At 36.0% G+C, this 144,179-nt stretch overlaps 7 protein-coding genes across 9 annotated transcripts in view; all 7 read right to left on the bottom strand.

The window, feature by feature from the left end:
* LOC120251716 (probable LRR receptor-like serine/threonine-protein kinase At1g53440) overlaps nucleotides 1-10,736 on the bottom strand; it is an 11,641-nt gene extending 905 nt beyond the window's left edge. The window contains exons 1-17 of the mRNA XM_039260352.1: nucleotides 10,620-10,736; nucleotides 10,476-10,547; nucleotides 10,328-10,399; nucleotides 10,119-10,190; nucleotides 4,326-4,400; nucleotides 4,133-4,198; nucleotides 3,970-4,029; nucleotides 3,685-3,723; nucleotides 3,538-3,587; nucleotides 2,832-3,193; nucleotides 2,537-2,732; nucleotides 2,280-2,444; nucleotides 1,840-1,958; nucleotides 1,475-1,685; nucleotides 1,146-1,383; nucleotides 917-1,067; nucleotides 642-810 (exon numbers count right to left, since the gene is read on the bottom strand). Coding sequence (XP_039116286.1) covers nucleotides 642-810; nucleotides 917-1,067; nucleotides 1,146-1,383; nucleotides 1,475-1,685; nucleotides 1,840-1,958; nucleotides 2,280-2,444; nucleotides 2,537-2,732; nucleotides 2,832-3,193; nucleotides 3,538-3,587; nucleotides 3,685-3,723; nucleotides 3,970-4,029; nucleotides 4,133-4,198; nucleotides 4,326-4,400; nucleotides 10,119-10,190; nucleotides 10,328-10,399; nucleotides 10,476-10,543 — 2,113 coding nt within the window. The 5' untranslated portion in view covers nucleotides 10,544-10,547; nucleotides 10,620-10,736. The remainder of the gene's footprint in view (nucleotides 1-641; nucleotides 811-916; nucleotides 1,068-1,145; nucleotides 1,384-1,474; nucleotides 1,686-1,839; nucleotides 1,959-2,279; nucleotides 2,445-2,536; nucleotides 2,733-2,831; nucleotides 3,194-3,537; nucleotides 3,588-3,684; nucleotides 3,724-3,969; nucleotides 4,030-4,132; nucleotides 4,199-4,325; nucleotides 4,401-10,118; nucleotides 10,191-10,327; nucleotides 10,400-10,475; nucleotides 10,548-10,619) is intronic.
* An 8,923-nt stretch (nucleotides 10,737-19,659) lies between these two features.
* On the bottom strand, nucleotides 19,660-24,219 carry LOC120251718 (probable LRR receptor-like serine/threonine-protein kinase At1g53430). The gene is made up of 18 exons (XM_039260353.1): nucleotides 24,103-24,219; nucleotides 22,935-23,172; nucleotides 22,773-22,841; nucleotides 22,623-22,694; nucleotides 22,445-22,516; nucleotides 22,253-22,324; nucleotides 22,046-22,117; nucleotides 21,877-21,948; nucleotides 21,732-21,803; nucleotides 21,574-21,645; nucleotides 21,353-21,424; nucleotides 21,189-21,257; nucleotides 21,009-21,074; nucleotides 20,863-20,907; nucleotides 20,736-20,785; nucleotides 20,241-20,614; nucleotides 19,956-20,151; nucleotides 19,660-19,868 (listed from the first exon to the last, which is right to left on the bottom strand). Exons 1-18 carry the CDS (start codon nucleotides 24,209-24,211, stop codon nucleotides 19,747-19,749), a joined length of 1,914 nt encoding a protein of 637 aa, XP_039116287.1. The 5' UTR covers nucleotides 24,212-24,219; the 3' UTR covers nucleotides 19,660-19,746.
* A 10,056-nt stretch (nucleotides 24,220-34,275) lies between these two features.
* LOC120251554 (probable LRR receptor-like serine/threonine-protein kinase At1g53440) lies at nucleotides 34,276-60,330 on the bottom strand. 3 transcript variants are annotated; one of them, XM_039260110.1, is made up of 23 exons: nucleotides 60,164-60,330; nucleotides 59,226-59,472; nucleotides 59,067-59,135; nucleotides 49,424-49,495; nucleotides 49,115-49,186; nucleotides 42,811-42,882; nucleotides 41,845-41,916; nucleotides 41,681-41,752; nucleotides 41,518-41,589; nucleotides 39,149-39,220; nucleotides 38,283-38,354; nucleotides 38,131-38,196; nucleotides 37,965-38,030; nucleotides 37,821-37,859; nucleotides 37,648-37,697; nucleotides 37,185-37,552; nucleotides 36,850-37,045; nucleotides 36,460-36,594; nucleotides 36,080-36,189; nucleotides 35,733-35,943; nucleotides 35,397-35,634; nucleotides 35,124-35,274; nucleotides 34,276-35,000 (listed from the first exon to the last, which is right to left on the bottom strand). In XM_039260110.1, exons 1-23 carry the CDS (start codon nucleotides 60,276-60,278, stop codon nucleotides 34,629-34,631), a joined length of 3,009 nt encoding a protein of 1,002 aa, XP_039116044.1. In that variant the 5' UTR covers nucleotides 60,279-60,330; the 3' UTR covers nucleotides 34,276-34,628. The 3 variants fall into 3 exon arrangements, with proteins under 3 accessions (XP_039116044.1, XP_039116045.1, XP_039116046.1); XM_039260111.1 differs by lacking the exon at nucleotides 49,115-49,186; XM_039260112.1 differs by lacking the exon at nucleotides 49,424-49,495.
* Nucleotides 60,331-66,643: 6,313 nt separating this feature from the next.
* LOC120251443 (probable LRR receptor-like serine/threonine-protein kinase At1g53430) lies at nucleotides 66,644-91,361 on the bottom strand. Its single transcript, XM_039259963.1, has 20 exons — nucleotides 91,226-91,361; nucleotides 85,162-85,402; nucleotides 85,017-85,085; nucleotides 72,026-72,097; nucleotides 71,775-71,846; nucleotides 71,282-71,353; nucleotides 71,102-71,173; nucleotides 70,933-71,004; nucleotides 70,741-70,812; nucleotides 70,060-70,125; nucleotides 69,935-69,973; nucleotides 69,780-69,829; nucleotides 69,300-69,667; nucleotides 69,019-69,214; nucleotides 68,752-68,926; nucleotides 68,373-68,511; nucleotides 68,009-68,219; nucleotides 67,664-67,901; nucleotides 67,372-67,522; nucleotides 66,644-67,255 (listed from the first exon to the last, which is right to left on the bottom strand). The coding sequence occupies exons 1-20, from the start codon at nucleotides 91,320-91,322 to the stop codon at nucleotides 66,914-66,916; spliced, it is 2,814 nt and encodes a 937-aa protein (XP_039115897.1). The 5' UTR covers nucleotides 91,323-91,361; the 3' UTR covers nucleotides 66,644-66,913.
* A 14,568-nt stretch (nucleotides 91,362-105,929) lies between these two features.
* On the bottom strand, nucleotides 105,930-119,818 carry LOC120251442 (probable LRR receptor-like serine/threonine-protein kinase At1g53440). Its single transcript, XM_039259962.1, has 23 exons — nucleotides 119,710-119,818; nucleotides 116,995-117,235; nucleotides 116,832-116,900; nucleotides 116,689-116,760; nucleotides 116,529-116,600; nucleotides 116,162-116,233; nucleotides 115,911-115,982; nucleotides 115,743-115,814; nucleotides 115,593-115,664; nucleotides 115,124-115,195; nucleotides 109,296-109,367; nucleotides 109,107-109,172; nucleotides 108,953-109,015; nucleotides 108,822-108,860; nucleotides 108,688-108,737; nucleotides 108,196-108,572; nucleotides 107,879-108,074; nucleotides 107,667-107,810; nucleotides 107,439-107,557; nucleotides 107,112-107,322; nucleotides 106,780-107,017; nucleotides 106,475-106,625; nucleotides 105,930-106,396 (listed from the first exon to the last, which is right to left on the bottom strand). Exons 1-23 carry the CDS (start codon nucleotides 119,816-119,818, stop codon nucleotides 106,007-106,009), a joined length of 3,039 nt encoding a protein of 1,012 aa, XP_039115896.1. The 3' UTR covers nucleotides 105,930-106,006.
* Nucleotides 119,819-132,349: 12,531 nt separating this feature from the next.
* LOC120251441 lies at nucleotides 132,350-133,069 on the bottom strand. The gene has a single exon (XM_039259960.1). It carries the CDS (start codon nucleotides 133,067-133,069, stop codon nucleotides 132,350-132,352), a length of 720 nt encoding a protein of 239 aa, XP_039115894.1.
* Nucleotides 133,070-144,107: 11,038 nt separating this feature from the next.
* The window catches only part of LOC120251914 (probable LRR receptor-like serine/threonine-protein kinase At1g53440), an 8,244-nt gene continuing 8,172 nt past the window's right edge, over nucleotides 144,108-144,179 (bottom strand). Inside the window, exon 23 of the mRNA XM_039260561.1 lies at nucleotides 144,108-144,179. This exon is cut by the window's right edge and continues 487 nt beyond it. The gene's annotated coding sequence lies outside the window, so the exon portion shown is untranslated.

Genomic DNA, 144,179 nt, shown 5'->3' with positions numbered 1-144,179 from the left:
TAAGCCTAAAGGAAAGTGTTGCCCACATCTTGAAGACTTGTGCATTATTTTCTTTTTTATCTCTTATTCTCTATACCTCAAAGAACCATCTCCGCCAATAATAGCATGATGATTGAAAGACTCCTTTCACTGGTAGAAGATGTTGGGACGCAGTGGCTTAGGACCATAGTCCCACATCGCCTGTGGGAGACGCTTCCCTCTAGTTGATATACCACCATCAACCCTTCCCTGTAACTGCGGTTATGGAGAAGTTAGGGTGGTGGGTCCCTGTCTTAACATGGTATCAGAGTTATGGCTAGGATCTTGGGTCCCACATCCGCTGTGGGCCCAGGGGGGTGTTGGGACGCAGTGGCTTAGGACCATAGTCCCACATCGCCTGTGGGAGACGCTTCCCTCTAGTTGATATACCACCATCAACCCTTCCCTGTAACTGCGGTTATGGAGAAGTTAGGGTGGTGGGTCTCTGTCTTAACAGAAGACACATACAAATTGAGCCTAGAGTTAATTAAGAAATAAGCAAGTTATCCATCATAATAAGGTGTATTACCCCCAGACAGTCCCTCTAGATTATTCACTTTACCCTTAAGTCCCTCTATTTCAGGTGGTGAGCTTTACTGGTGACACTGACTCAGAATTCTCACCGTCTAGAATGCTCACCACAGTGGACATTGTAGGCCTAAGTGCCGGAACATTATTAGTGCATCTGAGAGCCAAATTCAACAACAGCAGTGCCTCTTCCTCTAAGTAGTGTGGACCGAGACTTTTGTCGACAATTTCAAGTAAGGCACCCCGCTCTTGTAGGATGGCAGCCTGCAGTGCATTGCATCAGTTAATCTTGTTTTGAGTGGATTATGTGCTACCATGTATGCATTCCATACATGATCTGAATAGATGTAATATCAAAAACATTACTCACCCAATCAAGAAGACACACACATTCCTCCTCTTCCCTGCGACCCCCATTGATCATTCCACTGACAATTTCTAACATGACCACTCCAAAACTATAAACATCCGCTTTGTCTGTCAAATAACCTCTCATTGCATATTCAGGTGCCATATATCCTCTGCATGATCAATGAACATCTTTATTTATTTAAAGAAAATCCTCCTTTTTATTCTAAGCAAACACATTGTTTACTCACATGGTTCCTGCAATCCGAGTGCTTATATGACTTTCATCTTCTTCAAAAAGTCTAGCCAAACCGAAGTCAGAAATTTTTGCATTGAGATCTTTATCAAGAATCACATTGGTTGCCTTTATGTCTCGATGAACAATCTTCAACCTTGACTCCTCATGGAGATACGCCAGCCCACGAGCTATGCAAAGGCAAATGCTACATCGTGTTCGCCAATCCAGTGTAAGCCTGGTTTTTCCAGGACCTGAAGGAATCCAAGTTTTACATTATTTTGTGGCATTAATTGAATTAGAAAGCACATAGTAGATTATCAGCGTGCAAATACAAGAACCTACCAAACAGAGCATTGGCAAGGCTGTTGTTTTCCATGTATTCATATACCAGTAGCAAGTGGTTCCCCTCAATGCAACATCCAAATAGTTTGACAAGATTGGGATGATTCAAAGCAGATATCATGCCTATCTCGTTTATAAACTCACGATTTCCTTGCTTTGACTTTGAAGAAAGTTGCTTCACAGCGATCAAAGAGCCATCTGGTAGAACTCCCTGTTTATGATGCAACTCATATTTGTTATCAAACTCCAGTTAATGATTACGATGAACTACAATTGGAATTGCATTACAGGAAAGGTAAAACACTCTGTTAAAAAAAAAATAATGAATAATAATGTCAATTCAGAATGAGGATCCAGAGAGCAACCTTGTAAACTGGTCCAAATCCACCTTCTCCTATCTTATTTGCAGGATTAAAGTTACCAGTTGCAGCTTTGATCTGTCTTAAGGTGAAGTATCCAGTCTGCAAGTCCAGGCCTCGAAGTTCTGCAGATTTCCATACATGAAACAGAAAAAATGAGAATCTAAATACAAATTATTTCCACAAAAAAGCTAACTGAAAAGTATAATTATACTTGGGGTCTTAACCAACACATCCCCCCGCTAAAAGACAATATACATTCTTGCATGTTATTGAAATCAGAAAACTATGCAGGTAGATCATACAAAACAACAAGTAGCAACAATGACAAGATTCACTACCAAAAATGAACCTCAGCCCGGCCTTCTTTCTTCAAAGTAAGTACAAAATCAACAGAGACGACATTTTAGAATGATAGTAGATGGAAAACAATTTTATCATCTCACCAGAGTTTTCAGCATTTTTTCTTCTCCAGAAAAACCAGATGAATACTGAGATCAATGCAATCAGCACACCTCCAGCGGCTGCGATACTCAAAATAGCCCCAGTGGAAAGCTTACCATTGTTATTGCTGAAACTATCACTCGCGCTGTATACAACGGGCTTAAAGTCTACAGCAGAAGAAGAAGAAGCAACTAGCAGTTTCATAAAGGGAGAAAAAAACAAAACGACAGATGAATAGCAAGATTTTCTGGAGGCTTACTGGGTGTAACTGAGATAGCTGAAATTGAAGGTCCATACACACCCTTGCGAGGAACCTCCATGGTACCTTTTCCAGACCATTGAAAGTGAATCTCCAAAGTGTTGTTCGTTACATTTGCATTATAGCTCTTGGTTATTGCCCGACCTGTACCATTAGCTTCTTTTGCAATATTGAAGTCTTGCAAAACTTTCTTCCCCTGCATATTTTCAGAAAAGTTTCATGCTTGGTGGAACAGGCAGATAATGAGAAGGGATAGAATATTGATGAATTATGAGAAAAATGGGCTATTAAAAACCTGGATTGACACATCGAATAAGCGCCTTCCTAGATTGGAGTAAGTCTGATCATCAGTGAATATTATCTCAGCAAAGTGTAAAACAACTGTATAATTTCCATTTTGAAGGCATAGACCATAGTACTTGAGAGAGAGAGCACTGAGACGAGCGTTCGTGTATAATTCTGGATTGGGAGTGTTCAACATTTGCCTTTTAGTACTTGCAGTATATGTTTGTTCTTCACTGTTCAGAAAGTACCCGGTTGAGCTAATAGCCCAATTTTCTTCAGAAACTTTGTGCCCTCGGTTCTCGTCATCCTCTTGGTACACATATTTTCCTATGGTCATCTGGCCACCACCACAATTTATGAACAATTCGGAATCTGCAGAAGTTATGGCGAGCAAACATTTCATCAATTGGATGTAAGTTTGACAATAAATTTTACGTAAACAAGAAGACTAATATTCAGAAAGAAAAAATAAATGCTGCATCAAATCATATCAAGATTAGCGGACATAAAAATGGAAAGATTATGAAATTGAAATGAAAAGAATAAAAAGGCCACATCCAATGAATTTGCAAGTTTTTAATAATGAAATAAGGAAGGCCATGATCTTAATGTGAAACATCTTGCATACCATTTTTTTTTATACTATTGAATATTTGTTTTTTATTCACTCTAAAAAAAACTTAGAAAGAGATGAAAATGTTTCAGGATATGCACACTTTTTGCCTGTCCGGAACACGGGTAGTTTTTCCTAAAACATGTTGGAATCCTACAAAAGAGTAAAAATTGTTTTCAATCAGAACATCAGGAGTAAAAAAGTCTAAACGCCTCTAATGCAAAGTTATTAAAACTGTAAAAAAACTTACGTGTTATTGCTTGATGTTGAATAACTGGACACCAAGTTCCTGCAAGAATAAACAAGCTATGATAAGCAAAGAACCTATCAAACAGCAGTTAAAACTGTTAAGACAGGGACCCACCACCCTAATTTTTCCATAACCGCAGTTACAGGGAAGGGTTGGTGGTAGTATATCAACTAGAGGGAAGTGTCTCCCACAGGCGATGTGGGACTATGGACCTGAGCCACTGCGTCCCAACAAAAACCAGATGGTAAAGCAGCATTGAGATTCATAATTAAGGTGATAACTTACACCCCAGTAGAGCACTTCTCTGGTGGGTGAGAGCTGTCAAAGTTGTTGTATGATAGATCACTGCAATATCCAGTATCGGGAGTGACTGGTATGCAATATATGAAAAATGGCAAAAATTAATGATCAAACCAATCTGAATTCTTCTGGTCAAAACATTACATACTAATTTTTATCACTATCCAATATCCAGCCTGGTATTTCTCCACTTAGCTTGTTATTGGTAAGAAACCTGCATAAATGTTTTCTATCAGTTTGAATGGTATACACAAAAAAGAAAAGCATTAAAGACATCCCAAGATGTAGGGCTTAATCACAGCAGGATTTTAGATAAATAATTATATAAGCAATAATCTCACAGATACTTAAGGTTATTCTTCAGGCTGCCAAACGTGTATGGAATCTTCCCAGTCAAATTGTTAAAACTCAAATCTCTGCATTGACAATTACTGTATTAGGAAGGAAAAAAACCGAAACTGAGAAAGGGTGCTACATGGTGCACATTTGCTGAATAATGAGCATGAATAAATTGATCATGGGATTACAAGTAACAAATCTGTTCTCCCACTTTGGGTTTAAATATGGAATGGAAGAGATTTTCTCATAGTCACATTGCTGAATAAAAAATGTTTTCCGATCGAGTGAAGGATAAGCTAATGATTTAATTGCATGTCTTTTACAAAGGAACTTGATTTTACACCAATAGCTGCAAATTCAGACACCAATATATAGTTAATTATTTGATTTTCATAATGGTTCTTGGGATACATGCAAGACTCAAGACAGTATTCCGATGTACTCTCTGATATAAAAATTTAAATAGCTGTAGAGATTTTCAGATGTTAGGGGTCGTAAAATCAATGCAAAATTTGCATCAAATAGTGGCCTCACCTCTTAATTAAGCCAACATATGTAGTATTATTTGGTGTGTGTGTTTGACTTTTGATGACACTTTGGCATGAGAAACACATAAATTTAGAAGAAAAAAAAAACTCTCAAATACTTTTTTACCTTGCATATCTTTTTATTTATATTTCATCTCAGCTCCAAACTATGTCGATATATACAATCTGTGTTAAACCTGATGTACATTCAGTATTCAAGACCAATATGCTCACTAAAGATCAAATTGTTTTTGGCAACTCACATGCATCTCGCTAAATTCCTGATATGTTATTATAATTAGGCTTATGCAAATAATTTGTTAAAATTGCTAGAGAAAATTGTTTAAAAGTGAAAACCAGCATAAAAAACAATCAATGTTTCATGCGAGAATACAAAACAAATTAGCAAATACATGCTTTGATCACCCATTGTTAAAAAAATCAAGAGAAGCTATGTGGTCTTTTGAGTTTGTCACAATGATAGGATATTGTTGAAAAAAATGTATATAATTTGAGTACAATAACCGTATTCATCGACTTCTAGCGTAGTCTACTATAAAATTAAAAACAACCAACTGCTCTCTGTTAGAAGAGAGTGATGAAGAATGGATCAAAGTCCTCATACCTTGAACAACAGACATGAGTGACCCTTTGGGTCTACATATAGAACACATAAGTATACATATACGTATATCCATACATATACATGTATATATATATACAATACTATAATACATCTAACACCCCTCCTCAAACTCAAGGCGGATCATGCGTCTTGAGTTTGGATAACATGAATAGATGGTGATCACGCGTCTGGGCCTTGGTGAAGAAATCAGTCACCTAGACCTCTGTAGGAAGATAGTGAAGTGACACAGTCTGGGCACGTACATGGCATCGTGTGAAGTGTGCATCCACACCAATATGTTTGGTCGACTCATGTTTGATCTGGATCTGCAGAGAATCTGAAGGGCTCCCAGATCGATCACGATGAATAGGAATGGGAGATGTGATAGGTACACCAAAGTCCTCAGTAGAATCGAACGCGACCCAAAGTACCTCCCCGGACGGTGAGAAGCCAACGCACGAACCTCGACCCTCGAGACTAGACTAGGCAATAGTAGGTTGTTTCTTGGTTTTCCAAACAACAAGAGAAGAGCCAAGAAAAAAATACAAAGAACTCAGTGATGTGAGACACGATCATCAGGAGAACTGGCCCAAGTAGCATCAGAATAGGCCTGCAACTGAAGAGTAGACTGACGTGAGTAGAACAGACCACGAGATACAGTGCCACGAAGATATCGTAGTACCCGAATAAGATGAGCATAATGAACAGAAGTGGGTGCCGCAACGAACTGACTGAGAATGTGAACTGCATGAGAAATGTCTGGACGGGTGACGGCTAAGTAAACCAAACTGCCAACCAGATGTCGATAGCGAGAAGGATCAGATAAGGGAATCCCATCAGAGGCACGAAGCTGTAAATGTAACTCCATCGGTGTAGCGACAATACTGGGTATCGACCAAACCAGAGCGAGCAAGTAGGTCGTGAGTATAACGCTGCTGAGAGAGACGGTACCCATCAGGATGAGAAGTAATCTCGATACCCAAAAAGTAACGAAGCGGACCTAAATCAGTCATCAAGAAGGTCTCACATAACTTCTGCTTCACAAAGGTAATGTGAGCAAAGTCATCACCGGTAAGGATCATATCATCGACATATAGAAGAAGAATGGTCTGTCCACGAGAGGAATAGTGAATGAAGACTGCCGGGTCATGTATGCTCGGGGTGAAACCAGCAGCCTCAACCACTGTACTGAACCGCTCAAACCAGGCCCGTGGAGCCTGTTTGAGACCATAAAGGGCGCGACGAAGACGACAAACAGATCCCGAAGGCACCCGAAGGCCGGGAGGAGGAGTCATGTAAACCTCCTCCTTCAAGTCCCCATGAAGAAACGCGTTCTTCACATCAAGCTGATGAAGAACCCAACCACGAACAGCAGCAACAGCAACCAAAGTGCGCACAGTGTGCATATGAGCTACTGGGGCAAAAGTCTCCTCATAATCACGACCATACTCCTGCTGAAAGCCACGAGCAACCAAACGCGCTTTATAGCGCTCAAGAGACCCGTCAGAACGAGTCTTCACACGGTAGATCCAACGACAGGTGATGGGAACGGCATGAGGAGGAAGAGGAACGAGATCCCACGTATGAGTCCGAGTCAAAGCATCAAGCTCCTCTGCCATGGCAGTCCGCCACTCAGGTAATCGAACTGCTTCCCGGTAGGTACCTGGCTCAAAGACATCTGAAACACTGGTGCTAGTAGAAGCATAACGGACAGGGGGATGTAAAGTAGAGCGATCACGTAAAGAATAAGTGTGAGAGTGTACCTCAGGAGCTGGATCGATAGTAGGAGAGGTGTCAGAGATGACCGACTGAGATGGAGGTTCTGCAGGATTCCGACGGTGGTATGTGAAACGAACAGGTGGGTGAGCGAGAGGAAGCAAGGGAGGAGGGGAAGATACTACAGGAGACTTAACAGATAAAGGAGGGGAAGACACAACAGGAGACTCAACAGATAAAGGAGGAGAGGGGTCAAGAGAGGAGTGAGAAAGAAACTCGGCAGGAGGGTTGTATGATGGAGAAGAGGAAGACATAGGAGGAGTATGCTCAATCGAAGGGTTAGGAAAAAGGAAAGATAAAGGAACAGAGGGAGATGGGGACTCAGTGGAAGAAGGAGAAGCATAGAAAGGTGTGGACTCATCAAACGTGACATCACGGGAGATGCGAATACGACGAGTGACGGGATCATAACAACGATAACCTTTATGCTCTAGGCTATATCCTAGAAAAACACAAGTAATGATCGGGCGAGTTAGCTTTTGTTCTCTCCCGAGGTGAGAGCAAAACGAAGCAGCGACAACCAAAAACACGAAGATGATCATAACGAGGAGGTGTCCCATAAAGACACTCACCTGGACTACGACCATTAAGGTAAGAGGAGGGTTGTAGGTTAATGAGATAAGCAAGCAGTCTTGGGCACCTCGCCCAAAAAATGAGGGGAAGAAATGCACCTAGAAGAAGAGCACGTGTCGCCTCTAAGATGTGACGATGCTTACGCTCAGCGACCCCTGCTCGAGGATGAGCCCCGGGGACAAGATAATCGAGGCAGCGTGCCTTGAGGTTAGAAAAGGCACGAAAGGCGTGAGAGGTGTACTCACCGCGAGTCGAGCCGGAAGGTCTTAATAGAGGCGAGAACCGGGTGTGGATCATAGCGGAAAAAAGAGCGATAAATAGACAGAATGGTGGCTACGGTGAGGCATAAGATAAAGCCAAGTGAATCGAGTGTAGTCATCTATAAAAAGAACATAATAGCGATGACCTCCTTTAGAGACAAAGGGAGCGGGACCCCCAAACATCGAGTGAATAAGTTCGAAAGGAGCAGTAGTCTGCGACACACTCAAGGGATAAGGACGTTGGAGTTGCTTACCAAGTTTACAGCCAAGACAGACGACATCGGAAGGAGGAGAGACGACTCCTAAAACGCCATGACGAACAAGGGACGACATACGAGACGGACATAAGTGACCAAGTCGATGATGCCACTTATGATGAGATTGAACGGCAGTATAACAGTGATGACCGGGTTCAGGTGAAGATGGAAGACGAAGGGAATCCAACGCATAAACCCCATTTTGACGACGGCCAGTGCCTATCACCGTCCCACTCGCGATCCTCGCGACACGACAAGAGGTACGGTCAAAGATAACTCGACAATCATGATCGATGAAGTCGGCTAATGGATATAAGATTCATGGATAAACGAGGGAACATGAGAGATCGAAGGAATTGAGAAATCACCGGAAGAGAAATGATCGAGTAGAGGAAAGCAGGGAAGAAGTGTGCCATCGGTGAGGCGAACACGGGTTACGTGAGAGGGTAAATGGGAATGGTGCGGATAAGTGGCATCGAGGGGTCATGTGAAGAGAGGCACCGAGTCAGAAGCCGGAGAGGATGAAACTACCCGAAACAGGATGGAGCAACTCAGGCGAACGAGGCATTACCAATAGAGGGGGAGAAATCCGTCAAATATGATTGCTAGAACTGCCAGAACATCGCCAACAAGCTGGCGATCGATGGGGATAAAAGAAAGCAGAGAGGTCTTGACGGAATGTGTCGGGGAGGCGGGAGGCGTAGGGAAGAAGAGGTGGAGTAGCACGATTGAAACCATAAGGATTCACCATAAATATAGATATATATTACTATATAGAATAGTGCGCTGTCAGTAAATAATGCACAGATTAAATACATATATTTATATTGTAGGCCCATGTTGTCTTCTTTGGTTTGTAGAGATGCTTCAAGGTAGGGTGGGCCGCAGCATATCAGAACAAAGTCTTTGTGGTGGGTCCAGCCGAATTGTCTCGTTGTGTTTGGAAGAAAGGTGTAAGTGGTTGTGGGTCCAGCTGATTTGGATATTTGTGTTTGGAAGAAGAATGCAAGTGTCTTGTTCGGCGGTGTTGGCAATGGAAAAAGGAGGAGACCAGCAAGTGAAAGAGAGAGAGCTGGTGGGGCGCTCAGGGAGAGAGAGAGAGAGAAGGGTGGCGGTGCGTGACGGCGGCGGCCGGAAGAACCTAGGCGTCTGATACCATGTTAGAAGAGAGTGATGAAGAATGGATCAAAGTCCTCATACCTTGAACAACAGACATGAGTGACCCTTTGGGTCTACATATAGAACACATAAGTATACATATATGTATATCCATACATATACATGTATATATATATACAATACTATAATACATCTAACACTCTCCACACATAAAACGGCACACACTTTACATAAATTGCATTGAGGCTCAAATTTCCCAACAATTTTATTTGATGACATAATTAAGTTTAACTTAATATAATGACTATTAATACACTATTATTTACAGATTGCCCATATGTGAGATTTAAATTTAACAACACCTTTAAATTACAATCAAAATCCAACAAAGATTACCAATACTGTAGACAGAAATACTATCAGTCTACTAGTTTTTGTTATTATTCAATGAAGTTCAAAAGTTACAAAAGTTGTTGGCATTGTGTCTTTTTTAGTTTAGTTTATCAAATTTCACTTCATATTAATCTGCTAACTATATTGTTTTTATCAGTTAGTTCGATATACATGTATATAGGTATTTTGGATTAAGGAAATAAAGAGTGTAGTTTTTTCCCACACAAGTATCACGTTCTTCCTAAAAAGGAGTTACAAAACTTACAAGGTTTTGAGCTTTGTCATACTCTGTATATAATCAGGCAGTTCACCAGATAGTGATATGTTCCTCAAAATCCTGCACACACCCAAGTAAAAAATAAAAAAATAATAACGAACCACAAATTTATAATACTTTTGCTATGAATTATAGAAGATGAGATTGTAAACTCTTGTAACCAAAGTAAACGGACTTATGTACAAAAACACACATACAATATATGCATATATGGCATTCTCTGTAATGGTGGAAACTTCCCATCACCTCCTATCAGAGGCGACACCTTCCTGCCACATAAACACATTGTATAACCAAAATATGATGGAGATAAACAGCAAAATAAAACTCATAAATGAATCTTACAATTCCGTTAAGGCTTCTAATGCAGAAACGTTGGAAGGGAAAGGCCCTTCCAAGGAGGTACCTAGCATGGCTCTGCATTCAAGTTCAAGATTAAACTCAAATTTCATTAGGGAACACATTTAACTTGCATTGCTATGCACTCACAACGTCCTGAGGTTCTTCCAGTTTCCAATGAAAGCAGGAATTTTGCCAGAGATTGGGTTGCCATCAATTCTACTGCAAAATGGAAAAAAAAAAAAGAAAGATGGGTGATGTTGATCACTTTTGTATTTGGCACTAAATGTGATCGGAACACATCAATTTGATTTTTATTTTAATTTATTATATTACACACAAACTATGAAAGAAAGATCACAAACTGGGAGAAATCCCTCCTCGGTGTCACCATTTCATTGGTCTAAATACTTGGGTGTTGGGCTTTCATTGGTTGGGGATCCTTCCTGGTTTAAACCGTCTTCAATGTGGACCATGTTATTAATGCTATGTGGGTGGGTGGTGGTTGGAGGGACTCCATATTGGAATTGGGTCGGGTGGGCCCAATGTTAGTGTTTGCACTGGTTAGGGCCCTGTCTTCATTTTTTGGTAGGTCTAGGAACAAGATTGTGTATCTGGAAGTCTTTGCCACTAGCGTTCGTTGCTCTCTGGAGATAATATAATAGAGCCTCATGTCGATATCCCCGGTGGTCGACAATTCAGTGTGAGGTCCGGAGCTTTTGGTGGAATAGGCTTTTGCTCGTACACTTCAGTTGGCGGGAGTGCTTTTTCGTCGTCACCTTATCTTTTCATCTCCCTCATTGTTTCTATGTTTGTTTGTGTTTTCCACATCTAGTGGATATGTTGTACCTTTTATTTTATTTTTTAATATTAATGGTTTATGTTGGAAATATAGTACCACATCGATTGTGTAATAGAATTATAATGGGTTTATATATAGGTATAGAGGTTGAGCCACTAAGTCTTGAGACTTTTTGGTGTAAGACCCCTAAGCCCATATAAAGCCCATATAGGGCCCACTAGTACCAAAAATATAAAATCTAACAGTTTATCCATCTTTTTAATAAAAAAACAAAAAAAACAAACTGGGAGGAAAACATGTAGCAACTTACAAGTCAGTTAAATTTGTAAGATTACCAAGAGATTTCGGTAACTCGCCAGAGAAATTGTTTGATGAAAGATGGCTGCAAGAAAGAACACAACTAATGCATCAAAAGAAGAGTTTCACCATTCTCTTTGTAGTGAGTTAACAAATGACTCACAGTTTTTCTAAATTTATGAGGTTGCCTAGAGACTTAGGAATTGGACCTTGCATCATGTTGTCATTTAATGCCCTTCACACAGTTCTCGGAGGGTGATGATGCTGCTAAGCTCCTCCGGAATGCTCCCGGATATGCGATTTCCCAAAAGTAAACTACAAAGATCACCAAGTTAAACAACTAAATTATAAAATCATGTATGCATACACATACAAAATTGATGAAAATTAAAACTAACAGTAGGGTGAGAGGGAGTGAAGCCCATGCAACAGGAATGGTGCCTTTGAGATAATTCCGTGAGAGATCTCTGTTGTTAATTTAGCCAGAATGCAAAGATTTAGTTTTAAAAAAGTAATTAATTAAACAAGTAATTAAAAGGGAGATGTGGAGTAGCAATTAGTACATGACTTGGAGATGGGTGAGATTAGAGAACTCATCAGGCAGGGTACCGGCCAGGTTTTGGCTTTTGAGGATGATACTAGTGATGTGGCAGGAGGTGTTCTGGCACTCGCCGCATGTGACATTAATTGCCATGTCACTGTTGGAGCTGGGGTCCACCCAACAAGAGGCCCCACTACAAGGGTCCACCGTGAAGTTCCATTCCTTTCTTAGGGGGCCTTCATTTCCTCTGAAGTGGGCTGAAGTGGGGGGAAGTGGACTGACTTCCCCCACTTTTTATGTTCTTTTCCTCTGAAGTGGAGGAAGTGGCCACTTCCCCCCACTTCATACTGAAGTGGGTTTTAACACACCCCACTTCAGTAATTTTTACAATGAAGTGGGGGAAGTGAGCCCCTTATAAAAGCCCACTTCCACCCACTTCCAAAACCCCTCTTGAACTCACATTGAAGTGGAGCTCTCTCTCCTCCTCCAGCACCGACAGGCCACACTCTTTGGTCGAAAGACATCGCCGGCGGTCAGATCTACACACCGGCACTGACACCGGCACCGGCAGACAGCTTCTCTCCTCCGGCACCGGCAACGGCTAGATCTCTCCTCCGGCGACTTCTTCCCTCCGGCACCGGCAGCGGATAAGTCTTTCCTCCGACGATCGCACTGTTGATCAGGTGTGTTCTTCTTCCTTGTTTTTGCTGGATCAGGTTCCAAAGGTTAGGACTTTTTTTTTTAATGGATTTGTTATAGCAACCAGCTTTCTTCTTTTTGGTGCCATCCTCACTGCTTGATCTGCAGATTGTATTGCTTTTGCTTTAATTTGTGTTTCCTTTTTTGAGATTTAAAGTTGAGGTTTTTGATACTTTGTGGTTTAAGACTTTAATCAGATCTTTTAGTTTTGTGGAATTTATGTTGTATTGTTCCTTATTGCTGTAATGTACCAGGATGATAATTAAAGTGGGTCTTATGAGTTTCTCCATGAGAATTCTGCTTATAAATTTGATATGTTGATGATACATTTGAATGAATATGATGTCTGTTATTCTTCTCTCTTTCTGTTTGTTTAATTGAATGCTTTGGTGGTGCTTCTCATCTTATTTTTAAAGAAATGCTTTGCAAATCTGCTTTACTTGGATGTAACATTGGCTGCCGATCTTTTGTGTGTGTTTGTAAGCTTTAAAATTATGATGATGTTCCCATGCAATTAAATGGTGTGGAAGACTTGATTAGCAATGCTGTGTGGAGGACCTTCAGGCTAAAGCTAAGATATTTGTTCATTTAATTTATTTTTTTATCAGATTGTGGGTTTGTAATGCAGTGTGTTTGTAAGCTTTAAAATTATGACGATGTTCCCATGCAATTTATTTTTTGTCCAATGTTATCTAATCTTGGGGTTTTATTTTTATTTTTTTATTTAATTTATTTTTTGTCAGATTGTGGGTTTGAAGTTTGACCATGACTTGGTTTACTGTTAGTTGTTTGATGCACACTATAAACATTGGAATTTATGGTTTTGATCACTGTGATTTGGCATCTTCTCTATTGATCATAATGCTAGTTTAGAATTGAGGATTAGAGGGGGGGTTTGGTAGATCACTACTTGGTAATGGTTAAGATTAGTTCAAACTAATCACCTTGGTATAATCCTTCTTTAATATAATTAATACTTATCTCAGTGCTAGAAGAACTAATTTTAATATAATCCTTGGCATAAAATTAATACTCATCAATCTCATTTTATCCTTGACAGTTTTCTACATTAAAATTTCTCTGTATTAAAATATTATCCTTGACAATTCTCTGCATTAAAATGAGATAATCAACATATAGTTTGTGATCAATTTACTTTATCTTCAACGGTTGCAAGTTGATTCTTGCTATACATAAACAGCAAGCAATTTTGTAACTTGGACATGCATTATTACAAGCTTTGACAATACCTCAATTGGTTGATGATTATTGGAATATTGAGCAAAGACCAATATAAACACAAGCGTGGACATTGTCTGCGGTCCTGTTACTGAAAATACTAAAATGCTCAAAGCTTAGGTTGATGGTCCTACTTTAATTCACTCCAATAAATCATAATGCAACAATATATTATTGCTGACCTTTTCCATTAGATTCATGCATATAGTCTGACATGAAACCTAACATGTGTGTGTATATATATATAAATTAATTACAAGATTAAGTGCATGTTTACATGCGTTAGTTCTTTATGTGGTTGAGGTTCAGACATGCATGTTGATTAGTTGAGTAGGGAGAGCTCTTTTGGAATGTTGTATTTAATTTTATTTTTAATTAGTTTATTTTTTAATGACATTTTTTAATAAATAGGTTTATAATGGCCAATGACAATCTATCCGAATTAATTCACATCGACATTCCTGTGTTGGTAACCATGGCCGTCATTTACGTCATGTTATCTAACCGACAAAGACGACAGATGCTACCTCGAGAACCTTCCTTCATTAGAGATATTCATCGAAACGCACACATGGCCCGAATATTAGATGGAGGCATGCTACCTCGAGAACCTTCCTTCATTAGAGCTTCCTCCCTATCTTCTTCAGCGCATTCACTGTTTATCACCTCTTACAAGTGTTTTCATTAATAATAAATAAAATAGTGTGTGCAGTGATTTGTTTATGTAAGAAAAAAAATTTAATAATAATAATAATAATAATAATAATAATAATAGTAATTAATTAGTAAGAGAGAATGTCAATTTTTTTTTAAAATGAATAAATCACGTAGATTGAAAACAAAAAGACGAATGTTTAATTTTTTTAAAACATTCTAGTGTCCTTGTTTTTTTTAATCTTGTTTTAGTGTTTTTTTATAATTTTAAAAATATTTATTTTTTCTTTAACATGAGGCAGTGGATGCATAAATGATGTGACATAGATCTTTTTATTTTTATTTTAAAAAATTATATAGCCTTATGATGTCATATCATCATTTAAAAATATATATATATATATATATATATATAAATAAAGACATGTACTATTATGATAATTTATAAATATTTTGAGAATAAATGCCCAAGACCTACAAAAGAATTATGCATTATAAATTGAAGGGTAAAAACTCGAGATCCTTTAATCCTAAGATATACTAGGCTATGGCCTAACTCCAATACACATATATTTAACATAACATTAAATGCAAAGTATATTTTTAATATATTAATTATGATTTATTCATTTTTATTTTAAAAATATATTTTAAAAATTTTAATAAAAACAATAATTATTTCTACAAAATGGATGGTTTAGAATTGTATTTATGTTTTAAAATAAATTATAATTTATTCATTTTTATTGAAAAAATTATATTAATAGTATTTGGCACTTTCCATGTGGTGCCGACTTTGTATGGACTAGGGTTTGTGCCATATGGGGAGATGGTCCAACATCGAGATTACCCATATAAAGGCAAGGCTAATAATGCTCGTCCCAATCAGTGCATGACCTCGCCCATTTATTTTTGAATTTATTTTTTTTTTAAATATAAAATCGAATAAAATACATATAAAAAATTATTGTTTTGAAAAAACAGTTAAGATTAATATTATTGTGTGTGTTCATGACAATACACCGAAAATATTTTAAACATATGTTAAAATATTTAAATAAACATTTGATCCATTACGAAATGTTGGAAAATTTTTTAGTATTAATAAAAAATTCTCTCAAATCAAATTATGGTGATATATTATAAAATTTGGCGAAAAACCCACATAATAATTTGTGAGAAATTGAGTACCAAATCAATTTTTTTTCCTTTAATTTACATCCTGCAAAAATTGGATATTGTTTGCTTATTCTCCCTATCGACGCCCAAAAGTAAATTAAAAATTTTTTCTATAATAAATAAATTATCCTTTATTTTGTTTTTTTATTTATCTTGAAAAATGAATAATAATAATAATAAAATCAATCTATATTTCTATAAAATTTATAAGTTGATGTCACCCATAAGAATATACATATATAAGCACATAAAAATAGTTTAGAAAGTTGTACAAGCAAATAATGAGGATTTGCTAACAATTGCCACTTTATAACAGCATTTTAAGCAATTTTTTTTTTCAAAAAAGACATTTAGCATTTTAGAATTTAAAAATAAAAATTTTAAAACAAAATTGATCGCCCATGTGCCTGGGTCGGTGGGCATAGACCATATCTTGTATGCAAGGCTATGCAGGGCCTTAGGCGGGCAGACCCCACCCCAACTCAACATGGGTATGAAGATCAGCTGTACTTGCATTGGCATGATATATAAAAAATATTAGGCATGATGGGTCAACAACACAGATCATGTTGCATATATATCTGTCTGATTTAGTTTTATGAACAAAAAGAAAGAAAAGAAAATATAAAATATAAAAATATAAATTATTTTTAGAGAAATAATAGAAAAATTAACAAGGGACAAAAGTATATAAACTAAAAAAAAGGCTTAATTGTTTTAATAATTTATGCAAATTAAAATCCACCAAAATAAAGAAAAAAACACTAAAATATATAAAAAATTATCCTGCCTGGAAACAAAATATAGTTTGAATATAATTTGAATAGAGTTTTAGTTTTAATAGAATACCATCTCTACAATAAAGTAATTAATATTTCATACATCTCTTTGTTAAAAAAATTCGATGTTATTTTATTTTTGTCGGCTTTGTAATTCTATTTACTCTAAAACCAAGAAGTGTGAGGAAAGGTTGGAATGTGCCAAGGATGCCCGTCCTTGTATTTGATTTTGAAAATGTCCACCCAAATTCTATTATCCATATTTAATATTGCAAAGATGTTCTTGCCATCAGAGAATGTTTGACTAAGTTTAAATTATTAATTCGCAGTCCCTCTTCAGATTTTTGAAGTGTAGTAATTGTCCAACCAATTGAACGGAAGCCACTGCGATTACCAGTCTTCCCCTAGAGGAAGTTGCAGGTCAGTTTGGAAATGTCATTTAGAATGGAAGTAGGAAGGTGCATAACCAAGAGAAAATAGTTTAGGATTGAGAAAATCTAACTGTTATGGAAAACAACCCGTCCAGCTGTGAAAATGGCAGAGTGATTCCAAGCATGGATAGCCTTCAGAACTTTGTTGGTAATATTATTGATGTGTGTGGCTAATAATCTTTTGGGGGAAATGGGAGCTCCAAGATAAATGAGAGGAAACTACCCCTGGGAAAAGCCTAGAATCCTAGAAATTGACTTGGCAATTGTTCGGTTGGCCTAGGAGGAGAGGTAAAATTGAGACTTTCTGGGATTGGGCTTCTAGCCAGTGAGATTGTGAGAAAGGTTAAGACAGAGGAGGAAATTTTTGGCAGATTTCCTGGAGGCCTTGGTAATCAGGATTTAATCATCAGCAAACATAAGATGATTAAAATTTCTGGTTAAGGAGCTATGGAAGCTAGGCACTAATTGAAGGTCCAAAGATTTATTAAGAATGGCCAAAAGATTTTGAGTGACTAGTAGGAAGAGAAAAGGGGAGATGGGGTCTCCTTTTCTAACCCTTCTGTTAATAGAAAACCAATCGGAGCTATGGCCATTAATGGAAATTGAGAACGAGGCCGAGGAAAGGCAAGATTTAATCTAATTTATCCGAACTGACGGGAAACCCATCCTGCAAAGTGTGGCAAGAATAACAGACCATTCAATAGTATCAAAGGCCTTTTCTATGTCTACTTTGAGAATCATCCTAGGGTGGACTGGGAAATTATACCCTAAACTATGGGCAATATCTTGGGCTGCGATAATGTTATCAAAAGTTCCTCGCCCAGGGATAAACCCATTTTGTTTAGGACCAACAATCTTATGGATAAAATATTTAAGCTGATTAGCGAGAATTTTCATAATGATTTTATAACACACATTGCAGAGGGAGATAGGACGAAAATTAGAAAGTAGAGTTGGATTATCAATTTTGGGATTGAAATAATTTAAATAAGGCCCTAGAAAGTAGGGAGGGAAGCAATTTAAAAAAAAATGGTTGATAGCATTGAAAAGATCGTTCCCGATGATGTTCTAGTAAAACACATAAAACTCAACGTTTACATAATCCGTGCTTGGGCTCTTGCTCCGAGGTATGGATAAAAGGGTTCTATGAACCTCTCGCTTAGAGAGAGGTTTAATTAGAACCTCTTTATCCTCCTCAGAAAGAGCCCCTAGGTCATCAGGTAGAGCAGAAAACAAAGAATCAAGCGAGTAAGACAAAGAGGAGGACCAAAGATTTTGAAAATAATTTTTGGAATAGTTTTCAATGTCAGTCTGAGAGGTATAGAGCATACCAAGAGAATCTTTAATGCTGTTGATCCTGTTTTTGTGCCGACGAATTTTAACCGAATTGTGGAAGTAGCCATGTTTTCATCCCCGTGCTGAAGCCACTGGACATGAGCTCTTTGACTCCAGTAAATGTCATTCTGGTGCAGCAAGGCATTGTGGCGATTATGTAGAGCTTTCAACCACGTATTATGACATGCCACATCCGAAGAGTAATCCAAGGTCTCAACATTCGCACTCTCTTTTTCAATGTTAGAAATTTCCTCCTCGATGTTGCAGCGAGTTGATTTCCTCCACCTGAGGATATTATTTTTAGTATGAGAGATTGCGTGAGAGAAAGCTTGCAAGGGAGAAGCATTAGCGCAAGTCGACCATGCTCTGAAAACACTGTCATGGCAACCTTCATAATCCAATCAGAAATTATCAAAATGACAATACTTTTTGTAATTGAAATTAGGGTTTTGAATGGTGAGAAAGAGGGGAGTGATCAAAAATAGTGCCTTGCCCACATGGAATTGGTCAAGAACCGATCAAGCCTTGCCCAACAGCGAGCAAGGCCGTTTTGGCCATTACACCACGTGAAAGTAGGACCAGCAAAACCCAAATCACAAGATAGTCTTAATCTAGCCTACCAAACAAGGTCCAAAGCCTCGTGTCAACAGGAACCTATGCATTTGAATGCAGAAGATTAATTCGTCAGCTGTGATTATATTCTTAGTGATGCAATAGCCCTTTATAATGCTGCTTGTGAGGGGTCACTAAGTTATCCAAAACCTTGCTTAGACAGGATTTTAAGACAATGGAGAAGATCTTAAGAGATGAATTCATGAGGCTAATGGGACGAAAATTGGTGGAGAGTTCAAGAGATTCCATCTTTGGAATAGGCATGTTATTTATCGTAATAATTCTTTTCATATCACAAGGTTGTCACTCACAATTGGTCAGAATTCTGGAAAAAAGAATAAGAAAGCCATATGGAGCAAGTACTTTCTAAGCTCCCAGTTCAAAAGTGGCGCGTTTGATTTCTACCAAGGAGAAAGGAGCTTCCAGCTATGAAAGATCAGCTCTAGGTTTGGAAGCCAAAAGTTTGTCCTAGTTAAATTTGATAGGAGAGTAAATCATGTTTCCAAAATGAGCTCAATACAAAGAAGTGAAGACCTTTCAAATCCCCATTTGTTTCCTAACAAAAAATCAATCAAACAATTTATTTAATAAAATAGAGGCAGAATAATGAAATGGTGGCAAAATAAAATAGGTTTGTTAATAAAGGTAATCTCACATGCATTACAGGACAATGAGATCCTAATAGTTTAAAAGCTTCTCAAATCCAAATTCAGATAAAGGTTAAAATATTAAAAAGGATAGCAATAATAAATTTCAAAGGAGTTCGTCTTAAACTCCAACAGAGAAGAGCTCCAGTAGATAGCCTGCTATCACTTGTATCAGGCTCAAAGTCTGCAAAGGAATAACAAATCAGCAACTATTCAAACAATGAAACTTATAACAGCATAAACAAAATACGAAATTTTTATGAAGACTTACTTGGTGTAACTGAAATAGCTGAAATTAGAGGTCCATATACACTTCTGTGAGGAATTGCAGTGGTTCCTTTTCCAGCCCATTGAAAGTGAATTTCCAAAGTGTTATTAGATACATTAGCATTGAAACTCTTAATGATTGCCTGACCAGTTCCATTAGCTTCATTTGCAATATTGAAGTCCCTCAATACTTTCTCCCCCTGCATAACACCAGAGTATTTATCTTTTCATTGAGAAATGAGGAGGAATTATTATTTTTATGATGTCTTGAAATGATTTATAAACCAACCTGTATAGATACATCAAAGTAGCGCCTTCCAAGACTAGCAAAAGTCTGATCATCGGTGAACATAATCTCAGCAAAGTGCAGATTTACTGTATAGATTCCATTCTGAAGGCAGAGGCCATAATACTTTAGAGAGAGCGGGTTAAGACGAGCACTCATGTACAATTCTGGATTTGGCAAGTTGGAGTTCAAAGCTGACACATTAGTCACAATGTATTGTTGGTCTTCATTGCCCACAAAGTCACCAGTAGAACTATAAGCCCATTTTTCATCAAATGAGCTGTAAATTGATGGACCTTCACTATCTACGTCAGCTTGGTACTCATTATCACCGACTGTTACTGGACCACCACCGCAGTTTATGAACAAGTTGTAATCTACAGAAGTTATGATCACGCATTGTATATTCAATTAGAGTTTCTAAGCTTCGCAAAAAAGAATACACATTCATTAATCGTTTATTAAACTTGACATCGTTTACAAAGAATGCATACTCACTTCTTGCTTTTCCAGAACAAGGCTGGCTTTTTCTCAAACATGAGGCAATCCTAAGAAACAAGAAGAGTTTTGACTTGAAATGGGAAGAGATAAAAAATAGAGTTAAATAAAAATTTAGAAGACTTACGACTTATTATCTGTGAATGTAGATGAGTAACTAGAAACCAAATTCCTACAAGTATAAATGGAGAGAAAGAATGGTTAATATAACTCAGCAACAACAGTGAGATGATTATGAATAATATAGCCTTAAAAGAATGGTTAATCCTTTACAAGTTACTAGACAAAGGACAATAGGCCGGCGCATCAGAACCATCAAAACTGTTATATGATAGATCACTGCAAAATCAAGCATTGTGAATGATAACCATACCATATATTTATATATGAAACTAAAAACAATAATTAATCATCAAATCAACTAAGTTAATTAATTTAGTTTGTAAAGCATACATGTTATGTTTCTTCCTGCCCTGAATCCATTCTGGAATTGCTCCTGTAAGCTGATTAGCAGTAAGGTACCTGCATGTATTTTATTTATAAGCATACTTCAAATCAAATTAGATAAATACATAGTGCAGCCTGAGAAATGGGAAGTAAGTGAAAAGTGCGCTCACATAAACTTCAATTTATTCAACATGCTAAAGTTGACTGGAATCTGCCCGGTCAAATTGTTAAAGCTTAAATCACTGTAAGAAAAATTACTGTATGAGTATCGAGCATGTTTAAAAGTGATACTTAATATATTAAATAAGAATATGTTTAAAATCATTGCTTATGAGATATTTACTTGAAATGAAAGAGTGAGTTACAAATAGTTAACCAATAATAAGCTTACAGGACTTTGAGATTTGCCATATTCCCAATATATACAGGAAGTTCACCAGATATTGACAAGTTCCGCAATACTCTGCATTAAACCACAAATCATAATGTCCATATGATGAATTATAAAAGAAGGGATCAACCTGATGTAAGTCATTAACATATGCATACAATTCTTTCATTTCTATCATATTTTGTAATGGTGGAAAGGTGCCATCACCTCCTGCCAAGTCAGTCACCCTCCTGCAAGATAATCACATTTTGATATCAAATAGAATACAGCAATAACAAAATAGATCATTTGAATACTTCTTACAGCTCTGTTAATGATTCTAATGTAGAAAATATGGGGGGAAAAGGCCCTTCCATGGAAGTGCCTTGCATGTCTCTGCAATCAATAGCAAGATTCAGCTAAATGTTCACTGTGGAAACGTTGGACTAAATTTTACAGAAAAACAAATGTCTTGCTTCACTGAAACACTCACAGTCGTTGCAGCTTCGTCCAGTTTCCAACGAAACTTGGTATTTTTCCTGATATAGGATTGCCATCAATTCGTCTGAAAAAGAAAATAATAAGAGTATTTATTTACAGTGGCTTTCAACAAAATAATACTAACAAACTATAGACAATCAACAAAAACAGACATTGCCTTACAATTTTTTTTTTTTTCTTTTTATAAAAAGTGGCTTACAAATTTGTTAGGTTTCTGAGATTGCCTAATGAATCTGGCAACTGCCCAGAGAAGTTATTTCCTGAAATAAGACTGCAGGAAAGAAAATGCAGCATGTATATAATCAACTCTTTGTCAAAATTATACACAAAAAAATACACGTAAAAATTATACACAAAGAATACACGTAAAAAAAAAAGAAAATTTACTCACAGTCCTTCCAAGTTTACTAGCTTGCCAAGAGAATGAGGAATTGCGCCTTCAATAAAGTTGTCTTCCAAAATTCTTAACAAAATAAATAAATAAATAAATAAATAAATAGATGAGAAAAACAAAAGGAAAATCTAGTTCGAAGTAAATAATATAAAAAAAATAAGTAAAAAAGACATACAACTCTTGGAGAGTGGAGATGTCACCAAGCTCTTCGGGAATGCTCCCAGAGATGCGATTTCCCAAAAGAGCACTTCAAATAAATAAATAAATAAATCAAATGAAATGGATCCAAAACTATATAATAAGGATATAGATGTAGAAAACCCACAGTTTGGTGAGAGGGAGTGAAGCCCATGCAACAGGGATAGTGCCACTCAAATAATTCCTTGAGAGATCTCTGTTGTTAATTAGACAATAATACAAATATTAGATCAAATAAAGTGATTAATGGAGTGATTTTAAGGGGGGTAAAAGCAGAGTAGTAAATTACATGGTTTGGAGAGAGGTTAGAGCAGAGAAGTCATCAGGGAGGGAACCGGTGAGGTTCTGGCTCTTGAGGATGATGCTGATGACGTGGCATGAGGCGGCGGTGCAAGCGCCGCAAGTGACGTTGCTGGTGAAATCTTTGTCGGAGGTGGAATTCACCCAGCCGGAGGAACCACTGCATGGGTCCACTGCGAAGTCCCATTGTTTCCCAAGCTGGGATCCTATCTTCTTCAGTGCTTCCACTGTTCATGATCAATTGTATATTATTAGTTTATCAACATTTTTGTTACATGAATATATTTTATAATTTTATATATATATATATATATTTATATATATATGAAATAATGTAATAAACAACTACTGTAATAAAAAAATAGGTATTTTACTTTTGACTGAGATTAAAAAACTATAATGATTTATTTTGATGTTCTCTTATTTTTTTTTATTTTTTTTTTAAAAAATAAATCACATCCATTAGACAAAAAACAAGATAAAAATAATAAGACAAACAAGAAGAAAAGAACATCAAAATCTACTAGAAATGGACACTAACACTTCGATAAAAAGATAAAAAAAAATAGAAAACGAAAAAAAGGTGAAGAAGAGGTACGTAATAATCATCCCCTTGATAGGCCTGGTGTGACAATACAATTCAACCAACTCAGCAACGATCATCTCTTTGTTGGTCTTAGATTCATATTTATGCAAGCATATAGATTATTTTTTTTAAAAAAAAAAAATGGATGAACCACAAATTTATTAAAAAGTCAAATAAAAATGCATAAACAACGACAAACAAGCTCAAAGAAAGACAGGAGAAAAAACAAACAAAACACAACACATAAAACACAAAAACAAAAAACCAACAAGGACAAGGCATCACTTGTATATTAAAAAAAAAATCAAGTGAATTACTTCTCATTATTATTATTATTTTTTTACTTCTCATTATCTTTATTCGTAAAATCAAGTGAATTACTTCTCAAAAAGTACAATTGTAATTTTCTTAAATCTTGTTTGCATATACACGAACAAACAGATGGAGAATAATAAACAAAACAAAAAGAAAGCTAATTTTTTTAATTGAATGAAATTGGCTCATCAAAATTAAAACAAAGGTATGAGAATTCTTGTAATCTAAACAATGAGAAGGAATAAGCTTCACATACCTTCATGTTGAGGGAGGGGTTGGGCTTGGCAATGGAAAATCTCAAAGCAGCTCCAAACCACGAAATAGAGGAAGAAAAACATTGAAACAACTCCATGAATGGACCTCATCTCCTCGCTTTCTCTTCGCACTATCCAATTGAGAAGTTTAAGTATGAATGCTAGCTCATGGTAATGATTTTTCAAGGTCAACGGGTCAGTCAACTCCGCTTCTCTTTCCACAAAATGCTATTAATGGCAAGAGATTAAAAGATTTAAATGTGGTGCAGTATTTCCAATATGATATAAATGAAAATCTTCCTTTGAAGGTAATTAATTTAAATATCCAAATCAATTTCAAAACTTTCCTTAGATAACTTTACAATGTGTTTGGATTGGGGTTATTATTAATAGGGAATGAAAATTCAAAATAAACACAAATCTTAAAGCTAACACTCATTTGAATAAACATGAGAATAAGAAGAGAATTGATTCATCCATTAAAAAAAAAAAAAAAATTGAATCCCAGATCTCTAAAATTGAAAACTGGTAATAAAGAGGAATTGAAAACTGGTAAAAAGGAATTGAAGGTATTTAACACATCCACCCTCTTCCCGTAATTGCTCTAACATTTTCCACTTAATTTGTACAAATAATAATATGAACTATTTAATCCACATATTTATTTTTTTATTTTTTTTTTTGAAAAAGTGGATAAACCACATGCATTAATCGAAAAATAAGTCCAAAACAACATCCACTGAAGTGGAGCAAAAACAAAGTACAAGATAACAAGGTCGAAAACAAAAATAACATAATAAGACCCCTAACCCACCCAAAGGTTAGGGTCAAAAAAATCATCGACTACTCGACTTTTGTCTTCCTCACGGATCTTGGTCGGTCATTCGGGAAGTCCAGTGCGTTTAGCGGATACATCATCGAATCCTCCAATCTTGGCTTCTTTTTTTATCCGTGATCGCATTCAACCAAAGTAGAAACATATGAATACATTTGCATAATACTGATTTACATGCGAGTATGTATCCCTAAAAAAATGCGAGCATTTCTTTTCTAGCCAAATGTTCCACATTAAAGCACGGATAATGAGGTCCCCCGCATCTCTCACATGAGAAGAGAGTTTGGGCCTCCAAGATCCCCAAAGAGCATGAACCCGATCGTGGAGGTGACGTGAATCGAAAAAAATTGGAATGAGAGAATTCCGGATAAACGTGGCAAATGGGCGGGGAAAAGAATAAGTGATCAACAGCTTTCAATGCTGCGTATACATATAACACATGTCGCAGTGGGGAGTATGTTACATCCTCGTGCTGCCAGCTTATCTAGAGTGAGGATACTATTGTCCCAAGCTAGCCAACTAAACACACAAATTATTTTTGGACAAGGACTCTTCCAAATCAAATTGGTGGTCTTACACATGACCCCCTCGTGTCTAAGAAAACCGTAGAACGATTTGACTGTGTATCTTCCATTTGCCGTAAGACTCCACTTTTTGCTATCTCTCAAACCATGTGTGTTTGGGACACTGCTACTTAAGAGCCCAATTGTAGAGTGAGTCCCGTCTACAAACCAAGGAGATTGTAATAAATGAGCAGATTTTTGAGCGTATCAAAGGGGCGATTGGAGAGGATGAATCTGCTCGGCCAAAGTAACATTGCGCATCGATTCTCCACCCATTTATCAAGCCAAAAAAAGAGTGGAGTCCCCATTGTGTACAATTGAAGAAATACAATTTCTAAAGGCAGGAAGACATTGTAAGAGGCCATTCCAGATAAATGACCTTCTTTGTGGGGGGCGATTATGGAGATTCCAAAGCGGGGAATTTTGGAAATAATTATAAAGAATTATCTCTCTTCCACACCAAGGTACTCCGGTGGTAAATTTCCACCACCATTTCCCTAAGAGTGCAAGATTGAAGTCATCTAAATTTAGAATTCCCCAACCCCCATGTTCTCTGGGTCTGCAGATACGATTCCAACTGACTAAACGCATCTTAGGTTTATCAATTTCTGCACCTGACCAAAAGAAATCCCTCCTAATCCTATCAATAGCTTTGATAACCCAAGAGGGAAGTCTAAAAATGGACATCCAATAGGTTGGGACGGCAGAAAGAACAGAGTTGACGAGTGTTAGTCGTCCACCCTAGAGATAAAAAGCTTGGATTTCCAAGAAGTTAATTTAGAACGAATTTTTTTGCAATTAGAATCTCCCGGTCTTGCCCTACGAGGTCTTTTTGCCGAGATTGGCACACCGAGGTAAAAATACCGGGAGAGTACCCCTTGTCAGATTGAGTGTCCTTGCTAGATGGTTATCAGGTAATTGAATACCTGAGGATTCAAATAAACATGTTTTATGGAAGTTGATCGCTAGCCCAGACATGCCTTGAAAAAGCAACAGAATGAGTTTAATGATTCTCAAGTCCTCAACACCGCCTGCTGTCACGATTAGCAGGTCATCTGCGTATTGTAAATTGCACATTTTGCCCCAATTCCCGATAGGTACTCCATACAAAATCCCTGAGTTCAAAGCATGATTGAACATAAGGCTTAGGACGTCAGTAACTAGGGCAAAGAGAATGGGTGAAAGTGGATCTCCCTGTCTCAGCCCACGAAGGTATCTAACATATCCATTCTGTTCGCCATTTACAATAAAGTTAGCTTTTGAGGACAGGAGAATTGCTTTGACCCATCCAATCCACTTTGATCCAAAACCATAAGCATGCATAAGTTCCACTAAAAATTCCCAATTTACCATGTCGAAGGCTTTAGCAAAGTCAACTTTAACTATATGCCCTTTGATGCGTCGCTTTTGTAGGCTAAAGATGAGCTCTTCCGCCGCCATGATGTTGTCAAGAATGCATCTTCCTTTGATGAAAGCGGATTGGGAATGATCAATGATGGAGTCGATGATCTTGCTTAGTCTATTTGCCAAAATTTTGGAGAGGATTTTAAGAACAGAATTTATAAGACTAATTGGCCGAAAATCACTTGGGCTTTCCGGGTTATCAAGTTTAGGAATTAGCGTAATGCTCGCCCAATTGATTCTTTCCAGGTTAGCCGTTCCATCGTAAAAATCCAAAGACGAGATTGAGAATGTCACTTTCTACGATGGACCAATATTTTTGGAAGAAAGAAATCGGGAAACCATCTGGTCCCGGGGCTTTGTCTGCTCCTAGATCGAATGTGGCTTGCTTAATCTCTTCTCTTGAGAATGGGAATTCTAGGGGTGTGAGATCTACCCTCTGTTTTCCTCTTAAGAGCGTGTTCCAAGAGAATAAGAAGCGGAACCCCTCATTTGATCCAAAATAAGATCGAAAATGATTAGCAAAGGTTCGCCCTAACTCCTTTGATCCTTCCACCAAATTGTTGTTAACTAGAAGTCGTGGGATGTAATTCCTGTTGCGCCTTCCATTCGCAAAAGCATGAAAGAATTTAGTGTTTTCATCTCCTTCTTTGACCCATTTGACTCTAGATCTTTGACGCCAGTATATCTCCTCTTGTTTGTGTTGTTAAGAGAAGTAAGCAACACATATTTAATTATAGTTCTTAAAATAAATAATAATAGAAAAATTATTTTGAAATTTTTTTATTTAAAAAAATAATACAACAAATATTTATTTATTTACCTAATTGTACTAATTAAAATTAATAATAATTGAAGTGAATTATTTAATTAATATTTAGTAATAATTTAAGTAAATAGGATATACAAAATATTTTACAAATTAAAAATTTATTATAAATAATTTTTCAATATTATTAATTTTATTAAGGGTAAAATAGTAATTTTACCACAAATTTTTTAATTTTTGGTTTCCATTAGCATTTCTTTATATTTTACATTATCATGGTTAATGGTCCAATCAACTCTTCGTTTTCCATTAGCATTCCTATTATGCAATTCAAATACATCCTTAATTTGTATTGATTTGGCATAAGTACGAGCCTATGAGTTCTTTTTTTTTTTTAAGTTTTTTCCAAAAGGGCTAATGACTTCTCATGATTATATCCTAGCCGTCGATGCAAATTTTTTTCAATCAGAGCCATTGATTTTCAAGAATTTAAAACCCTTCTTATCTTTAGCTATTACCCAAAAAAAAAATTCACGATCTAATTGTATCTCCACCGCCCACGATCTCTTATTGTTGTGAAAAAAAAAATAATTTCCAATCTTGCTTTCTTTTCCTTCTTGGTGGTGACATCGGCAAGGACGAGTGGATCTTCTTATCGAGAGTTGTTTTGCTTCTACTTACAAGGTAAGATCTTGGAGCTTTGTGCAGATTTTTAATTTCTTATTTTTCTTGATGCTTGTTGGCTCTGTGAGAGTTCTTCCTTTCTGAAACCCTAAAATTGTTCATATTTTTTTTATTTATTCACCTTTAAACCTTAGATTTAGCCCTTGAGTTTCTAGGGTTTGTTCCTAATTTGTAGTTTGAAGGAAATTTGTTTCTCTTTGATGTGTGCACCTAAGCATACTCTTAGGATCTTTGACTATGATGTTTTTATGGATTTAATCACATATCAAGGATGAAGTTTTGCATGATATATTTGATGTAATGCAATGTATGGTTGATTGAGATACAATCTTTCGCCATGAAAAAGGAATTATTAGCTGATTTAATTTGATAAGTTTTAGATTTTCATTTTTGATAATAGCAGAAATCTCTCTCCGATTTTAGGGATCTTAGAGGAAGAATTTGGAGAACAGTAAAATATAAAAGTTGTAGATTTTGATGTTACCTAAATACCTGCAAAATTTCAGAATTTTTACATAAGTATCCTATAAATTATAAGTTTTAGATGCAGGTGACGCGGATAGGATTTTTGTGCTACCCTTGAACAAGTTTTGATTAATTTTATGGTTGTAAGTTCTGATTTAGATTTAGATTTATATAAGAAAGATTTATATAAGAAAGTTATAGAGGACGATTTTATCTTTGACTCTGTAAAATTTTAGAATTTTTAGACATGTAAATTGTGAGATATGATCAAATTTCTATAGGAGTGCTCAATAATATTTCTGCAGCAAACATAAAGATTGCTTAGACAATTTGATGGTCTTGTACATGGAATTTGGAGAAGAGTAATATAACAAAGTTATAGAGTTTGATGTTTTCTAGATACCTGTAAAACGTTAGATTATTTGGATGAGTAGTTTAAAAGTTATAGCATTATTAGTGTAGTTGTGCCCAATGATATTACTGTGCAGAATCTGAAGACTGTTTGGTGTTTCTCATGGTCTTAGATGTTGTATATGGTAAAGCATAAAATAAGAAAGTGATTCATTACTGAGTTATCTGACTGCACATAAAATATTATTGCTTTTGAAGTTTTACATTGAGAGATATTCATATTTGAAAGGGATATGTCTGAATTACAAGGTTGCAGAAATAGTTGGAGATTCAATTGAATGTTGTAAATTGTGTATCACTCTAAGTTGTGTGAATTTTGGATATGTCATAGTGTTAGGTGTCTATTTTTTCCAAAATTTTAAAATTTGTGAAATGGAAAAGTGTATGTGAAGTTATGAGGGTTTTAGTACTCATTGATCACGTTGGAATTATTGATAGCTTTTAGAGTGGGTAATTGCTATTGTACCCTCGCAATAATCAATATTTGGGAGTGTAGAGTAATAGTTTGAACTTTTTGCATTTGTACCCTTCTAAAAATCTTTTTTTAATATTATTGCTTGTTAGCCTCGATTTTGTTATTGAAAGCTAATAGGATCTCTTCCCAAATATAGGGCATGCCAAAGGTGTAAGGTTTGAGAGTATTTTTGGGCGTTAATCAGGTAAGTATCCCACATATAAATCCTATTATATGTATATACTTGAAAATTCTAGTTTTGTGAACTTTTGGAATTTTTTAGATAAATACTGATTATTTTGATTTATATTTTGAATTATTTATTTATTATTATTTTCAGAATTACTTTAAATTATTTGAAACTTCGAGTTAGTGATATTTTATTTTGGATTAGAATTATCTGAAAGGTTTGAATATATATTTAAATTCATATCATTTAATTTCTAAAGTTTTAGACAACTTATCTAAATATGTATTATTTTAATTCTGAATTTCAGATATCTTTAGGCTGTGTTTGATTGGCAACATGGAAAATGGTTGGAAAAGAAAATTTTTCCATAGAACATTTTTCCATGAAAAAATTTTACATGAAAAATGAAAAAATAGTCGTTTGATTGGCATTATTTTCCTGCTAGAAAATCAAAAAAAATTTATGAAAAATTCAGATTTTGTTGTTTGATTGCCTCTTATTTTCACGGAAAATGAACCATTTTCCTTGGAAAAAATCTCATTTGTTGTTTGATTGCATCAATTTTCCCTGGAAAAAGTCACATTTTCCATGGAAATTTTTTAAAAATTATTAAAATTATAAACAGTGCTACGTGAAATTGAATCTTACCGTCAAAACGCCGCGGGATTTGTTCACTGATCTGGATAAATATATTTAAAATTTTATCGAGTTATATAATTTATCTATTTTTTAAAAAAAAAATTAAAAGAAAAGGAAAAACTTTTCTTTTAAATTTTTTTTAAAAAAGTTATTTTAAAATTATAAACAGCGCCACGTGGAATTGAATCTTACCATCAAAACGCCGCAGTATCTGTTCACTAATATGGATAAATTTATTTAAAATATTATCCTGTTATATAATTTATCTTTTTTTTTAAAAAAAATTTAAAAGAAAAGGAAAAAATTTTCTTTTAAATTTTTAAATGAAAAGTTATTTTAAATATTTCAATCGCACGTTTTCTTTTCACATAGCCCCTTACGTTTTCCCTAGAAAACTTTTCCCATGGTGGAGGCAGGAAAAATTTTCCATTGATTTGAGAGAAAATAAGGTCACGTGACAGAGTTTGTGGAAAATTTTTCCACGGAAAATTTTGGCAAACAAACAGCTTAAAATGCTGGAAAATGATCCATGAAAAATTTTTCCAAGGAAAAAAAGGGCAATCAAACACAGCCTTAGTTAATTTATGATTAATTATTATTAATATTTTTTTTAAAATTATCTGTTTATGTTTGGATTAAAATAACTGGTTTATTTTGATATGATAAAAATGGGATCACGCAACTGCAAATTACTTACATTTTGCCCAATATGAATTTTGATAATTTATTGTTTTGTGAACATGAAATATTTTGACACAGTATTCGTAGTCCCCAAACTAACTTTGCAATACTTCTGTCACTTGGGGTTAAACACTGACCGTGTCGACATGTACTCTGATATAGAAACTATAGTTTTCCACCGCTTTCTGTCGGTGAAGAATAACGGCCTCTGATAATTCTGGCTCGGGTCATCGAGGGTAAAAATATGAGTTTTGATAATTCTGGCTCAGGTCACCTAGGGTAAATATATGAATTCTGTTATTTTATTTTGGCAATAGTTGTTTGGGGGGCCTATATGCTTGGTTTTGACATCTGTGTTTATTTGAAATAAATTTGATTTCTGATTTTGATTTTGATAATATATGATTTTTGTAAATGATCCCTATATTTTTTTAGTGGGCGCTTACTGGGCTGCCAGGCACATAATCTTGTTGTTAAATTTTTTTCAGATCCGGAGTGAATAATGCAGCATGCATCTTAGTGGGCTAGCAAGATATTATGTTCTGTTTCTAAATTTGAGTTATCTGTCAGGTTGTGTGAGTATTTGATTTATGTATATGACACTAACTTCCATTGGATGTTGAAATTCTGAACTTTGTATTTCCTGTTGTGTGATTAGATTCTGAGGCCTTGCACGCCTATTAGGTCTCGACCTTGTGGGTGTGCGGCCGTTTGTCGGCACACCGGGTCTGGCGAGGCGGGTTCAGGGCGTGACAATCCGAATCAAGTTTTAAACTTTCCTTGGGATAATTTTAATTGTGTTAGTAAAGAATGGAAAAATCTCATCGGAATGGTCTACTCAAGACTCACACCTTGGAAGGCAACTTACCTATCTCTAAGAGGTCGCTTAACTCTCATTAACTCAATCTTTTCGACAGTTCCAGTTTACTGGATGTCAGTATTCAAACTTCCAGCTTGGGTTATAAAAAAAATTGATAAGATTGGAAGGGATTTTTTATGGAAAAGACAGGATCTAGGATCCAAAGGGATCAGACTAGTTGCCTGGAAAAGGATCTGCATACCTCGAAACATGGGTGGTTGGAAAATTCTCAACCTTCAGGAATTCAACCGAGCTTTACTTGGAAAATGGTGGTGGAATATCTCATCTAACCCAAACAACTGCTTGGCCAAATCATTAAAGTTAACTACTTGACTAGAAGCTCAACTGGAATTTTATACCAAACTCCACCCAGAAATAAATCTTTCTTCTAGGTAGGAGTTAACACCACACTACGTCCTTTTCGCTTATGTATTTCCAAATCTGCTAAAAATGAGTCTAATACTACTCTTTGGTTTGATAGATGGCACTCTGGTCGACCTCTTAAATATCGACTCTGGCCTTCCCTTTTCAATGTCTATATCTCTCCTTGAATAACTGTTAGATAGTTTTCCCAGCAACTTATTGCTCCAGAGAATCCTTTTCACACAACTACTATAGATGATTTATCTCCACTTTTGGGGGCAATACCAGACTACTCTAGTGATCAGCATGACTTCAACACTTGGAGACTGGAAAAAAGCAGAATCAATTCGGTCAAATCTTTTTACAAGTTCCGAATAGATGGTGGTTCGCGTATTCCGTTATATCCTCAGTTCTGGAAAATTAGATGTCCAAGTAAAATTTCTTTATTCTACTGGCTAGCATGGGAGGATAAACTAATCACCCTTACAAACCTTTTCAAAAAAGGTTGTGATCTCCAAAATGCCACAGATACATGTGTTCTCTGCCACAAAGCTTTTAAGACAGTGGAACACCTATTCCTTGACTGTGAATTTTCGAGGAGAATTTGGTCATTCTTCAACCAAATTTTTGAACTACACTCATATCCACAGAACATCACTAAAATTTGGATACCTGGCTTCCATCTTTACAATCTCAAACCGGACCTTTTGGGACCTCAGTTCAAGGGCCATTATGTGGAATATATGGTTAGAACAAAATAATCGCATATTTCAATCACTTGCTTTACCTCCTTACACTATAATGATTAAAATTGCTAATATGCTTCTTTTTTTTGTTTTCAACAGCTACAGATAATCAACAGCAAGCACTCAGTGAGGCTTCCCAGAAGATAAAATGCTCCCTTAACTTCATTTGCGCAAGAGTTTCGAATCAAATCGGTGATTTAGATCATAATCTAGCCTTGGAGTATGTGACTTCTTATGTCAGCCTGTGCAAGCCTGTGTTACCAGACGTTGGCTTTCGCCAGCTAGGTTGTTTCTTCTTCTGTTCTGTGGGTTTTGTTCTCTTTTTGTATTTTCGGTTCCTCACCTCTCGTGAGAGACCTTTAGTTTTCTCCTTCTTGTTTTGTTTGTGTTTGTTTCTTCTGCCTTTTTAATTCAATAAAGTAGTGGTTTATTCAATTTTTTTCAAAAAAAAAAAATTTAATTATGTTTTATCAAATCTGAATAATATAGTAATGTTTCTATTTAAAATAGATTATATGTATTATTAAAGTATATTACAATAATTAATATTGTGTATATGTTAGTTTGATAAATATAAATTTAAATATATAAACTTAAGTTTTTTATTCAATTAACTTAAGCTTTTGTGTTAGATTAAACTTAAATAAATTGTCTTGTTTACATTCAACGGCAGATGCACAATAAACAAAAGGAAACAACAAAAATCCTACCAGAAGATTCATCCTCTCGTAGGAATACAATGTCCAGACATGATTTTTTTATTTTATTTTTAATTTTTAATTTTTAATTTTTTTTTTACAATGATTTTCATTCTCAAACATGATGTACCAATATTTGTTTTGTTTTATTTTTTTTATAAAATAAATAAATCACAAATGCATTAAAAAGATAAAAAGACAACTAACAACAACAAGAAAAAACACAAATGACCACTCAGAAAGTGGCAAGACATTCAGGAGATAAAACATGTAGGCATTGAAAGCATTTTGAAAGGATTGAATGCATTTTCAATTTCTAAGTGGTTATCTCTTGCTTCCATTATTTTGAAAATTAGTCATTTATTTATTTATTTTTATGGTTTTAGTGAAAAACAAAAATTGAAGCAACAGAAGAGGTGAGAACAAACATCTAATTCATAGCTTTCCACATGCAATGAGTGCGACCCTAACACACTAGTTACAGACCCAACAACCAGCATGTGATCTCATGTCTCCACCTTACCCGGTAATGAGTCCTAGCTAGGCCATGTTTCCAACTCTCTCTTCTTGTCCTTTTATGTTTGTCTGATCTGTCTCTTTTCACGTACTTCTCATGTTTGTTGGCTTGTGTATCCACTCCCAGTTGACACTTGTTGTTTGCTTCTCTTTTCTATACTCTGTTTTTTCTTTAATAAATCCGAGATTTATCTTTTTATTTTAAAAAAAATGCACATAATTAATATCTATACTGTTCTGCATCGCCAATCAAACTATGCTGAGGAGCCAGAAACTTGCTCCATGGTTGCAGAATACCAACGAGTGTGTTCTTTGCTGGAACTTTCTGCGGAAACAGAGGAATCCACCCATTGCACATCCATTGACACACTAGCAGATTGGCTTTCACGTGACAGTTTGCCAAAGATATGGGACCCTGTGTCATCAATGCTCGATGACACTTGTTTGGAATTCTGGCAGTCAAGGATGCTCACCACTGCAGACATGGTAGGCCTCAGAGATGGGGAAGGATTGGTACAGTCAAGAGCCAGATTCAACATCTGCAATGCCTCTTCCTCTGAGCAGTTGGTTCCAAGGCTTTTGTCAACAAGTTCAAGCAAATTACCCTGCTTTTGTAGTACATAGGCCTGTGGACAATTGCAGCAATTAATATTCTTTTGCCTGGATGATGAAGTACATAATGTTCAATTGGTAAGCTAATAATAAATTTTGTGTGAAATACTTGAACCTAAAGACAACTACTCACGTACCCACTCTAGAAGATACACAGAATCATCCTCTACAATGCAAGTTGCGTTGCTCATACCACTAATGATCTCCAACATGACTACTCCAAAGCTATAGACGTCCGCTTTGTCTGTCAAGTAACCTCTCAAGGCATATTCAGGCGCCATATATCCACTGCATAAACATATGCAAAATTGGCCTTGATAGAAATATATATATATCCACTCAATCACTTAATTGCATGTATTTTTTTTATCTCAGATTCACATTTCTGACAGAGAACAATGTTTACTCACATAGTTCCCGCTATCCTTGTGCTAATGTGGCTTTCATCATCTCCTGAGAGTCTAGCCAAGCCGAAGTCAGAAATTTTTGCATTGAGATCTTTATCAAGTAACACATTAGTTGCCTTGATGTCTCTGTGAACAATCTTCAACGTTGACTCCTCATGGAGATATGACAAGCCTTGAGCTATGTCGAGGCAAATTTTTCGCCTTGTTTGCCAATCCAAATTTAGTCTGTCTGATTCTGAAGCTGTAAAACCCAAAATTCGACTAGATATTAATATGATACAAACAATCATAAGAACTGATTAACAAGAAAATAGTCTGCATCAATATAGAAGCACATACAGAATAGAGCATTTGCGAGGCTGTTGTTTTCCATGTATTCATATACCAGCAACAGTTGGTTTCCTTCAATGCAGCAACCGAAAAGCTTGACAAGATTGGGATGTTGTAAAGCAGATATCATGCCTATCTCGTTTACAAACTCGCGATTTCCTTGACTAGACTTTGAAGAAAGTTGCTTCACAGCAATCAAAGTTCCATCTGACAGAACACCCTGTAAATGATGCTAACTCTCATTGTAAAACAAATTCCAACTTTCAATTGCAGTAACTACAAGTGAAAGTTGTATTTCAGGTGAAACAATGCCTCATAAAAATTAAGGATTGAGAATAAGCAAACCAATGAGTGACCTTGTGAACTGGGCCAAAACCACCTTCTCCTAATTTATTTGTGGCATGAAAATTCCTGGTTGCAGCTTTGATCTGCCTTAAACTGTAGTAACCAGCCTGCAACTCCAGCCCTGCATGAAGCAAACTCAATGAACTTCAGCAAGTGCATTTTTATTAGTATTTAATTTATAGATAAAATTCCAATGTTAAGTGGGGGGTGCATGAAGGTATAATTAGAGAGCTGCAATTCATCCAAGGTACTGTTAATACGTCCTTGATCAAGAAAATAATGCATATACAACTTAACTGCACAACCATAACAACTAATAAGGAATCAAGAAGGAATCAAGAGAGTCATTACAATAGAACACTAAATGTAAGATCAAGTTCATTTATCTCACCATTGTTTTCATCATACTTTCTTCTTCTCAAGAAAAGCCAGATGAGCGTTGAGATAATTGCAATGGCCACACAACCAGCAGCCACAATACCCAAAATAGCCCCAACAGAGAGCCCCCCTTTGTCTGGCTTGAAGTCTTCAAAAGAAAATAAATGAAATGACCATACAATCTCACTAAGAAAAAAAAAAAACAAACAAACAAATAAAGGGATCATCCCATAATAGAAGAGTACGTGGATACTCTCATTCTCCTCCCCCAGTCAGAGGTTTGATTGTTTGATGTAAAACAAAATATTGAAAAAGTAGGAGTTAAATAGCATTATGCTCATAAAACAATTGGAGCTTTAGATTAAAAATAAAAAATGAAAATGAAAACATTCTTGTGGCCTACTTGGTGTGACTGAGATAGCTGAAATTAGAGGTCCATAAACGTTTCTATGAGGAATAGCATTGGTCCCTTTTCCAGTCCACTGGAAGTGAATCTCCAAAGTGTTCTTATCTACTTTAGCGTTAAAGCTCCTGATGGTTTCCCGCTCATTTCCATTGGCTTCTTTGGCAATATTAAAGTCTGGTAGAACCTTCTCACCCTGCAAAACATGTTAGTAATCTTTCATCATAAATATAAAATCTAGAATCAATTCCCAGTAAGTTCCCACACTCAAGAAGTTAACATGATCACATGATAAAAAAATAAAATAAAATGAAATAAACTAAAATAAACAAAACCTGGATATATGCATCAAAGATGCGCCTTCCTACACTAGAGAAAGTATGATTATCAGCAAACATGATCTCAGCGAAGTGTAGTTTAACTGTATAATTTCCATTCTGAAGGCAGAGTCCATAATATGTAAGGGCGAGCGGGCTGAGACGAGCAGTCATGTATAATTCTGGATTTGATATGTTCAAAGCCGAACTGTTTTTAGCAATGTATTTTTCGTCCCCGTTGTCCACAAAGTCCCCAGTGGAGCTAATAGCCCATTTTTCATTAAAAGAATTGTAATATGATGCACCTCCTGTATCTGTGTCAGCTTGATACTCATCACCATCAATGTTTTTTTGGTCACCACCACAGTTTATGAACAAATTGTAATCTGCAAAGGTAATTAATTATGTGTAAAGAGTTGGAAATAAGTTCAACAAGAAACAATACATAATCGTTGGAAGTAAGTTCATCAAGAAACAATACTTTTTGCTTTTCCAGAGCATGGGTAATTCCTCCTCAGACATGGTGCAATCCTACATAAGAAATGAATGTTTTCACTTGCGAAGCTGAATCAATAATAAACTTGTTCCAATTCTCGTTATCTATGTTATAAAGTCCGTTGCAATTCAGATACATTAAGAGTGTGAAGAGCATACGAATTATTTTCTGATGCTGAATAGCTAGATACCAAATTCCTGGAAGCACAAAGGGAGAGAAAACAGACAAATATTTTAAGGGATAGTAACTAAACCAAGGTGAATTGTTATCTGTAACATTGAGATTTAAGTTTAAATCCTCACAAATTTCCTGCAGAAGGGCAATCGTCTGGAGCATTTGAACCATTAAAGCTGTTGTAGGATAGGTCACTGTAACAAAGGGTATAACGAGAGAACTATTTATGTGAATATTCATGATAGATGTAACAATAATTTAATCGAGAAAGTTATTTTAGTTATCTTGACATACATGTTGTTTCCACTTTTCAATTTCCAATCTGGTATTTCTCCAGTTAAACTGTTATTGGTGAGGTACCTACATTGATGTTATTATTCAGTACTGTGTTTAGGATTTTACCAAATAAATAATGCGCCCGTTTAGATATCAGTATTTAAGCTTACAGATGTTTAAGGTTCTTCAGATATTCCCAACTTTCTGGAATCTCCCCGGTCAAGTTATTAAAACTCACATCTCTGCAAGAAAACGTTATTGTGTTAATGGAAAGCAGGAAAAGAGACAAGACAACATTGCCAAAAAATGTGGCTTTGATTCTGAATAACATGTTATCATTTTGAATTTTTTTTTTAAAAAGAATGGATAAACCACCTGCATGAATAGCATATCTATTTTTTTAATTTAAAAATTATGTAATAATTTTTTTTTTAATAAATGTGACAAAAATAATATAGTTAAGAACATGTATAAGCTAGGACTTAATCATTCAGCCGTATATCATCACCAAGTGATATAGGATTTAGACTATAAATCCACACCTATCTACAACCGAGGGTTTATCATCACCACCCATCTAGTTGAACTTAAACTAGAGTTTTTAAATCCTCACATCAACATTTGTCTTTCAACTGAATTTTGTGGTGTCAACAAAAAAAAAATAATTATTTCTATTATAAAATTTTTTAAACATATAGTAAAACAATGATGAGACAATGATTTAATTGCATTGCAATTTGCACAAATCTATCACTTTTATAAAATAAAATAAAAAAATCTAAAAATTTTGGTACTTCATTTTCTGCCCTCACGCAGCTGTATATTATTTTTTTAATAAATATAATTTATTCACTTCATAAAAAAAAAATTAAAACATTTTGGAGAAAGCAAAAAATCTATCATTCATTGAACTTTATATTCACAGGCGCTGCCTATGGCTGAGAAAATCCAAGCCAGACTAAAGGTCCAAAGCCACAAATTCCATAAAAATAACAGTTTTATATATACATATAAAAAAAAGAAAGCACGGCCTTACAGGTAATGGAGAGATGTCAGTTCTCCTATGTCATTGGGCAGTTCACCAGATAATGACAAATTCCTCAAAACCCTGCAGCAAACGAAAGATGATAAAAGTGAATAACCAGAAAATTCTTTTGATATTATTTTTATCTTTCATGTTTCCATTATATATGAACAATGCCTTTTCAAACTTTTTTTTATAATAAATGATAAATATTGTCCAATAAAAATTTGTCAAGAGACAGAAAAATATGAAAATACATTAGTTATTGTGACTTATTAATTTTCTAAGGACTTATTAACTCGACTAAGCGCTACATAGGACATTGAATTGAAAGTCTGTCATATGCACGTTAGAAGATTTACATGAATAATATCAAACTAATAAATTCTTCTGTCATGCAACCGAAGAAAAGAATATGATTCTTCTATAAAAAAGCCATCCAAAACCTATTTGAATAATACCATGAACATTACATGCGTTCAGAACATTAGGTAAACAATAGTACTACAGTGGTGAATATTATTATAAACAGTACTTATGTCTGCTCAACCACTGACAATCTACTATGCTTTACAGTTGTTGTTATCAAGGTTTTCAGATCCGGACTGGGCATCGACCCGGAAAAGGGTAGGGGTTAGGGGTCGAGGGGTTCAACCGGGGTCAATATTTTTTTATTAAAAATAATATAATTTTTAGTTATATATAATTAAAAAATCAAATATTGAAGAATAAAAATAAAAAAAATAAAAACATGACTTTAAAAATTTAAGCAAGTATTTTACATAAATAAGTATTGAAGTACACCACATTAAAAATGTGGAATACACCAAATAACATAAGAGTAAACTAATACAAAATTAATTGAGAAACATAAAAATATTCACTAGGAAATACACAACTAAGAAATCCATAAAAAAATAAAAATAAAAATATTCCCTTTGTCTCTCCCTTTCTTAGTTTTATAATTTTACATTATAACCCCCAAACATTAGTATATTATAAAATTAAAATAAAATAAGAATTTTAAAAAAAAAATTATGCAAACCCGGGTGATGACCCGGCTGGGTCACCGGTCTGATTGGCCGGGTTGCCGGTTCAATCCCGATTTTTTCAAAATCCGGTTTTATATATTGAACCAGACTGGTTTTAAGACCGGGTCTGGGTCAACCCGGTCCGACCACCAGGTTCGGTTCGGGTCTAAAAACACTAGTTGTCATTTGTCAATATACTTTATTCTCAACATTCATTTTTTATTTTAATATTATTAAAATGTTCAATGTTGTTCATGCATGACTTTTTGTCCAGTTTTTTGTTGTGAGGAATTATTTTAATTGTTGTTTGATATATTTGCACAATATGGATCATTAGGAACCGTGGGATGTCTCAATCGTATAACTACTCGTGCTTGTGATTGAGAGGTCTCGAGTTCGAGATTTTCAAATTATAATTCACTTTTTCGTCTCCTCTAGAAGTTCTATGTGAGAAATACCTCTCGTTCACCCTTCTATGGTTGCATGGGGTGGTTATAATTAGGAGATTAGTCAAACCACTTTAACTGGTGCACCTTCGTACTCCCTTGCTCTTAACTTTGCCGCTTGTAGATTTTGTCAAAAAAAATTGTGATCATTTTATTTTTTTTAAATTTTAAATTATATTGTTGTGCTAAAACGACCAAAATGGTTTTACTAAAAAAAACGACTAAAATTGTATAATGCTATTAGCTGGGTTCATGTCATTCATGACCATAAATATTTGTACTTTATAAAGCTATAGCCAGAAAGCTTTTTTTTATAACACAAAAACCACTTAATTTTTCTCCTGTTGCACATGTGCCTATAATGACCTATCGTAAGGTTGTCTTCGGCAAGCTTGCTGATGTGGCGTCAGAAATAGCCTTAAAACAAGCCATTGTGGCCACAAGTACAACCGGAGAAAAATTAAGTGACTTCTGTGTTATAAAAAAAATCAGCATTATAAAGTGTAAATATTTGTGGTCATGAGTGAAATGAACCTGCTATTAGCTTACTGAATCACATCCATTTTTATTTTTATATCAAATTCCATGCTATTTGGAAAAAAAAACTATTTTAATTGAAAACCAAACCCACGTTACACGATTCATGCCCAGATAATAACTTTATCCTATCTCTCAATTAATGCATGTGGCATATCAGTTCTATCAATATATATATATATATATATATATATTGAGAAATGTATATAAACCAGGATTAATAAATATAATATTGAGAAATCTGAATAAATCAGGATTTGAACATTCTATTTTTAACTTGTAAGGTAATGAAATACTAAACTCTCCTGTTGTAAATGTGTTTTTACCAAAAATATATATATAGACACACACAAACAAAGACACTTACAATTTTTTGATATTTGTAATATTTGTCAGCTGTGGGAACTCCCAATAACCTCCTCTCAAATCAGTTACCCTCCTGCATCATAAACACAACTTAATTTTACCAAATATCTAGAGAAATTAACCAGAAGAAAGGGGAAAAACAGTCAGTAGGGAATGATTCGTACAGCTGAGTTACTGTTGCAGATGAAAAAAAGTTAGCAGGAAATGGCCCTTCCATGGAGGTGCCTTGCATGTCTCTGCATTTAATTGAGTACAAGATTCAGCTCAGGCGTTCCTTTTGTAAAACTTCAGAAAGGCTAATGATTTGAATGAATATAGATAGCACCACAATCGATCAAGTTTCTTCCAGTTTCCAATGAAGTCCGGAATATTGCCAGAGATTGGGTTGCCGTCAATTCGGCTGGACATAAGAAAAATAAGAAAGATATTTTGTATTTGGATGTAAGCATGCAGTATGCTTTTCGGAACCTCTTACAGGTGTAATTAATTTATATCATCCATTTATCATAATAAGAACTATCTATTCTAAATAAATAAATAATAAATAAATAGTAAATAAGGTACATGTATCGAAGTCATAATAAACTCTTGCGGCAACTTTTCTATTTGTGTCTGTCCTGTTTTTTTAACTTTAATTTTATTTCAATAAATTTGTGATTTATTCACATTATTCAAAACCTCCTTGCAGCAACACTTGCTTAATTACAAGTGGTATGATATTAAGGCAGTGCACTCGTATATTGTATTATATCGTTCATATATTGTTTATTGAGTACTGTTATTTATGAGGCTTAGTGTGGGTTTTTGTAGGAGGAATCAATTGATGTAAGTGTTTTCTTATAGTAGTCGTATTGTATATTAATTGAGGAGATTTACTATTATGGGGGTTATAATCTCATTATATCATTTTGGACACATGTGACTAGGCCTTCATTATTTAGCGTGTTAATCAGCTCTATATAATAAATTCTTAAGAGATCACTAAATCATTGTAACTTGTGCACCTCCATATATGCTTGTCCTTTTGATAATATTTGTCGTCTTTATTTATCACAAAAAAAAACTATTTGGTAATAATTATGTGTTCCATGACATGATTTATGGAAGTATCATATCAAATCTGTTATGGAGATGATTAAATTTATTTTTTTTTTAATCAGAAAAACCTGTTTATATGTATTAGGATAAAAAAATGAATTTTGTAGGAAAAAATCACTTTTTTTTTTTTGTATATTTTGATAAGAAAATCATGTGTATGTAGGACCAAAGTTAAAATAAATAATGTCTTACTTACAAGAAGACAATATTTGTAAGGTTTCCCAACGACTCTGGCAGCTTTCCTGTGAGGTTGTTGGCTGAAATAAGACTGAAAAGGAAACAGACAAGTTTCACCGAAGGAGCTACTAAATGGCAATTAAAAAGAAAGTGAAACTACATGAGATTTCAGTTGTTAAATGTTTAACAATAAAAATTAGTATTATTTCCAAGTCTATCTTTTAAAATCATTGATGGACAAAAATATATATGTTTTAACCATGTTTTTCCAAAAGGTTTATAGCTCAACAATAGTAGTCTCACCACAAAAATGTATTAGTGTAGGACATTTAAAAGGTCTCGAGATATCTCGTTAAAGGTAGTGATAATTCCGGGTCTCCAATTGTGTGTTTAAACTTATAATCTGAATCAAATGTCACAAGGTAAGGACGTATAGATTGGACATTCAATTCCTGGTCTTTGTGCATATTTCTAACAACGTTTATCGTATTTGTAAAAACTTTTTTTCTTATTTTTATCACTCTAATTGTTATTTTATTAGCATGTAATAAATTTTTTTAATAAAAAAAATATATAAACCACTGGTTTAATAGAACATGCAATGGATTTCTATTTCACATCCAAAAGTGTAAAGTTTTTTATATTGGGTTATTTTCATAATCTATAGTAATGAAGTTATTGATGAAACTATTAGAGCTAAGCTCTATAGTTGATATCATTTGACATATAGTCATGATGAAGTGGCAAAAGCAATGATATCATAATCAAGATGACATGGCATGGTGAAGTGGCAATGAGATGAGGTGGCGCACAATGATGAAATGAAGGCTATAATTGGAGGTACTATTTTGACAAGGAACATCAAGGTGAAAGGATCTTTTTTGAAGAGGAAGCTATAAAGAGAAAATCTAAGTTATAACTTAATCTATCTTTGGTAAGATTCAAGATGATAAAATCTATCTTTGGTAACTCTACTTCTCATGAGAGATTTATTACTTGGAGGCCAAGATTTGGAGATCTTTATTTTGGTGTAAAGTTTAATTGGAGAAACAAACTAAGAAAGGCAACACCAAGCTATGAAGATTCACAAGGCCATAATTAGCAATTGAAGTTGAAGAAAAGATCCAAAGCTAATTATGGACCGAGTTGCTTAAAGACATAAGGCTATTTATGGGCGAAGCTATTTGGAGACTTGAGCTATTCAAGGGCTATTCTGCACAAGCTATCTTTGGCAAGTGCATATATTTGAAGAAGATTGATGACCCAAGCTTTGATGATTGAAGATCATGCTTGGAAGTATTGAAGAGCTAAATTTGGATGTAAGAAAATCAAGTTTAGTAACAAGAGGACCAAACTTGGATGAATGAAAATCAAATTTGAAGATTGTAAAGACCAAATTTGGATGAATGGAGATCAAATTTGGAAAGAAGATTTTGAAGATCTTTGAAGATCATTGATGGTGAAATAGATTCCCACCTAGGTGGGTGCAACCCTCAGGAAATGGACCTACTGATATGATGTGAGAAGACAACCTAATTGCTGGCAGGGAGAGCTCAGGAAGAGTTGACTACATTGACTTGGACTGGTACAACCGGGAGGATTAGAGGTGTCAAAAGGTCACAATGTAATGGAAGCTAGAACTCATGCAGGATTAACAGGTGGGTCACGATACTAGTTTGGTTACAACAAGAGTTGCAAAGGCTAACATTAGAAGGTGTCTAATTAAGTTAGTAAGCCGCGAAGATTCTAAAAGAGGATGCACTATGTTTGGGATGTGGAGACGGGTATATAAGAGACCCTTGTTTTGAGATTTAGGATGTGCTACGAGTGAAAGACCCAAGTGGGTGGGTTGAGAAGAGTGTGCATTGGGCAATCTAGTGAGGGTTATTTTTTATCATTATGTGAGTGAGAGTGAGTGTTATACTCTTCTTTCTTTCCCTCTTTTAGTGGATTGGTCTTTCCGGGCTCAGTGCCCTAGACGTAAGAAGATTGTGCTGAATTGGGTAACCAATTAGTGTATCTCCTTTCTCTTACATGTTTAATTTTACATTTATAGGCGTTTGGGAACCAGGAAAGGTATGAGTTGCCTCCATGCATGAGAAAAAGATTACTCTTAGGGGAGGCACCCTATTCCACCAAAAAATGAGGGGAGAAGTATTCCTTAGTCATAAAATTACTAATATACCCATATCATATATAAAGCCTCTCTTTCTCACTTTCTCTCTTTTTCTTTACCATCCTCCGGCAGCGGAACCCTACTAAGCTTTAATTATTAAATAATTTAATTAAATTATTTTTGGAAATTAAAATTAAAATCAATAAATAAAATTAACTTAATTAAACGTATTTCATGATATTAACTAATTTAATAAATATATAATAGTTAAATAAATAATTAAGATTAATTATATAATTATAATATATTGAAATATATATTTATACTATAAATAATTAATAATACATAATGTTGAATATTTAACATTAAACATAATCTATTATTTTATATAATATTATACCATTTACCTACAAGGGTATTGATGTAATTTTACTACATCCTTCTTTTTTATTTTTTCTATTCCCAATCCTTATTCCCTCAAACCAAACACATTATTCACATTCCCCTTATTCCCATTCACATTCCTCTCCTTTTCTTATTCCCCATATTCCAATTTCTATTCCGCAATCCAAACGGGCCCTAATTAGTGTGTGTGATTGCATTACATAGGAGGTTAAGTGAAAAATTACCACACTACTACCTCTCCAGACTTAACAGAAACAATAAGTGTTTTTTTTAACTACTTAATTTAGTAGTTGTCTTAATATGAGTCCATTGCATTTTTAGCCATTTTACTTTTTATTAATGCATTTGATTAGTATCCTTAACTGTCTAATTTAGTGGTGAAACCACTCTTGATTCATTCTCATCTTCAATTATGATTAGTCATGAAATTTATTATTTGAAAATGAATAAAAGAGTTTTACAAAATAAAAATTAAACCTAAACTTCTTATAAATATTTATCATTTCCTAAAGGGAAAATTAAAAAAAAAAAGTGGTTTCCCAGTTTTGCAAGATAAGAACATATTTTTTTTTTTTCATTTTTAAACTATGTGGTTTCTCCACAAAAAAAAAATGTTTTTAGTGTTAACTTTTCCTTATGGCAAAGGCAAAAACATCATTTTATTTGAAAGCGGGCCATATTGGCTATATATATATATATATTAATCTCTTCTAAACTTCATTAAAGAAAAAAAAGAAGAGCTTAAAATCACAAAAACCAAATCATGTTTTTAATCTTTGTTTTTTTATGGCGTGCGGTAAATTTTTAATTGAATTGATGATTTTACCCTTTCCAAATAAGGATGTGTTAACATCGTTAACAGTTTATTTTATTTTATTTTTGTTAGGTGGAGAAATCACTTAATTTAAAAGCAAAAGAAATTCCTCTATCTCCATTTTGGGGTAAATTTTTTTATAGAGCACCAAACTATGGCTTTTTCATTTTGGGGTCCAAACTTTAATTTGAATCAAAATGATTATCCAGCTTCAATTATGTTTCACCGAGTGGACACCTAAGAGATTTTAGCCTACGTTTGATGATGTATATGCCTGAAATTCTCTGTCATCATATATATGACACGTTGTCTGCTCAGTTGATAATTCTATCTCACTTAATGACAAAGAATTTCCGGCATATACATCATCATAAATAAGTTAAAATCTCTCATGTGATTACTCCGTGAAACAAAATTAAAGCTATGTAACAATTTTGATTTAAGTAGAAGTTTGAACCCCAAAATGAAATAAGGCCATAGTTTGATGACTTACTGATCTTAACAACGGGAGGGGGAAGATCTCAAAATTATTAAACTAATTCTCTACACTTTTGAGCTCATATATATCTAGTCTTAAAGTTAATTCGGATAAAACTTGCTTATTCTCTTCTCAAAAGGAACTTTACACCGTATTCCTCCCTATCTAGGACAATCTGTTGTGGCTCTGGCTTCCTCCCCCTTACTTATTTGGGAATTTCTATTTCGGGGGACAGACTCAGATATCAGGATTGGGACATTCTTTTAAACAAAATTTGTTCATGATTATCTTCTTGGAAATCCAAGCTACTCTCGTTGGGGAGGTAGGCTCACTCTGGTAAACTCAGTTGTGACTGCAGTCCCTACCTATTGGATGTCAATCTACAAGCTCCCTTTATGGGCTTTCAAGAGCATTGATAAGCTCAGGAGAGACTTTCTCTAGTCAGGCGCAGATGCTCACCAGAGCAAAATCTGCTTGGTAAGCTGGCATTTACTGTGCAGACTATGCGAGTAAGGTGGTTGGGGAATCTTAAACCTACATGCGTTTAATAGTGCACTGCTAGGAAAATGGTGGTGGAAAATTATGTCTCGCAAATGTTAGTGCGATGAGGACATCATTCGTGAAATTTATTTCAAGAGAAACCCTACTTGGAAATTATTCCACAAGCAAAGCGGTCAACTATCTTTCTTCTAGAATGGCATCCTCCACACTCTGCCGGCGTTCAGGAAAAAATTTATGTTCTATAGTCTGTCATGGGGCCACTACACTTTTTTTGTTGGATAATTAGATAGAAGGCCTTGCTCCAGTTGATATTTAGCCTCACCTTTTTCACTTATCTCAATTTAAAGAAGGAACCATTAAGGACTTATCAAGTAGGATCCCTGAGGTTCCTTTGGATGAATACTTGCCTTCAAACAATTTATTCAACGCCATCTCAATGCAACCCCAATCAGCGCTTGATGAAAGACGTTGGAAGTTTACTGCAAATGGTAGGTTCACAAGTAAATCCTTCTACTCTTTCTCAAATAATGGGGTCTGCGCTGTCGACAGACACCTATCATCCTAAAAGGTTACTGCCCGAAAAAGATTAACCTATTCAGCTGGCTGGGCTGGGATAATAAGATCCTGACTCTAGAGAACTTAGTGTTATGAAGATGTAATTGGTTGCAATCTTCCACTTGTGTGATGTGCCACATAGATATTGAGTCTTCGGATCATCTGCTTCTTCGTTGTCCTGTGGCTTCACATATCTAGAATTACTTTGGGCAGTTTCTTGAGGCCCGCTGTACCCTTTGGTCGCTCTTGGACCTTTGGGCGGATTGAAGAAAAAATGTGAAAAAAGCCATAATTTCTTTCTGGGACTTGTGAAATCAATTATGTGGAACATCTGGTTAGAGAGAAATGCACGCATTTTTACTTCTAATTGCCTTCCAACAGCATCCATCATCATGAAGATTGAACATATGTAACTTTTGTGGTTAAATGCAATTCCTGATGCTAAAAAGGCAAAACTTGAAGAGCCTACGCTCAAGATCAATCGAAGTCTTGAGTTCCTCTCTTCTAGGGACGTGGCACCGATGTTGGATGCTCCGTATGTGTGATCTCCCTCTCCTGGCGTGGGCTAGTTTTTTTATTTCCTTGTTCCCCTAAAGGCCCTCATTCCTTTAGGGGTGTTTAGCTCTTATTGTTTTGCCATTTTGTTGCTACCCCACTCCTTGTGGTCTTTTGAGCTTTGGCTCTTATCTCTATATCTGTTTCTTTGTTAATGAATGTGGTTTATCCTTTTTTTAAAAAGTTTGATTCTTTATCAAAAAATTTACCCATCTATTTTGTAAAACTGGGAAACTACATATTTTTTTAAATTTTTTTTTTCAAAATTAGTATTCATTATAAAAAAATATGAATAAAATGTTTGAAAGTTACCATTTTTGTAATAAAGTAGCTGTTATTTTGTTATCCCCCCTACTCATTGATTGAGTTTACCCGTCACAAAAAATAGAATGACGTAAGCAATGATATGTTTCTTTAAAAAAACAAAGATAGGCCACTTTCTTCCATGGATGATATATATTAGAATAATGCTTACACTTTTTACCTTCCATGATATCTAATCATGTAAAAATGGTTTATTTAAATTTAACCTATAAAACTAAATAATTAAAAATTAAAGTCAAGTACTCCCAACATCAAAAACAACAGTTTTTTATTTTCAAAAGCGACAAGTGTTATATACATCAGGGGTATGTGTATGGATTGAGAATTGATCATCCAACTCGCATACTTTTAGCTGGGAACAAGAGATTTAGGCTACGAACCCTTACTTACAACCAACGACCCATTACCATTATTACTTTTCAATAAGTTTTGAACTCGAAACTTTTTGAATATTTTATTCTCATTTTCGGTAATAAAAATAAAGTACTATTAGACTATGAGCTTTTAGTAAGATCAAAAATACCTTCTTACTTTGCATATACTAGTACTAGATTTATATGAAGAAATAAACTTACATTCGTTTCAAGTTTATGAGTTTGCCGAAAGACCAAGGAATTTGCCCTTGAATCATATTGCCTTCCAATCCTCTATACAATCAAATAAAACAATGTATAAGATGCACCAAGACATAAATAAACACAAAGAGTATCCTAAAGGTTTTTGTAATATTTTTTTTATACTTGGTTTTTTCGTTTTAATTAAATTACCTGATTCTCCATTTTCAATAAAAATAAATAAGTAAATAAACACGAGCGATAGAAAATCAGAATATTTATTAAAAAAACAATAAAAAAAGGAATAAAAGAAGTAAAGAACGGACGTACAAATCTACAAGGGTGCTGATGTTACCCAACTTATCTGGAATATACCCGGATATACGATTTCCCGAGAGAGACCTGAAAATGTTTATTTATTTGTGTACTTTGTTTAATAATCAACTTTATTGTCAAAATCAAAGAAGAAAACAGTAAAGCATTAATCAATGTCTGGCCTTGTCGCTATAAAATATTAAGTTGGAATAAAGATAAGGTTAATGGATCCCATTTGGAAATGAGATAATAAAGGAAATTATTTTTTTTTTTTTATTTTTTTTTTTTTTAAAGAAGGGTGACAAGCACCAACTTTCAAGGGTATACGTGGACTAGAGAATAGCCACACTTCCTCACCCTCTTAAAACAAAGAAGTGCGGTTAAGGGACATTTCTCCCAAACGAAGGAACTCGGGGTACCGCTAGGCCACATGCTCTTTGGTATAAAAGATTTTTTTATAAAAAAAGAAGAAAAAGATAAACCATGAATTTAATTATTAAAAAAAAGGCAAATGCATGAGTAAATGCACACCGAAAATGGCCCAACCACACTAATTAACAGGAAATTATGATTGATTTGGGAGGAAGACATGTATGACAGAAGGAGGATGATTTCACTCGAGCCAGATGTATCTAAAGATGGCCTGAAATAAGAGGCCCTAAGTCTTTTAAATACAATGACTCAAGCTAGCTTTTCTGTTAGTGCAACCGCACTATTTAAATTGGCATGATTTGACACCAAGGTAGATGACGTGGCAATCATGGTGACAAGGCATAATTGATGACGTGGCAAGCATGGTGACATGGCATGGAGACTTGAAGTGCAAGGCAAATATCTTGAAGATCATGGTGAAGCTATCTTAAAGATCTTGGTGGAGTTATTTTTGGCAATGCATTACATTTGAAGACAAGATCATATCAAGATCATATTTAGATGATTTGATTGAAGACTAAATATGGTGGAGCTTAATTAAAGAAAGATCTATTCATGGTGTGAATGAAGATATGATTTGAAGAATCCTTGATGAAGATTGATTGAAGTCTATTGAAGGCAGAATTTGAGGACCAAACTTGGGTGAATTGAAGATCAAGTTTGGAGAATCTTTGAAGACCAAACTTGGAAGATTGAAGACTAAGTTTGACAAGTTTCATGAAGACGCACAAGGACGTGCGCCCCTTGCGAGGGGACTGCGTGATGAGGAACTGAGTAGGTAGGCTAGTTGCCGGCAGTTGAGATCGGGAGATTTGGCTGCATCGACTCGGACTAAGCATGACTGGGAGGTTGATGGGTCTTGAGGTCGTCCGCAACGTAACCAGAACTCAGTCAAGTCAGCAGTCTGGGCCATGTTGCAATTCATGTTACAACAGGAGTTGCAACAGCTAATTTCGGCAGGTTTTTAAATTAGTAGCCACGGAGATTCCAAAAGAGCTATGTGCTATATTTGGGACATTGAGGCGTCTATATAAGCTACCTTGCTCGTAGATTGTAAGTGTGACTCTTGAGTGGCTCTTGAGTGACTCTTGGAGGAGAGTGTGTGAGCACCAGACAATCTAGAGATGGTAGTGATCTTTATTGTTGAGTGAGTGAGTGAGTGACAAGTGTTTGTACTCATGTATTTTTACCTCTTTTAGTGGATTGTTTATGTTCGGGCTTGCCCCCCCCCCAGACGTAGGCGAGTGAACGCCGAACTGGGTTACCAACGTTGTGTGTCTCCTTCTTGTTTATTTGTGTGATCTTTCTTTGATGGTTTGTGTGTGAGATCTATGAGTGCTTAAGTTTTTCCCAAAACCCACAAACCACAACGGAGGAACTAACTGTTAGTGCAACCGCACTATTTATTGGCATGATTTGACACCTAGACCAAGTGACGTGGCAACCCAAGGGTGACAAAAGCATAATTGATGATGTGGCAAGCATGGTGACATGGCAAGGAGACTTGGAGTGCAAGGCGGACATCTCGAAGATCTCGATGGAGCTATTTTTTTAGTAAGTCTCTAACATGGAGCCAAATATCTCGAAGATCATGGTGAAGCTCTCTTAAAGATCTTGGTGGAGTTATTTTTGGCAACGCCTTACAACTTGAAGACAAGATCATATCAAGACCATATTTAGGTGATTTGATTGAAGACAAAAATATGGTGGAGCTTAATTAAAGAAAGATCTATTCATGGTGTGAATGAAGGAGATATGATTTGAAGAACCTTTGACGAGAATCATCAAGTCTATTAACTGAAGATTTGAGGACCAAACTTGGGTGAATTGAATATCAAGTTTGGAGAATCATTGAAGACCAAATTTAGGAGAAGTTTGGCAAGTTTCATGAAAGACGCACAAGGACGCTGCGCCTCTGCGAGGGGACTGCGTGATGAGGAACCCGAGGAGGTGAGGCTAGTTGCCTGGCAATCGGGATCGGGAGATTTTGGGCCGCATCGACTCGGACTAAGCACTGACTGGGAGGTTGATGGGTCTTGAGGTCGTCCCGCAACGTAACCGTAACTCAGCCAAGTCAAGCAATGCCATGTTAGAACTTATGTTACAACAGTGAGTCTGCAACAAACTAATTTTCAAGGTGTTTTTAAATTAGTAGTCATGAGATTCTAAAAAGAGGTATGTGCTATATTTGGGACGCTGAGGCGCCTATATAAGTTACCTTGCTCGTAGATCGTAAGGCGTGACTCTTGAGTGACTCTTTCGAGGAGAGTAGCGAGCACCAAACAATCTAGAGAGGGTAGTGATCTTTATTGTTGAGAGCTGGAGTGACAAGTGTTTGTACTCATCTATTTTTTTACCCTTTTTAGTGGATTGTTTATCTCCCGGGCCTGGCCCCCTGCACGTAGGCGAGTGGACGCCGAACTGGGTTACCAACGTTGTGTGTCTCCTTGTGTTTGTTTGTGTGTTTTTTCTTTATTGATTTGTGTGAGACTTCTATGAGTGCTAGTCGCTACTTAATACCCACAAAACCACACCCGGAGGAACTAACAAGTGGTATCAGAGCCTTGGTCGCCGCTTTTCACTTTGGTTTCAAAGTCGGGCGAGGTCCCAACAAGTTCCATTGATGGCCGGAAAAGAAGGAGCTTCGCCACACGCACCACCGCTGGCTTTAATGGATCCAACTATCCATATTGGAAGGCTCGCATGAAGGCGCTTATCAAGTCCATCGATGAAAGTGCATGGAGTGTCGTAGAAGAAGGATGGTCTCCTCCTACTCTAGTCGATGAAGATGAGAACGTGATTATGAAGAAGAAAAAGTCGTTGGAGTGTCGAAGACATGCGAAAGCTAACGCTTAATGGGAAAGCTCTCAATGCAATCTTTGGAGGAGTTGATGAGAACCGGCTCAAATATATCGCAACATGCGAGTGTGCCAAGAAAGCTTGGGAGATTCTTCAAACCATACATGAAGGTACCAACTTGGTAAGAGAATCCAAACTTCAAATGTTAACAACTATGTTCGAAAATCTCAGGATGGGAGAAGATGAGACGATAGCCATGTTCAATGCCAAATCGATGGACATTGCAAATCAAGCCTACCAGCTCGGCAAGGAGTATTCAGATAAGAAGCTAGTCCGGAAGACACTTAGATCTCTCCCAAGAAGATTTGATGCAAAAAAATCTCAAAGAATAGAAGAAGCTAGAGACATCTCAACTATGAAACCGGACGAGCCGATGGGGTCTTTTGCAAGCATATGAGATGAATCTCAATCCTCGAAACGAAGAATAGAAGATATAGCCTTGAAGGTTGAAGCAATAAAATGTAAGGAGTTACAACATACGTCGTTATAACTGAGGATGAAGACGAAGAGGATAGAGAAATTGTTTTCTTGTCAAGAAAGATGCATGACATGCTCAGAAGATACAAGACACAAGGCAAGAAATTTCAAAGAAAAAGATGGTCTAAATAAAGAAAAGGAAGAAGTCAAGATCATCACAAAAAGGAAGAAATTGAAGATCGCTCTCATAAAGATCAAGTGTAGAGAATGTGGAGGCTTTTGGGGCACTATCAAGCCGATTAGGCTAATATTCTCGTAAAAGAAAGGAAAATCATCGAATGCTAGATGGAGTGATGACTCGGATGGTAGTAATCAAGAAGACGATGAAGGAAGTCCGAAAGCAACCATCATACGTCATTTCCTCGCTGATGAATGGATCCACTGCTGTGTGAATATGTTGCAACATCGCCTACAACATCCATCAAACCCGACAGTGAGTACAATGAGGTAATAGAAAATGATCTTCTCACAAGCTATAAACTCATAATGAATGATTTAATGATATGATGTTGCAAAAACCAACGCTTTGGAGGAAGAGTTGAGTATATGTAAAGAAAAGTCGTTCAATCATCGAGAAGACCTCGACTCCACGAACAAGGGTACCGCCAAGCTTGACGAGATTCTTTCACTTGGAAGAACTAGTAAAACCCGCCATGGTATTGGGTATATCGAGAAAGCTCAAGTGTCAAGACGAAGATTCGGGAGTTGTGTTTGTCAAGTCAATCGCCCAACAAAACGTTAAAGAAAAAAACAAGTCAAAGCAAGGGAAGAACCAAAAAGTGAAGCGCCTACATGCTTTCATTGTGGAGAAACTGGCCACATAAGACCCAAGTGCAACAAATTGAAAGAAGACTTGAAAAGTGGAAGAATAATTGGACATGAAGAAGCAATCATTAAAAAGAAAAGTCGAGGGAAGACTATTGTAATCAAGAAATTGTGGATTCGAAAAAGGTGAAGTACCAAGAGAAGAAGAAGAGTCCTCCAATTCAGGGTTTGAAGATGGTGATAAATCAAACAGGTACAACACTATGGTACAACAATCAATATGTTGACCGAGGTCCCTATGAAGTCAATAAGCAAAAACACTCCAAGGAGTGAAAAATCTCTTGATGTCTCTCAAAGTTTAAATCAAAAAAACAGGGAAATAAAAAAAGGAGGGAAAATATTATTCAAAAAGGAGAGGGATTATTTTTATTTTTGAAAGGGTGCCTTGTAAGTTATAACTAATTAATGGGGGCATAAAAACCCTAATATCCCAATTTGTTTCCAAAAATTGTTTTTGAAATCGAGTAAGCAAAGGAGAAGGCGAAGACAGAGAAGAAAAGATGAGGACAAAGAGGATGGCTCAGCCGTGCTCCACCGACCCCACAAGAAATTGTCGCCCGAATTGCGGAAGTAAGGATGAGAGGGACTCGATTCGAGGAAGCTCACCAAGGAGAGAAGAATCAGAAGATTTGGGGAAAGCGATTGTCCCTTATGTTTCTTCCTCGTGATGTCAAGTAAGAGAAGCGGGAACATCGCCCTCAAGACTTGCCTTCAGGTGTCAAAGACAGAGATGATCTTTTGAGATGGGTTCGTGAGTCTTTTCCAGGAGCCTATGTTCTGAGAACAGAGGAAGATGAACAGAGGACTCCACTCACTGCTCCAAGAGGGAGAAGGTTCGGGAAAGAGCAACAGCTAGGGATGAAGATATCCCGGTAAAAAAAGAAGCGCACTAGCACAAGCAGAAGAAACTATTGGAGAAAGGAGTACAGATGCTCCCACTAGTGCTGAAGAAGAGGCTGCTACTATTCTAAGTGAAGTTCTGGGTGATCTACACCGACACGCTCAAGCACCTATAGAAACATGTAACATGTCATGCAAACCCGGTTATAACATCTTCTGCAACATCCGACGCTCACATAGTTCTAATGAGATCCCACTCAAAGATCGAGGTTGCTCGGGATTGCTAAAGGGAAGAAAAGTAGCGTCCCGAAAAAGAAGGCCCGACCAAGGAAGAAAACCCGTAAGAAGGAGAAGGTTAGCAAAAGAAAGTCTTTCTCTGAACCCGAAGTAGAAGCTTCCCCTAGGCACAAGAGAAGATGTACTGAAGCAACAAAACAGGGGGAGAAACCATCAGCAAGCTCTAAGAAAGAAAAGAAGAAGAAAGCAACCCAACCGCAAAAGCATGCTGATGAAGACAGATTTTTACGACAAAGCATCCAAGAAGAAGTTTGAATCATTGAAGGGAGAGGAGTTGTGGTTGAAAAGAATGATTGATGAAGGAGCTTTTGAGAAGTATGGGTTAACCGAAAGTCACCGCAACAAAGAAGTTTATACAAGTCTCGCAACATTTCCGTAAAAGCTGCAATTTGTCATTGGTCCAAGAGTTTTACAGTAATTTACTACCATCTGACAAAGGCATTACTAGAGTCTATGTTCGAGGTAAGTGGATCCCGTTTACTCCCACTATGTCGAATAAATTCTTGGAGTTTAAAACCAGAGGTGAAAAGGAAACTATGAAGAAGGGCTTGAGTTGAATGAAGAAGCTCTGAAAGAGATCACTGGAGGAAGAACGGAGTCATGGGGAGTAGAAACAAGACTTCCAGCATCCACCCTTACGGCCAAGTACAATGTTCGCTTTTAGACTTGGTATTCAGAATTGGTTACCAGCCCCGCACAATTCTAGCATAGTGAAGGAGCTTGCTCTATTGTTATTTGCTATTGGAACTGGGAAGAAGTTCAATCTGGGAAGGCTGATCTTCCAGAATATTTCTAAAGAAGTCGATCTGCTCAAACTCTTCAACATCACTTGGATATCCCTGCATCTGTCGCAAAGATTTGTTACAACATGGAGTACTAACTCGTGAAGGGAGAAGCAATCACGAAAGATGAAGAAGTCAAGATTTCTGAAAACTATTCAAACCCTGTGTAAGAAGATTGATTTACCCAGTGGGAAGGGTGTCTCCACCATCAATGCCTCGAAGATGAAGAAGAGGCAAATCTATTGGTAGAAGAAGAATATGAGAAGATGTTGAAAGAGCAACTAGAAGATGTGGAGAGGAGGCAACGAGCATTATCTCGCGTAATTGTTCATCATTGCCAAACAAAAAGCGTAAGATTATATCTCGCCTGGAAATTCTTGAGAAGAAGAAGAAGAGAGAAGACGATGGCCACGCACTCGTGGGAGATGAAGACCGTGAAACCCAAGAAAGGGGAGTTGCTGAAGATGGTATAACAAAGCTTGCAACAGTTCACTGAAGACTTCGCATCAATTATGTCACAAAGGGGAGAAGTGTGCTTGCACTGCACTCGACTAGTTATGTGTTTTTCATTTGAACATTTAGTCTTATTGTGTTAAACATTGTTATGTTTGTCAGTTCATCGTATTTTTGTCTCACTAGTTGCAGTTTGTAATATTTTCTCAAGTATTTTGTAAGCAACTAGATGATATCTTCGTGTCGACCATAGTTTCGCTCTCCGCTTGATGTTGTTCCCCGGAAGTTAGTAATGACGTCGCTTTAGTCCGTGTCCGGTCGGTGTTGTAACGAATGTTGTAACGAGTCGAGTCGGGTCGCGAGGCGGGTTGTGTCAAATTATGCCAAAGGGGAGATTGTTAGTCTAACCGCACTATTTATTGGCATGATTTGACACCCTAGACCAAGTGACGTGGCAAACCAAGGGTGACAAAGCATAATTGATGATGTGGCAAGCATGGTGACATGGCAAGGAGACTTGGAGTGCAAGGCGGACATCTTGAAGATCTTGATGGAGCTATTTTTTTAGTAAGTCTCTAACATGGAGCCAAATATCTTGAAGATCATGGTGAAGCTCTCTTAAAGATCTTGGTGGAGTTATTTTTTTGGCAATGCCTTACAACTTGAAGACAAGATCATATCAAGACCATATTTAGGGTGATTTGATTGAAGACAAAATATGGTGGAGCTTAATTAAAGAAAGATCTATTCATGGTGTGAATGAAGGAGATATGATTTGAAGAACCTTGATGAGAATCATTGAAGTCTATTAACGGCAAGATTTGAGGACCAAACTTGGGTGAATTGAAGATCAAGTTTGGAGAATCATTGAAGACCAAATTTAGGAGAAGTTTGGCAAGTTTCATGAAAGACGCACAAGGACGTGCGCCCATTGCGAGGGGACTGCGTGATGAGGAACCCGAGGAGGTAGGCTAGTTACTTGGGCAGATCGGGATCGGGAGATTTGGGTCGCATCGACTCGGACTAAGCATGACCGGGAGGTTGATGGGTCTTGAGGTCGTCCCGCAACGTAACCGTAACTCGCTCAAGTCGCAGATCGAGTACTGTTGCTAAACTTATGTTACAAACGGGGAGTTCAGCAATGACTAATTTCAGTGAGTTTTTAAATTAGTAGCAGCGGAGATTCTAAAAAGAGGTATGTGCTATATTTGGGACGTTGAGGCGTCCCATATAAGTTACCTTGCTCGTAGATTGTAGGTGTGACTCTTGGGTGACTCTTTGAGGAGAGTGTGTGAGCACCAGACAATCTAGAGAGGTAGTGATCTTTATTGTTGAGAGTGTGAGTGACAGTGTTTGTACTCATCTATTTTTTTACCCTCTTTTAGTGGATTGTTTATCTCCCGGGGCTTGGCCCCCAGACGTAGAGCAGTGGGCCTTTGAACCCGGGTTACCAACGCTGTGTGTCTCCTTGTGTTTGTTTGTGTGTTTTTTTCTTTATTGATTTGTGTGAGACTTCTATGAGTGCTTAAGTGCTACTTAATACCCACAAACCACACCGGAGGAACTAACACTAACATTTTCAAAAGATATACACTTCTACCATGATGGTGGCGTGGAAGGAAAATTTCCACAGCCGCTTCCGTGGGTGTGTTCTAGGGATCCTAAGTCTCATAAATATGACTACCTAAGCTGGCTCTTCCAAAAGATATACACTTCTACCCTAATGCTAGGGCGGAAGGATATGTTGAGCCTCAATGATCCCTAGTCTGAGAAAATGAAAGCCTCAATGGTCTCTCCGCCCCGTAAGCTGGGATCAAAGGGCAGCAGTAGTCCTTTGCATAGTTTTTCAAGACAGCGTCGTTGAAAGGAAAATTTTATTTTATGCAGAGGCCCGTATGAAGGTTTTGGTCAGATTTTACTCTTCTCTATGTAAACATCTCTGTATTCTAGACCCAATTTTTTTTTTATCATATATTTCTGTGAGTGCATGCGTTCACCTTTGATTACTCCACCCTTAATAAAAGAGAGAGGGGGGAGGGGGATGGGCATTTTTTTATTTTTTTTAATAATATTTTATTTTGGATAATTAATATAGACAAATTACTCACGAGGTTTTAGAAGTCCTAAGTTTCATAAATATGACTATCCATGCCGGCTCTTTCAAGTTATTCACTTCTACAGTAAGGATTTGGGACCCTTACATTCGGTCACCGTCACATCTACCATGATGGTAGAATGTAAGGATAGTCTCCATAAGGACCATAACTGTACCCTTTACATGGAGGAGGGGGAGTGTTATTTATAAAGGATGAGGACTTTATTATGAGTTATAAGTGATTTAATTAATATAAATCAAGGTAAAATTCTAAATAGTAATCATTTACCTTTTAAGTCAATATTAGTTTTTAAAATTAATTATTATTTATACAATCAAATATTAACTTTGCAATGGTTTTTTCATTATTATATCCAAAATTATAGGTATAGTATATCTTGGATGAAGATTAGTTTTTCATCATCTTTACATTAGAAAGATAATAATTCTTTTGCTAACTTTCAAATGAGAGCTAGTTGAGAAATCAATTCTTTCTCATAATATTTATTGAGGTAAATGCCTTGTCTACCCTAATTATTAAAAATAAAATAAAATAAATATTACTTGCATTTGCAACTAAAAGTGATAAGAAACTCACAAGTTCGTGAGAGGAAGTGAAGCCCATGAAACAGGAATACTGCCGGCAAGATAATTCCTAGTCAAATCTCTGTTAATTAAACAAAATGTTATGATTAAAGCTTAGTGAGTGATCAATAAAATATAAAACTAACCCGAGAATTAAGAAATAAATAATTACATGACTCGGAGGAAAGTGAGGTTAGAGAACTCATTCGGGAGAAAACCGGTGAGATTTTGTCCCCTAAGGATGATGCTGGTGATGTGGCAGTAATCGGCCTTGCATAAGTCACAAGAAACATCGGCTGCCATTGGGGAGTTGGGGTTGGGTTTGGCGGGGTCCACCCAACCGAAAGTCCCAGTGCATGGGTCCACACTGAAATTCCATTGTTTTCCCAGCTTGGACCCTATCTTCTTGAGTGCCTCAACTGTTCATCATATGAGCCAGGGGCCCAGGAGCTCATTTGTTTTGGAGATTTAATTACATAAATATATTTTTCAAAGTTTCACTGCAACAGCCTTCAGTTAAAGGCTTAAGAGCTAAGAACATAGATTTATTATTATTATTATTATTATTATTATTATTATTATTATTATAGGAATATGGACCAACTAGTTTAAGGACTTCATTTTAGGAGAGTACTAGAACATGTTTAAACAAATAGTTTAGATCGGCATAAGTTTTTTTTTTTTAAAATTATAAGAAAGTGGATAAGCTGATTGTTTGGTAATTTTTATTAAAAAAAAGAAAATAAAACTAGATAATTAAACCGCATCCAATAAAATGGACATTGTTTACTCTTATAATGCATAAACTTTGAGTGAGGTTTTGGGATTTTATCACTCAAAAACATGTACAAAAGAAAGATTGGAATGAATCCCTATATATATATAGGGATTTATAATGCATAAACTTTGAGTGAGGTTTTTCTTTACAAATTAAAAATATAAAATAAATTTTAATTTTTTCTTGGAGGTTAGTGGCTAAACTTTGACATCTAATGATTCATGCATGTAATTTTGGCCAAACTTTAACATCTAATGATTCGTGTATGTAATTTAAAAATTGAGAATAGATTCAATAAAATCGTGATTTATCCATAAAAAAGGTACACATACCTTCCTGTGGATCTAGGAGCTTGCCTGAGCAGTGGAGAATTTCCAAGTAACTCCAAAACGAAACACAGAGACAGAGAAACAATGGAAGGCCATGAGCTGCCACTTCTTTCCTCATTTTTTTTTTGTTTGATAAAAACTTCTTTCCTCATTTCCTCAGCAGAATACAACCAGAAGTTCATCTCCAATAAATCCCTATATTTTTAGATTTTATTTAAAAAGGAAAACAAATAATTTGTTTATGACGTCATTTCTTATTTCTGTCAACATTTAAAGTCTATCGATCCACCGTTGGATATGACCCTCTACCAACCAGCTATTTATTTTTATTTATGATTTTTTACTTTATTAAAAGAGGGAACAAACCACCTATTTTATATATGTAAAAAAAAACAAAGATAAATTTTCAATTTTTTTTTTTTAAAAAATGGATAAACCACAAAATGTTCATTTTTCCAAATCAATAAAATAAACATTTTATATGTTTATCTTTTGAGTTTTACTTCATCCGCTGGCTAATCCACATGAAAGCTTCTCTTAATTTCCCCTTTGAAGAGATACTCTGCACCTAAGATTCTCTGTTTTTCACTATTTGTGACTTATGTTGTTGTGTTTTCAGTTCTTTTGTTGTTTTTTTTTCTTATTTGTACTATGTTTAATGTTTTTTTTAATGATGAAAAGTGGATAAATCACTGATTTATTGAGAAAGAAGAAAACATGACAGGGATAAACCACTGATTTTTTGTACTATGTTTAATGTTTTTAATAAATTTGTAGTTTGCATATTTTATAAAAAAATATATAATAAATTTAACCACTAATTAATCAAAAGAAGAATGATTAAGTGATCAACAAAACAAAAGAGATTTTGGACTTTGTTCTTCTGGTGTGTTTGTTTTATGTCTTTTTGAGTTAGTTTCTTTCAATAAAACAGTGGTTTATTCATTTTTTATCAAAAAAAATAAATTAATTAAACAAAACAAAAGAACCAAGCTTCCATGAGAGAATTGGCAATATAATCATTTGACGATTTTTATTATTTATACATCATGTTTTATCCAAATCTTGCTTGAAGGAATAACCTAAGCCCCTTAATCAAAATTTTGTAAAAAATTGTCAAAATTTAAAAATTTGTACAATACTCTTTGTTAATTAGTATATCTTTGTACTTACCTATTTTTTTGATATTTTTTTAAATGGAGGGCCTTATTATTTATTTGGACAAAAAAACTTTTCCCTTGACAAAAATTAATGATTTTAAACATAATTATTCCAAAATGGAAGTTCATATTTACAAAAATAATAATAATAAACCACATTGATCACAAATCAAATGGAACGGTGTAAAGATAACAAATAAGATAAGGACAAAACACAGCCTACTAACAGTGGAAACCTTAAAAAAAAAAATTGAAAACTCTTGATGGTATTTAAATTAGATGCCTGTGGCAACCTCTTTGATATTTTTATAACTGAAAATAAATTTAATGACAAGCTTAAAATTAGAGACGTTGTTCCAAAGAAACCAATATCTCATTGTTGAAATTTAATTTTACCAATTTTGACTATTTACATTTCATAGACTTCCGGACTTCGTCATGACAATGACCTCACCAGCACACAATTAATTCAGTGGTTGTTGGATATCCATCTCTGTCAGAGGAGTTATTTTTATTTTTATAACAAAACATTACATCACACTAGTAAATTACAATAAAGGCATTAAAGAAAATAAACAAATATGCTTTGGACTATGAGTTGGGTGAACAATAACTGGTTTATCCATTTTTATAAAAAAAAAAAAATTGAACAAAGTATTGGTCGCTTTCAATCAAAGGGTAAATTATTTAAACACTTATTTAATTATTCAATTACTTCTATTTGAGTTATCAAATTGTAAAAAATTTTAATTGAGTACCTTAACTTTATATTTGCGTTGAATTGGTCATCTAAATTAACTTTGTTAATAACATATTGACGTGATATGCTATGCCATGCTCTCTTGCCATATCATCATGCCATGCGAATAAAGAATCAAATTAAATAAGTCACATTGTTGCAACTATTTGACTAAAAAATTTAAAAATTCAAAAAATTAAATTTTTTTTTTTGTATATTTGACATGAATATGTTATATGAGTTGATTAAAGAATTTTTTTATCCACGTGGCATGCTATGTGACAAGAGGTATAATGTGGCATGCACATGAACACGCCGTTAACAAAGTTAGCTTGGATGATCCAATTGAAAGCAAATCTAAAGTTAAAAGACTTAATTGAAACTTTTTATAATTCGGTGACTAAAAAAACCAAATAGTTAAATGACTATTTAAATAATTTACTCTAAATAAAATTAGAAGAGATGACCTTCTTCTAATTTTCGGAAGGGTCAAAATAAATTAATATAGAATTATCAAATGGGCCATGCTGCTTAGCTGTGCTTAACTAGGTATTTTCGTGACAGGGGTGGCAAAAGGCTTATAAAGACCTTAAGCCCAAGCATAAAAGATGACCCTAATTAGTTAATAAGAAAAAAATTATTAAAAAAAAGTATTGATGCTACATTTTTTTAAATAGATTTGTTTATTGAGAGGAGGAGAATTAATTATGTATTGTTGCTACATTGGTTTTTGGAAATAGATTTGTTTGTTGGGAGAAAAAAAGAATTAATTATACATTAAAGTAAAAAAAAAATTAAGAACTTAATTTATTACTTTTTATTTTAAAAAAACTAGTTGATGGAAGATTTGAAATCGGTGCCATATTAAATAATTTTTTTTAATATTAATTAACTATACAACAAATTTAATTATTATGAAAGGATAAGATTTTAAAACTTTTAAAAATTTAAAGTTAATAATGAGGCCACAAATTAAATTTAGAAGTTATTATTTATCCGGTATATAGTTATTATTATAATCAAAATGATAAAATTTTAAAAACTATATTGGTTTAAATTTAGATGAGGACCTCAATTTTCGAGGGCCTAAAACGGTTGCTTGATTGGCTTTATCCTTGAGTAGCTCCTGTTTTGTGCTCAAGTCAAGTATGACCTGAACGCCCAGGCCATGTTAGCATTGGGTGTGGGGCCCGCTGTAGATTGGCACAACTAGCAATGCCGCTTAATTATTTACATCTGTTACTTGTACACATTTATTAAATAAACACACAAAAAAAACTTTAGAATATTATATTAGAATTAAAATTTTTTTTTGATGGAAGTGAATAAACCACATGCATCAATTAAAAGAAAAGAGTACAATGTCCACTACAAGTGGAGCAAAACAGAGTACACAGGGAAAAACAGAGCAAAAGCTAACTCAGGTCACTCTGGCTCAAGAGAGCAGCTGGAGACCACAAATACTAGAGAACTACTCCTGCTGATCACCTCTGACCCTTGTCTTCCCACTAAGGAACTCCAAACTCAGCCTAGCTGCGGATGCGACCCCCTCCAGATTTGGTCTCTTGGCTTACGGAACTGCAGAGAACCAATTCAAGAACATATAAATAATTTTCAAAAGCACAGATCGATGAACAGAGAACTTGTTGTTGAAGATACGAGTATTTCTTTCCAACCAAACATTCCACAACAAGGATTTAATCAATAAGTCCACAGCAATCTTGCTGGGAGCAGGAATAAGTGAGCACTAGCTCCCCCACAAAATTGCTAAAAAGCATGGAGGGGGAGGAATACTGAAGTGAGCTGCAAGAAAGGACCACATCCTCTCTACAAAAGGACAGAGCAAGAAGAGATGATTCACTATTTCAATGCTTGCATTGCACAACACACAGGTAGCTATTGGAAGCTTGTTACAACCTCTAGCTGCGAGGTTGTCCAAAGTAAGGATACCGCTGTCCTAAGCAAGCTAGTTAAACACACTAATTTTCGTTTGGCAGAGGCCATACCAAATCACAAGAGTAATTTTGTAGCTGACTCCGCCATTAATGAGAAAATTATAAAGAGACTTGACAAAAAAGGCTCTGTTAGGGGTGAGGGACCACCGTTTGGTGTCTGTAATTCCCTACTTAGTAAGAAGCTGGAGAGGGATTTGAGCCAACAGCGTAGCATGATCAGCTTGAAACCAGGGAGTTTGGGTGAGAAGGAGGAGGTCTTTGACAATACTGTTGGATGTGATTTATATAACGCAAATATACGCTATCGCAAACAAGTAATATAGTGATAAGAGAGTATCGTTCCCACGAGGATTGAGCTTATTAATTACCAAAATTACTAACGCTAATTCTACTTTACTAATGATATTGAAGAGGTTTAATTTAGAAAATCTAATTCAAAGACTAGAGAGAGAGAGAGAGAGAGAGAGAGAGAGAGAGAGAGAGAGAGATAAGGAGAAATCAATGTCAAGAGATTCTAGGGTTTCTGAGTTCACCTAGACTAATTTCACCTAGATCATCTACTTCAATCAATCAATGTTTGTTTCTTATGTTGTCATCAAATTTTCCTAAATTACATATTGATCTTTCTCAAGCATCAATAGCATATTCCACTAGATAAGTTAACATCATTTTGAGATAACTGTGAACCTATGGAACTCATTAAGCTCTAGAAATTTATGATGATACATACAACCTCATAAATATCTCTATCTTATGATGATTGTACAATATTTCAACCAAGACCTAATTCAATTATCACCTCTCAGTCTCAAATCAAATTAATAGTCATGCAATTAGTGATCAAGCAATCACAAGCATTAAGCATAGATTAAAATATCCAACATAGTCTTGAAACATGCATCAATTAAATTAAACAAAGATGAATCTAGGATTTCATAGTCTGGCTATATCATAGCCCTAGAAAAAGTATTTAGAACATAATAATTGCAAAGTTCGACATATTAATAAGGTTCATAATCAAATAAACAAAGAAAAACTAAAAACTAAAGCCTGGCAATGAATCCACGCTGAATCTTCGCTCCCGGCCTCTTGATCTCTCTAATTCTCCTCCCTTTTCGTCTCAACCCTAGCCCCATTTATAACATAAAAATCGGGGTAGCACCTAGGCGCCAAAGACTGTAGCGCCTAGGCGCTATAATTTCTGTTTTGCACCTCTTAATGTTGTAGCGCCTAAGCACTACGCGCATGCTAGCGCCTAGGCGCTAGATTTTCTATTTTGCTTGTTCCCTCTTTGTTGAAACTTTGCTCTTCTTTCTCTAATTTTGTACCTTTACATGTTCTTCCTTCGAATCATTCTCTTTCTTTCCTACAATGCAATAATAATAAAATTAGGAGTAAAATTAGTTTAAAATAATTCAAATTTAATTCATTATGAGTATTAAGTGCAAATTATACTCATCAAATACCAAATGGCCTATTAGAAGAAGCAAAAAGATGGGGCCAAAGATTTTTAGGTGCACAGTTATCCACCCACTTATCCAACAAAAAAAAGTACTTTCACCATTATGCACAACCGAGAAGACTCTTGCTTGGAAGCCCGAAAAACAATGAAGCAGCCCATTCCAAATGAAAGATCTTTTGTTAGGTGGTCTGCTGAAGAGGTTCCAATCTTGAGTAGAGATGGAATAGTTAAATCGGACAATTTTGTCCCCACACCAAGGAACACCAGAAGAAAATTTCTACCATCATTTTGCTAGCAGAGCCACATTGAAAACTTCAAGGTTCAGAATGCCCAACCTCCTTATTTGTGAGGTCTACAAATGCGATGCCACTTTACAAGCCACATTTTAGGATGATCGATGTCAGGACCCAACCACAAGAAATCTCTATGAATCTTGTCGATAGATTTAACAACCCAACAGGTGAGTTTGAAGATAGACATCCAGAAGTTTGGGATTGCGGAAAGGACAAAGTATACTAAAGTGAGCCTATCACCCAGAGAGAGGAGTTTCGCTTTCTAGGTAGTCAGCTTAGAACTAATCTTCAAAATTAACTCATCCTAGTCTTGAAGTTTAGGCTGGCATCTAGAAATGAAAATCCCGAGATAATTCACCGGCAAGGTACCAATATCACAATTGAGTGTTCTAGCCAAATAGTCCTCCGACAGTTTGTTTTTCACTGAGGCCGGCATCAAGAAGTAAATTTTTTTTTTGCTAAATTTAACTTAATTTAATACTCACCAAACCCGTCTTCTGGAGTATGCGCACCCTGACAAGTGGGGAACCATCTTGTGACCCATCTTTCTGGATGAGGATTTTTTTTAATAAAATAAATAAATTATAATTTATTAAAATAAAAAGCAGACCAGTTAAAAAAAATTGTTTTTTAATGCATGTGATTTATCCAATTCATAAAAATAATTCAAAACAGCAACCAGCTGAAGCAACACAAGACAGAAATGGAAAAGACTGAAAAGCTAAAACAACACCAGACATAAATACAAAAAAGATACACATCCATCGAAGGTGGATAAAGGCTACTACAAAGATATTAATTTGGGATGCAGACCTAGCCTTTTGTATTTTGCAAGAGAAGAAAGTAATATATTTTGTGGACGATATCTCTTGCACATTAAACACTACTTCTTCATCATCATACATCAAAGTTTGGAGAAATTTATAGAAGTGTTTGCACTTCTCCAAAGCTAACAATTTAGTTTTTTATAAAAAAGACAAAGCACCACCCCCATTACTCTATAAAAGGTTGTTAAAAAACAGACAGATATAATAACACACCAAATACAGATACAGTGGCTTAACAATTCTATAAGGATTTACCAAAAACTAACACTTTGATTAAAATAAACCTATACTTCAATACTGGCAAACTCTTCTAGTAATCAGAAAGATGCTTGCTTTTCTGTAGAATTAACAGTACTTTCTTCTTGGTTACTTGTCCCTGATACTGAAGAGTCAAACCATTTTCTATCCGTTGAAACACTGGTTGACTGATCATCATCAATCCTTGAAATTGTCAGCTTGGTCGTTGATGAAACTGCTTGAGGATTCTGACCATCAAGGCTGCTCACCACTGCAGACATTGTCGGCCTAAGAGTCCGAGAAGGATTGGTACATGTAAGAGCCAAATTCAAAATCTGCAATGCTTCTTCCTGTGTGTAGTTGGAACCAAGGCTTTTGTCAACAAGTTCAAGTAAGTCACCCTTCTGTTGTTGAACATAGGCCTGCAGGCAATTGCAGCAATTATTAGTTTTGTTTATAATGTATATGAATATTGGCATGATGTTCATGTTCATGCAGTTTATAATGTGAATATAAGAATCTGAAGAACATCATTCACCCAATCAAGAAGAGAAACGATTCCTTCGTTCTGCTTGTAGTTCGCATTGCTCACTCCAGTGACTATCTCTAACATGACAACTCCAAAGCTGTAAACATCTGCTTTGTCAGTCAGGATGCCTCTCATTCCATATTCAGGGGCCATGTATCCTCTGCATAACCAGTTACCAACCTTTATTTTGTTTGAATTTACAAATCAACATTTGAAGTTAATTTAATTTTGCCTTTCTATTGATATGAATTTCTGTTTATTCACTTTATCTGAAAAAAAAAACCAATGATGTTTTACTCACATAGTTCCAGCAATCCGTGTGCTTATGTGGCTTACATCATCTTCAGCAAGTCTAGCCAAACCAAAATCGGATATTTTTGCATTGAGATCTTTATCTAACAGCACATTAGTGGCCTTAATGTCTCTATGAACAACCTTCAACCTTGACTCCTCATGGAGATATGCTAAGCCTCGAGCCACATCAAGGCAAATTCTTCGCCTTGTTTGCCAATCCAATTTCAGTCTGTTTGTTTCAGGGCCTGTTCAAATCCAATTCCTAATTTAAGCAACTTGCCATGCAAATGGTCATTACATATAACACAATGAAAGGAATGGCAACATAAAGAATGGAAATAAAATGACACACCAAAAAGAACACTTGCTAGACTGTTATTTTCCATGTATTCATATATAAGCAACAACTGGCTTCCTTCAATGCAACATCCAAGAAGTTTGACAAGATTGGGGTGCTGCAAAGCAGATATCATGCCTATCTCATTTATAAATTCTCGATTTCCTTGCCTGGACTTTGAAGAAAGTTGTTTCACAGCAATTAGAGATCCGTTTGGCAGAACACCCTGTTTGATGATATAACCACAGTTTCAAACAAAATTGTTATTGCTTATTAAGAGAAAATAAATGAAAAACGATATGAAAAAAGCTAATTGTTAGGAATTTGTAGGGTTGAGTCCGTAGTTGAACAATAATTAGGTATGAGGGTCCACAGTTACCTTGTAAACTGACCCAAAGCCACCTTCACCTATCTTATTTTCAGGAGCAAAGTTCATGGTTGCATCTTTGAGCTGTCTGAAGGTGAAGCATCCCGTTTGCGATGGTAGGCCTCGAAGCTCTGCATATTTTCGTGCATGAAATCAAAGTCATTGAACTTCATGAAGTGCAAATTATTTACATATCACGGCAATGCCTTTCAGAGAATTTCATTCTTGTACACAATGTGACACTGGGGCATCAATACTTCCTAGAATTCAATACGTGCGCTAGAACTTGAACACCATACAGTAAGAAAAAAAACCTTTGCTAGATGAGAACTTGAGTCTTTTTCTGCTAATTTTTCTCAAACAAATCAAGAAAACAAGTAAATCAACATACCAGGACAATGGCTGAAAGTGAAATTTCATAATCTCAACTTTGTTTTCAGCATTTTTCCTTCTCCGGCAATACCATATGAATATGGAAATCAATGCAATCACCACGCAACCTGCTACTACGATGCCCAAAATAGCCCCAGTGGACAGGTTGTGCTCACCAAGGTCAGGATCAAAGTCTAAAAATGAATATGGATGAAATGACCAGACATTCACATTACCAAAAATAAGATAATCGAGGAAAAGACAAACTTTCTGGAGGCTTACTTACTGGGTGTGACTGATATAGCTGAAATTAGAGGTCCATATACACTTGCATGAGGAATGGTACTGGTCCCCTTCCCAGCCCACTGAAAGTGAATTTCCAAGGTGTTTTCGCTTACACTAGCATTGAAGCTCTTGGTGATATTCCTACCAGTCCCATTTGCTTCTTTTGCGATGTTAAAATCTCTCAACACCTTCTCACCCTGCATTATTTAATAAAGATTTTTTATCCAGACCAAACAGCAGATGTCAATGTGCACTGAAACCATAAAAATTAAGTGTAACAACCTGGATAGACACATCAAATAAGCGTCTTCCAACAGCGGAATAAGTTTGATCATCAGTAAACATTATCTCAGCAAAATGCAGGTTCACTGTATAAATTCCATTCTGAAGGCAGAGGCCGTAATACTTTAGTGACAAAGGACTGAGACGGGCGTTTACATACAATTCTGGATTGGACATGTTCAGAGGCGTTGTAGATGAAGCGATGTAATATTCATTTTCATTTTCCTTGAAGATCCCAGTAGAGCTATATGCCCACCTGTCTCCAAAAACTTTATAAGATGATCCCCCACTTGGATCTGTATCTTCTTCATACTCATTTTTGTCAATGGTCACCTTCTGACCACCACAGTTTATGAACAAGTTGTAATCTGAAAAAACATATAAGAAAAAAAATATGGAAAAAATGTAAAGTCAATTGGAAATAAGTTCAACAAGAAAACGTATATTTATTGTTCTTCTATTGAAATAATATGTACTTACTTGTTGGTTTTTCAGAACAAGGATGGTTTCTCTTCATACATGATGCAATCCTACAAAAGAAGAAATTGTTCTTCTGATTGGTAAAGAGAAGAGATAATAATCAGAGTAGGTCAATTCGAATTAATGCAGACTGATTGACAGTATAAAAAGCATACGAATTATTAGTGGATGATGAGCAACTGGATACCAAATTTCTGCAAGCATAAATGTAGATAAATCAGACAAGTGAACTATATATTTTATGTGGACATGAATGACTATTAAAAACTAGAATACTTACAAATACCCTGTGTTGGGACAAGCCCCTGGCAAATTGGAGCCATCAAAACTGTTGTACGATAAATCCCTGTAACGTATGTATGATGAGTGACATATAACACAAGAAAGAAATCAATCTGAGTTCTTCAAGTTAGAAAAACATGCATGCTCTGCTTTGTACTTAAGATCCAGTCTGGTATTGCTCCAGTTAGACTGTTATTGGTAAGGTACCTACATAAATGTTATTATTCAGTCTGGTTGGAATTGTAACAAATAAAAATATCCTGTAGTCCAGGGAATAACAAGTGTAACTATTTAGATATGGGGATAAAGTAAGTAAGCTCACAGAAATTGAAGTTTTGCATAGCTGCGTGGAATCGGTCCCGTCAAGTTATTAAAACTCAGATCTCTGTGATATGCCAATATGTATATATATATATTGTGTTATCACAAAGTAGGAATAGAAACATATAAAGGTGTAATGGCTGTTTTTTTTTTAATTTTAAAAAAAAATGCCGTGACAGCGGAAATTCCTAATCAAGGAATTAAAATTTGTACTAGATTACACACCAAAGGGTGAATTATCTTGAATAATCATAATGTGAAAAGGTTCGATATAACTATTAATGATGTCAAGCATCCCTTGCGCAAGCAAGCATCCAGAAAGAAAAGAAAAATAACAGAAGTGATAGGACAAGCTTACAAGGTTTTGATGTTAGGCATATTCACTATAGACTCAGGTAGTACTCCAGATATTGATAAGTTCCTCAGAACCCTGAAACATATCAGAACTATATATATATAATATTTGTTCTATAAATTTTAGCTGATAGAATGAAAGAAAACCTGGGGGATAAAAAAAGTAAATGAACATATGTAAATTGAGCACACTAACAATTGTCCCATTTTCGTCATGTCATTCAACAGATGAAGTACCCCATCTCCTCCTTTAAGGTCAGATACATACCTGTACGATAAACACGCTTATGTAACTATCAAAAAATGGTAGAGAGAACAAAGACACCTCATTTAATTTGACAATAATATTTGGAAATGCTCCCTACAATATGGTTATCTTTTGCAATTGAGAAAAGCTAACAGGAAAAGGGCCTTCCAAGGAGGTGCCTTGCATATCCCTGCAAGCAAAAATTATAGGTTAGGCTCTATTCTGTTCATTCTGAAATACATGAACAAAATCACAAAGGCAAGAAAAAAAGCCTTGCATTTATTAATTTAGCACCTACAATCGTCCAAGCTCCTTCCAGTTGCCGATGAAGTCTGGAATCTTGCCAGAGATTGGATTACCACTAATTCGGCTGGCAAAAATAAAATATATACAGGGATGGGTTGATGTATTAATTTTTGACAAATAAATAACAAAAGAAATAAAAATGTGTTGTACTACAAGCGAGGGTGATCACCCTCCTCAAATCATTTTAAAAGGTAGCTATTAAAAGTAAACAGTGACTTACAAGTCAGTCAGATTTTTAAAATTGCCTAATGACACTGGCAACTCCCCAGTGATATTATTACCCGAGAGGACACTGTAAGAAATACCATTAGATAAGTAATTTTTTTTTTTTTTTGATAAAAGTAGATAAACTACAAATTTATTAAAAAAGAAACACAGCACATAAGCACACAAGCACAATACAAGTAGATTAAAAAGAACAGAAGTAAAACTTTTCAATAATATGTGTACTATATCCCAAGTAAAAGAAGGCACACGCAACTCACAGTCTGTTTAAGTTTATTAGTTTGCTGAGATTTTGAGGAATGTGGCCTTCAATCAGATTATCTGGTAATTCCCTTAAGACAGAAGAAAAAGAAAGTGAGAACTAACACGTTTATGTGGTTTATCCATTTTTTTTTAAAATAAATAAATAGTACTTGATTGTCTTTCTCAATTAGAATTTGAAGATTTTTTATTTTTTGTTTTTAAGTAAACAACAACAACAAAGAGGAATGAGAGATCCCGAGAGATTTACAGTATTTGAAGAGTTGTAATGTCACCAAGTTGTTCCGGAATGTTTCCAGATATCCGATTTCCTCCCATCGACCTAAAAAACATACACAATTATTTTTCATATAATTGTAAATAATTATTTTAGGAAAAAATATATCGACAAAGAATGGATTTGATAACCAGTGGTTTATCCACTTATATATAAAAAAAGAATGGATTTGATCATACTTTGGATAAAAAGTCTAGTGGATCCATGACAAATTGGCAACAAGTACGTTTTTATTTTTTTTGCATTGTGCTTGAGAGATTTTGAACTCAAGACCTCTCAAACACAAGCAAAATAGGAATCCACTAGGTTATGCCTTGGTTCCTAGTGGATCCCCCCTTTTGTATTTTGTATTTTTATTTTTTATTTTTTAAAATAGTGGATAAACCACTTATATTAAAAGGAAAACATGAACATCCACTAGGTGTGAAACACAAACCCGAAAAATGAAAAGAACAATGGACGAACATAAAAAACAAAGACACAAGTAAAGAAAAGACAAAACAAAAAAGAACAAAAAAAAGGCACAAGGACGACATCCCTACCCCTGACAAGGCGAGCGAGTCAGAGCATCAAAAACACATAAATAAGACAAAAAAAAAAACACTACAACCAACGACAACCGACTATTAAGGTAAAGCTAATTTTAAAATGATTTTAGATTCTATATTTTAAACCTAATTTTATGATTTATTTTTTTATAAAAAATTATGATTTTTTATAAATACAACAAGTGTAGTTAATCAAAAGAGTTTGTGCCTAGGAATCAATCATATAACCCACATACTCTCATCTAGTGACACAAGGTTTATGTTTGCTAGTTTAGGTTATAAGCTTGAACTCACACTAGGGACATATTACCACCACTCTATTTAGAGACTTTAACCCATGACACTTAAACATCTCACATTCATTCTTCCAGATAGTGCCAATATCGCTAGGTTATGAACTCTTTAGATGAAAACAATGGATTGTTAGACTTAAAATTGTGATGAAATGTTAATTCTCTTGTTACTGTTAGGTGGAAAAGATCACCAGTTTTCTCATTAATAAAATCTACAATATACAAGATATATATAGGTACACAGCTATATAAATATGGTAGCTATACAAATATAGATATACAGCTGTATACACAGCTGTATTCCCTAACGCACCCCCCCCACAAACTCACGAGGGATCAGACATCGAGAGTTTGGAGAAGAGAAAATCATGGTGTACCCGTGTCTGAGATTTAGTAAACAGATCCGCAAGCTAACGCTCAGAAGGAACAAACTGGGGAGCCAGGATGCCTTTGTTGTATTGATCACGCAAGAAGAAAGCATTAACACCAATATGCTTGAAGAGGGAATGTTTGACAAGATTCAAAGTGATCTGTGGGAATAGTGTTGTCACAATGTAGAGGAGTAGGAGCATGTGAGACAATACCAAGATCATGCAAAAGCCAATGTAACCAAACAATCTCCTCAGTAGTAGTAGCCATAGCGTGAAGCTCCGCTTCAGTGCTAGACCGAGAAATACCTGTTTGCTTCTTGGACTTCCAGGCAATGAAAGAGGAGCCTAAGAAAAAACAGAATCCAGTAACAGAATGACGATCATACGGATCACTAGCCCAAGTAGCATCAGAATAACAACGAAGCTCCAGAGAACTGTGCTGAGAGAAAAGAAGGCCTCGAGACGGAGTCACCCGAAGATAGCGTAAAAGCTTCAAAAGATGGGCATAGTGAACAGAAGTAGGTGTACTAACAAACTAACTCAAAACATGCACAGCATAAGCAATGTCTGGACGAGTGAGGGTAAGATAGACCAGGCTCCCAACTAAGTGACGATAGCGTGTCGGATCAGATAAGGGAGTCCCCTCATCAGCATGCAACTGAAGATGTAGCTCCATAGGAGTGGTCACAACATAAGAGTCAGAGAGAGCTGTACGTGTGAGGATATTAGATGTGTAACGCTGCTAGGACAACTGAAACCAATAGAAGTAGAAGTGACCTCAGTGCCCAAAAAATAGCTCAACTAACCAAGATCAGTTATCTGGAAATGTTGCTGAAGGTGATGCTTTACAAAATCCACATGAGCAAGATCATCACCAGTGATGATCATATCATCCACATAAATCAACAACAAAGTCCGACCACGAGAGGAAGAGTGCACAAACAAAGCGGAATCATGCGGACTAGGCTGAAAACCAGCAGCAACCACAGCAGAACTGAAACGCTCAAACCAGGCTTGAGAGGCCTGTTTGAGACCATTGAGAGCCCGCCGTAGGTGACAGACCAAACCAGAATAAGAAGGAAAAACAGGGGGAGGAAGCATGTAAACCTCCTGTTGAAGATCCCCGTGAAGAAAAGCATTCTTCATGTAATACCCTGAACCTTTAGATATCTGTTGGAAAATATATTCAGGGTATTACTACAGTTGCAGTAAGAATTTTCTACAGAGTAATCTTGTTGAGAAACCCCAAGTGGACGTGAACAAGGACTTAAGTGTAAAAGTTTTTAAAAAGATTTTTGGGTTAAAGAGTAATAGAAAAAGGATTGATATAAAATATTTTACGGAAACCAAGGACTGAAAAGGTAAGACGGTAGGGACCTTTTTGAAATATTGTGTTATACTTCAGGGACCATTGGATAATTTTAAAGGACCTTTTGAGAATACTATTTCATAATTCAGGGACTATTTGAGAGTTTTTTTCAGGGACTCTTTTGTAAGAAATTATATTTCTAGGGACTGAAATTGAATTTCGGCTGAATCATAAGTTGGAGAAAAAAATCTAGAGTTGATGGTCTTCATCTCCTTCTCATTCATACCGCTACGATGAACCCTTTGAGAGATTAAAAATGAAAAATGAAAATGAAAAAGGAAAATGGGAGGCTCGAAGGAGTTTGGAGCTTGGAGAATCTTGGGAGAAAGTCACGGAGTGTTTGCTTTGCTTTAGTAAAGAGTTTTTATTTGGTTGAAATAATGCATGATATTTGGTTGAAATGAACTTGAGCAACCATGCTAAATCTTAGCTTGTTTTTTATGAGTTTAGCTTGGTTTTGAATGGTAAAAAGCATGGTTTATTGTTGATTGATGATGAATACTTGAAGTTGTTTGGAAAAAAATCTTGTATTTGAGTTGAATTTTTGTTTAAAATGGAGGATGAGATTTTTCGGTTTTCTTTACGTAGCGTGCTATGTAGCACCGAGATTAAAATTTGGTTTTAGTTAATTAAATTGATGATTATGATGATTAAGGTGTTAATGATGATTGTTGGATTGAAATGGGTTGAGTTAGTCCAATTGATTTGATTTGATCAAACCAAGTTGAATTGATTTGGTTGGTTGAGTTGAGTTGATTTGGTTGAGTTGGGGCTCGATCAAATCGAGTTGAGATGGGTTGGGTTTGGTTCAGTTGATTTTGGGTTAAGGGTTTTGGGATCGAACCAAGTTGGTTCAAATGGATTTTGAATAAGAATCGAGTTGGTTCAGCTGATTCAGTTTGATTGAGTTTGGTTCAGTGGAATTAAAGCTTGGTTCAGATGCAATTGAGACTTTGGTCTCGATGGAATTGAGATCGTTCGGATTGGTTTAGGCGTGTTTCGCCTAAATCGAAAGTCTGGTTTAAATGCAATTGAGGCCAGCTGGACTCGCGAGGTTGGATTTTAACCGATTGGAGTGAGTGGGCCCAATAGAGAGTCTATTATTGTTTATAGTATTTTATTTTGGGTTTAAATGTGTTATTTATTTTTTATATTATTATTCTTGTAGGTGTTGTTCGGTCTTGGGAAGGAGTTCCGTGTCTAGCAAAGGAACCCAAGGACACCGAGTGAGTTGGTAGTGGCTATTATTTAATTGATTAATTATTATTATTTTTGAAATAATTGTTTAATAACTAGTATTTTTGGAAATAATTATTTAAGTATTTCATTTTATCATGTTTAATTTTATGTATAAGGTTAAAAATATATGTATATTTACTTTGCCGTTGATGTTCTCGACAATCGTATTGATACATCGGGTTTCAGTATAATTATACGTATTTGTAGAATAGTGAAAAATACATGTATATGTGATTTAATTATTCAATTCATGTATTTATTTTTGATGGTTATATATGCTTTGATTTGGAATGATTTGTGAAATCATGTGAGCGCTTTTTAAAATGTTTTACCGACAATATTTGTGGAATTGGTTTTCATTCCCCGGAATAGGAATGGTATCATGGATCTGGATTTTCTTGGTTTTATGCGATTGTTATACTTTTGACATCGGGCTTTTGTGGAAATGATGTTTATTTTCGTGATGTGAATGCTCATGTCCCGGATAAGGACCATGTGATGTGATTTATCATGATAGTATTATTGCTACATTTACATGTTGGTTTGATGGGCGACGCGGCTAAGGCCCGACTCATCGCGATGAGTGGGTCCCCACGGGCCGCCTTTAGAGGTGGCGTGGTGGACCGAGTGTTGATTTGTCCGGATCGGTGGGAGCGTAGAGCCCCGATTGGATGATACATCGGGATCCCGAGTCACCACACGGGACCGGTGGGCCAACGCTCAAGGTTATGAAGACCTTGGCGGCTCCCAACCCTAGTCGCGACGGCGGCTAAGTGGGGGAGAGTTTTTCCAGTCGTGGAATTGAGAATGGATTTTTATATTACTTGTTATTTTTGGGTCAGTGATGAGGCGAAGCCCACTGTCCGCTCTTAGGAGTGCGAGTCTCTCACAACAATTTGGATTTTCTTAGAAAATTGATTTGATATTGATTTGTGATGAATTTATGTTTCAAAAGTTCTTTAAAAATGTATTTTTGCTAGAATTCGGTATTTTTGGAAAAAGTTGGAAAATTATTTGAGAAGTTGGTATTTATATATTTTATATATACTCGTATTTGAGTATTTGAAATTATTAAGCCACTCACCGACCAACCCGAATGCTCAGAATCTGCAGGAGCAAGACCCTAGATCGCCTGCTCAAGTTTAGAGCTAGTCGGGGTTAAGTCCAAGACCCTGCAGTGGGTCCCATACTTTTCTTTATATTTGTTGGTATCGTGATCTCGTAGCGGTTGTCAACTCCACAAATTTGAGTTATTATATTTGTTGTATTTATGTATTTGAATCCTCGAGTTGGTGTAAAGTTATAAATTGTAATTTGTAAAGTCCGATTTGGTTTCGAGAGGTGAAATCGGGGTTTCCAGTTAAAAAGGAATTTTTAACCCGATGGGTGCCACATTTACCTCAGTAGAAGGGGTGGGTGTGACATCTTTTGGTATCGGAGCATGTAGGTTGAGATATCCAGGGTTTGGTAGAGATCACGGGTTGTGATCCGAGACTAAGTTTAGAAGTCGTGTCTAGACTTAGAGGTTTAGTAGGGATTGAGAGGAAAGTTAAGGGCCCAATAGAAGTATTAAGAGTCTCCAATCCGAGTTAAAACCTAAGTTGCATATTTGGAATGAGAGTCGATAGTAGGTTTTTGATATTTGAGGCGAGAGTGAAAGCGAGTACATCGTGATCCCGATCACGGGTTGAGATATTTATTGGAATTGGTTTTATCCAAAATAAGTTAACTTAAAGTTGCCAAAGAAGGGTATTTGGCATTCTCTTTGTTGACTGGCACACAGTGATTTGCAATTTGATTTGAAAGGTGCTTTGGACATACATGTGTTTAAGATATGAGGAGTTTAATTAGCCCGTAAGTAACCAGTCTTCTTTATCACCTTTCTGTGGATTCTTAAAAGGTGTGTCACGATGTGACATTGATTCGAGCTTGATTTGTCAGACTTTGGATGAATTATAGCCAGCTCCTCTGAGTGTGGTTTAATTGTGTTTAAATAGAGGAGAAGATCAGACTTGCATTTTTCATCAGTGGAATTTTGAGTATCTTAAGGATTTTTGAGTAATGGAACCAAGGCGTTTGAGACGACTGAGACGAGGACCTCCTCCAAGGTATAATAGAGAAAGAGTAGAGAGATATTTCCTGGAAGAGCTTCAGAGAGAGGAAGAAGAACAGAGAAGAGAAGTGGAGGAACAGAGAAGGAGAGAGGAGGAACGAAAGAGGGAAGAAGAGATGGAAACCAATATTGCTGCTCAAGTACCCTCTAGCTCTACTCTTGTTGCCTCAGCATCTTCTCGTTCTATTATTGCACCTGGTAACCAAGAACAAGCAATGACTGATGTTTATGTCCCACAAGCTCGTTATGTGGTAACCATGAATACCAGAGATTTTAGCTCTATAGTTGCTTCAGAGCTGAAAAATATTTACATGGAACGTTTTCACCTAGACGAGAGTCATATGCCAGAATTGAGAAGGAGGTATGGAGTTTCTGAGGAGTTTGCAACGGCATATGATGATGCCCATGCAGTCCTTAACTATGGTGCAGCAGTTGAGCAATGGAACCGGGAAAGGTTGAACCGCAGAAACCGTAGACAAGGATGAGGTTCAGTAGACGTATGAGGACTTGTGAATAGTGGAATAATCTGCTTTTGTATTATCGCTTTGTGTGCTTGAGATGTTTGAATTCTCACCGTGTATTTCGATGATGATGTATTCCTACTTGTGAATAAGAAGTTGCTTTTTCTTCCGGATTGTGGAAAATACAAGATTATTTTTATTAGTATGAGTTTTGGAAGTGAGGAAGCCAGAGAAACACAGCAGAAGAGTGCTGTATACCGTGTATAACACCGTATAAGAGGAATCAACTTCACTTTGATCATCGCTAGATACTTGGACATCCTAATACAAGTATTGTTATTTCATCGCTGAACATATTTGGAACAAGAGAGATGTGTCTTGGAACAAGTAATGAAATTCGATGATATCGATTTATACATGCTAAGGAAATTTCGAGGACGAAATTTTCTTAAGGGGGAAGGATTGTAATACCCTGAACCTTTAGATATCTGTTGGAAAATATATTCAGGGTATTACTACAGTTGCAGTAAGAATTTTCTACAGAGTAATCTTGTTGAGAAACCCCAAGTGGACAGAACAAGGACTTAAGTGTAAAAGTTTTTAAAAGATTTTGGGTTAAAGAGTAATAGAAAAAGGATTGATATAAAATATTTCTGGAAACCAAGGACTGAAAGGTAAGACGGTAGGGACCTTTTTGAAATATTGTGTTATACTTCAGGGACCATTGGATAATTTTAAAGGACCTTTTGAGAATACTATTTCATAATTCAGGGACTATTTGAGAGTTTTTCAGGGACTCTTTTGTAAGAAATTATATTTCTAGGGACTGAAATTGAATTTCGGCTGAATCATAAGTTGGAGAAAAATCTAGAGTTGATGGTCTTCATCTCCTTCTCATTCATACCGCTACAGTAACCCGGGAGAGATTAAAAAATGAAAAATGAAAATGAAAAGGAAAAATGGGAGGGCTACGAAGGAGTTTGGAGCTTGGAGAATCCTGGGAGAAAGTTCATGGGAGTGTTTGCTTGCTTTGGTAAGAGTTTTTATTTTGGTTGAAATAATGCATGATATTTGGTTGAAATGAACTTGAGCAACCATGCTAAATCTTAGCTTGTTTTTATGAGTTTAAACTTTGGTTTGAATGGTAAAGCATGGTTTATTGTTGATTGATGATGAATACTTGAAGTTGTTTGGAAAAAAATCTTGTAGTTTTGAGTTGAATTTTGTTTAAAAATGGAGGATGAGATTTTTCGGTTTCTTTCGTAGCGTTCTATGTAGATCGAGATTAAAAATTTGGTTTAGTTAATTAAATTGATGATTACTGATGATTAAGGTGTTAATGATGATTGTTGGATTGAAATGGGTTGAGTTAATCAATTGATTTGATTTGATCAAACCAAGTTGAATTGATTTGGTTGGTTGAGTTGAGTTGATTTGGTTGAGTTGGGCTGATCAAATCAAGTTGAGATGGGTTGGGTTTGGTTCAGTTGATTTTTGGGTTAAGGGGTTTTTGGACTGAACCAAGTTGGTTCAATGGATTTTTGAATAAGAATTGAGTTGGTTCAAGCTGGTTCAGTTTGATTGAGTTTGGTTCAGTGGAATTAAGCTTGGTTCAGTGCAATTGAGCTTGGTTCAATGGAATTGAGATTGGTTCGATTGGTTTAGGCGTGTTTCGATCTAAATTGAAATGTGGTTTAAATGCAATTGAAGGCCAGGTTGGATCTGCAGAGGTTGGATTTTAACCGATTGGAGTGAGTGGGCCCAATAGAGAGTCTATTATTGTTTATAGTATTTTATTTTTGGGTTTAAATGTGTTATTTATTTTTTTATATTATTATTCTCATTAGGTGTTGTTCGATCTTGGGAAGGAGTTCCAGTGTCTAGCAAGGAACCCAAGGACACCGGGTGAGTTGGTAGTGGCTATTATTTAATTGATTAATTATTATTATTTTTGAAATAATTGTTTAATAACTAGTATTTTGGAAATAATTATTTAAGTATTTCATTTTATCATGTTTAATTTATGTATAAGGTTAAAAATATATGTATATTTACTTGCCGTTGATGTTCCCCGACAATCGTATTGATACATCAGGTTTCAGTATAATTATACGTGATTTGTAGAATAGTGAAAATACATGTATATGTGATTTAATTATTCAATTCATGTATTTATTTTTGATGGTTATATATGCTTTGATTTGGAATGATTTGTGAAATCATGTGAGCGTTTTAAAAATGTTTTACCGACAATATTTGTGGAATTGGTTTTCATTCCCCGGAATAGGAATGGTATCATGGATCCGGATTTTACTCGGGTTTTTATGCATCGTTATACTTTTGACATCTGGGCTTTTGTGGAAATGATGTTTATTTTCGCGATGTGAATCGTCATGTCCCGGATAAGGACCATGTGATGTGATTTATACTGATTGTATTATTGCTACATTTACATGTTGGTTTGGATGGCGACGCGGCTAAGGGCGTCCGACTCATCGCAGAGTGGGTCCCCACGGGCCGCCTTTAGAGGTGGCGTGGTGGACTCGAGTGTTGATTTGTCCGCATCGGTGGGAGCGTAGAGCCCTCGATCGGATGATACATCGGGATCCCGAGTCACCACACGGGACCCGTGGGCCAACGCCAAGGTTATGAAGACTGGCGGCTCCCAACCTAGTCGCGACGGCGCTAAGTGGGGAGAGTTTTTCCAGTCATGGAATTGAGAATGGATTTTTTATATTACTTGTTATTTTGGGTCGTGATGAGGGTGCGAAGCCCAGTTGCCGCTCTTAGGGAGGCGTCTCTCACAACAATTTGGATTTTCTTAGAAAATTGATTTGATATTGATTTGTGATGAATTTATGTTTCAAAAAGTTCTTTAAAAATGTATTTTTGCTAGAATTCGGTATTTTTGGAAAAGTTGGAAAAATTATTTGAGAAGTTGGTATTTATATATTTTATATATACTGTATTTGAGTATTTGAAATTATTAAGCCACTACCGACCAACTCGAATGTCGTCAGAATCGCAGGAGCAAGACCCTAGATTGCACTGCTCAAGTTTAGAGCTAGTCGTGGTTAAGTCCAAGACCCTGCAGTGGGTCCCATACTTTTTCTTTATATTTGTTGGTATCGTGATCTCAGTAGCGGTTGTACTCCACAAATTTGAGTTATTATATTTGTTAGATTTATGTATTTTGAATCCTCGCAGTTGGTGTAAAGTTATAAATTGTAATTTGTAAGTCCGATTTGGTTTCGAGAGGTGTCGGGGTTTCCAGTTAAAAAGGAATTTTTAACTGATGGGTGCCACATTTACCTCGGTAGAAGGGGTGGGTGTGACACTTCACATCAAGCAGAAAGAGGGACCATCGTCGAACAGCAGCTACAGCAATAAGAGCTCGAATGGTAGTCTTATGAGCCACGGGAGCAAAAGTCTCATCATAATCATGTCCCTTCTCCTGCTGAAAATCACGAGCCACAAGACGAGCCTTGTACCATTCTACAGAACCGTCAGAGCGAGTCTTGACTTTATAGACCCACTTGCAAGTAATGGGAACAGCACCAGGAGGAAGGGAAACCAAATCCCATGTAGAGGTGTGTTCGAGCGCCTCCAACTCAGCAGATATAGTAGCCTGCCACTCAGGTATTTCGACAGCTTCTCGGTAAGAAGATGGCTCTAGAGGGCCATTGGAGGGAGAAATAGGAAGGTCAAGAAGCTGAGAGGCAAGATTAAGGCGATCAGGGGGATGACAATCACGAAGAGGATAGCGACGTGCAGGGGATCATCCACAGGGATCACATCAGAGGAAGCCTTTGGTACCGGGGGTGATTGTTCAGGAAGAGGAGGAGCGGGAATAGAAACCTGGACAGGAGGGTCAGTAGTCAACGGTGAAACAGATGGATGAGAGGATGAACGAGATACAGGTGGAGGTGGGGACAGAGTTTGTGGTGAGGACATAATGAGAAACTGAACATCGGTTGATGTAGTAAAGGAGTGAGAAGAAGAGGAAAGGGAAGGGACAAAGAAAGGATGGTCCTCAACAAAGGAGACATCACGCGAGATATGGAGACGACGTGCAATAGGATCATAACACCGAAAGCCTTTGTGCTCAAGACTATAACCAGGGAAGACACAAGGAACAGACTAAGTAGAGAGTTTAGTCCGCTCTCGAGGCAAAAGAAGGACATAACACAAACAACCAAACACACGAAGATGAGAATAACGGGGTGTATTGAAGAAAAGACACTTTCCTGCACTATGACCCTGAAGAAAGAAAGGTGGTTAAATATTGATGAGGTAAACAGCAGTAGAGATAGCCTCAACCCAGAAGTGAGGGGGAACATAGGAGGGAATGAGAAGAGTACGAGCGGTCTCAAGAATTTGACGATGTTTCCTTTCTGTAGTGCCATTCTGAGCATGGGCACCAGGATAAGAGAGCTGAGGAAGAGTGCCGTGGGAGGCAAGAATCTCATGAAACTCATGAGAAAGATACTTCCCTCTTGAATCGGAACGGAAAGTACGAATGGTGGCAGAAAACTGGGTGCGCACCATATTAAAGAAATCAATATAAACCTATAAAAACTCAGAACGAGAATGTATAAAATAAATCCAAGTGTAACGGGAGAAATCATCAACAAAAATAACATAATAACGATGTCCACTTTTGGAGACAAACGGGGCAGGGCCCCAAACATCCGAATGAATTAATTCAAATGGAGAACCAGACCTAGACACACTCGAAGGATAGGGGAGTTGTAGCTGTTTGCCAAGCTTACAACCCGAACAAGAATGAGAACTATCAACTAAAACACGACCTAAAATGTCCTGATGAATAAGAGAAGATAGATGAGAACCACTATGATGGCCAAGCCGATCATGCCACTGATGGAAACAAACAGTAGAAAAACAATAAACAGAGGCCGTTGGTAATCTAGAAGAGGACGGAAGATGAAGATAATCGAACACATACACCCCACTATGGCAATGGCCAGCTCCAATGAGGGTCTCGAAGACACATGAGAAACTCATAAATGCGAAGATAATCACGATCCTGAGCAATGGCAAGACACTGGGCACAAGTCGAAGAGGGAGAAGGAGTCATCTCATCACACTGACGCCATAAATCACTAAGCACAGCAAAGAAATCCGAGACAGAGTTCTCACGCTAATAGGTGGAGGTGAGAGTCTATAGTAAGGAGTAGCGCAACGCCTGACTGGAAGGAAGATAGAGTGCGCGCAGATGATCCCAAATCGTCTTGACTGTAGAACGATCACAAATAGTCAAGCGAATAGGAAGCTCACAGGACTGACAGATGATAGCAATGGTACGAGCATCATCCTCAGTCCACTTGAGCAAGTCAGCAAACGGGGAAAAGGATGCGCTGGTAACTATAGACGAAGAGGTGCTAGAGGAGGCTACAATAGAAGAAACCGGAGGCGGATGGGTACCATCAACATGACCCCAAAGATTAAGCATGACGTAAAGTGGAAGACCATGCTTTATAATTCTTACCATTAAGCATGACATCCGCCTTTTGTAGATAAGAAACCTGAGCAGAGGCCATGGAGCACCTGCACAAAGCACGAGGTGCGTGGGAGAAGAGCCCAAAAGGAAAAACACTGTGGGGGACGAGGGCGGCGAGCGTGTCGCAGGCGGTGGCGGGTGATCGCGGGGGCCGAGGGCGGCGCGGTGGCGCTGGGGAGGCCGAGGGCGGCACGTGGGGCGTCTGCGGGTGGTCGAGGGCGGCGCGGGCGGGCGACTCGTGGGCGCAGCGTGGGCCGAGGCGTGGATGCGCGCGTGGGCCGAGGGAGGCGCGGGTAACGAGGGAGGGTGCGCGGGTCGCGAGGGAGGCCACCTGGCGCGTGGGCCGTGGGCGGCGGAGCGCGGGTCGCATAGGCCAAGGGCGGCTGGCGGGGCGCAGATCCGCGTTCACGCTGTGGTCAAGGACGGAGGGAAAAAAATAGGTTTAGGAGAACTTCTCTGATACCATGTTAGGAGGAAAAGATCACCAGTTTTCTCATTAATAAAATCTACAATATACAAGATATATATATAGGTACACATGTATATAAATATGGTAGCTATACAAATATAGATATACAGCTGTATACACAGCTGTATTCCCTAACAGTTACAAGCTATTTTATTTGAGTACTTTCAGTGGCATTTTAAAATACTACTAAATGTTTTGCCAAGTACTTATTTCTATGATATGTTTCAAAAATATTTAATATATTTTTTTAACAAATATACCCTCATTCGGTGGCATGGGTTTTGGACTGTAACACTTCATCCACAATTAAGGACCCATTATCATTATGTCCAGTAAAACTTGAACTTAAAATTTAAACTCCTCACACTATTGTTTTTTGCGATAAGATCAATGCCACGGAGTTATGAACCGTTTAACAAGTATTTAAAATTTAACTTATGTCAACCAGTAATTGTATTAAATATTTTAAAAATAAATATCACGGAAAAAAAAAATTATATATATATATATATATAAACTACTTTTTTAATCCCTATAACTAATAGCGCCTAGGACGATAAGTACGATACGAGAGACTTACAGTTGAGTGAGATTGAGTGAAGCCCATGAGGTCGGGATGGTGCCATTTAGATAATTCCTTGTCAAATCTCTGTTGATTAAGTATTAAAAAAATCTTTAAAACCTGTTTAGGGGAAGTAGGGAAGGATGGAGTGGTAATTAATTACATGATCCGGAGGAATGGGAGAATGGAAAAGGCATCGGGAAGAGAACCACTGAGATTCTGGGCCTTGAGGGTGATGCCGATGACGTGGCAGTGAACGGCGGTGCATGCACCGCACGTGACATTGTTGGCGTAGTTCTTGTTGTGGTCCACAGGGTCTATCCAACCAGAGGTTCCACTGCAAGGGTCCACATAGAAGTTCCATCGCTTCCCCAGCTCAGAGCCTATCTTTCTCAGCGCTTCCACTGTGATACATTATTAGGCTAATATAAGAAAGCGATTAAATCAATTATATATTTTTTCTTATGTCAATATATGTATGAATTTGATCTCTTTTTAACTAGTTTTTCATTATGTTTCGTTGGGCATTTGTTTGGTTGGTTGTGCTTGGTTACAAGAAAATAAACCAAGAGTATTTATTAAAAAATTTATAAAAATAAAAAAAATTATTCAAAAATTTTAAAATTGAACCCCAAAACCTACACGAGATAAGAACAAAAGTAATCAATTAAGAAGTTGTTGCTATTTCAAGGCATATTGGGGTTAGCGGTCAATTTCCAAAAAACCTGCTTATTTGATTCCACAAGTAATCAATTGCTTGATGAAAATTAAGCAATGATGCTCAACTGCACAAGGGGTACATTCCCGGTGTATTACCTTGGTGTACCTATTTATGGTAAAAGACCTTGTAAGCAGGACTGAGAGATTCTCATTGCAAAAATTCTTTCAAAGTTAACTTTCTAGAAATCCAAGCTCCTAGCTTTAGGAGGAAGAATAACACTAGTCAACTCTGTCCTTTCCGCTGTCCTGACTTATTGGATGTCTGTTTTTAGACTTCCCTCTTGGGTTATTAGAGCTATTGATAGGCTCAGGAGAGATTAATTTCCTTTGGTCAAGTTCGGAGATAGATAAACCCAGAATGCGTTTAGTCATTTTGGAACCGCATCTGTAAACCCAACAATCATGGAGGTGTGTAATACTAAATTTAGAAGACTTCAGTCTGGCACTTTTAGGGAAATGGTGGTGGAAAATCACCACAGGAGTACCTTGCTGTGGATGGGGGATTATTCTTTACAATTACTACCAAAATTCCCCTCATTGGAATCTCTATAATCGCCCACCACAAAGAAGGTCATTTATCTAGAATGGTCTTTTGCAAAGTTTTCCTGCCTTTAGAACTTGTATTACTCCAATTGTGCATAATGGTGAAACAACTCTTTTTGGGCTAGATAAATGGGTGGAGAATCGTGCGCCGATGCACATATGGCCAAAGCAATTCATCCTCTCAAATTAGCCCTTTGATTTAGTAAAAAAATCTAGCTCATATGATACAAACTCTATGGTTCATAGCAAAGCTTCACCATACAATAGGATTCTCGACTATCACCATCCCTGACTTTCAAGTATCGAGGGATAGCAAAAAGTGGAGTCTCATGGCAAATGGATGTTACACAGTCAAATCTTTAATTCTACTATTTTCTAAGACACGGGGGATTATATGTAAGACTACAAATTGATTTGGAGGAGCCCGTATCCAAAGAAAATATGCATGTTTAATTGGCTGCCTTGGAACAATAGTATTCTTATACTAGATGGGTTATCAGCATGAAGATGCAACAGACTACCCACAACCACATGTGTAATGTGTAATGCAGGCATTGAAACAGTTGACCACTATTCTTAACTTGCCTGTTTACGACGCATATTTGGAACTTCTTTATTCCATTTTTCCAGTTATCGTCCCCACCATAGTCGGTTCATGCTCTTTGGAGAACGTTGAGGCCCCAACTCTATTTCCATGTGAGAGATGCTAGGGACCTCATTATCCGGGCATTAGTGTGGAGCATTTGGCTAGAAAGAAATGCACGCATCTTTAGGGATATATACTCTGCATGTAACACTGTTCTTTGCAAATGTATTCATAATTCCTACTATGGTTAAATGCAGTTCCAGATAAGAAAAAATTAAGATTGGAGGATCCAGCTACTTCTCCTAAATGCAGTCTGGATTTTCTGTGTGATCAGCCAGGATCTGCCAAGGAAGATAAAGCTAAGTAATTTGTGATGTTTTGAGCCTAATTCATGTGTGGGTTAGGGGTCTTTTTCCTTCCTTTTCTATCTTTTAGTTGTTTGCAGTTTGTTTTCCTTCTTTCCTGTACTTTGTTTTGCCTCCACCACTAGTGGATGTTGTTTGGATTTTTTTCAGTTATATGCATGTGGTTTATCCACTTTTTTTTTAAAAATAACAAAAACACATAATTCCACTTTCGTAACTTAAGAGGTTTTTGTCGCCTATTTATAAAAAAAACAAAAAAAAAATTATATAGAAGATAAAATTAAATTAAATAAACCATAATCGATAATTTAAAATATGTGGACTTCAACCTAGCCTTACTGGAAAAATGGTGGTGGAAAATAATCACTGAATCAAATTGGTGTGGATCGCTAGTGATAAAATTCAACTATTACTAGCATCACCAACACTGGAACATTTTCAGTTTGCCGACCAACTCAAAGTCTTTGTTTTTGGTAGACATCTTAAGCTATTTGCTAGCCTTTTGAAAATGTATTACTCACATTGTTAGTTCTGCCAGTGTGGTTTGTGTGTTTAGAGAACACTCAAATGGTCATAGAAATTTCACACAAACCAAACAAAAAGGAGACACACAAGATTGGTAACCTAGTTCGACATCAACTCGCCTATGTCTGGAGGGCCAAGCCCAGAGATAAACAATCCACTAAAAAAGGTGAAAATATATGAGTACAAGCACTTTGTCACTCATACTCCCAAATAAAGATCACTACCATCTCTAGATTGTCTAGTGTACACTCTCTTTCTAACTCCGATGTAACATCTAATCTTTGAGCAAGGTAGCTTATATAGACGCCTCAACGTCCCAAATATAGTCTATACCTCTTTAGAATCTCCACGGTTATTAACTTTAGAATCTTCCAAAATTAGCTGTTGCAACTTCTGTTGTAACACAACTTGCAACATGGCTCTGACTGATGATATGAATGAGTTCTGGTTCCGTTGTGAAGTGACCTCAACACCTATCAACCTCCCAGCCATGCTTAATCCGAGTCAATGTAGCCCGATCTCCCGATCCCAACTACTGGCAACTAGCCTACCTCCTCAGTTCCTCACCACGCAGTCCTTTTGCAAGGGGTGCACATCTTTGTACGTCTTTATGAATCTTTCCAAACTTTATCTTCAATTCACCCAAGTTTGGCCTTCAAATATTCCCAAGAAAGATCTTGAATCAATCATGCTAATCATACCAACAATAGGCACGTCTTCAATCATACCCTTAATAGTCTTCAATCATATCTATTAAAGTTCTTCAAATCATACCTTTAATAGCCTTCAATCATACCATTGATAGGTATTTCTTTAATTAAGCTCCATTTATATTTAGTCTCCAATCAAATCTCCTAAATATGGTCTTGACCTTGCCTTCAAGTTGTAACACATACCAAAAATAGCTTCACCAAGATCTTCAAGATATTTGCCTCCAAGCTAAGATTCCTTGCCATGTCACCATGCATTGCCATGCCATCATTTATGCCACGTCACCTTGACTTGGTGTCAAATCATGCCAATTAAAGTGCTTTTGCACTAACACAGTATTCAAGATGGCAGGTCCACCCACTTCTTGCATGATGGCTGGGTGGAAGGACGGTCCCTTAAGGATCTATGTCCAAAAGTGTTTTCAGAAGCTATAGTTACTGGCGGCATAGTCAATGCCTTAGCCCCTACCTTCCGTCACATCCTAAGAGAGTTTGATCTTACCATTGAGGACTACTTGCTAAATCTGAATGGTGATTCCAAAGATCTTAAATGTTGGAATTGCACTGCTAATGGTACTTTCTTGGTCAAATCCTTCTACACCTTTTTGATAGATGGTGGCATGCACGACCAACCAAGTTAGATCATCTGGAGGGGCCTTTGCCCAAAGAAGGTTAAAGCTTTTGCATGGCATTTTGCAACAAACTTCCAACAACAACTTGCATTCTTTGTCTCAAGGATATTGAATCTGCGAATCATCTATTTATACACTGCTATTTTGCAGTCCAAATCTGGAATCATTTTCAGCAGATTCCGGTTTTAACAAACCTTCTTTGTCCCTTTCAGACTTGTGGGGTCCTTGGAGGAGCAACTTTAGAGGGGGTTCAAAGGAAACCTGAGATACTTTAGCTAGGGCCTTGATTTGGAATGTCTTGCTTGAAAGAAATAGGAGAATCTTTGATGATTTTTTTGGCTCTTCTTTATCTGTGATCAATAAAATATCTCACATGTTTATGCTTTGGGTGTCTACAATTCTCAATCAGAAAAGAAAAAGCTAGAGGAGTCAGTTCAATTAGTCAAGAGAAGCCTAAAGTTTGAAAAACCCTGGAGGGGTGCGTCGAGTAGCCCTTGATGTTCGAGCGTAGCGCGGGCTAGCTTCTCTTAGTGCCTTCACCTGAGTCTCCTAGGGACCTCCTTTCTTCCCTAGAAACAATCATTTCTGTGTTTGCCCTTGTTTTGTTGCTCCATGACTAGTGGACGTTGTTTTCTTTTTTTGGTTGTTTCTGGGTTGTCTAGCCTCTGGTGGCTACGTCCCTAATGGCGATGTTTTGTAGACACCTTGGTTTGTAACTATTTTGTTTGGTTTATTAATAAATATGGTTTATTCACTTTGTCAATAATAATAATAATAATAATAATAATAATAATAATAATAACCAAAAGAGCCTTACACCAGTACAGATGTGTTTTGGATGCTTTTTATTCTCTTTTGGTTTTTTTTATATAATATGATTTTTCTACGTTTTAAATACATACACTTCAAATCTCAACCTAGTTTAACATTTTAATAAAATATGACATAAAGGTAAGTTTTGGAACTTCGTTCTTACAAACGTTTATTTTGGCCTTGTTTTAATAATTATTTATTGTAATAATGTTATTTTTAAAAATTACCTCTTTTTATTAATTTGCATAACATAAAGATCATAAAACTATTTCTTATTGATATTTTGTTTCATTTATTAAGGATTTTTTTTCCAATACTAATTAAATAAATAATTCATTTTCATTTGTTAAGCACATTAATTCATATTTGAAATCCCAAATCTAATTTATTCAATTTTTCCTATAAACTTTTTATAAAACTGAAAAATTATCATGGACTTATACATAAATATAAAAGATTTATTATAAAAATGGGTAACAATGGATGGACAGTAACATAATTTTTCCAAAAAAAATGTTAAAAATGCTATGATGATTTTAAAAATACTAAAAGCAAAACATAAGAGTATATTTATATCTTTAGGAGTAAAAAGAATATCTTTCTTCCCATTCAAAAGTTGAGGTTTGCACGCATTAAATGTACATATTTATCAAAAAAAAAAAAAAATACAAACATAAAAATAACCAAAACTATTGAGACTTAAAAATTTTGAGTAATTTCTTATTAAAATTAATGAGAAATGGTTTTTTTGTGACTAAATGCAGTGAGTAGCGATGCAAGATGGGTGGGTTATGGATTTAAAATTCCCCTTGGGGGAGAAATCCCTCTCACTCCTCTGTGGGGATTCCTTCGGAGCTGTAAATCCCCGCTCCACCCAATTTTTTCTAACAACATGATCATCATATATGAAATAAAAAAATTCACAAAATATTTCTCTCAATAAATCATAATATATCAAATGACAAGTTAATTAATACAAATAATATAAAGTTAAAAAATAAATTAATAAATAAAATTAAAACATATGATTTATTTTTGTTGTTGAAGAATCCCTACAGGGCACGCAGATTCTCCGCTCCCCATGAGGATCACTAAGGGGAGCGGGACAGGAAGAGCATTCCTTGCCCCCGCCGCTCTGCGGGGATACTTTAGGGAATCTCAACCTTGTGTGTGTGGGTTGCCCCATTTGTATCCCTAGCGCCGAGACAAATGTAATATTGCAATACATTTAAAAGGAAAAAAAACATTAAAAAAAATCGCAGCAAGATCCGGTGCGTTTAACCTTGAAACAGATAAAGAAAGAGAAAGAAATGACCACTGATGAATGAAATACCTTCAAGAGGATCTAGGGGCTTCTGGCCTTGGCCATGGACACTACCCATGCTGCTCCAAACCATGAAACAGAGGAACACTGCTTCTCCCCAACCCATTTCCACAACTCTCTCTCTTTCTCTCTCTCTCTCTCTCTCTCTCTCTCTCTCTCTCTCTCTATATATATATATATATATATAAAGGGTTGATTTTTAACATCACAACAATGCTAGTGGAGGATGACTGATGTTGACCCGAGGATGAGAAGGTTTCGGCCGGCATGTCAAGTGCGCGACATCAAATAGGATTTGAGTATAGAAACTATAATATCATTAGTTTCATAAAAATAAAACAAAATAAAATAAAAGTAAAGAAGGATGTCCCACGGGTGGTTAGACATTAATTTTTAATTTTTTTTAATTTTTTTTAATTTTTTTTAATAAATATGAATAAATCACAGCTTTGTTGAAATAAAAGGTTAGACATTTTTTGAAAACTCTGTTTTATTTTCCTAATATTTTTTTTTTAAATAAAGAGCTAAAAGATGGGAAAAAAAAATAATCAAAAAACACAATTGCAATGACTTGTCAAATTTTTAAATGTTTGTCAAGAGAGGGACAGATACAAAATGGATCAATTGAGATGACTTGTCAATTATTTGAAAAGTTATTAATTTTATTAGACGCCACATCAGGTAATAAAAATCCATCATATGCACACCTAGAGATTTGCAAAAATCATACTGAATTAATAAGTTCTTATGAAACCCTGGAGGAATGATATATTTTCTCCCATAGAAAACTCATTTAAATTGTACTTGGATTATAGAATAATAGGTAAATAAAATTACTATAATATAACAGACGCAAAGTTTTAAGTTTTGACCATGTGCATACCCATCCACTGTCATGTGACAAATCACTGGACTACGCAATGACTGTCCCACCCTTTTCCAATAATTAAAGAGTATTAAAGAGTGACCTAACCGTTTCAAATGATTCTAGCTGACTGTCACTTTTTTTAACTGTATTATATATTTGTTCATGTACTCCATCCACTTTTTATATATTTGTACAGCATGCCTTTGTATTTGTATGTTTTTCTTTTCTTTTTGTTTTTCTTACATTAATACATTTTAAGTAATTTATTTATATTTTAAAAAAACTTTTGTGATGTATATTATTTTAATACAACTCATGATTTTAAAAGTAGATGGTTGGCTATCTCTGCCTTTCGTAATTCATTTCCCATTTTACCATGAATCCGTCGTTTATCCACTGTTAAAAAAATATATATATATATAGATGGTTGGGAAGACAAAAAACTTCAAATTTTCTAACTAGCTTCTCATATTATTTTTGTGGTATCATATATTATTCTCCTATGCAGGTGATTAGATCAAATATAGTAAATCTATATTGTTGTATGCCATACAGACAATATATCTGCCCTCAAAATGTGGATGATGTTTAATTTTGATTTTAAAAGCATAAATAACTATTTAGAATCATTTTCAGTAAAGTATGGTTTATCCTTTTTTATAATTATTATTTAGAATAAATGATACCATTTATTCATAAGTTTGCCCATCATTAAGCTATTATATTGAGTTTCATCACCTATATTCTGAGAATTCATTCCATGCTGTAGTTTTGTGTATGATCATTCATCAATTATAGTTTGTATGAGATTGATAGTATTTAATTTAGAAAGTAAGAGATTAATAATGAGTAATCCCCTAGATCATTTTTGAATAATAGACGACAATCGCCCTTTTTTTATGAATAGAAACAGTACTGGAACCCAGATGTACAATATATGTACAATATGAGAATAATATATGAATCCCGGGTGAACAGTGTATGAACAGTACGGGGGAACAGTACTGTTGAGGGAGAGATTTGAACTCATGACCTCCCCTTACACTTTGATGTCATTTTTTAGTTAGAGAACTATGTTTTGAAGCGTCTTCCCTCTCAAAAGGTGATATATAATAATAATAATAATAATAATGATAATAATAATTATGATGTAGTTTCAATTTGGTGTTGGACCAAATAAATCCGATGATCAATTTCTTAGTTAGAGAACTATTCTTTTTAACCACCCTTTCTGATCCAAAAGTTGAGGTTCCAAGAAAAAAAAAGTTGAGGGTTGAAATCCTAATTTTAGTTTATTCATATTTTACCAAAAAATAAATAAATAAAACATAAATGAATCACGAAAAGTGATAACTTTCAGAAAATAATCTCTTTAAAGTGATAATCCGTCAATTGCAACATTACAAGATGATCATCCAACGTACTCTTTTATGTTCATTGAGCATTGTTCTTCCATGGCTGCTGGTTTTCTTTTGAAGTCAAGGTTATATTAATGGTCATAGCCGATTCTTCAAGTCTTGGCTTCCTCTCATTCTAAGCCTATATATATATATATATATATATATATATAATTATATATACACAGATGCCTTTTCTTTTACCGACAAATAGTTTTCATTTTCATAAATAAAAAAGGTATAATCTTACAAATTTGAGTACTTTGACCTTCGCCATAACCCACAGGCCCACAATTGAACTGACATCAATCGAAGAGTTTGTTCGGTATCAGTCGCGTTGCTGGAGTCAAGTTCAATGGGAGACATATCAAAAGAAGCATTAAAAGCTGCCAACAAGAAACCATAATTTTATTAAATTTTGTTGATCAAGAAATGGAAAAAAAAGGAAGCATGTGGTAAATTTCTGTCAGAATATTGATTATTTGCGCAAAGGACTCGCAGAACTTCTTGTGGATGGTAGATGGCCATCCATCTTTTCATAAATTACATTGGCCATCATGCAATGGTGTCACTCCTAGGGCTATTAATTTGATATGGATTTGATAATTACTAATTGATCAATTATTGCAACCAAAATTTTCTACAAGAAGTCAAATGATTTATAATCAAATTGTATTGTATTGGTCCCAATGTGAAAAATGTTAATGTGAGAAGTTTGAATTTTGAATTTAAATTCCACTGAATACAAGTAAAAAAATGTAAGTGGAATTCTGAAGAACCTTCTCGGCGACGGAAGGATGAGCCTCCTCGGCGATCTTTGGAAGAGGCCTAGCGACGGAGGCGATGGAGATGGTAATGACTTTAGGCTCCAGGATGTGTCGTATGTGCAAGCGGTGAGTTTGTCTTCGTCAGAGGAAAGTCGACCTACAATGACGTGGAACCAATCAATTACACAACCAATCAGTGATTGATTGAAATAATATCACTCTCATGCATGTGGATACTTTCCATGCAAGAATTATTTGGAAGAAGACTTTCCATGCACAAGGATTCCATGCAAATTTAGCATTCTTTCCTATTTACTTATGCATTGATTGTCATTAGTTTACATTATTATCTATTTAAGAATGGATTGTAATAGCTTTTGGGAGGAGAAAAATCTGAATAATCATTGAGTGTTTTATTCATATTCTTTGTTGGATTGTGTGCTTCCGCAACAATCTAGTTCACAGCGTGAGCTGGGAACGAAACCTCCGCTGTCCTACTCCATTGGTACCAGAGACGTCGGAGTGCCGGCACCAGGTGGTTTGTCTGAAATGTTCGTGTGTTGGTCCTGTGGCCGCGAGATGTCCTGTTGAGCCTCAACAAAGTCCTCATTGGCAACGATTGCACGTTAGCTCTAAAAAGATGAATCATCTTGAAAAATCCAGTGCCGGTCATCAGGTGCAAGTGAAGAGGATTAAACCAAGGTTAGCGCCCGTCATGCAAAGGAAGGTTCCTATCAGTCGAGCTTCATTGTCACTGTCACTATCTCTAGAGATTTCAAATATTTGGGAGGAGTCAACGAAGGTGGCGTGTTGTCGTCATATCCGGCTTCGTGAATGAGAAAAGCGTGCTTGAGATCATTCCCTCTATCGTAAGTGTTTGATTGCCAGTCCCATCACGCTGGTAAATGATTGCACTTTTATGGTGTCACTGGCAAGCAGAGCAGAGGTTAAAGAGGTTTGTGAGATGGATACAATGAAGGTTTTAACCAAGGATGGGGAGTGCATTTTGAAGGTGGCTCCTTGGACGGCAGAACTGGGAGCAGACGGCAAAGCGACGAGGGTGGGACAATGGATTTTTATCTAGAATCTTCCATTGCACAGGTGGTGCTGGAGCGTCATCACATAGGTGTTAAATCTGTGGGGGAGTTGATCTTATTATCCCAGGTGTCCATCCCTCATAAGAAGTTTATAATTGCATTTCTCAGTCATCGGCCAGGTGCCTCGTTGCCGATCAAACTCGACTTCAGCTTCAGGATGAGGATGTACAAGGTGTTGCTTACACTGAATCGGGGGATTTTTCCTACATTCCAGTGGGAGTTGGGGTGCTACAAGCTACCTGACTTCAAGGTGGAGGGGAGTAGTGGATAATCAAGTTTGGTGTTTTATATATGAAGTCTCAGAGAGAAGAAAGGAAAGCGTCATGCTCCAATGAATTCGGCCAATGCTAATGCGTTGAGTGCTGTGGACCTTGAATCCCGAGAGCATGATAGAAGTCAACATGCATCGCTGGTGAGGTGCGACGATGGTGCTCAAGTGGAAAGGAGATTTATTCTTCACTGAGGATTGAATAATGAGAGCAGCAGGGGAAGGCCTCTAGGGGAGGCTCCAACTATGGTTAAGCTTCGCTCCCATGGTGGTTAAGGTTTATCTTCTGATGCGCATAGGAACATGGTTGAGCTTGGCTCCCAAGTTGGCAAGGTTTCACACCATAAATGGTAGAGCTTTGCTCCCACGGCGGCGGAGAACCATTGAGAAAAATGCCCGATAGTTGCTCGAGCTCTCAAGGATGGACCAATGGTTCGAGGGGTGACATCAGTTTCTCAAGTGGATGGCTCAAGGCGTAGCGCTATCGAACGGGTAAGGGTTCATCATGTGCAAACCAAGGAAAAAAAGGACAGATGGCAAGGTTTTGTTGGCTGAGGTTAGCAGGTCTGAGAATGACATGTCGATGGTTGGTTCACGTTCAGAGGGGGCATTAACTTGGGGGCGGAGACACATGTGAGCGGTGTTGACTTTGAGGATCTGGTTGCTTTTGGAGATGCACCAAAACTAGGTGCTGGTCAAACTGATTTAAATAGGTTGGCTTCAAGCGAGCTTGATGATTTTGCAGATCCTTTGATTCTATGTGAAGTGGGCTAGTTTACGACCCAAAAATAGGTTGACTTCACTTTAGAGGCTGGGCGGGGTTTTGAAAGCTAGAAGGTTAAAGATGTTGGGCCTTTGATTGATGCTTTTTTAAAGGTTGGGCCTACCAATTTAGATGATAATCTAGAGGATGGGCTTTCAAACCTACCAAACGGGGGAAGTTTAAAGGGGCCTTTGGTTGTTGATTCTATTGATGTGAACTTTGTGATGCCAAGATTAGACCTAATATGATATGGCCTGTGGGCTTCACTTGGAAGTTTATATAAGGAGTTTGGGCTCTACTTCCGGATAATGCACAAGTGTCTTTGGACATGAAAAGCAGGTAAAGGGCAAGAATGGAGGATGAGGAAGAGGGAAGAAGGTGATTGCTATTAAATCACCCAATGATGATTTTGATTCTGATGACTTAGTGGCTGAGTTTGAAAGAAATCTCGAGGTTCTCATGCCGGGTCTACAGGAGGTAGTTCCTTGGTGCAGTTGGAGCCGTAAAAGGTGACAAGGCGAAGTGAAAGGTAGAATAAGCCATTCTCTAAGTGGAATGAGGATGTTGGTTTTGTGACAAAACAACGAAGTCGACCAAAAAGAAAGTGGTATGGGGGAATATGTTAGAAGGTACGTCTTCCAAGCCATTACTTATTTCTAATTGGTCGAATGTGCAAATCTTGAGCTATTGCAATGCATGTTGTATTACTTTTGTTAATTCTAATTCACATGTGAATGATTGTGTCATGCATATTCTCTTGTTAGATAAATTGAAAGTCACCCTTTCTAGGGATAGGCAGAGACTTCTTCTAAAGTCTGCCAGGCGAAGAAGTTATTAATGATAAATTTAGAAAATTTTTAAAATGCTTATAATTCTTTTACAATTAGATAGTTATTAATGTTTTTTTCTTAAAAAGTGAATAAACCAAAAATACATTAAAAAAAAAAAAGAAAAGATACAACTACATGGAAGAAAAAACAAACAGGGGAAGAACAGAGGGGGAAAAACACAAACAACCTTAGGAAGTGGTTAACATAACCAACCACGCAGAAAAAACATAGAAAATGAACAACAGACACGAGGGTGATTACAGGAAGTGGAAAGACGTAAACGACGGTCGGGCACACAGTAAAATGAGCGACAACACAAATGTCCTCCAGGGATAAGGAACACCCTATTAGACTTTTTAAGAGGGTGAGGATCAACTAGCTGGAGAACGCATCATGGCCATCATTAGGGTTGATAATACGTGGAGAAGGCCTTGGGAACTGAATGCAACACCTAATCGCTATGGAAATCTCTTCCAGTTTAGGTCTTTTAGAGGCTGGAGCTTTTGGGGAGATACTTTTCTTCTTGGAGGAGTGCAGCGGCTGAACTAAAAAACCCACATCTACGTTCCATTTGGAGCAGGGTTTCTTTTGTTGGTGTCTTCATCGAGTAGAAGATAGGGATAGAGAAGGGCATCCCACAGGGCTAAGGTCAAACTGCTCTAGCTCTAGAATCTTCCAGGTTGGACTGTGCACATCTCCCCGGTCCACTTCTGCCACTAAAACCTTGACAAGTGGGTCTACTAAAAAGGGGTCTTCTGTATGTTCGTCCTCATTACAATCAAGGAAATGAAGGTTGGGATAGGGGAGGAAAGAGTCAATCCAAATAGTATTGACTTTTGGAACCAAGGACCAATTACCAAAGATGACCACAAAACCCATCTTCAGACAACCAAGCTTTGAGCCGAGGATAGACAGTAGCATCTCATCGGAGATGAAACCAAAGACCAGGGAGGCAACCACCATCCCCTTAGGTCTTGCTTAGCCTTGAGAACATCTAGGAAAAGAGGTAGGGAGACGGTGAGTTTTTGATGAGATGGAGATGGTGGATGTGGGGTAAATGAGGCCAGCTGGACGGGAGTTGAGGGCAAACTGGAGGGTGGTGAAGAACTGCAAGGGGATGGAGGAGGTCTAGGAGGAGGAGAAGGGAGCCAAGGATGGTTCTGGGCTTCGTGGATGACTGAGAAGGTGGAAGTGCTGCCATGGATGACTGGGAGTGGTGCAACTTGGGTTTCCAAGAAGGGTTTACAATCCCAACAGGGGGATGCGCATCCATACTTTGTGGAGAGAGACGAGAAGTGGTGGTGGGACGTCCTTACTCCAAGAGGTGGGGACTCTTCGCATGGCGGTGTGGCAGGTGCGAGAGCAACAAAGACACACGATGAAATGCTGACATTCTTCCACCTAGTGCCCTTCCAGGAAACACCTCTAGTAGTTCTGCGGTGAATCCAGCAATCGACGACAATTGGAGGAAGGCCAAGGAGGGCCGCCGGTCAGTTGATGACATCGGGGGAGGTAGTGGCGGAACCAGAAAAAAATAAATCGGTGCTGACTCAAAACTAAAAGTAAGTTCTGGGGATTTATTAAAAAAATTTAAAAAAACATAATCAAATTAGTTGAACGACATTGTTGTTGTTTGGTAGATCTAATTAAAAAAGAAACTAAAGAAGTTCTAGAAATACAATCATTAATTTTTTTTATGTAAGACTAAGTAAAAAATTAAGGGGCCAAACAATAAAATTATATAAATATTATATATATATATATATATATTATCCTACCTTATAAAAATCAGGAGAAGTTTTTTTGTGGAAGGGGCCAGCTTGGGTCATTCATGAGATTGATAAGATCAAGAGAGATTTTTTGTGGAAGGGGCCAGATCTTGGACCAAAGGGTATCAGATTGGTTGCATGGAAAAAGATTTGCCGTCCCAGTAATATGGGTGGTTGGGGAATTCTTGATCTTCAAGAATTCAACAAAGCTTTACTTGAAAAATGGTGGTGGAAGATCACTACTATATCGAATTCCTGTTGGTCCAAGATTATCAACCCAAACTATTCTACTAGTGAGTTTCCTGGATTATTATTTCAAAATCCACCAAGAAATAAATCCTTCTTCTGGGCAGGGATTAACACCATTCTACATTCTTTTCGATAATAAATTAATTACCAAGAGAACACATATTCTTGGCCTCTTGAGAAAAATGGTATTTTCACTGTTAAATCATTCTACAATTTCTTAATCGATGGAGGACTTCGCAGTCAGCTATATTTTCATTTTTGGAAACTCAAATCTCCAAGCAAAGTAACTTTATTCTGTTGGCTGGTCAAGAAAAACAAAATTCTTACTCTTGAAAATTTATTCAGAAAAGGCTGCAATCCAAACGCCACTGACACATGCATTCTATGTCACAATAACTCAGAAACAGTGGAACACCTCTTCCTGGACTGTAAATTCTCGGAGCGTATTTGGTCTTTTTTCAGACAAATCCTTGATATTGATTCCTCTCCACCCTAAGTTTCCAATATCTGGTCCAATTGGATCCCCAGTTTACCTTCTTCTTTTAGGAACTTGTGGGATCTTTGTTCTAGAGCCATCATCTGGACTATTTGGCTGAAAAGTAACAATCACATCTTTAATCATAATTGTTCACCTATATTCTCTATAATTTACAAGTCTGCTAATATGGTGCTCTCTTGGCTTTCAACGGATACCGGGTTTCATCAGCAGGAAACTTCAGAGGCCTTCCAGAGAATCAAACACTCTCTCAACTTCCTGAGCACCAGACATACAGATCATATCGGCGATTCGGCGCACATTACTGATCAGGAGTAGTTCTTCTCTATTTGCTGTTGGGCAGGCCTATGTCTCCAGATGGTAGCCTTCGCTGATCCAGCCTATTACCTTACTCATGTTGTCCTCTCTACTTTTTTATTGTTCTGTTTGTTGTTCTCCTCATCTCTGGTGAGGATTTCAGACCGTTTTTATTTCTAGTTCTTCTTGTTGTCTCAGACCGCTGTATTTCTCCGTACTCTTTTTATTTTAATAAATTTGTGGTTTATCCACTTTATTCAAAAAAAAACCATGGGTCAAACAATAAATTTTTATTATTATTCTATAAATATAATTTTTATTCTATATAAATTGATTTCTAATAAATAGAGGGACCAAACAATAAATTTTTGAATTTTTTTTATACCATATGAATCAATTTTTAAAATATCAAAATAATAAATTTTCGCTTTGGTTCCAAACATTATTATTTTTTAACTATAGGTATTAATTTGTGAAAAATTTGTAAAAAAAAGAGAGCAACTTGTTATTTTTAGAAAAGTGAGAGAGAGAGAGAGAGAGAGAGAGAGAGAGAGAGAGAAAAGAGAGAAGTAACGAGAGAGGGGTGCTTCTAACTATGCCTTCCCTCATCCACTGAATATATATTAATATATATCAATCCTTGGGGCCAAGGGGGTGCTCAAGCACCCCCTTGACCCTTCCCTCCTTCCGCCCCTGGGAGGAAACCTAGAAACATGATTACCTTTCCGGCGGGGGACTCTCTAGTTTAGCGAAGGCTTCTGCACCTCGGCAGAGGGAGATGACTGAAAAATGATGAACTGAAGATGATGGAGGCGATCTGGTTCCCTGTGCGAAGGAAACACTCGGGCGGACGCTTCCACCAACGTCAGCACCCTTCACTGGTGTGCACCACCGTCAGTGCCACTTAGGAGGTCCCCGTGCAACGTATCCATTCCTTTATCCACCAACTCATAATGCTATCTCATAATGATTATTTTTATAGTAAGTTATACTTTTTTTTTCTTTAAATTAAATTGTTAACATTGATGGAGATGAGAAATAGAACTATAATTAAAAGAATTTTTTGTAAATTACATTGGAGAGATTTTGTTATCATGTATTAATCAACATGTTTAAAAAAACACAAGATTTTATATATTCTATTTAAGAAATAAAAACGTAAAAACACTAAAAATTCCTACAATTTTGCTTTAAAAAAATGACTACAATCTCTTTATTTTAATTCGAGGTGGTTTATCCACCTTTTTTTTTAAAAAAAACTACAATTTTAAAATTAATATATTTATGCTATTGCATACCATTGAAATTATATTATTTTGTATAATTATAGTTTTTTATATAAATAATTTGGTATAAATTCTATTCATTTTAAATTATACCATTAATGAGGTTGAATAATAAATATAAAATAGTGGATAATAATTTTGAATGATGAAATTGGTTTTAAAAATTCTTGCCAACACATGAGCAACATTTGCTTTATGTAATCATTACTTTGTAATTCCAATGCCTTGTTTGGTTGACCATGTATGAGAGTGAGTGTGGGGTGGGCCTCACTCCTTGGGATGAAATGGCAAATTTGCCCTTCTTATTTAATGATTAAAAATAATTTAATTAAATAATAAATTAATTTTAATTTGAAAAATAAATAATAATTAATGTGAAATAATACTAACTAATAATTAAATATTATAATCTTGTTGAAATAATAATTAAATAGATAATTTTTATAATAAATAATAATTAAAGTGAAATATTTAGTTAAATGAAAATAACAATAGTCAAAAGATTTTATAATTAAAATATTATTACTATTTATTATAAAAATAACTATTATCTAATCTAATATTTTTTTTCTTATTAGCTTGTATTAAAGATATAAAAGTCTTTTACCACATTTTCTTTTTTTACTTTTCCCATTCGCAATGAATTCATCTCTTATATTTTACCAATCAAACACAATTTTTTATTCTCATTCCCCTCAATTTTCATTCCCCTTCCAATCCTCTCATCCATTCCTTACATCCAAACACCTCCTAGGAGTGGGGTTCTCTCCGTGTGTGCACTGATGTAAGGTTTCTTTTATCTCCTTTTCATTGTTGTTGCTTATTGTTCTTGTTAAGAATCTGATAATTTTCTTATTGAAGTACTTATTAGCTTGTTATTTGGATGATGAACTGTGTTAATGCTGTGAACTTAGAAATTACTATGAAATTCTATTCATGAATGAGTATTTTTCTCAGCTTGATTTCTAAAGATTCATCACTAAGAATTATAGATCTATTCATTGCTTGAGTGTTTACTCTTTTGATCTTGAGATTCATTACAATGAACAACCGAGTCGCTTTTTAATCTACAAAGTAAACACATAGTTTACTTGGCCATATACTTGCACTTGACAAGATAGTTTAAGATCATGATTTTATTATTAAACACCAATTAATCGAAAATTTTAACTTTTATAAGACAGGACATCTTCTAAGAGACCATTTTCAGCCTCCAAAAGCGAAGCCTCCACGGGAACATTGTCAAAATTGATTTTGCTAAGGCTTTTGACATGGTAGATTGGGAGTTTTTTCTTGATCTCCTTGCTGCTTGAGAATTTGGTCATCGTTGGGTCAGGTGGATCTCTAACATCTTTCAGTCCTCCAAAGCAAATATTCTCATTGATGGCTCTCCTAATGGTCATGTCCGTTATCAAAAAGGATTATGTCAAGGTGACACCCTTTCTCCTCTTCTTTTTGTTTTAGCTATGGATGTTCTCAGCTCCATGTTCTCGCACGCCTTGACTTCCAGGGTTCTTTTTGGTGTTCCTCTTGGGGATTTCAGGACTGTGTGTCATCTCCAATATGCTGATGATCTAATCATCCTTTCAGCTGGTGGGTGGGAAGATCTCAAACTCATCAAGCTTTTGTTTTTTCACTTTGAAGGCATTTCAGGTCTCTTTATTAATCTTCATAAGACTTGCCTTATCCCCACAAATTCCAACTCTCCTCCCAACGAGGATGATTTGAGTACCCTTCGTTGTACCTCGAGTACACTGCCGATAAACTATCTAGGTATTCCCTTAGCTAGAAGAAGACCAAGAAAGCAAGAATGGGAAAAGCTTATCTCTTTGATTAGAACCAAGCTTGATTTTTGGAAAGCCAATTTCCTCTCTCTTAGCGACTGACTTATTCTGATCAACACTGTACTATTTGCAATCCCTACTTATTGGATACCCATTTTTAAACTTTCTTCTTGGGGTATTCGTTCTATTGACTGAATTAGAAGCTACTTCCTTTGGACAGGGCCTGATATTAACAAACCCAAATGTTGTTTGGTCAACTAGAAGCGGCTGTGCCAGCCAAGGGAGCAGGGAGGTTGGGGCATTATCAACATGGAGGAATTCAATTGTGCTCTGCTGGGTAAATTGTGGTGGAAGTTATCCAAGGATGTTTCATGATGTGGTCACCTACCGCTCAAATTTTACTACTTTCACAACACACCTAATTGGAGCCTTTATCCCAGGAAACATTGGCGAAGCTCTTTCTTTTGGAAAGGCATTCTCCCATCCCTCGAGCTTTCCACTGTTGTTCAAGATCGAATATTGTGGATGGAGCCTCCACTTGGTTTTGGTTCGATAATTGGTATGCTAGTATGGCCCCTTGTCATATCTGGTCTGATGCTTTTGCGCTAAGCCCTTCTCTTTGGATGTTAGTTAAAGATGGTGTTGAGAGCTTCATTCTCGATTTACCCGAGCATGACCCGATTTTGGAAGATATTCAGAATCAAATACTTTCTACCTCATTGGCCTTTGACTACCGTGTTTGGAAGTTAACGCCAAATGGAGTGTTCTCAATTAAATCCATTTACTGATTCCTAATTGGCCATGGAAAATGCTACCAGATTACTCCAAAAATTTTCAAAAACATTTGTCCTAAAAAAGTCAACGCCATCCTCTGGCTCATGTGGGATAACAAAATCCTCACTTTAGAGAATCTCTTTGCCAAGAGGTGCAACATGCTATCCACGGCTACGCGTTATCTTTGTCACAATGAGATTGAAATGGTGGATCACTTGTTTTTTAGATGTAGCGTTGCTACTTACACTTGGCATCGCTTCATGCATGTTGTTGGTTTTAACAAAGCTCTGACCTCGAGGTCCGATCTTTGGGAGGGCTTGGCCAAGGGCTTGGGTTCCCAGCACCGTTTCTCATGCACTCTGTCAATAAGAGCTATCATTTGGCAAATTTGTCTTGAAAGAATTTCATGCATGTTTCAGTGTGCTTCTTTGTCTAGTTCTTCCATTTTTTTAAAAATTTGCTTCTTGTTTCTTTCTTGGGTAGATGCAACTCCAGCAGCCAAGAGACAAAAGTTGGAGGAGTCCTCTTCTGCTATCAGGCAATGCATTCAATTCTCTGGCTCTTCCTCGTGCGCAGAGTGCAACCCTGATGATGGTTCAGAAGACCTTGCCGGCTAGTCTGTGTTCTCTTCCATGTCTACGGCCCGCTAGTTGGCTGTCGTCATTTGGGGGTCTTCTTATTTTTTTCTTCTTCCTGTTTCTTCCACTTCCTGTAGCTCTGTGTGGTCTTAGTGTGTTTTTTTCTTGTTATGTTCCACAACCTCTGGTACTTGTTCTCTCCTTTGTCGTTTTTCTTTTTCTTAGTTGTTGTCTATTTGTTCGGTTTTTGTTGTACGCTCCTTTTAATATAGTTTGTAGTTTATCTACTTTATATATAAAAAAAATCTTCTACAAGAACATTGAGATGAGGGATCTAACACCCCTATTCATGAGGAAGCAGTAGAGACACTGCATGGAAGGAGCCGCGGTTAGCAACCAAGGTCTAGGATCTCGTATTTACACCTGAGTAAGTCTAGAGCTGCTTTATTCTAGAATAGAGGGAGGAAAGATCTTTTGTCTTCCCAAAGGGAGAAAGGGCCAATGTGCATTTAATTTGTTGCTTTGATGTCTGTGTGAACAATATTCAACCATGGCACCTCATGGATATAATCCAAGCTCCCAATATAAGCCTAGGCAAATTCATACCAACATGAAAATCAAAGGTGATGCTTCCTGACATATGGCCTGTTTACATTTCGTAAAAAAAAAATTATATTATTTAATTTATTTTAATATTTTGTTATCTTATCTTCAAATTAGCGTTTGATGTTTACCGCCTCTTTAATAAGAGTGTGATAACACATTTTTCTCCCAAATAATTCTCAAATGATAGGTTAAGGGATTTTTCTTTTTTGTGTAAAGGTGGATAAACCTCAATATAAAAAAAAAAATGAATTGAGAGTTGTGTCTTGTGTACATTTATCACACCAAAAAAAATAACTGATATTTTAATGTGATACATGTTTTTGAATAATGTGGACACTGACACACTCATTTTATTATGTCAAAATCATGTATTGAGAAAGAGTTGAACATGCACACTGTATTACACTTCAACCATACTTTAGAAGAGAGTTGAACCTTTAACATACATATTCTATTATACCTCAATGGGAGAGAATCAAATGACTTACCATTTACCTATTGTGTCGGTAATATGGTAAGCTTCTCCACATTTATTATTATTATTATTATTATTATTATTATTATTATTATTATTATTATTATGAAAAAAGACCCAACTTTTTTTAAAATTTTATTTGATTGTAATGTAAGTGTCAGTTTTTTGTTTCAAGGAATAAGCCACTAACCACTAATTCTTTGAAAAAAAGTTCAGAACAATATAGGAAAAAGGAAAAGTAGGAGGAGAAAAGTAATTAAATAAAAAGAAAGTAATGCACCGGCGAATACCGGCGTGACACTGGTGAGGGGCTCTTTGTACTGTTTCATTCAGTCATTTGTTGTCGCTTTAGTTTTTTTCGATAAATCGGTGATTTATCCACATTTACTTCAAAAATACCGGCGTGACAACCATACGCTGTTTGTCCCTGACTGGCCAATATTTTAATCCAGTCTCATGGCTGTCATAATCATAACCATCAAATGATTAATGCGAGTAATCAGAAATAAGCCCACTTGTCGATGAAGTGTCTTCTTCCTCTTCAACATTTGTACTTACTACAGACTCCATCCAGGGCTCATTATATTTTGATGAACTCACCAACGGCCTATTGTTGTGAGAGAGTATCTCAAAGGCCCCAACCCAAGTGCTGGGAACACTGTTTGAGCCTGTGCCCTTCTTTGGTAACACCGGCACAGGCTTTTTGCCTTCAATGATGTTCACTACCGCCGGCATTGTAGGCCTGAGAGATGGAGAAGAACTGGTGCATGTGAGAGCTAGACTCAACAGCATCACTGCCTCTTCCTTTGAATAGTTTGGGCCTAGACTCTTGTCAACAAGTTCAACTAACCTGCCCTGCTCTTGTAGAATATAAGCCTGAAGTAACATTGCATTGATTAATCTTGTTTTTATTGCAGCTTATTATATGAATCTCAAGAACATTAAATTATTCACCCAATCAAGAAGATGCAGACAGTCTTCCTTTGGCCTGTAGCTAGTGTTGCACAACCCACTGACAGTCTCTAATATGACCACTCCGAAGCTGTAAACATCCGCTTTATCCGTCAAGTAACCTCTCATTGCATATTCAGGGGCCATATATCCTCTAAAAATATTCAACAAACAAAATGAGAAACTAAGGATCTATTAAACAGAAATCTGGAAATGAAAACAGAGATATTAGATTTTCTCGTTCTGCACATCTTAAAAGCAACCTTGACAAATCACCATAAAGAAATAAACAATGATGTTTCACTTACATAGTTCCAGCAATCTGAGTGCTTATGTGGGTTGCATTTTCATCAGAAAGTCTAGCCAGGCCAAAGTCAGATATTTTTGCATTGAGATCTTTATCAAGCAGCACATTAGTTGCCTTGATGTCTCTATGAACAATTCTCAACCTTGTTTCCTCATGGAGATATGCCAAGCCTTGAGCTATGCCAAGACAAATTCTAAGCCTTGTTGGCCAATCCAATTTTAGTTGGTTCTTTTCAGGACCTGTAAACCCAAATTCCAGCTATGTTATGCCTTTCAATTAATCAATACGAGTGTAATAATACAAATATGAGAAAAAGTAGACAAAAGCACCCACCGAACAGAGCATTTGCGAGGCTGTTGTTTTCCATGAATTCATAGATTAGCAATAGCTGGTTTCCCTCAATGCAACAACCATAAAGCTTAACAAGATTGGGATGCTGTAGAGCTGATATTATTCCTATCTCATTCACAAATTCGCGATTCCCTTGCCTAGACTTTGAAGAAAGTTGCTTCACCGCAATCAGAGAACCATCTGGCAGAATACCCTGCTTCAGATGAACTCCCAACTTATGAATGCACCAAAGTGGGTTGCTCAAAGATGAAAAAAAAAAAACATACACCAGGACAAATACCAGTACATACACAAGGATCTACAGAGTACCTTGTAAACTGGTCCAAATCCCCCTTCTCCTAACTTATTTGCACGATCAAAGTTCCTGGTTGCGGTTTTGATCTGTTTTAATGTAAAAAATCCGGTCTGTAGCTCCAGTCCTCGAAGTTCTGGATGCTCACATACACCACACAAGTTCCCTTAAACTACATAATCCAAGAAATATGTATATATATATATATCAGAAAAAATGGAGAACATGCAATCTCATTATCTCACCATTGTTTTCAGCATCTTTTCTTATCCAGAAAAACAAGATGAATACTGAGACCAAGAAAATCATCACACAACCAGCAAACAAAATGCCCATAAATGTCCCTTTATATAACTCAAGATTTTCATGAGCATCCAGCTTAAAGTCGTCTGCAAAACATTTTCAGAGTGAAAACAAGAACACAAAGGATAGGCAAACAAACTTTGTGGAGACTTACTGAGTGTAACTGAGATAGCTGAAATTAAAGGTCCATATACCCCCCAATGAGGAATGTTCCTGGTCCCTTGCCCAGCCCACTGCAAATGAATCACCAGAGTGTTGCTATTTACCATAGCATTGAAGCTCTTGATGATTGCCCGACCTGTCCCATTAGCTTCTTTTGCAATATTGAAATCCCTCAAGACCCTCTCGTCCTACACATGTAATTAGTGGTTCGATTTAAGTTTTTACTGCAAGTTACATGTAAACTATGCATGCTAGTGAAAAATAGAAAAGAGCAAGAGGTAACTATTTCTTAATGCAGTGAAACATAACCTGAATAGACACATCAAAGAAGCGTCTTCCTACAGCGGAATAAGTTTGATCATCAGTGAACATTATCTCAGCAAAGTGCAGGTTCACTGTATAATTTCCATTCTGAAGGCAAAGACCATAGTATGTAAGTGAGAGGGGGCTCAGACGAGCGGTGGTATACAATTTAGGATTAGCATTGGATGCGCCTACTATAGGCGACACATTATTCACAACATATGATTGGTCTTCGTTGCCCAGAAAGTAACCGCTAGAGCTAAAAGCCCATTTTTCTCCATTAGCATGGTAATATGATGCCCCTTGAATGTCGATGTTGTCTTCATACTCATTCCCATCAATGGTCATACTGCTGCCGCCACAGTTTATAAACAATTTGTCATCTACAAAAGTTTCAAAACACATGTACAATCATTGGAAATAAGTTTAAGTAAAAAAAAATATAGATTCAGTTTTTTTAAAGGGAAAAAGGAATATTGTACAAGAATATATACTCACTTTCTGGTACCCCAGAGCAGGGGTTGTTCCTCTTCAAACATGGTTTTATCCTGCCAAAAAAAAAAAGCATGTTTGGTGCAAACAACAGGTAAAGCTGTTAGACTGCAGGCTTGCTGAAAGTGTAAAAATCTTACGAATTGTCATCTGTTGATGAATAACTAGATACCATATTCCTTCATGCATAAACCAAATGAACAATCAGTGACTGAAGCCAGGTGATTAAGAAAAATAAAACCCCTGATAAATTGAATTCTTAGTTTCTTACACAATGCCTGTAGAGCAATAGCATGGTGCATTGTGTGCGTCAAAACTGTTGTAAGACATATCACTGTAACATTGTGTATCATGAGTGAGATACGCAGCACAAGAAAGGCGATAATTAATGGTAGAATCAAATTCTTTTAATTAGCATAGCATACATGTGAATTCCACTTGTCAACATCCACTCTGGTATTGCTCCAGTTAGCTTGTTATTGTTAAGAAACCTGATAATGTCATTAGTCAGTTGGCTTGCATAGAATTCTAAGAGTAAACAAGACATTCGGTAGCTGGGATTAATGACAGGTACTAGAAATAGACTCAAAATGGTGTATCAAAAATAAACTCACAAATATTGAAGGTACTTCAGGATTTGTAAGGTGTCTGGAATCGGTCCAGTCAAGGCATTAAAACTTAAATCTCTGCAAATAGAATTTTTGTATCAGCGGAAATTTTAAAAGCCATTTCACACATATTTGCTGAATATTGCGTGTGATTTTGAATAACAGACATTTTTTTTACAAAGTGATGAGTATAATTTGCACTCAATATATAGGCCTTCTTTAACTCATAATGAATTAAATTGGAATTATTTTAAACCAATTTTACTCATAATCTTATTGTTATTGCATTGTAGGAAATAAAGATATTGATTTGAAGGAAGAACATGTAAAAGGCACAAAATTGGAGGAAGAAGAGCAAAGGTTCAACAAAGAGAGAATAAGCAAAACAGTCTTTGGCGCCTAGGCGCTACCCCGATTTTTATGTTATAAAAGGGGCTAGGGTTGAGACGAAAAAGGAGAATTGGAGAGATCAAGAGACCGGGAGCGAAGATTCGGCGCGGATTCATTGTCAGGCTTTAGTTTTTAGTTTTTATTTGTTTATTTGATTATGAACCTTATTCATATGTCGAACTTTGCAAATTTTATGTTCTAAATACTTTTTCTAGGGCTACGATGTAGCAAGACTATGAAAACCTAGATTCATCTTTGTTTAATTTAATTGATGCTTGTTTCAAGACTATGTTGGATATTTTAATCTATGCTTAATGCTTGTGATTTATTGGTCACCAATTGCATGATTATTAATTTGATTTGAGACCGAGAGGTGATAATTGAATTAGGTCTTGGTTGAAATATCATACAATCATCATAAGATAGAGATATTTATGAGGTTGTATGCATCATTATAAATTTCTAAAGCTTAATGAGTTCCATAGATTCACAGTTATCTCAGAGATGATGCTAACTTATCTAGTGGAATATGCTATTAATGTTTGAGAAAGATCAATATGTAATTTAGGAAAATTTGATGACAACATAAAAAACAAACATTGATTGATTGGACTAGATGATCTAGGTGGAATTAGTCTAGGTGAACTCGGAAACCCTAGAATCTCTTGGCATTGATTTCTCTCTCTCTTGCTCTCTAGTCCTTGAATTAGATTTTCTAAACTAAATCTTTTCAACCTCATTATTAAAGTAGAATTAGGGTTACTGATTTTGGTAATTAATAAACTCAATCCTCGTGGGACGATACTCTCTTATCATTATATTACTTGTTTGCGATAGCGTACACTTGCGTTATATAAATCACAATCAACACAAAGACATTCAATCACAAAAAGATGCCTTCGATTGTGTTCATAAGCTAAATCCACAAGATTTAATTGGGTTCTTAAACTAAATGGTCAGTTTTGTCTTTAAACCAAAGACAATTGTTTAATTTAATTAGTCTTTGGTATATAACTGCACACATTGGCCATTAATTATCATTTATAGTCATTAGGCTAAGCTTGACTAGTTTCATGTACTATGTGATCTAACAAAAATTCCGCGTGTCACGTGATGCTCCAAGTACACATCATTACTCCACTTGTTCAGATTATATATATATATATATATATATTAATATGAAATTATATATATTGGAATTTATCAAAAAAATATATATATTAGATTTTATTTGTTTATTTTGATGAAAAGTGAATACCATTTTCACAATAGTTGGCATAACTTTCCCACTTCAAATTAGAGGGTGAGCGTTTTAGGCATGTCAAGCACGCTCATTTGAAAGTGAGTGTTTTTGAGAAATTACTGGTAGTCTAGTGATAATTCATCAGAAAATGTACAAGGGGATAAAGGTTTAAAATCTAATTCTCATAGTACTGCTAATCATTATTGTTCACACACTATTTAATACTGGCCCGATACTATAGAGTAATGTTTATTCATTGTATATTGGGTTTCAATGTGAATCCTTCATGGGAGGAGTCATATTCTCCATCTCTGCAGGGATGTATGGTAATGGGGATTTATCATTGTGGGGTTATAATCATTAATATATATCATTTTGAGTGTACATGGTAAACCTTCATTGCTCCACATGTTAGCCGGCCCACATAGTAAATCACTAAAGGGTTGTTAAATCATCATAATTAGTGCTTGCCACCTTTGTAAAAAAAAAAATCAAGTTTTTTTTTCTCATTTGCTTTTTAAATTTTGAAACCATTTTATAATTTTTTTTTTCAAACAAATTTTGTGAATTCACTTTTATATTAAAAAAAAGGGCCCATGTAGATGTCAAATTACTCCAAGAGATCAAGATAAAATCTTAATTGCTTTTCTTTGCAAGAAATTCGAAGGAGAAACAACCACTACTTAGTGTAATGAAATGTTATGAGAATGGTGAATGGCAGACCCAGGGTTGAATTCCTTGGTCAATAGTACTATTATAGTGCTATGCATATATTGTAGAAAATCATATAAAATACTATACTAGTACTGTAATACCCTGAACCTTTGGATACCTGTTGGAAAATATATTCAGGGTATTACTACAGTTACAGTAAGAATTTTTCTACAGAGTAATCTTGTTGAGAAACCCCAAGTGGAAATAACAAGGACCTAAGTGTAAAAGTTTATAAAAGATTTTGGGTTAAAGAGTAATAGAAAAAGGATTGATATAAAATGTTTCTGGCATCCAAGGACTGAAAGGTAAGATGGAAGGGATCTTTTTGAAATGTTGTACTATAATCCAAGGACCATTGGATAATTTAGAAGGATCTTTTGAGAATACTATTTTTGTAATTCAGGGACCATTCATGAGTTTTTTTCAGGGACTGTTTTGTAAGGAATTATGTTTTGAGGGACTAAATGTAAATTTCGGCTGAAAGTTAAATTTGGAGAAAAAAATCTAGAGCTTGAGTGTTGTTCATCTTCTCTCCACCATTTTCTTTACTGATGAACCCGAGAGTTAAAAATGAAGAAAAATGAGAGAAATTAGAGGGTTTTTAAAGAGAAAGACTTGGAGATCACGGGAGAGAGTTCACGGAGTCCTTAGTAAGGGTTATTTTGGTTTGAATGATATATAAATTTTTAGTTAAAAAGCTTGAGCAACAATGCTTGAATTTAACATGTTTTTGTGAGGGTTTGGCTTGGATTTAAGTCTTTGAAATCATGTTAGATTATTGTGGATGATTGTTTGATTGAAATTACTTTGAAAAAAACTTTTGTAAACATGATGAAATTGCTTGAAAATGGGGATGAGATTCAGGAATTCTTGTAGCGTTCTATGTAGCACCGAGATTAAAAATTTGGTTTAGTTAATTAAATTGATGATTATGATGATTAGGAGGTTAATGATAATGGTTAGATTGAAATGGGTTGAGTTAGCCAAGTTGAATTGGTTGGATCAAACCAAAGTTGCATTGAATTGATTGAGTTGAATTAATTTGGTTGAGTTGGGCTTGATCAAATCAGGTTGAGATGGTTTGGGTTTGGTTCGAGTTGATTTGGGTTAAGGGTTTTGGACTGAACCAAGTTGGTTCAAAAGGATTTTTGAATAAAAAAATTGAGTTGGTTCAAGCTGGTTCAGTTTGATTGAGTTTGGTTCAGTACAATTGAGCTTGGTTCAATGGAATTGAGATTGGTTCGGATTGGTTTAAGCGTGTTTAGTCTAAATTGAGTTGGTTTAAGTGCAATTGAAAGCCGGGTTTGATTATGCAATGTCGGATTTTTAACCGATTGGAGTGAGTGGGCCCAATAGAGAATTGATTATTATTTTTTGTATTTTTCTTTTTGAGTTTAAATATGTTATTTATTTTTTTATTATATTATTCTATTAGGTGTTGTTCAGTCTTGGGAGGGAGTTCCAGGTCTAGCAAGGAACCCAAGGACACCAGGTGAGTTGGTAGTGGCTATTATTTTAAATAATTGATTAATTATTATTATTTTGAAATAATTATTTAATGGCTAGTATTTTGAAAATAATTGTTTAAGTATTTCTTTTTTATCATGTTTAATTGGCGTATAATGTTGAGGTATACGTATATTTACTTGCTGTTGATGTTCCTGACAATCGTATTGATACATCAGTTTTCGTATAATTATACGTATTTGTGAATAGTGAAAATACATGTATATGTGATTTAATTATTCAATTCATGTATTTATTTCTATGGTTATATATGCTTTGATTTGGAATGATTTGTGAAATCATGTGAGCATTTTAAAATGTTTTTACCAACAATATTTGTGGAATTGGTTTTCATTCCCGGAATAGGAATGGTATCATGGATCCGGATTTTTACTTGGTTTTATCGATTGTTATACTTTTGACATTGGGCTTTTGTGGAAATGATGTTTATTTTTCGTGATGTGAATGCTTGTCCCGGATAAGGACCATATGTTATGATTTATACTGATTTGTATTGTTCTTTCGCATCTACATGTTGGTTTTGGATGGTGACGGCGGCTAAAGCCCGACTCTCGCGATGAGTGGGTTCCCACGGGCCGACCTTTAGAGGTGGCGTGGTGGACACAGGGTGTTGATTTGTCCGGATCGGTGGGAGCGTAGAGCCCACGATTGGATGATACATCGGGATCCCGGAGTCACCACACGGGACCGGTGGGCCAACGTCAAGGTTACGAAGACCTTGACGGCTCCCAACCTAGTCGCTGACGGCTAAGCCGGGGAGAGTTTTCGAGCTATGGATTTGAGAATGGTTTTTATATTATTAGTTATTTTTGACATTGATTTATGATGAATTTATGTTTCAAAAGTTCTTTAAAAAAATGTATTTTGCTAGAATTCGGTATTTTGGAAAAGTTGGAAAATTATTTGAGAAATTGGTATTTATATACTTTATATACACTGTATTTAAGTATTTGGAATTATTAAGCCACTACCGACCAACCGAATGTCTTTGTAGACTGCGGGAGGCGAGGAACCTAGATTACCGATCGGGTTTAGAACGAGTCAGGGTTCAGTCCAGGACTGCAGTGGGTCCCTCATTTCTTTTTTTCTTGTTATTGGTGTCATGACCTTGTAGCGGTTGTACCCATCAAAATTAGAGTAATTATATTTATTGTATTTATGTATTTGAACATGTACTTGGTAAAAAAAATTGTAAATTGTGATTTGTAGGTCCGCTTTTTGTTTAAAAAGCAGGGTGTCGGGTTTCGAGTTAAAAGGGAATTTTTAAGCGATGGGTGCCACATTTACCTCGGTAGAAGGGGTGGGTGTGACAAGTACTGTTATGGCACTATTCACGGGTTCCTTGTGGGAAAATATTGTTTCTTTCATATCAGGGTTGCATGGCAAGGGGATTTATTAACTTGATTTGATTTCTAAAATATCTTCTCGACATGCATATGGTAGGACTCTAAACCCTCATGTGCCATCTAATCGAGTTAATAAATCTCTAGGGGTCGTTAAGCCATTGTAATTGTTTGTCGCTTAACATCATTTTTGGGACGGCACTTGTCACCTTTGTCAAAAATGTGGAGGAGACTCAATCCTTAAAGTCTAAGTGGAAACCATATTGTAATACTAATTCTCCATTACATAAATGGTATAGGACCTTTGTTTATTTATTTATATTTAAAATGGTGTATAGAACATCAATTTGTATTTTATTATTTATTATTTATTATTTATTGTTATTATTATTATTTTGACGACAAACTACAGGAGTACTTATATAGATCAGGGGCATGCACGGGCTGAAAATTAATCATCCAACCTATGCACCCTCAGGGCCTCAGCTGGGGATGAGGGGTTTGGGCTGTGAACCCGCATCCACAACCAGTGATCCATTACTATTATTTTTTTTATATATCAATAGATATTCAAAAAATTAAAAAAATATATTACTGAGATGAGATAGCAAACTTACAAGTTGTAGAGCATTGTCATATTCCCAATATAAGTAGGTAGTGCATCAGTTATTGACATGTTCCTCAAAACCCTGAGTTAACCATAAACCAACATGTAAAATACAAAAGAAAAATACAATAGCCAAATTTAATCAATTAAAAGAAAATGCAAAGAACTTCAGGAACAGGAGTCGCTAAAGGAAGAACCCAAGATACAAATCAATATTATTTTATCACATGCAAATACTTTTGGTCGCTGGGTCATGCTAGGAAACAATACTGCATTTCCACATTGGGATCACTTCATCATTCTGATCCAATTTGTGACCAGCTGCCGTCCATATAATTAAATTTTTGGATTATTTTATTATTTATCTTTATGTAATATACTTCGCTCAATGTTAGGTTGATAACTTCTCTAATTATATCTCCAGTTAAGTAAACCTCTCTTTCTGTTCCATTAAAGATCAATTCTCCCAAATTACTTACAAGGAATGCATTCCTGTCATGTTCTGCAATGGTGGAAACTTCCCATCACCTCCTATCAGGTCAGAAACTTCCCTGGAACATAAACACATTTTCTAAACAGATAATACCAAGCAAAATACTTAGTTGAAAATAGAGCTAATTAATTCTTACAGCTTTCTCATGTTTCCCGATGTATAGAAGATGGGAGGAAAAGGCCCTTCCATGGAGGTGCCTAGCATCTCTCTGCATTTAAACTCAAGGTTCATGTCTATAATCATTTTAAAAAAAAAATTGAAAATTTTCACAAAATCAAAAGTCTTGGGTTGACATCTCACTCACAATTCCACTAGTTGTGTCCAATTTCCAATGAAATCAGGAATTTTGCCAGTGATGGGATTGCCACCGATTAGGCTAGGAAAAAAAATAACGGAGTTATAAGAGAAGCTTATTTAGAAATGCTGATAGATATGATATGAATCATCTACAGATCTTCAAGCACGATATCAGATGAATCAAGTAAGAGTTGCATGGGCAAATGTTTGTGCCAGGTGAATAGTTCAGATAATCAAGTCTGAATAACAATGACTTACAAGTAAATCATATTTTTAAGATTGCCCCATGACTCTGGCAGCCCCCCATTGATGGCATTTGCTGTAAGTTCACTGCAAGAAACAACATTATTATTGTAAAATTAGGTAATACTCACACTCATTTTTTTTTTTTTTTTCGAAAAGGTGGATAGATCACTTCCATTGAAACACTCACACTCATATTGATTGAAAAAAATAAAAGCAAAATAACAATAATAATATAGTAAAAATACAGAGTTTTATGTGAAAAACTCAATTAAGAAAAGACATTGACGAAGAGTCAAGAATCTCTCTCTAGTGTATCATGATCCTCGATCATTCTCTTAATTTGTAGTTTTCACGAATGTTATATATATATAACACTCACAGTATCGCCAAGTTTGTTAGATTGCCAAGAGACTGTGGAAGCGGGCCTTCAATCAAGTTACTTCCCAAATATCTATGACAAAAAATAAAAGTAAATAAACATGAACAAAAGAAGAAGTTCAAATTAAATGAAATGGAAAAGATAAGTAAGTGGCACATACAAGGATTCAAGGGTAGTGATCCTACTGAGCTCATTAGGAATTCGTCCAGTAATGCAATTTCCCGTAAGCACACTACAAATTAGAGAAAATATTTATGATGGAGTCCGAAGGGCTTCGATTATAAAATGTTCCATGAAACTTACAGGTCGATGAGAGGTATTGAAGCCCACACAACAGGGATAGTGCCATTGAGATAATTCCTACTGAGATCTCTGTCAATTAATTAAGCAGAGCACAATTGTTAAATCAAGTGAGAAGGTAATAATTAATGAATGATAAAGTTAGTAATAAGAAATAAGTAATTACATGACTTGCAAGAAAGTGAGATTAGAGAACTCCCCGGGGAGGGAACCAGTGAGGTTTTGGCCAGTGAGGACGATGCTAGTGACGTGGCAGTCATTGGCCTTGCATGCGCTGCACGTAACATTGGCCGTCACATCCCGGTTGGAGTTGGAGGGATCCACCCATCCGGAGGTCCCACTGCATGGGTTTACAGTGAAGTTCCAATGCTTACCCAACTTCTCCCCAATCTTCTTTAGTGCGTCCACTATTCACCATAATCACTACTCGGTTATTAGGGCATCTCCAATCCACAACTCCAAATTTTTATCCCAAATTTCAAATTTAATTATGTTACAATAAGTTATACTCCAACCACAAACCCCAAATTTATTATTTCACCTTTTTTTTATTATTCTTTTTAGTTTTTACATTTTTTAATATTATTACTATTTAATTTAAAAAAATATTTGAAATTAATCATTTTATTATTTAATAAAAAAGACTTGAAATTAATCATTTTATCATTTAATAAAAAATACTTGGAATTAATCATTTTACTGAAGAAGAAAATTACAAATAAAATAGCTATAAAAGAGTTTAAAAAAGAAAATAAGATCTTGACTACAGATTTGAGTATAATTACTGATCCTAATATTCGTGCTTATATTTAATCTGAACAAGCACAAATTATGCAAAAGGATGACATTTTCAACAACCACCTCCTTCAACCTAGAATCTCTTTGAAAATTATTTTGACAATTTAGGTGGTAGTGTTGCTGATTTACCAGAATATTAGTTTTAATATAATTAGTTTTTACATTGTATTAGCTATTATTAAGGTTATTTTCAATAAAATTTTAACTATTCCAATTTCATAAATTTATCATAAATTAATTTAATTAATAATTTTATTAATTAATTAATTGCACACAAATTAATATTGTAGGCATATAATGACTACTTCTAATTATATTAATAAATTATCAAATTTATAATTTTAATTACAATAATAATAATATAAAAAATTGTTTAAAAAGCTAATATTTATGTGGGACGTCAAATTCGGGGTCACAATAGTGTGACCCAAAATTTGGGATCATCCAATACTAAACCCCAAATTTAGGGTCAGATTTGAGTGTCAACCCATACCCATATTTGACCCTAAATTTGTCAAATTTGGGATTTGGGGGTTACATTGGAGAAAGTCTTAGTAACACTTCATATTTTGTGTTTCTTGTGATTTAAATTTTTTTTATTATTACCCATATTGTTAAAACATATTTAAGCATATAAAATGATAGTTTGTATATTATATAACATGCAAAATACTCTTTTATATTCTTTCAATGGTTGTAAATACTCATACAAGGCCAACTACTTTGTAGTTTATTGGCATTTGATTCCCTACCCATAGATATATACATTAAAAAGACACAATAGTATATAACATAAATATCCTTCTTGAGGTTTTTTTATACTTTAACATGACAAAAAAATATTTATTTTATAAAATTGAGTTCAAATAATTTTGAAATTTATCTTGTTATTTATTAAAATAAATTAATTACAATAATTAAAAATCAAATAAACATTAGAAAATAAATAAGCAAAACAGAAAAAGCCTCAAACGCCACACAAGGTGGCAAAGGCTGAGAATCTTTAAAAAAATGTTTATAAAAAAAATTATTCTTACTGCAAAATCTTTTTTTTTTTTTCCTTCTTACTTTAAAGTTAAAAATGGTGATTATTGTCAACCATTGGATAGCCCAATGGTATGACATCAAAGTATAAAAGGGAGGTCATGGGTTCAAATCTCTCCCCGAACAGATCTGCCTGCTCATCCATATTGCTTTATACTATCTGCTTTTTCAAGATCTTGCTTTAGTATTGTTTCTATTCATAAAAACGGGTGCTTGTCGTCTATTATTCAAAAAAAAAAAATGGTGATTATTTTTGTCAAAATTAATTTACTTTTTTTAAATAGATAAACCATGATCTTTAATAAAAGAATTCTTTCTTTATTCCTACTTAAAAAAAAGGTCTTCATATTTTCCCCCTTTTGAAGAAGCCTCGTTTTTTTTTACTTCTTTGTAAAAACAATGAAAAAAGAAAACTCATACCATCTAACTGCTTAGCTTGAGGTGGCAGGATTGTTTCACATAGAGAGTTTTTTTCTCAATAAAATAAATAAATCACAAGCTATATGAAAAAGAAAGACATGAGTGATGTCATAAAATTATATAAATTATAAAAATAAATATCTCAATGTAAAAAATTGAGAGTTTAATTCACAAGTGGTTGAGGCATAAATAGAGTGTGTAGTAACTTGTCACACTATAAAAGAATAAATACATAAATAAAAACAGGTTTTTTTTATTACAGGCAAAAAATTCATAAAATTGTATAAATTACAAAGAAAACCAGAAAAAAGAAGTTTTCTATATATATACTTCCAATAAATTGTGGTTTAGCTATTTTTTCTAATATATATATATTATAAAGCTGTAGCTGATATCCAGTTTTACGGCCCAAGGAGAGAGTGATGATCATATATCAAGATGTTCTCATGATCATTCTTGTCATATGAATAACGTGAGGGGACTAATTAAATAACCTGTCTGTGATATAATCTTTTGATCCCGTCGGAAGTGGTTTAACAAAGATCACCTATTTAAATAATCTTATGATCTATCATATTATATAATGTGAATGACGAGAAGAAAAACAGGGTTAATATACCTTCACTTTGAGGTAGGGTTTGGGCCTGGCACTGGACAGTCTCAGAGCAGCTCCAAACCAACACACAGAGAAAGAGAAAGAGTGGAACAAGCACATGACCGAACTTCATCTCCTCCTATAATTATCTTTACTAGAGTAAAACCATCATCTTGGTTCTTGAGCGGAGATGCCTTTCTTTCCTATCTAACCTTGTTCACACCATCCAAATATTGACGAACCCTCAGGTCCCTCCTCATTTCCACAAAAGCATACTAGTATTGGAAGTGGGCCCTGGTTTCTAAGAAAATATCCAACGTCACTACGTCACTATTAGTGAGCCACTTATTAATCTTAGTATGTTTTTCCTATTATTTGATCTTCAATTATCAACATGATATATTTGTTTTTACTAATAGGTGACAAATGTTTTCTATTTAAGAAATTATCTAAGGGACAGACAGATACTGAGATGCACATATTATGGTGGTTTACAGACCTCCTAAAAAAAATCCCCCTGCCCTATAACTTTGGAGGGGATAAAACCACTTTTCTTCTACAGGGGAACCATATCTATGTAATGAACAATATATAAACAGTATTAAGCCCAAGTGTACATTACATGAACAGTACATAAATAGTAATACCAGGGGAAGGATTAGAACCAGTGCCCTCCCTCTTGTACTCTTTGTGTCATACTATTGGGCTATCCAATGGTTGACATCATCAACATGATATTGATATCATCAACACTATTGATAAATTTTTTATAAATTAAATAAATCATAAATTTATTAAAAGATAGTTATATATATATATATAAATAGATATTGGATCCACTAGGTGTGAAAGATGATAGATGAAAATAAAAAGATAAAATACAATGAAGCACTAACAACATATAAAAGAGCACAACAGGGCAAAGACACCCACAATTGAATCGCTCTCCTACCCGAGTGTATCCATCAGACCTAGTCTATATTTTAATTCTCCACAAACTTGTCAATTCTCCATTTTAATTTTCCACAGATAAAACAAAGTCTTTAATACCTTCTTCTAATCACGACAAGAGGCACTGAAGATCTTAGAATCCTCAAGCTGATTCTACTCCTTTTTGATGGACTTTACGGCTTGAAGGTCAACTTTAAGAAAAGTTGCCAATACTTTACCATGCGTGGCCTCACTCCGGCTGAGGTAGGCACGGTGACCCTAAACTACCCGGTTAACCTACTCCCAGTGACTTATCTTCGGGGGTTTGTTCTCGGGGTTTCGACCCAGAAAACAAGACTGGCTCAATCTCACCCTATCTATCAATAAACGGCTGGCGTCTTGGAAGACCCGGTAGCTTTCTCTTGGGGGCGGATTATTCTGGTCAACTTGGTTCTTTCCTCGATTCTCACTTACTGGATGCCTGTGTTTAAGCTGCCCAAATGGGTAAGTAAAACTATCGACAGAACACAGAGGGATTTCATCTGAAGTGGTTGCGACCTTTCTAGACCCAAAAGCAGATTAGTGGCATGGAACCAAATTTGCAAGTCTAAAGAACAGGGAGGTTGGGGCATTCTTAGTCTAGTAGACTTCAATGATGCTCTTTTGGGTAAATGGTGGTGGAAGTTCTCGGAGATCACCAACACCTATTGGTCGAAGATCATTGCTTTGAATTATGCTCCTAATGGTAGTTTGATCTATCTCCTTCACTTCATGCCTAAGCCATCTTCTTTATTCTAGAAAGACTTGCTAAATTGTATAGCTGCTTTCCTTGCCAATATTAAAACCTCTATCAAGGATGGGAGGGATTTTCGCTCTGGATCGACAGGTGGTTAGACGATTCCATGCTGAAACATAAATGGATTGACTTGTTCACTTGATGGAGGGATCCTCTCAGCTCAGTTGAGGATTTCTTTATTTCTGAGCCAAATTCAAATTTTCCTAAGCTTCTCTCGATTCGAGAATCGCTCATCCATGGCTTATCCCAAGGAAGAGACTCTGTATCATGGAGATGAAGCACTAACGGTTTTTCAGTGAAATCTTTCTGCACCTTCCTCAATGATAGTGGTATCCGCTGCGCTTTTGGCAAAACACTTTGGAAGGGTTTCACCTATTGAAAATTAAGGCATTCTTCGGGCTTGCTCTGCACAACATAATCCTCACTTAGAAAAACTTAGCTAGGAGGAGATGCAACCATATCTCAACTAGCACCTGTGTCCTTTGCAATGCAGCAGTGAAGGTGTCAAACCATCTTTTGATTTGTTGCCCCTTTGCGGCGTTCATTTGGGCACACTTTGCTGCGCTCTTTAGTTTTGTACCACTTACCACCCTGTCTAAGGCTTGGTCTTTTGGAGTGAGGCAGGGGGCTCCCTCTTTTAAGCATCTGGGAAATCTCCTTATCAGGGCAATCTATTGGGATATTTGGACAGAGCGCAATAATTCCATCTTTACATCTGTTTCTTTAGATTTCCATTCTATAATATGTAAAGGCAACTCCTTATCTATTGCTTGGATTAATGTAGCCCCTACATCGTCTAGGCCCCGCCTCCAGGAGTCTTTCCTGGTAATCAATCGCAACCTAGTTTTTGCGGGATCAAGGACTTCTCCTCCCCCATCATGCCAGCTCTAGAAAGTGAGCTTGATGACCACCAGCCTGATGGTACCGCTATAATCTGAGCTGCACTGATTAGCGGGCTGCTTGCTGGCTTGCCTCCTGTTGTTCTTTTGTCTATGTCTTTCTTTTTTTGTTGGTGTAGTCCCTTTGTTCCGTTTCGATTCATGTTTCACTTCTAGTGACCCAGTTCCTTGTCCTATTTTGTTCTTCTGTTTTGTTCTTTTTTGTTGTCATTTTTCTCTAGTTTTTTACTCCCCGTTTCTTTTAATGCATTATGGTTTAACCACTTTATTAAAAAAAAAAAAGTCTCTAATACCATAGACTTTGCAATATCAGACAATGCTAGTTTTTACATTTTGGAAGTAATTAATGAAATTTTATTGGTGTCCTTGCATCACTTTCAACTCTCTAGTTCTTGCACAACATATATTCATTAGATTTATTTAACTAACATATCAAATTAAATACCAAAACAAAGTAATTAAAAGAAATAAACATTCCAAATTAAACGTTGTTAGAACAACATTCCGGTCCCCTTTGCTCGATTGAAATATAAGTTCAACTCTCTATCCTTATGAAGGATGAGAGAGCATATATATATGATCATTGAAAGTGCTCCTCATTGATAGAGCCACACTCCAGAAAAGGCCTTCCCATGTGCACATCTCCATGGTAGTAGTGGTTTGTTCACCTTAAAAATAATTTTTTTTTTTTGGAATAAAGTGGATAAACCACTAATTTATTAAAAAGAAGGAAACAGAGGAGTACAGTAGGAAAGGTCGCGAACAAGAAAAGTCTAAAATAAAATAACAAACTGAAATCCTCACCAGGGATGAGGAAAACAGTGAGCAAAATCAAGACAGGAAGAAAGATAAAATGAGACAAGCTGGGACGGCGAAGTCAACCGTCTGGAGACACAGGCCTGCCCAGCAATAAGGATAGGAGGACTAGTCCTGACCTTAAAAATAATTTAAAAGAACATAAATAAGTTTATTGAAAATACAAAATAAATATCCATTTTACCACCCCCTACATCCATTTTTTCATGCTGAAGTTAAGGATTCGATCCGTATTTTATTCATATTTTTCTAAAATATTAATTAAAACCAAAAAGAAAAAAAAAGAAGATTAGGTTTTTGTGCTAAATGGTAAAAAAATTATACCATCTCTTGTTGAACAAAAGAACTTTAAAAAGAAACAAATAAGAAAAATGGAATCTGGGGTTCGGGGTTCTATGAGCGAAAACATACTATATGAGACAAAGTAGAAAGAAACTAGAAAGTTGAGATTATATGAGTTATACTATCATTATTTGAAGAAGCTTGGAGTTTATAGGACCTCGTGGAGCGAACTCTGGTGGGGTTACAACATCCGAGGAGGCACCGTTTATGGGCATGGGCTAGAGTTCTTCTGGGGGCTGGAGGAAGTCCTACTTAATTCCTCATCTTGTTGCTGTATTTTGTCTTTTCGTTTTTGTTGTACCATATCTTGTGTTTTATTGTTTCCTCCACTGCTAGTTATGTGGAGGCTTTCTATACTTGTTCCGTTTTAATGAATGTGGTTCATCTAGCTTTTTATTATACTGTCATTCCGATGATTGTCGAAAGAGGTAAAAAGTTGACTTTGTGAATATTTTAGGAGGAGCATTTTTATAATAATTATTTATTTTAATAATATTTTTTGTAAAACGCTCCATATTTTTATTTATTTGCATAACATTAAAGATCATAAAAACACTTTCCATTGATATTTTTCATTATTTATTAAAAATTAAAAACAAATGCACCACCATCCATTATCGCTTACATGTATCACTAAAGAAAAAAGATTAGTTGAAATTACCTCAACAAGTGGGAGGTTGAAGAATCAACTCCTTTTTATAATTTTTTTTATGAATTGTATGAATTATAAATTCATTAAAAATTGACAAAGCAAGTACAAAAAGACCAACCAACAACAACAAAAAAAAATAGTTAAAAATAAAAGAGTACAATATAGTTCAAGCAACAACAATGTCCATTGGAGGTGAAACCATCAAAAAAGAAAATACAAAAAAGGCCTAGGGTGCAACCAAAGAGTGTACTAGGAGCTCGCTAGTGACATGTGCAAGACCATCATCAAGGTTGTGTGTATCAAGCATGGAAGGCACTGAGAACTAGATTCTCTTCCAAATAGCAACAGATGATTCCTCAATCCTCTATATTTTGACTACATGAATTGCACAAACCCAAAAAAGAATGTGTTACTAATGTCCAATAATAAAAAAGATAAAGACATCACCAGTAGAGTTAAAAAAGGAAGTATTTCTTTTAAGTCAAATTTGCTAAACAAGGCCCTTGCACCAGCCATTCCACAGTTCAGTCAGAGAATTAGGGGTGCTGTGCAGATTTAGAATATGTGCAAAATGATTCCAAAGAAATGTTGTTGTAGGACAGCGGAGGAAAAGATGATCCACTGTTTCAATCACACTGTAGCAAAGGATGCAGGTCGTTGTTGGCAGGTTATTACAGCCCCTCCTAGCGAGATTGTCTATGGGTGAGCTTTTTATTATCCCAGGCCAACCAGTTGAAAACATTGACTTTCTAGGGATAGTAGGGGTGACCCCGCATTATTGTCCTTCGTCAATTAAGAATTTGTAGAAGGATTGCACCAAGAAAAGTTAGATTAGTGCTAGTTTCCATATCCTATTGTTGCCCCTCCTTTTTTTCTTATAATGTGAATACGCCATCTTACGTACACACATACTTTTTATTATTACGCTTGCGATTATGCATTAAGAGAGCACTCAACTCATCCACCTTATATATATATATATATATATATATATATAAGATAGAGAATTAATTATTAATATATTTTTATTGGCAATTATAAGCATAATTTTGATCACATCATATTTATTTTAATTAATACAAATTAAATTAATTATTCAATTACATTTGTTAAACACAAATTCAAATTCGAAATCACAAATCTAACTTATCCAAACTTTTTCTTTTAAAATTTCTTGCAACTGCATAAAAATCATGAGCTACATTGAAAAACCAAGCATAGAAAGAACTAAAGCGAATAACCACTACTTGATGAAGTGGAGTGTTATGAGGATAGTGAATGAGTCGACCTACGGTTGAATCCCTAGGTCAAAAATACTGTTATAGCATTGTATAATACTGTATACAACTGCAGATTACTATAACAACAAAACTGTTTGTTCAATGTTTACCGGTCCACTATGAGAGGATGTCATTTCTCTCCCTTCAGGATTACATGACAGGGGATTCATTAACTCAGTTTGGTTCATGAAACATCTTTTGAGTGTGCATATGACAGGACTTTAATCTCTCCATATGACATCTTGCTAAGTTAATAAATCTCTAAGAAATTGATAAGCCACCATAACAGGTGTACTACCATATCTGTTTGTGGTTTAATATTTCTTGTGAAGCCGGGCTTGCCGCTTTGTAAAAAAAAATAAAGCTACTAGGAGTATTAAAGGTTGGTTACTTTTTTAAAAAAAAATTTAAATGGTTCAATTTTTTGAGAGCCTATTAAAAACAAGATATATATAAATATCTATCGCAAGACCGCCGGTGGGTTTAACAAGAAACAGAGAAAGAGAAAGAAGTGAAAAGTCTACCTCAAGAGAAAGAAAGCCTCTGGTCATTGATGTCATGAAAAGGAATGAAATACCTTCATCAAATCAGAGGACTAGAGACGATATAAAATCCTTAATTAATTTTATAAAATCATTAAAGGAAATTAATTAAAGACGGGAGTGCAGCTGGTGTTTAACTATTTTCTTGTATGTCACTTCAATACAGCTCATGATTTTAAATCTTTATTGAAGCCTGAGGACGAGAACTTTAAATTTTCTCTTTCTCATATATATACTTATATATATATATATATATATATATATATATATATATATATATAATTGTATATATATGACAAATGTGGACCTGCTGCTTAGGGTGTTTGTCAGATGAAAATTCAAAATCCAATCATAACATTCTATGTACACGTCAATTACATATATTTGGAGGGAATCAAATTTTTAATCTCCTGCAAAAAAATAAATATATTATTTTACAATTTCTTTTCTAATAAACATGGTATGTTAGAAAATGCTCAAGTGAAATCATGTGCTAGTGCCATGGATGATGGACTTTTATTGTTGATAATGAAAATTTTATCACATGCCATCCTTGTTTAAAAAAAAAAAAAAGTAGATAAACCACTATTATATTAAAAAGGTTTAATTACTATACATCGTCCCTCAGAATTATGTACTTTTCTGCTCATTTAGTCCTTTACGATATTTTTTAGACTGATTAAGATCTACGTATTTAGTCGAGATGGGTCATTATAATTCACAGCGATGTAGATGCGTAAAGTGTAGAATCAGAAGGACTTAATCAGACTCTAAAAAAATATTACCGCGACTCAGAATGACCCAACTCAACCAAATATAAGGACTTAATTATACCTAAAAATATTAGAAGGACTAAAAAGACCGAAAATACACAATTATAGAGGCATGTATAGCAATTAAACATATTAAAAACAGAGAATGAACAAATCAGGGGAACAAACAGAATAGAAAATAAAAAACAACCCAAAAGAACAACCACAGGGAGTGGCTCACACGACCACAAATGCCACAAAGAAACACCCGAAGAGAAAACAAAACCAACTCAAAAGCATCCTCCAGAAGTGGAGAGTCTGGGTACAAAATCAATATATTGATCCTCAAAATATGGGTGATCTTTAATTTTGATTTTAAAAATTTCAATAATTATTTTTAAAATAAATAAATAAATCATGAAGAAAGTATATTAAAAAAAATTAGTTAAACCATAGAAATAATTATTAGAATAAAGGATATCATTCATTCCTTTAATACATAAGTTTGCCCTTCATTAAGATATAATATTGAGTTGAGTTTCATAATCTATATTTTGAGAATTCATTATAGAATTCATTATATATAATAGTTATATGGCCAACACTTCTTAGTATTTTGGCACATAATCCTTTTTGCATGATGTTCATATTTTTATTAAAGAGTCAGATTGAAAATATTAAAGAGTCAGATTGAAAATTCTGCACATAGATGAGTTAAGATATTAACTCCTCACTTATGCACATCCCTGATATAGTTTATCCACGTTCGTAAAAAAAAAAATGTAATTATGCGCCATCATCATTCAACCAATATAGTTTGTATGAGATGAGATTATTTTAGAAAATAGAAGGTTAATAGTCCGCCATCATTATTTTTGGTTAGAGAGAAATTATTTTAAGATATTTCTCTTTTTAAATATATATATATATATATATATATATATATATATATATATATATATATATATATATATATATATATATATGTAATGATTATGTTCTTATTTTGATTTGGTATTGAAAAAATAATCCGACAACCAATTTTTGTTTGAATAATATATGACAAGCGTCTTTTTTTATGATCCGACAACCAATTTTTCTCTCAAAGAACTACTCTTTAGATAACTTTGAGCAGTAGAAAATAAATTGTGCTCTCATATGGTCCTGCTGAGAGAACAATAAACGTGACTTATCCAAATTTATAAAAAAAAAAACATTATACTTTCATAAAATAATAATAATAATAATAATAAATCTCATTTATTTATATTTTTATACCATTAGGCCGATTGAAAGAGTCAACACTCCCTCTTCAAATTGAAAGGCCAAGATTTACTAATGATTTATAAATGTGTATATACATGTATATAGTATGTACATGGAAAAAAAGATAAATTGTAAATTTAAATAAATAAATATATATATATATATATATATAAAGACAAACGCAAATAGAAATGCTTACCACTTTGGGGTTGTTCGGGTTTGTTTGTTTTCTTTTCTTTTCAATAAATTTATGATTTATCTTATTTATTTAAAAATAAAAATAAATAAATGTTTACCACTAAAAATGATTATAGGTCCAAAATTAAATCAAATAAAATAACTTTAAAATAAAATATAATGACATCCAAAATATAATCATTTTGGATTAGATTCATGAAGGAAAGTAAAAAGGAAGAATGGGTTAAGCGGGTCAATATGAACCTTTCCCTTTTTTCACTTAATTTTTTTAATTTAATAAAGGAAAAGAAAAAAAAAATTTAGTTTGACCCTTCAAAACTTCACTTGACCCAATTTCAAATGCTAGAAGTAACCTCCAAATAATTTTATAACTTTTTTTTAAAAGAAATAATGCCTTTAATTTTTTATATAGCCTCATTATTATTATTATTATTATTATTATTATTATTATTATTATTATTATTATTATTATTATTTATTTATTTTTTTATTAAAGTGGATAAACTACAAATTTATTGAAATATAAGAATAGCAAGTACAATAAGAACAACATAAAAGAAACTTGCAACAACATGCCAGGAAACCAAAAAGGAGAATTTGTCACCATAGGTGATAAAATCCAAACAGGAAACGGAAAAAAAAGAGGCAAACAAAGATAAGAGGAAAGAGTCCACCGGGAAGCGACAAAGGTCTATTTAGACTGCCAAAAACATCCGCTAGATCAGGCGAAGACTACTCCATGTCGTTGGAATTTTCCTCTGGCCTCGCATTCAGGAAGACGAGCGAGCACTTCAGCTTTTGAGTTGATTCCGCTAGAACTTGGAGCGGGTCCCTAGCTGCAGAAATCTAATCCAGTAACATATGAATGTTTTTAATTATTACTGTAAGTGAATTCATAGAATGAAAAGTAAATATTCACTTGTTTCTTTCAAGCCAAATGTTCCAAAAATTGCCCAAGCAAGAAGGTTCCACATCGTTCTTTGTTGAACCTCTATGAAAGAAATTCTGGAAGATCAGATCTCTAAAGATAACCTATGAGAAGCTAAGTTTAAGGTACACTTAATAAATCATGTATTACATATGTTTCCTTTTTTCTCTCTTCTTTAACCAAATAAGATTTATCCTTTTTTTTTATTCTTTCTTTCTTAATTTTCTTTATATTTTTTTATTTTAAACATTTTCCATCATCCATCCACCATAACATTTCAAAATGCCCTGCATTTCAAGATGAGCATCTTTGGACAAGGAACGCCCATAACTTCATGTGGATGATCAATATCCATCCATTTCTTTCATAATTAAATTACATTGGCCATTATGAAATGGTGTCACTATCAAGGCTATTAATTCTATATATGAATTTAATAATTATTGACTGACTAATTGCAGCCAAAAATTTCCACAAGAAATACATGCAAGTCTCTTTTATTTATTCTATAGCTTTTTGTTTTTCAGTGAAACACTCTTTCCCCAACATTGTTAAAGAACTATCATTAAAATATATTACTCTAATAAATGAATTTTATGTCAAAATATCTCTTTCTTTTTTTTTTATGAAAAATGGATAAACCACTGATTTATTGAAAAAAAGAAAACAGTACAGGGATAAAATTCTCTCACCAGAAGTGAAGGAGAAAAGTACAATAAAGCAAATGAAAGAAAATAACAGGAGGTAAAAGCATGTTCAGGCGGAAGACACCGTCTGGCATCTCAGGCCTGGTCAGAAGATCTGGTGGTGCAACAACTCTTATGGGTGGTCATGATCGAGATCGCCGGGAGGATTTGAAGCGCTTGCGCTGAAGAAGTCAAGAGAGCGCTTGATTTTCTGTGATGCTTCATTGAGTGTTTGTTGATGTCTATCCGCTGCTGTTAGGAACCATGAAAGAAGCATATTATTAGTTTTAAAAATTATGTTTAAATGTGGTAAATCAGTCTGTTGAAAGATACGAGAGTTCTTTTCAAGCCAAATATTCCATAAAATTGCACGGGAAATGAGGTCCCAGAGTGGTCGGAGTCGAGGTGCAAGGGACAGAATCCAGGAGGTCCACAATATCGGGATGGATTATGGAAGAGAAGATGAATCTAAGGATTGAGTAAAGAATGCCGAGATGCGTTTGGAGAATTCGCAATCGATGAAAAGATGTTGAATGTTCTCGGTACCGTTGTGACAGAGGACACAGGTGTCAGTGGAATTTTGGAAATTACAACCTTTCTTGAATAAGCTAGAGAGAGTGAGGATCTTGTCTTCTCCAGCTAGCCAGCAGAACAGAGTGATTTTGCTAGGGTTACGACTCTTCCAAAAAAGGGGGTACAGTGGGCTGCGGGTTCCACCATCAATCAGATATTTATAATAGGATTTAACTGTGAAAGTGCCACTTTTTTCAAGGTTCCAATTAAGAGAGTCATTCTAAGTGTGAGAACATTCTGGGATAATATCGAGAAGAGGAGATAGTGTGTCTTGTGTGGCCGTATGAAATAAGTGATCTGTGTTATTAATAAATTGTGAGAATTGCCTGATAGTAATCCAAGGAGCTTTACAATCATTGAAAAGGTCAGGCCAATGGTTTCTTAGTAGGATTCCTGCGTGCCAGCGGTCAAACCAAAGAAAGGTATTGGAGCCACTATTGATCTTTTTAGAAATACAGGATCGGAAGGAGGGAAGAGTAGAAGTCACACCCGCCCAGAAAAAAGATTTATTTCTGGGTGGGTTGTGGAAAAGGTTTCCGTTTATATCTCTGATAGAGTAATTGACATGAATAATTTTGGCCCAACCACAATTTGGGTTGCAAGAAAGTTTCCACCACCATTTTCCAAGTAAAGCATTGTTGAAGGTCTGAAGGTCAAGGATACCCCAACCGTCCATATCTTGCGGTCTAGTAATCCTATTCCAGGCAATTAATTTGATACCTTTGGGGCCCAAGTCAGGGCCTTTCTAGAGAAAATCTCTCCGAATTTTGTCAATTTTCTTGATCACCCATGCAGGAAATTTGAAAACCGACATCCAGTATACAGACATAGAGGAAAAGACAGAATTTACAAGAGTTAAACGTCCACCAAGCGATAAATAGTTTGCTTTCCAGGAAGTAAGCCTCGAACGAACCATGCCAGTGATAATAGCCCAGTCATTCCGTCTAGGTCGTCGACCAGAGAGAGGAATACCTAAGTAAGTGATTGGAAGGCTGCTACGGGAACAGTTAAGGATTCTAGCAGAGGAGTGATGGGATTGGAAGCCGTAGTTAGAGGAAAAGAGGCAGCTTTTAGAGTAATTAATTGTCAATCCAGAAGACCCCTCATAAAGATACAATATAAGTTTGATGATTTTTAGGTCTTCATGTCCTCCAGTAGGAAAGATTAGGAGGTTATCAGCATATTGGAAGTGACAAATACTATCAGCATGATTCAGAGGGACCCCAATCAAGACTTTGGATTTGAGCGCATGGAAGAACATAGCGCTCAAAACATCAGTGACCAGGGCAAAGAGTAAAGGAGAAAGGGGATCACCTTGCCTTAGACCTCTTTTACAACGAATGTAACCCTGGGTAGTTCCATTGATAATGAATTGAGCCTTTGCAGTGCTAAGGATGGAGTTGACCCAAGAGAGCCATTTAGGTCCAAAGCCTCTTGCGGCTAGAATATTAAGTAGGAAGTTCCAGTCTACTGAATCAAAAGCTTTTGCAAAATCAACTTTAAAAATGTGACCAAGGCGTTTTCTTTTTTGGAGATTGAAAATGACTTCTTGAGCGCCAACAATATTGTCCGCAATACATCTGCCCTTGATGAAACCAGATTGTGCATCGTCAACTAATAAATTGATTACTGTACTAAGACGATTAGCAAGTATTTTGGAGATGATTTTACAAGTGGAATTGATAAGGCTGATGGGACGGTAATCCGCAACAATGGCAGGCGAATTAATTTTAGCAATAAGAGCGATATGAATCCAGTTAATACGCTCAAGATTAATGGTACCCTCATAGAAGTCTTCGCAAAGTTTGACAATTGAGGGTTGGAGTAGGGTCCAGTGTTTTTGAAAGAAGAACATGGGAAAGCCATCCGGACACGGTGATTTGTCGGGGTTGAGACCAAAAAGCGCAAGTTTAATTTCTTCAGGGAGTGAAAAGGAATTTCAAGTCGTGAGAGATCGATTCTTCCCTTTTGATTAAAAAAAGGAAGTTCCGATCAAGGAGGAATCTATTTGGTAACGAGGTGCCAAAAGGTCGAGCGGTAGTGGTTTGTGAAGATTCTACCGATATGCTCGTTGCCAGTTATCCAATGATCCTCCTGAAGAATGCGAGGGATAAGATTTCTATTTCTCCTTCTGTTAGCGACGTTGTGAAAGAATTTTGTATTGGAGTCCCCTTCTCTAAGCCAAGTAATTCTAGAGCGTTGCTTCCAGTAAATTTCTTCCTGATTTAAAATGGTGTAGAGTTCAGATCGGATTTGAGAAAGACGGTTAGACTCATCCTCAGATAATGGTCTGGTTTCTCCGATAATGTCAATGGAATGTAATTCATACAGGAGATTACATTTTAGGATCTTGGAAGCGCAAAAGGTGTTTTTGGACCAGGTGCGGAGATTGGATTTTAAATGAGCAAGTTTCTTGGATAAGATAAACGCTCCGCAACCAACAGGATTAAGTTCTGACCACCAATCTTGAACAAGAATTGTGATATCAGGATTGGTATACCAGAATTTTTCAAATTTGAAGAGTCGGGATCGCTTAAAGTGTGTTCCAAACTTGAGGCAGATGGGAGAATGATCTGAACCAAATTTGGGGAGATCAAATTGGGTAGATCTGGGATATAAGGAATCCCAATCATGAGAATAAAGAAATCTGTCGAGGCGGACCCAAATAGGATTAGATTGTCCGTTAGTCCATGTGAATTTTCTCCCACTAATAGGGGGATCCATGAGATCAAGCTCACTTAGGAGGTCCTGGGAAGTGATGATATCTCTAGGATTAGAGATGCCGTTATTTTTGTCTTCAAGGGAAAAGACCGTATTGAAGTCTCCACAGACGATCCAGGGAGTTGATATAAGGTTTCTTAAAGTTCGGAGTTCATTCCAGAAATCAATATTAGAAAAATAAAAACAGACAAACACATATTTTTCTTTTTTTTCATAGGTGAGTAATAAACTTATTTAAGCTTTTTTTTATAATATAGATAAGTGCAGTCATTAAGGCTCACAGGAGGGGTATGTATGGTATCGCAAGGGTTTGAGACAAGGTGATCTCTTATCCCACTCTTTTTTGTTCTTGTTACCGATGTACTCAATAACATGTTCACCCATACTTTGCTTTTTGGAGTAGTCTATGGGATGCCATTAGGAGACCAAGTGCGAGTTTGTAACCTGCAGTACATAGACAACCTTTTAGTCATTTCCACAAACGGAATGGAAGATCTTAGAATCGTTAAGCTGATTCTCTACTTGCTTGAGGGACTATCAGGTCTCACTACAAACCTTGCCAAAACGTGCCTCTACTCTACACGAAAAGACTGCCACCTTGACATGGTTAAAGCTGGTACGCTGAACTACACCATGGGTTTACTACCTATAACCTACCTAGGCATCCCAATTTGTGGCAACAAGCCGAGAAAACAAGATTGGGATTTGCTAATCAAGAAAGTGAGAAGCAAGTTATCAACCTAGAAAGCTAGTCAGCTGTCTTTGGCGGGAAGACTCGCCTTAGTCAATTTAGTTTTGTCAGTGGTGCCTACATACTTGTTGTCCATCTCTAAGCTACCAAATTGGGTGATCAAAGTAATATATCGAATCATTAGGGACTTTCTCTAGATAGGTCCGGATATTGACTCCCCAAATGCAGATTGGTTAACTAGGAAAGCATTTGCATACAGGGCAAAGGAGCATGGTAGATGGGGAATTATGAACTTAAGAATTTTTAATGCGGCACTCTTGGGTAAGTGGTGGTGGAAGTTTGTGCACAATACTGACTGGTGTGGAGTACATGTTATAAGATTCAAGTATGGAGTTTTCAGTGGGAATCTCCTTGAAAGGCAAAGAGGAAGATGCTCCTTCTTATGGAGTGGTTTTTTAAGCTATCGACCTGGTTTAAAAAACTGCATTACCCACACCATTCAGAAGAATGGAACACCTACTTCGTTCTGAAGAAACAGATGGTTTGGTGGGCGACCCCTATGAATTTGTGGCCGGAAGTTTTTGTTGAGTCACTATGGCTTGCAGGATTTGTCAAGAACCTTAACTCTCTATTAGAAGAGCTTCCTTTTAATAGAGAGCTGGAGCCAAGTGATTACCTGCAAAATATTACTACGACAGATGATGGAGCTCATGACAATGCAAGTTGGGGTGGTCCCTATCCCATATGGAACCTTATCTGTTAAGTCCTATAATTTTATAAATGATGAAGGTATTCGTTGCCCAGTGGCAAGCTTCTTCTAGTGTAAGCCTTGCCCCAAGAAATTAGTTTGTTCAATTGTTTGGCGTGGAAAAAGAAGATTCTCACTATAGAAAATTTAGCCTGAAGAAGATGCAACAAGCTCCCCACTACCACTTGTGTTTTATATCATGTGGCATGCGAATCAATCGATCATTCGTTTATTCAATGCTCTTTTGTGAAGTAGATTTGGAGCTATTTCTTATAGCCTTTTTAGCTACCGGAATTACGTAATTCTCTTGATGAGATTTGGGGTTTCTGGAGGTCCAAGATATTTTCTCCAAAGAGACATATGGTTGACTTAGTTGCCAAGGCTATGTTATAGATTACTTGGCTTGAAAGATATGCTCGTATTTTTAATGACTGTTCTGCTTCCTCGCTTGTTCATATCTTGAAGATTGACCATATGCTTCTGTCTTGATTAATATTAGCCTTTGACACTAAGGCTGTGTTTGATTGCTCTTTTTTTCCATAGAAAAATTTTTCACGGGTCATTTTCCATCTAAATAGGCTGTTTGTTTGCCAAAATTTTGTGTGAAAATTTTTTCCACAAACTCTATCACATGATCATATTTTCCCTCAAATCAGTGGAAAATTTTTCCTGCCTCCACCCCGGGAAAAGTTTTCCAGGGAAAACATAAAGGGCTATGTGAAAAAATAACGTGCGATTGAAATATTTAAAATAACTTTTCTTTCAAAAATTTTAAAAAAAAGTTTGTCCTTTTCTTTTAATTTTTTTTAAAAATAAATTATATAACTTGATAATATTTTAAATAAATTTATCTAGATCAAGATTCCACGGTATTTTGATGTTAAGATTCAATTGCACATAGCGCTGTTTATAATTTTAATAATTTAAAAAAAAAAATTCATGGAAAATGTGAATTTTTTTTAAGGGAAAATTGATGCAATCAAACAACAAATGAAGTTTTTTCCATGGAAAATTTTATATTTTCCGTGGAAAATAAGAGCAATCAAATAACAAAATCTGAATTTTCCATAGAAAATTTGTTATTTTCTAGCTAGAAAATAATGCCAATCAAACGACTATTTTTTCATTTTCCATGTAAAACTTTTCCATGGAAAAATATTCCATGCAAAAATTTTCTTTTCCAACCATTTTTCATGTTGCTAATCAAACGAAGTCTAAAAGTAGACTGGATGATCAGATTTCTAGCGTTCACCGCGGCCTAGAGCTGATAGTGCCACACACTATCCTTGCTGATGGGCTTCAGACTAGTGGGACAGGAGAAAGAGATCCTGATAAGATGGAAGGCTAGGCTTTTGTTTCATTCCACTTCAAGCAATGGGAGTTGTAGTGTACCGTGTTTTGTATTTCTGTTCTGTTCAATGTTTTTCTCTGTTTTTTTTTGTTCTTTCCACAGCTAGTAGATGTTTTGTTGTCGTTGCTTTTTCAATGAATGTGGTTTATCGGCCTTTTCAAAAAAAAAGTATAGTAATTAATGTATTGTCATTTATTTATTATTTTTTTAAAAAACCGGAGATAAGTGATTACACATTATTTATGTTTCGAGCACACATTAAGAAGTTAAATTTTTTATTTTCCACATGAAAGTTAAATATTATAATTGGCTAATGGAAGCTTATATTTAAGCTAACCAAGTTCGGAGGATTTACAATGTTCTATTTATAGAATAATTGACATTTTAAATTGTTGGGGTTCCGTGACACGTCCGAATATGCGTGTGTGTACCGCAAGTGCACGTGTGTCGAAGTAATAAATACCCGGTGAGTCGGGTAGTCGAATCCACAGGGAACAGGGCTACTAGTACTAACTTCTTCTCTGCTATCTAGCCTAATGATAATGGGATAGTGTGGTGATCTAATGTGCGAAGAGATGAACACCGGAGACGAATATGCAAGGGTAAAATGGAAGGAGAATCTCAATCAGTAAAAGTGGGGTATTCTGGCAATGCTCCCCTAGGATTCGAGTATTAGGTACTCGGATAAGCAAAAGTGTTTCTATGATGAGTAAGTTAAGTCGTGGAAATCCAAACATAATCGGGTCTATCTCTAGATCACCGATACTAGTCCCCTACGAGGTCCCGGTGGAGAAATCACTCAATCTCAACACCTCACACCATATATGACCGCAAAACACTCTAGGGATTCCAAATTGTGTATCCAATTCCTAAAGATTGATCCAACCCTAATTCCCGGCGAAGGATCCTAACCCCCTACAAGGTCCCGGCGGAGAAATCGAGCAATCTCACGCCTCCCACCAAATATGGTTGCATAGAGCTTAGGGAATGGAGATAGAATACACCAATCGGAGGGGAAAGGGGATACTTCACTATCTCATGATTCACCCTCTCAACCCTCTTCAATCTTGAGGTTCTAACCCTAATGGAGATCTCTCTCCCACCAAGGCAACAAATCATGCAAATCCAATCAACCACAAGGATTAATTAAACAAGCAAGCAATGAGAATACAAGATTAAAACTTAATCAAACTCGGATTAAATAGAAACACTAAGCAAATCCACAAAAGATGAGAATCCTAGGGTTCACAAGCCCAAATACCCTCTAGGGTTTTAGCTCTCCATGGAGCAACATACAAAACACACCATCAATGAATGAAAGTACATTAAAACCATAGAAATAAACCCCCTTATATATGAACTGATGGCCTTGATGGAGAGCTTCGACGTCTTGAAGGACCCACTCCGAAGCTAGGTTCACCGGTGGCTTCCTTTATGCTATGACGGAGGAGGAATCGATCAAAGTTGGTGATGAAGCGCCTCCAAAGCCGCAAAGACCTCCTCTCCAAACCCTAGCCGTCTCAACCCTCAAGAGCCGCACAAAAGATCCGAAAGAATAGGGCAAAACGGCTATTTATAGGCCTTAGATCGCGTCTGTCACGTGCCCTCACGCGCCCGTGTGGATTTTCCACGCGCCCGCGTGGGCTGCAAGAATTTCCACATGTCCGGGATCCGAAATTGCTACAGTACTTTTCACAAAACGCGATCCGAACACTCTTCTCTTAAGGCCACATGTCCGGGCACACGTCCATGTGGTAGGCTATAAAACTTTTCTTCATCGACGTATCTTTGAGAGGTCTTGTAATCTTCACAAAGAGAAAGAATATGAAGATGTGGCTGCCTTTGTGCCCTTCCAAATAGTGAATTGACTTGAATCTTCTTGGAAGTTGGCACACATCTCCACGTTTATAAACTCCTCTCGTGTCTTGGTCCTTGAATTGAACAAGAACTCCCAACATTATGTCTTTATAGCCCATCTTTGCTTCCTTTTTACTCTTCAAGGCATTCACAACCTATATGCATAAAAGAACACCAAATACACAATATGAGACATAAACCATAGTAAAAATGATGCTCAATGCATGTAAAACATATATAAAAATATGTCTACTCAAGCATTTATTATTCCGGCATAAGCAATGTTTAGAATTTTTCTGAAGAACTGTAGTAAATTATTGTTCATATGTATGTCATATGTATGGGCACATTTTGATCCACACGGTTCTCAGATTGTACTGTGTACCCTCTTATGTGGGTGCACACTTGCCCACACGGCACTCTGGACACAGTATTTGGCCTCATATGCTAGCATATTTTGGTCGGTATTGCTCCCAGGTTGTGCTATGTGACCTTTTGTGCGGGTGTGAGCATGTATGCTTGCCTATATGACTCTCTAAACCTTTAAACAAAGCTCAAAACACTTCTAAACCCTTTCTTTTGTATTATAATGAAATGTAAAACAATAGATCAAGCTAACAACAAGATTATTCGATGAAATTGCTTCAAATAGAAAGAAAAACCATGAGACTCCTTAGAGCTAGCTATTTGAAATTTATTTCAGTATATTAGTTAAGGGTGATAATGGTTTTCTCTGAATACAATTAAAAGATTATAGCTATACTAACTTTAATGCATCAACAAGAGATTTTCAACAAGTTACGCATCATCTATAAGATGGATTAGCCCAACAAACATCAAAGAGAAGATTGAATATATATGGAAGCAAACCCTACGGTCGAGGAGAGCTACGTGAAAGTAGTTACCTTTTTGAGTTTGGATGAAGTTTTACACATACCGGTTTGTCGCTCAATCTTCTTGCACTATCTCAACACCCTCTCTTCGTTTCTTCTCCCTTCTTGGTTTCACTCTTGCCCCCTTCTTCTCTTTTTTTCACTATCTTATTCAAAGGGGACATGGTTTTATTTTGTTTTGTTTTGTTTTATCTTGGGTGTGGAGCGCATTAATTCGAACTAGCCCACTATTGAGCTGAACCCAACATAAATAATTATTCATTTTATATCAAACACATGAATACTAAAAATAGCAAACCAAATGATGAAGTGATAAAGAAATGTTAAGCTGATTCGAGTCACATACTTCAAAACACTCTTATATTAAGGATAGCAATTCCATACTTTTATGTTTTTAAGTGAACAAGGGTTTTCCAATTTTTATTACAATAATAAGACAAAATTAAGTATTTATATCTTCACTCCTTAGTTTATTATTGTATTTGCACTAATTTTACAAATTCAATTTTCTAAGTAAACTATTTTAATAAATAATAACTATTGTTTTTTCATGAGAACTAGTCCGAAAAGTCTAATTGATAAAAAGGATATGTAGTGATTTTATATCATATTTTAATTTTATGACATTATGCATTTTTTTTAATAAATTAATGTGAGTAACCATGTTCATTTATAAAAATTCAAGAATACATAAAACATAGACATAACCCTAGCCTAGGATCCATACTAGAAGGTAAAAAAATACATAGCATAGAGTCTAATCCGTGGAAGTCATTCCCAATAATCTCCTCCAACTAAGCTGTGCATTGATCCCTCTTGAGAAAAGGCAGGTAAATTTTTTAAGTAGGTTACTAAACTTTGCCTCATTTTCACTTTGATCACCAAACTTCAATTTGTATCAATTTGGTCACTCAATTTTAATTTGATTTCAACCGATAATAAATCAAAGATTTTAACCCCCAATTGATAAGATGTCTTTCTAAAAATCTAAATCAATCCTTCCCATGACACATTATTAATTCTATTAGAGGTGTCCATGTCATCGAAAAAGAGCCACATTATTCATTTGGTGGCCAAAATCCCTTAATTTACTACCAAATGAAATCAAATTAAAATTGAATGATCAAATTGATACAAATTGAAGTTCAGTGATCAAAGTGAAAATGAGCCAAAGTTTAGTGATATGCTAAAAAATTTACCCGAAAAGGCAGGAGTTCACTGGATAAAAGAGTTAATCTCTGTCCGCTTAGTGCACTTAAAACCTTGAAATGCATTAAACCCCAAGAAAGTAGGAGGAAATTCAATGTTACCTTGTAAGTTTGAATAAAAACAGTGTTTGTTATCAAAATGAATTTTTTTTTTCTTTTTTACTAAAGTGGATTAGCCACTAAATTATATATTGCACTCAAGCCAAAAATTCTATAAAATAAAGAGAACGTAAAAGTCTTCAACCATATGCAGTGGCTTGTTCACTAGCAAGGAGTTAAGAGTGCCCCCAGAGATCTTGCAATAAATGGAACTCTAACAAACACTGAAAAGAATGTAGAATTGGTTCCAAATCTGACACGCTATAGGACATAGAAAAATAAAGGCAGTCAAATCTGACACACAATGTAGAAGTTGTGCCTGGCTGGAACCACAGTAACAGCGCTCAAGATAGACCAACATCTCCCGAGCGGTGGAAAGATCAGCAATCTGAGTACGAATGTCAAGAGTGACCGTCTGACAGATCATCATCTTGGTTGTAGAATCATCAACAGCCCATTTCTCAAACTGCTGCTCAAAGGCTGTGAGAAGAGCTGAGGCCTCGGTGGAGGCAGCAGTGTCAAAGAGAGAGAGGGGGCAGTGGGAGCAAGACATGTACCGTCAACGTGGCGAAGAACGCGGACGCCATCGAGAATCCGCTTGATAGTGAGTCACCAAGGAATATAGTTGGTGCCATCAAGCACCACATCGGAATGGTGGAGATTACGGTGACGTATCTCAGGTAACATCCCACGGAATCCATAAGTGTCCATCTGGCACCTTTTTAATCCCATGTGCACAGTTCCAATCATATCAATGTCTTTGCTTTTGAAGGAAAAGACCCAACACTTGTTGTCTTCATGTAATTGGAAAAGGCAGGAAGCCTTGATTCCAGGAACTAGTTGATGAGAGCAAGGAGGCGGGCGGTGGTGTTCGGCGGCGCGGCGTCCGGTGTGGCGCGGGCACGAGCCGAGCGCTGGCACTGGCGGGCTGGGGCCGGGTCGCGGACGCTGGGCGTACTGGGGCGTGGACGCAGTGCGTCAGTGGCGCGAAGGCCAGGGCGTAGGCAGAGGGCGCTTGATCGCTGGCGGGAGCAGCAGTAGCTAGCTGGCCAGCATGGTGGTTAAGCGTAAGTTTTTGAAAGAGTGGATGAAGGAGAAAAGAATAAGAAAAAGATGTAGTGAAGTAGAAAATGAAGGAGAAAAAGTCAGAGAGATGGCCGGAGAGATGGCCGGAGAAGATGGCCGGAGGAAAGCACCTAGTCTGATACCATGTTAAAGGAAGGAAGAAGGATAAAAGAGAGAAGAATGGATCAATGCTCATCAATTGATATCTGAAACAAGTGATCAAGGGGCTACATATAGAAGCAACACATACAAGTATACTCCAATACTCATGTATATATATACATACATACATCTAACATATACATACATCTAACAGTATCTACATTTGGGGAACTAGAGCTGCTCGATCCATTGTAGAATGGAAAGCAAGTGAAAATTGCAGACTTCCCATATTCTATCACTGAAGTAATTTTAAAAAATTAGTAACAGGAATGACAATAGGTAGATACATTAGAATATGCATCAGGCCACATATAGATGAATCTCTTAATGGAGAGAAATCATTAATGGTGTCATTCATCCATGTAATACCACAACATGAGCTTCTCGCTAGTTCTTCCAGGTCCACTGAAGGTTAATTATTCTCCAAGGTTAATTATTCGCCCGTAATATTCGCTTGTGTCTTTCTATCTACTCTAATCTTACTGGTCAGCGCCCTAACCTTATCAAATCTAAAATCTACTTTCCCTCCTGGCTCAATTCTCACTTGTCTTTGAGAATTTGTAGCCTTCTGAATCTTAATCAAGCTGCTTTCCCCTTTCCCTATCTAGGCATCCTCATTTCCCCCAAACGGTTAGCTATCCACTCCTTCCAACCCTTGGTGAATAAGATTAGGCATATTGCTAGTAGATGGTCTAATTTTCATTTATCTCCTGTTGCTAAGTGTATCCTGATTAATTATGTTCTTCTTTCGGTTCCTGTCTATACCATGTCCGTTTACCCTATTCCTGATTCCATACTTTCTGAAATCAATAGAATCGTTAGAAAATTCTTTTAGAGTAAGAACAGCAATGGAAAAGGCATCCATTATGTGAATTGGAAAACCATTATTGAAGGTAAGTCTGAGGGGGCCTTAGGAATCACGAACATCTCAATCGCCTAGCATTCTCTTATGTCTAAGCTCATCTTCCAATACCTGAATAACGATAAGGTCCTTTGGGTTGATCTTCTCAATTTTAAATATGGCAGATTGAATCTTTGGCATTCTTCAATCCCTTCTAAATGTTCTTGGTTGTTTAGAGGCCTTTGCAAATCTGCTACATTTATCAAGCACTACTGTAAAATCAATATTGTTAATCCTAATTGTAGCTCTTTCTTGTGGGATCCCTGGATATTCTATATTCCTGTTGCTCTTAAACCTACGTTCATCAATATGAATATGGATGTTGATCATACCAACATTTCCAATCTTATTCTGAATAATAACTGGGACTTTCATTCTTTGAATTCCTTATTTGGGGATAAATCTGTGAGTTCCAACCTTACTCTGCCCATTGTGGATTTTAATTCTGATTCTCACTGGGTTTGGGAGCCTAAATCCAATTGTTCTAGAATCGCTTCTGCGGTTTACCACCATCTTAATAGTCTTAGCTCTTTTCTGGCGGCTGGTTTGGTTGGCAGCTTATTTGGAGAATTCCTATTGCTCCCAGGTTGAAAAATTTTATATGGATGTGTTTCAAGGGTCGGCTTCCCACTTGTGCATTTCCGTATAACATTAATATTGGTCCCGGTAACCCTTGTGTTTTTTGCAATCTTCATCGCGAGACTATTGATCATTTATTTTATCATTGCTCTCATGCTCTTCATGTCTGGGCGTTGATTAATAGCATTGAGAATCTAAACATCTCCTTTTCGGAAGAGTTTTCTACTAGTCTTTGGCTAACAGATTACGGTTACTCTCAACGTACACTTGCAATCATCGTTGCGGGAGCTTGGTTTATTTGGATCTCTCGTTGTAACATTATCTTCAAGAACCATACTCCGAATTTTTCTAGTGTTGCTCGCAAGGCCATCACTCATGTTTGTGATTTCGATAGCTGGTCATCTGTTCCTTTTGGGAAGAAACTCATCCTCAACAACTTTACCAGCTCTGATGAATATTTTCTTTTCATTCACGCTACTGTCAACAATTCCACACAGGTGAGATCCATTGGTTTTTTCTTATCCAACTCTAATTATGTGATATCTTTTGCAGGTTGTTTATCTCAGTCCCAGCTACTCAATTCCTCAGACGAACTTTTTGCTCTTGAAGTCGCTTTGCAGACCTCGTTGGATCTGAACTCTCACATTAAACATGTTTTCAGTGATCATTTGGAGATTTGCAAGACTGTTTGGAGTCCTGATCATCTCATCTCCTGGCGGTTTCATCCTCAAATTTCTAATGTTAAATTTCTGCTTGACATGCTTGGTTGCCCCAAGATTCATACCATTTTATCTTCGTGGATGATGCCTGCTGTTAACTTAGCCTCCATTGGTTTTAATTATCATCATCTTAACCTTTTCCTTGATGGCAGACAATTGCCTTTTTGGATTATGAGATCTTTCAAGAAGCTTGGCTTTGTATTTTAATTCTCTGTTGCTTGTCGTTGTTAGTGCTCTTGTTAGCTTTCCTGTTTAATGTATTAGCTCTGCATCCTTTTTCTTTAATAAATTCAGCTTCTCAGTTGAGAAATTCTTATTTAAAAAAAACTATATTTAATAATCACAACGACTTCCTCAAGTCTTGATTTATCTGAGACTGTAGTGAACTAAAAATTTTAACATGCGGTTAATTCTAATGATAATTCAATTCCAAAGGAGATAATTATAATTATAGATACCAGGATCTGGGAGACAACTGGTGTGACAAACAACAAACATGATGCCTCCTTGTTTTATTGTTTTGTATTGTATTTGTAACCAAATGTTGCGGTGGGAGATGGCCATAGCCACTCCATGATTATAATAATAGATAAACAACATTAAAGTGAAAATAACTGGTAATTAATTTTATTTATTTTTTTTTTTTTTGAAAAAGTGAATGAATCACATTCATTAAAATAACAAGAAACAAGAACAGAAAAAAGCACATAACTCATAATTAATAGTCCCACATTTTTTTAATTAAATATGAAAGGGTTTAGAGCTCAATAAATAAATTTGGTTTGTCAACCATTGAATGTTACTAACATGTGAAAGGAAGTACATATATTACATATATAA

The sequence above is a fragment of the Dioscorea cayenensis genome, chromosome 20 (genome assembly GCF_009730915.1).
Source record: "Dioscorea cayenensis subsp. rotundata cultivar TDr96_F1 chromosome 20, TDr96_F1_v2_PseudoChromosome.rev07_lg8_w22 25.fasta, whole genome shotgun sequence".
Classification (NCBI taxonomy): Eukaryota; Viridiplantae; Streptophyta; class Magnoliopsida; order Dioscoreales; family Dioscoreaceae; genus Dioscorea; species Dioscorea cayenensis.
This window is presented reverse-complemented; position numbering and strand designations above follow the sequence as displayed.

What these genes read in the sequence shown, in the direction of transcription:
- LOC120251718 (XM_039260353.1), bottom strand. Translation starts at nt 24,211, where the DNA reads ATGAGGTCCATTCATGGAGTTGTTTCAATGTTTTTCTTCCTCTATTTC. An exon ending in CTAGTAAACTTGGAAGGACT is followed by an intron (nt 22,325 to 22,444) that starts GTGAGTAAATTT and finishes TCTTTCCTGCAG; the next exon opens with TCTTATTTCAGGAAATAACT. An exon ending in AGCTATTTCAGTTACACCAA is followed by an intron (nt 19,869 to 19,955) that starts GTAAGTCTTCAT and finishes ATTCCTTTGCAG; the next exon opens with ACTTTGAGCCTGATACAAGT.
- LOC120251554 (XM_039260110.1), bottom strand. Translation starts at nt 60,278, where the DNA reads ATGAGGAAAGAAGTGGCAGCTCATGGCCTTCCATTGTTTCTCTGTCTC. An exon ending in CTGACATCTCTCCATTACCT is followed by an intron (nt 38,355 to 39,148) that starts GTAAGGCCGTGC and finishes GTTTTCTTGCAG; the next exon opens with AGATGTGAGTTTTAATAACT. An exon ending in ACAAGGATAGCGGGAACTAT is followed by an intron (nt 35,275 to 35,396) that starts GTGAGTAAACAT and finishes ATGTTTATGCAG; the next exon opens with TGGATATATGGCGCCTGAAT.
- LOC120251443 (XM_039259963.1), bottom strand. Translation starts at nt 91,322, where the DNA reads ATGGGTTGGGGAGAAGCAGTGTTCCTCTGTTTCATGGTTTGGAGCAGC. An exon ending in TTGCAAAAGATAACCATATT is followed by an intron (nt 71,005 to 71,101) that starts GTAGGGAGCATT and finishes TTTATCGTACAG; the next exon opens with GTATGTATCTGACCTTAAAG. An exon ending in ATGACGAAAATGGGACAATT is followed by an intron (nt 70,813 to 70,932) that starts GTTAGTGTGCTC and finishes GATATGTTTCAG; the next exon opens with GGTTCTGAGGAACTTATCAA.
- LOC120251442 (XM_039259962.1), bottom strand. Translation starts at nt 119,818, where the DNA reads ATGAAGTTCGGTCATGTGCTTGTTCCACTCTTTCTCTTTCTCTGTGTG. An exon ending in CTTAAAAATATGATTTACTT is followed by an intron (nt 115,983 to 116,161) that starts GTAAGTCATTGT and finishes TTTTTTTCCTAG; the next exon opens with CCTAATCGGTGGCAATCCCA. An exon ending in GATTTGGACCAGTTTACAAG is followed by an intron (nt 107,323 to 107,438) that starts GTACTCTGTAGA and finishes CATCTGAAGCAG; the next exon opens with GGTATTCTGCCAGATGGTTC.
- LOC120251441 (XM_039259960.1), bottom strand. Translation starts at nt 133,069, where the DNA reads ATGGATCCCCCTATTAGTGGGAGAAAATTCACATGGACTAACGGACAA.